Source organism: Struthio camelus, chromosome W (genome assembly GCF_040807025.1).
Source record: "Struthio camelus isolate bStrCam1 chromosome W, bStrCam1.hap1, whole genome shotgun sequence".
Classification (NCBI taxonomy): domain Eukaryota; kingdom Metazoa; phylum Chordata; class Aves; order Struthioniformes; family Struthionidae; genus Struthio; species Struthio camelus.
Genome location: NC_090981.1, coordinates 10,156,099 through 10,300,277, shown reverse-complemented (window position 1 = coordinate 10,300,277; position 144,179 = coordinate 10,156,099). Strand labels below are relative to the sequence as shown.

The 144,179-nt window shown below is 42.7% G+C and overlaps 1 protein-coding gene across 1 annotated transcript; it reads right to left on the bottom strand.

The window, feature by feature from the left end:
* Positions 1-51,290: 51,290 nt before the first annotated feature.
* On the bottom strand, positions 51,291-140,682 carry LOC138064099 (sodium/potassium/calcium exchanger 2-like). The gene is given in 10 exon segments (XM_068925083.1): positions 51,291-51,540; positions 55,648-55,814; positions 56,275-56,364; positions 61,721-61,846; positions 73,471-73,565; positions 76,132-76,227; positions 84,455-84,505; positions 104,432-104,540; positions 105,615-105,653; positions 139,747-140,682. Coding segments are annotated over 10 exon segments (1,959 nt in total).
* Between the last annotated feature and the right edge of the window lie 3,497 nt (positions 140,683-144,179).

The following is a 144,179-nucleotide window of genomic DNA, read 5'->3' as shown; positions in this document are numbered from 1 at the left end:
ATAGTAAATGCTACATATGCTAGCAAGAAAAAAACTGTGGTACAAAAATCCATGGACATGAACTATGGTCCTTTTAAAGGGACAATAGGTTGGTATAGGTCTAAAATGCCACTTAAAACAACTTTATACAGTAGCACATTGCGAGATTATTTTATAGTTGTCTTGTGATGTGTGTGCTTTGGTACAGAGGTGGGGAATCCTCTTGTCTGGATAAAACTATTCTATTTTAGCATGTTTGGGGTAGATAAATCAAATTAGGTTTGTTTAGAGTTGTCTCTTTAATAGAAAACTTAAAATTAAAATTAACAGTGTAGATGAGTCCTGTATAGGAGAGAAGTGAAGACTTCTTTCCTGGCATTTATAGCATAGGTAAAATATTCAGGCCTGAAATGTGGCCTACAAGACAAACTCGATGGATATACTTCTAGGGATGTTTTTTTAATTTGATCTAGCTTTTTAAGCAAAAGCTGTGGTGTTCTTGAGCAAAATATTTTTTTTCAGTGATAAACGTCTCTTTTTGTTTGAGTTACAGAAGAAAAGATTGCTTTCAGGTTTTGCTACTACCTGCCAGGCATCCTTCTCAGCTTTTTAATCCTCAAAGAATTGTTCCATTGCTATGTCTTTAAAAAAAAAAAAAGAGAGAGAGAGAAAGGAATGAACATCTGAGTTAAAATGCATTGCTAGTAAGTTGCCCGAGTTGTTCAGTGCTAAGTTATCTTTTATCACTCCTTTTGTACCTCTACTCCTTCTATCTTTATTCAGTGGTGTTGTTGCCTCCTATAACATCCTCATAGGCAAGCTGAGGAAGTGCAGGCTAGATGAGTGGACAGTGAGGTGGATGGAAAACTGGATGAATGGCCAGGCTCAGAGGGTTGTGATCAGTGGCACAAAGTCCAGCTGGAGGCCAGTCAGTAGTGGTGTCCCCCAGGGGTCAATACAGGGTCCAATCCTGTTTAACATCTTCATTAATGATATGGATGATGGGATAGAGCATGCTCTCAGCAGCTGATATAAAACTAGGAGGAGTGGCTGATGCACCAGAGGGCTGTGCTGCCATTCAGAGGGACCTGGACAGGCTGGAAAGATGGGCAGAAGTTCAAGAGAGACATGGACATACTGGAATGAGTCCAGCAAAGGGCTACTAAGATGATTGGAGCATCTCTCATAGGAGGAAAGGCTGAGAGAGCTGGGACTGTTCAGCCTGGAGAAGAGAAGACTGAGGGGGGATCTGATCAATGTGTATAAGTATCTGAAGGGAGGGTGTAATGAGGACGGGGCCAGATTCTTTTCAGTGATGCCCAGGAAGGTAGTGGAGTCTCCATCTTTGGAGATATTCAAAAGCTGTCTGGAAATGATCCTGGGCAATGTGCTGTAGGTGACCCTGCTTGAGCAGGGGGGTTGGAACAGATGATCTCCAGAGGTCCTGTCCAACCTCAACCATTCTGTGATTCTGCCTTAGCCCTGCAAACAAATGCCCAGGGGGGAAGGGATGGAAAACAGTTTTAAAATAAAAAAAAAAAAATCCTGAAGTGGAAAGCATTACAACTAGGTTAGAGAGCTGTTTGATGCACTTTAACATAATTTCTTTATAGGAGGAACTGAAATGCTGATGTTCTGCCTTTCAGGTGAATCCCCTGACTGCCTAGCTATTTTCTCAATTGCCTCCTCCCAGAGCTAGTAATATGTTAAGTAACTATAACAATGGAGCAGCACCAACAGAGAACAATGAGGACATTCCACTAGAGTATACCTGGTAGCAGGTTATGATGCCTGTCATACTGTTGGAGTTTGCATGTAATGTTAGTTAACCTTTATTTGACCCCCATCAGACTGCCCAGCCCTGATCAGGATTCCCACCAGTGCCCATTTAAACTCATTGGTGAGGAGAGGTCACATGTTGCTAGGGTCCCTGGCTGTCCATCACCGAGAACTTTCCAGAAGGGAGGCGGAAACCAGACTTGGCATGACTACGCCCACAATTGGACCTTGGCTATAAAAGGTGGCCGCTGACACTGTAGAGGGAGTAGCTAGAGCTGGTGGTGGTGACAGAAGAAGGAAGAGAAGAACTGAGAAGGTGTGTGGCAAGAAGGACGAGGCAGCGAGGCTATAAGCGTGAAATCACTTAGGGCCATAGCCTCGCCTTAGCAGAGTGCTGCCGCTGACCTCATAGGCTGTGGGACAGCCGTTGTCGGGACCGAAAGCACCAGATAGGAAGACCAACGCTCCTTCAGTGCCTCCCCCCCCCCCCACTCCCTCCTGGTACAGAATGCCGGACCAGGACAAGCCCACCGGAGTCCACCACTCCTGAGCAGCTGCATGAGGTGATGTGAGTTAACCACTACTGGCTTTGTTCCTGGGGATTGGCATGCCTGCCCAGCGTGGCCTGATCAGGGCAATCCCCCCTGCACACCTCTTTTTTTATAGATGCATCGATATCATTCATAATTTTATTTACTGTGGAACCTCATTTGCCTTGTTGTTGTTTTTCCTGGAAGCTTCCACTAAATACCATTGTATATAGTTACTGTATGTTTGTACTGATTGTTTAACTGGACTTAGTAAAATTATATTTGTAAATCTGTTGATCTGAGTATTGTAACCCTATACTGCCTAAATTAACCCAATTCTTTCATATTTGGTAAGTCCCGAGGGAAGTAATCGATTTTCCAAAATGCCCTTTAATTGATGTGGGTGCTCCTCTGCTATGGACCGGGACACATACTCTCTTGCAAAGTGGAAAATGTGAAGTCCAGTTTCCTCAGAGCAGAAAATAGAATATAGGTGTCTTTCATACTTTGTGCATGCCCCAAATACTGGACATGGGATAAATTGATGGAGCAATGCTTTTCTTTGGGAACAGATCTTGTGAGGGGAACCAAACTATTTTGGTTGAATTTCCAAACAGTTTGGAGAAAACTGAAAACAGCCTTCAGTAAATCATATTCATCCATCACTAGATGGTTTCACTAGAAATAGGAATAATGCTAGCAGCTACAAATTATATACAGAATAGTCATAGTCTGTTTTGAGAAAGGAAAAGGATTTTTGAAGGGGGGGTATTTTCTTTCATTTATAATGTGCTTTGCTACTGTAATATCTGTATAAAACACAAAGAATACTTCAATTGGAAAGACAAATGAATGTGTTTAAAATATTGTCTAATAGATGTAAATGGTAATAATATATTAAAAGTACGCAACAGAAGATTAAAAAGAAAATCCACTCTGCTTTGTATGTTGCTCTTTGTTTGCACAGTAGTAGAGATTTTGATTTAGTAGTCAACTTCTTTTTCAGAATCCTACCATATTTAAGTTTTGGATTCTCTGGAGGGATATTCCTCCAGATTTATAAACAAATATTTGACATTTCTAATAATGTTGATTGAAAATTTCAGAAAGATTAGCATGTCTCTTCCCCTGCAGCAGTGCCTGCCTGCTTGCCCCCCACCCCTGCAGCATATTTATTTAACTAAGCTGATGTGTTTCTAATACAAGGCTGACTTTTTTTAGTGAAAATACTTTAATTAAAATCTGTATGTTTAATCCTAGAAACTCAAATCTCCTGTTAAATGCTTTTCTTGAAAACCTCCCAAAAATGTGTTGATTAATACAGATATTTTTGGATGTTAGATTATGATATTATGTAGAGAGTCAAAGTACACACAATGTCAGACATTACTTGCTGTCTGGTGCATGATGAGAGTAGCTGACAAGCTCAGGCTTGCTATTGCTTTGGCAGCTGTAGTTGGGTTTTCTGGATTGCTTGAGGGAAAACGGACAATGAAACATTTGCTTCTGCAAGTATTCTAATTGTCTCTCTAATGTTCTTGTTTCATGGAGTTTTTTTCCTCCTTCAGAAGTTAATATAATACACAGTCTCATTTTAATACTCTAATGATTTCATGTGTATTACATGCAAATGGCAGGAATACAGTGTTTGGTTCAAATATTCAGTTCTACTGAATGTGTATTTCAGGAACATAAGAGAGCACAGAAACAAGGATTGATATTTAAAGGGTTTCAAAAGATGTAGACAGAAGTCTCTAAATATCTTGCACAATTCTGAAAGGAAGAGCAGAATTCTTGACTTTAGGATGAGTTTTCCTGGTGAAAATGAGATGTTCAGGCCATCTCACAAGCAAGTGAAACTTTAACAGAAAAGATGCAAGAGATGAGACGAATCATATTTTCCTTAGAATGAGAGGGCTTTCCTGTCTACAGATGAAAACTCAGTAAAAATACAAGTAATATTTTTACACTTACTGTGGAGGAAGAGCTATAGTCATAACTAAGAGTTTGAGTTGCTTTGTGTGACTTATTCTGTACATACACATTCTACTTCATGACTTATTTGTGAAAGCTTTTCCATTCCCTTACATTGATAGCAAAATTTTCCTTAATATCAGTTCCAAAGGACACCTGGCTTCATGGTCCATTTTGTTTTGACCCTTGGAATTTTGACTGGTCTGGAGTTGGTGTATGGGTTCTCTGGTGACCATTTAAAAAACTGTAATGAGTATAAAATGAATTATAAAAGACAGGGGGGGCAGCTGTTGATGGTTATTGCACTTTTTCAGATCAGTATGATTCATTTCTTCATTCTTCTCCTCCTTGGAATGAGAAGAATAGCTTAAGTAATAAACAAAGGTGTAGTCTTTGGGAAGCTTTGCTGAAACACTTAACAAAATAGAGACTTATGACAGATGTAAAACATAAGATAATTTTAACATGCCTAATAAGTTTTCTCTTTTGTTTGTTCATGGGCCCTGGTAATGAGCAAGCAGGGGTTAGATTTCTAAGTTGCCGCCACACAGACCAACACAGCCAGAGCAGTGCCTTTATCGGCACCCCCATAAACTCACCCAGCACACACATAGACGTGACCAGTATGTTCAGCCCATCCTGTTCCTCCCCTCTGGCTGATCAGGCTTGAGGCTCACTAGTGGGATGAACACATGCACGCATGCGTGCGCACACACACACACACACACACACACACACACACATCTCTCCAGTACCTGACCCAGACCCTTGATCTCCCCAGTTGCTGACACCCGGACATACGAGCCCCAGAGGCTCATGTTGGGGGCAGGCAGCAAGGGCTGGCTGCTCCCCAAGGGCAAGGGAGCTGGGAGCTGAGAGTGATAGCAAGGCAGGTGTGAGCAGTGACCTCACCAACCAGGAGCCAGGATGCTGAGTCAGCATGTCCAGGTCAGGATCAGGGCCAGAGACAGTGATCAGGGTCAGCCTCAGTCCAGTCACCAGGCAGGTCTGTAGTGATGAGGCAGGCCCGAGCTCAAGCCAGAAAGCTGAGCCAGTGGGTCCAGGTCAGACTCAGGGAGGTAGGAGACCAGGTGCAGACACAGCTGCTGCACAGCTGTGATGTAGCACAGGTGGAGCCAGCAGTGCAGCCTCAGCTTAAAAGCAGCTCCCAAGGGCAAGGAGGGGCAGGGCCTTGCTTCTAGCTTGCTTCACAACAGCTCTTAGCAGTGAGGGAGCTGACCCTGGACTTGCCTGGCTAAACTCCTAGAAGGGGGAGACTGTCAGGGCCCACTCCAGTGGCTGGCACTCAGACCTCTCCTCCTACTCACGGGCTAGTCTGGCTTGAAGCTTGCTAGCGTTCACACGTACCCCCTCAGGCTAGCCAACACACCCACACAGGAGACAGTCAGGAATAGGATTTCATGAGAGGACAGGACAGGCTACGGTGATCAGGCACAGGGCTCCACCAGACAAGCACACTGACCAGCCCTGCTTACATGTGAGCGGTGCCTTTTAGCCCCTTTCCCCTCTGTTTTCCCACGCTTGTTCCTCCCTGATCCACCCTGATCCCTCCCTTTCCCTGCCTTTGGCCCTTCCCCTAAATGGCCTGTAATAAGTTTGCACCTTCCCATGAGACCCAGGATATTGTTCCCCCCCTTCTTATCAGTTACAAAGTTCTAGTTGAAGCTCTCCAAGGTTATGCTTGAGTGGTTCCTGCAATGGCCCAGCCATCAGTGACCTGAGAGTTCTGGTCTCTGGTATTGTCTCTGTTATCTCCTGCTCCTTAGGGTTTGTGCATCTGGGTGCTTAATTTCTTACTTTCCTTGTTTCTTGTCTCTCTCATATGACACCCTCACAAACAAGACATCCTACCTTCCAGATATCCTTACACTAATGGAATTGGTACATGCAGACATTACAGTCTGCAGTAACCCCCTTTGTTTGCCTATTTCCCTGGTGACTAAAAGACTTTGGTGCCTCTGATAGCTGTCAATTTTATATCCAGTAAGACCCCAGTGGTGGTCACTTTGCAGACATAGCCATGTTGCTGCAGCCCCTTTCAATAAAATGAAGTTATAGAAAAGACAAAAGGCAGTGCATAAGGCTTTTCATGTTTGGCCCTGCTTATGCACAGCCCACCCCTTTTATCCCCTTTCCCCTCCATTTTCCTACACTTGCTCCTCCCCAATCTACCCTGATCCCTCCCTTTCCCCACCTTCAGCCCTTCCCCTAAAAATCCCATAATAAGCGTTGCATGATCCCCAAACATTCTTCCCCTGCATCCCATAATGAGTCCTGTACCCCTGTACCTCCTCCCTCCCTTAGTTTGCAAGGCATTCCAGGAAGGAAGTTTCTTCCCTGGACTCATCTTGGAAGGTTTCACACCTGGACCATGGGCTGGGAGTAGCTAGGTCAAGGTGCTCCATTTGCACTGCTTCACAGGGAGAAGAACCCCAGTAACTTATCATTATTCCTCTGCACCTCACCAGGCCTTTGTGTTTACTGCAACTAGTGTTTAATCACATAACTTGACAACTCACAGAATCACAGAATGGTTGAGGTTGGAAGGCACCTCTGGAGATCATCCAGTCCAACTCCTCTGCTCAAGCAGGGTCATCTAGAGCACATTGTCCAGGACCCTGTCCAGATGGCTTTCAAATATCTCCAAGGAAGGAGACTCCACAACCTCTCTGGGCAACCTGGTCCAGTGCTCTGTCACCCTCACAGGAAAGAAGTTTTTCCTCATGTTCAGACAGAACTCCCTGTGTTTCAGTTTGTGCCTGTTGCCTCTCGTCCTGTCACTGGGCACCACTGAGAAGAGTTTGGCCTCGTCCTCTTTACACCCTCCCACCAGATATTTAAATGCATTGATAAAATTCCCCCCTCAGTCTTCTCTTCTCCAGGCTGAACAGGCCCAGCTCTCTCAGCCTTTCTTCAGAGGAGAGATGCTCCAGTCCCCTGATCATCTTTGCAGCCCTCCTCTGGACTCTCTCCAGTAGCGCCATGTCTCTCTTGTACTGGGGAGCCCAGCACTGGACACAGGACTCCAGGTGGGGCCTCACCAGGGCTGAGTAGAGGGGCAGGATCACCTCCCTCGACCTGCTGGCAACACTCTGCCTAATGCAGCCCAGGATACCCTTGGCCTTCTTGGCCACAAGGGCACATTGCTGGCTCATGGTCAACATGTTGTCCACCAGCACTCCCAGGTCCCTCTCTGCAGAGCTGCTCTCCAGCCTGTTGGCCCCTAGCTTGTACTGGTGCCTGGGGTTATTTCTCCCTTGGTGCAGGACTTGGCATTTCCCTTTGTGGAACTCCATGAGTTAATTTGGGGAATAAATATTAAAGAATGCATTTTTGGTTTTGTTTTTGTATAATGCCAGTAGTTAGGTGTAATTTGTTTTCAAAAAAATGTATGTATGTTTGGAAGTCCTGAATTTTGTTTAGCAGCTACTATGCTGAAGTCTCAAGTGTGCAGCCTGGTTACAAAATAGGTTTCAGCATAGCGTCTTACAGCTACAGTGTACAAAAAGTGCTTTTTCATGGTCTATACGTTTTCCATGTGCTTACGTTTACATATTGTTTGGGGGGAAAATACCCCATTTCATGTGAATATTTTTGCACAGCAATTATAGTTGTAGCTTGTGGGCATCATCACTCTCAGAGAGAAAACGAAACACGCTTAATAGGTTAGATTACAAAATAATGGTGTGTGTCATTCATTAATCATCTACAATAATACCTTGAAATGTCAGTTATGTGGCTTTCAGTTAATCAGCAGTTCCAGTTAATTAGGCTTCTGGGTTGTGACCTGTTTGTTTAGATTAGTGCTGTGGGGGCTTGCAAGTTTAAAGGCTTTTTATGTTGGATAAACAGCTGTAATTGTGACTTTCTGTAATTATTTTAATTATGTAGTCCTCCTCATGTGAAAGCATTTTTCAAACATGTGAAACTTATTGGAAATAAAGCATTGCTTGTAAGGAGCAAATGTTATCATTGACTTCTATAGGGACATTTGAATATCTCTGTGTAGCAAACATTCATTCTCATGTAGCTTCACATTAGCGGTCAAGTTTGAAAGTGCTCTTTCCTTTGAAAGGCCAAATGTAAACTAGTGAATCAGCTAACTAGACAGAAGTGGAGGAAAGAGCTGAGAGTAGTGAAATGGCAATATCCTATCCAAAACTTGAGTTTGAGCATTGAGATTGGCATGATAACAAATAATTGTTGCCTGGTTTCGCTGCCACTTTTAAACCTAAAGGTACTCATTCTGAACCTTATGAATTTCCGCTGTCCATTCAGATATTTTTAGTGCCCTTTGGTAAGAGGGAACAAAGGGAAAAATCCACTCTTGATGCAAGAACTTGGTGTTGGGAGACTTGGACTGTCTAGGACAGTTCTTTACAGAGGGAGTCAATTATAGATTTGGCAAAGTTAAAACTTTTTCAATAAGCAAGTTTACTGCTGTTTCTTGTATCTGTATCAATAGTAATATTTGTCCAGGTGAGCAAGTATTGCAGATAAATTTGGGGGGAGGATAATATTCTAATTAAGAAAAAATTGTACTGCTTAGGTTTAGACTATAGACATTTTATTTGTAGTTTCCTGGAATCAAAAGTCTAAAACACAAGTTCCATCTGTCTCTATTTTTTTAGTAAATGCTTCTGTTGATAGAGTGAAATAGATTTCTAACAGTTTGAAGGCTAGAGTTCCTCATTCTCAGGAAGGCTTTAAAACACTTCCTCCCCCAACCGAAAAAAAAAAAAAAAAACACCACCACACACTCCTCTGCCCAGGAGCCTCTTAAGCCATACTGAGAATCAGCCCTACTATTTTCTGGTTCTACTCTGACAAGAGACACTGACATTCCTGCATGGGCAGCTCTAGCCAGTCTATGTACTAAGCACACCTCAATGTGTATAAATACCTGGTGGGAGGGAGTAAAGACGACAGAACCAGACTCTTCTCAGTGGTATCCAGTGACAGAAAAGGCAACAGGCACAAACTGAAACACAGGAAATTCCACTTAAACATAAGAAATAGCTTCCTTACTGTGAGGGCAGTCAAACACTGGAACAGGTTGCCCAGAGAGGTTGCGGAGTCTCCATCCTTGGAGATATTCAAAACCCTTCTGGACACAGCCCTGAACAACCTGCTCTAGTTGACCCTTCTTTGAGCAAGGGGATTGGACTAGACAGTCTCTAGAGGCCCCTTCAAACCTCAACTATTCTTTAATTTTATATGCCAAAAACGCCAATGGGCAGTGGAGTTAACAAAAATTCATTCACTGAAAGGAATAGCTTGTTATACAGGAATAAAAGGAAAATGAATTTCATATTGCATGCAGCTTGTAATTACATTTTATAACAGAAGAGGCAACATGCTGTATCAGTTTGACAAGCTGTTTATTTTGAGCATTATTGTCAAAGAATTAACTAGACGGCTGTAGAAACTCCATGCCTAGGTTTCTAACTTGTTAAGTACGCTTCGTTAGTGTGATTTTTCCCTAAAACACTCTCACTTATTCCTGTGTGCCATCCCCCTTACTCCCCTCCCCGAACAAAAATATCTGATTGAACAGCTCAGCACGTGCTTCAGAAATCAGCTTTACATGTAATTTGTGAGGCAAAAATTAAAACAAACCTAACACAATACTTAAATAGGATTTGTAGGTAGGCCTACCATCAGGGGTCTGATTTGCAAATGTGGCAATTTCAGTCAGAAAATTAAATTCTGCATCAGGAAGCTCATATTAGCATGTAGGCATATAAAATGAACACTTGTGTGCTAAATGCCAATTTGCGAGACCATATGGATCTTTTGACATTCTCTGTGGGTGCCCACTTTTGAAAACTGCGCTCTCCTTTCCTCCTAGGATCTCTTCTGAAGTATATTTTATCTCAGCTTAATGGAGAAGGTTTGACAGCATTCCCTAGTACTAGAACAAGCTGCACTTAGCTCCAGAAATCCTAGAAGCTCTAACAAAATTATTTCATATGCAAGGTATTTGGTTACAAAATTAGTAAAATCCTTGCTGCCTTTATTATGCTTTTATTTACTTTGATGCATATATACATATATATATACACACACACACACTTACATATGCCTACAGCAGATTACGCATTAGTTCAAAATAACTCCTCAGCCAATTCAGGAATGTTTTAGTGTATTCAGTGGCTTAATTATACCTGTTCACATAAAACAAGTGCATATGGAAAGCCTTACTATAATATTGATAATGTTACTAGCAATACACCAGGGGTAAGTGTGTTCCTGGGGAACTCTGTGGTTGGCTTTTTGTTCTAATGGATAGCCTCCCTGTAATAACAGCTCATTTCATCAGTACAGAGGCCATAAATATCATCGTCCACCTTCTACAGTTGGGGACACTGAGACATCGGAGGGAACATGACATGACCAAGGTGATCCAGTAGGTCAGTGACAGAAATGAAACCAGCTCTCTTAAGCAGCGTTATATCCATACTGGCTATACTAGCGTTATATCCATACTGGCTATACTGAGAATCAGTCCCACTATTTTCTGGTTCTACTCTGACAAGAGACACTGACATTCCTGCATGGGCAGCTCTAGCCAGTCTATGTACTAAGCACATCTCTTAGCTTGCAGTCATCCACAGTAAACAGTTCCTAAACATTAGTCTGTCCTAGATAAATGCCTGTTGTGCTTAGCATAAAAGAAAATGCTGGGTGTGCACTCTGTAAACTCCCTAGAAAAGAAGGCTTTAGAACGGCTTAAGCACCTGAATTGGCAACATTCAAATAGTACTTTCTCTCCAAAAGACATTGCAATCGAGTTCAGAGAAAGTAATGGGAGCTCTCAGAACATCTCTGGGGTTCATCCCCTCCCTACAGTTGGGAGTTGCTCACATGATTACGTGGGGCCTGTCTGAATTTATTCCAAAGTACCTAGGAACGACTCACTGGATAATGTAACTAATGGCACAGAGGGGAAACATTCTGTAATGTTTGGAACATAGACAAGTTGCGCTTCAGAGGCTGCGTATCTCACCTTCTGCATTCCAGTGCTGTAGGATCTCTTAAGAGGAAATTACTATTTGAGGATATTTGTTTGACAAGAGAGCGATCTGATGGCCCATGCATACCAAAATTTAAAAGTGCAGTTAATAAGGGTTTAAACAGGCAAAAGTACTGTAGGGTCAAGCAGCAGTTGAGGCATATGGAACCAGTACTCAACTGTGGTGATAACTTACTTCCACAAACAGTCCTACTGGTTATTCATATAAATCTGTAGAAATTTGCTAATGGCTCATTAGAAACGATCTGGGGTGAAGATTTGTCTTTAGAAGGTAGATACCCCCCCCCCCCCCAAAACGTGGCTTCATTTGAGATTGTGAATGAATGCTAACAATACAAATTTCACTTTAAGCAGTAATTTGATTTAGACAATGATTACTTGGTACTGCAGTCATGTTTCCTTGCCACATTACAATCTTTTTTTTTAACTAATTTAAAAAAAAAAAAAACACACAAAACACACAGGTCTAGCTAGCTAATAGGAAACATGGATGATGTCAGAAATCTGAATACAACCCATTGATTGGCTATAAGAATACTATATATTCAAAACTTGACATTTAGTAAAGCAGATACAGAAAATGAAAACGAGGATGCTTTGGTGTGATACAGATTTTGGAATTCATTGTGTGTGTGCTTTTTTTCCTTTTTAATAATAAAAAAGGAAACTTATCTACAAAATAAAGCATGGTGAACATGCTTAACACATCTTCTGTGCTAATTGAAAGAACAGGTAATTTTTCCAAGAAAGATAAAATGCACTAACAAATTTTAAGTGCATACTTTTTTTTAAGCTCTTGGCTGTGGCAGCCTTTGCTATATTGAATGTGAAAGATGCTGTATAAAAAGTATCAAATTGGTGTAGAAATAAAGGGTAATCACCATCTGTATCACTGTAGGGTATCAATATCTAACAATTTGAAATCATTCTTTATGATTGTTCATGAAGTTGTTTAATAAATTTAGAAGCCCAAGCTTTCATTCAGCAAAACACATATGCATCGGCAACATAACAGAATATGATGCGAATGACAAACCAAAACTTACCGTTCAGTATGATTTATGTTGCCACTAGAGTTGAATCTTGTCATAGGCTAATTTACAACCGAAGCCAGTGAGAGATTTGCTTCTCTGAGAACCACACACTGAGGTATGTATAACCATATACCTACATAGGCAGTCAGTTTCTTATGTGCCTGTCATTTATTCTGATCTAGTGATGATCAGAATAAATGAGAAATCACTTAAGAAGTAGGTATGAGTAAGACATATCAGCCTTTAACATAGATATTGACTGTTTTTGTTTGTTTCTCTTTCAGGGGTCAAGGAAATTTTTTCCTATCACATTTTTCGGCTCAATCAGTTGGATTGCGTTTTTTTCTTACTTAATGGTCTGGTGGGCACATCAGGTATGAAGGCGATACTGGTACAGAAGTACAAGCTGTCCATTGTGTTTTCATTTCATTCAATCATTTAGAATCAGAATCCATCATTTATCTTATGCCAAGAAGCACTTTGTTTTAGGAGCTGGAACAGTGGACCAAGTAAAGCACTACTCGGTATGAGGAAAGTATTTTAGAGAGCAGTTATTGCTTTGACAAACGTTTGGTCATTCTGTTAACATCAGAACCATCAGCAGCCACTTGTCCATACCTAAAAGTTCTCTTTGACAATCCTATACTTCTGAAACTTGTGGAACTTGGTGAAAACAAGTAATTCTGCAATCTTGTCTATATTCTCCTCTCTTCCAGCCCAGTCAGGAAGCCCCAGGGTAATATTCCCAGTTGAACAGGTTTGCAGCAAAGAGCAGCTCTCCGCTCCAGGACTTCAACACAGTTTTTGATGTTTTTCCCCTCAAACCCTTTTTAGGTTGGAGAAACCATCGGCATTAGTGAAGAAATCATGGGATTGACCATCTTAGCTGCTGGCACATCCATTCCTGACCTTATTACCAGCGTTATTGTGGCACGCAAAGGTCTGGGAGACATGGCTGTATCCAGTTCTGTCGGAAGCAACATCTTTGACATCACAGTGGGGTAAGTTCTGCAGCAAAAAAAGACACGGCTATGCTAACAAAATCTTTTATTCATTACACGTTCACTACATTACATTATAACATGTTCATAACATGTTACCCCTGGTTTGTCAATGTGTTACCTGCAATTATTTATTGGTTTTGGTGTTCAGAAGTGAATAGATATTTGCATAGCAGACTCATTATAAAACTGTTGCATCATTCTCTATTCCACATTGCAAAACTGCCCAATCAGGTAAATCTCATTTCAAAAAAGTATTTAAGGGCACTGTTCTGAGAAGTTTTTAAAGTCTATTCTGCTTTTGTCAGACATAGAATTGCTTTTGTTCATTAACGTTACCATTCTTTTTGTATATGCTAGGGCTGTCTTCATAATCAATGATTGGCAAACACTTTGTTGCCTCTGCAGTGCCTGACCAAACATAGCCTTTGCCAGCAATTGTTCAACTCTCCAAACACTGCCCAATCCCTCCCCCACCAGACGTTTGCTGCAAAAATAAACAGAACATCGTTGTCTGGTTCAGCCCTTTTAAGCTGTTGATATATGATCATTTTATATACCTGGCAAATCCCAAACTACAAACTGATTCTCTGTTAACTCTAAGGCCCCTTTGCATAGCTCTAACGATATGAGGCAAACAGCGTGCAGAAATTTGCTATTTATACTTTGCAGCAAACAGGGGCCCTTGCTGGCTGATATAGAATGCAAGAACTTTGTAATAGCCCTAGTCTAATGATATATAGCATGTGGTTGGAATGTGAATTCTTATTTGACCCTTTGAGCATTGCTATTTATGCCTCAGAATTGCAGAAGCGTGAAGGAAACTTACAGGCAACCTCTGCCCTCCCCCCATTCTTGTCCTTAGCATAGGACAGAAACACTGAGAATAATATCCATTACTTTCAATTTCCCCATCTTTCATTATTTATTGCCATCAGGAATAACCAATCTTGCATCATATTTGGCAGCAGCTAAAACTATACCAGGGACTGGGCTGATACAAAACAGAAACCCAAAGTTAGATGGAATAAGAGTCATTTACTGCCCACCCTATTAGCTATCCCCAATACCTTGGGCACAGCTGAAAACCCAGACCACTTTTTTCTATTATTGTAGTTAATCCAGAAGCATGTTTTATTTTAAAATAACATGCATAATCATGATACCTGCAAAGCATACAAAAACATTATTCATCCCTAGTGCTTCAACTTAAAACATGCACTACATCATAGATTGTAGGGTACATTGTAAAACAGTTGTATTTTGCAATGCTTCCTTTTCCTTCTTAACATTTTTAGTCTTTCTACCTATGAAAATATAGGCTGTACTGGAAAACAGTGCAAGATACACTGCATTTACAAATAATATGCACAATTTAGCTCCAGCCAAGGTTTAGTTAATATTGAGGATGCAATAAATTATTCCCCCTTAATCTGGTTATTCAGAATTTGAATGATGCAAGCTTCAGACAGTTCCTTTTATGCATTCCAAACCCACTAAGCTCTAATCAATAGCTTAAATGCTTATTTCTACCATGACATCTTCCAGGATGATGTTACCTCACTATAGCATCAGAGTTGGGAAATGAAATAGAAACTGAGCTGAAGCTCAGACACCTTCACGCAGTAACTGTGAATCAGGGAGTTTTAACAACAGCAACTTACAAAAGTACCACTGAATACCAGTTCTGCTCAGGAAGAACATACCTTTTAGGATATCTGCACACCATTGCTCTCAGGTGGGCTCTATCAGGGCCTTAAAGGCACTGATAGGCCTTACTGGCCCTGATCAGCCTCACCTGGTGCCTCCACCTACACCCTCTGCCCATAGGCCCTGTTTCAGCTCAGGACCATCAGTCCTTGTCTGAGCTCTGCTGTAGGAGTGTGGGTCTACAGCTGCAGCCAATCTGGATCCTGATCTGTGGGCTGACTTCCTGGCTTGACCTCAAACTTGCCTCATCACCATGGAGCTGCCTAGCAACCACTGGCCTGGTTACCCTCACTAGACCTGATCTGGACCAGCAGATTGACTTCCTGACTTAGCCTCAGACCTGCCTCATCACCATGAGCTTACCTGCTGATCTGGGCTCTTGGTTGAACCTTGCTGCCATCTCTGGTCTGCCCTACTCACCTTGCTCAGATACTGTGGGGCTGGGCCCTGGCTAGTGAGACCCCTACCCTGCTAGCCATGCTGCTGCACTAAGGACTTGGCTGTCTGTCCCTTAGGGAGTAGCTGGCCCTTGCTGCTCCATGACAGTTAGTTCAGGCCTTCTTAAGTCCTGAGCTGAGCACTATAGAGCCTGACTCATGGCTGTGCAGGGCCTTGTTCTTATGAGCCCTCCTAAGAGCTTGGCCTGGCCCTGATCTCCCCCTAGCACTGACTCTCTTATCAGCACCAGGCTCCTGAGTGACACCCTCAGCCCCTGGCAGGGGGGACCATTTTCTCCCCTCTGCTTCTAAGGCCTCTGGTGAGGCCCTTCCTGCCCTCCCTTGGCCTCTGGGGCCCCTCAGGGGTGCCTGTAACCCTTCCTTCCCCTACAAGCCTACCTAGCCCCCAGGAGTGGCTCAAATATCCCCCTTCTTCACCTACTAAGCTCACCTGGTCCCTCAGAGTTCCTCATAGGCAGCCTGAAACCCCTTCCCCTCCAGTCCTAAGTCTCCTATGCCATGTCCCTTTCCCAGTTCCCTGTTTTGGCTCTGTCCCCTGAAGTAGCCCACTAACAACCTACAGCAATCAAACCACTCTACAGCAAGTGCCTTTTGAGCCCAACTCTCTGTAAGGTGTGAGGACCCACCTTGCTGGGAGGAGAGACTGCTGTCAAGGCCCTGAAGGCACAAATAGGCCTTAATGGCCCTGACCAACCTCACCTGGAACCTCCACCAACACCCTCTGCCCAGGAGCCTCATTTAAGCTCATGTGTGGGTCTTCAGCCCCTGCCTGAGCTATGTTGCAGCAGTGCTGGTCTCCATCTCAGCCATAGCTGTAACTGTGCCTGGCTATGGGCCCTGACTTATGGACTGTATTTTCTGCTTGACCTTGGATTTGCTCTGTCACTATGGGTCTGCCTAACAATCACTGGCCTGTGTCTGACCCTGGTTACCCTCACCAGACTTGATCCTGACCTCTGGATTGGCTTCCCAGCTTGACCTTAGACCTGCCTCATCACCGTGAGCTTTGTCTGATGGCCTGGACTCTTGATTGAACTAGACTGTTTTCTCTGGGTCTGCCCTGCTTGCCTTGCTTGGGGATTGTGGAGTTGGGCTCTGGCTGGTGAGGCCCCTGCCCTGCCAGCTGTGTTATCATGCTTGGCTCCCAGCTCCCTATCCCTTAGAGAGCAGTTGGCTCTCTCTGCTTCTTGCCAGGGTCTTTGGAATGTGATTGGGGACAGATTCTTTTCTAGACAGCTTGAAATCCACAAACAAATGAAAAGGGCCTCTTTGTTCACAGACAGGATAGCAGGTGACTTCTGTCAGCCAAGGGGAATGTATCATGGCAACTAATAGAAAAAGAATGGGAAGCCTGAATCCCCCAAGGTCTTCACAAAAAATACATGCAAAATAACTAATAGATTTTAAGTACAAATCAGAAGAATTTGATACCTCATCTTATGCAGGAAGCCTGTGGTTTAAATAGCCAAAGCAGGAGGGAGAGAGGTCAGAACTGGGTTCAGCAAACATACTGTGGCCTCCAAAGATGATGAATGCACATAGAGGGAATCTTTGCCTCCCTAGTAACCCCACATCTCTGAACAGCAAGGAGGATGATCAGAAAGTAGTAACAAGCGTTACCAAGATGTAAGCTCTGTGGCGGGTGCTGCTAGAGGCATTGAATGGAAACGGCCCACTTCTTTTTGCTAGGTCTGGTGTTCCTCAGCTTTCTAGTCTTTGTCCTGGTGGCCTCTAGAACTTGCTGTCGAGAGGAAAGGATCTTTCGTCAGGACATAGTATGTTAATCTAATGTCTCCTTAACTATGTGCCTCCGCTAGCCAGAGATGATTTTCTCTGTCTTCCAGTCAATCTTTGTGTTTTGAAGTGTCTCCAGGACCCTTCTACTATCACTTTGTACATCTCTGCAATGTTTCCAATTTCTTTTTCTGTTTCTTAACAGCCTTCCTCTTCCATGGCTCCTGTATGCAGTGATTAACAGCTTTGCCCCAGTGACAGTCAGCAGCAACGGGCTGTTCTGTGCGATTGTCCTTCTCTTCATTATGCTACTTTTTGTCATCCTCTCCATTGCTTTCTGCAAGTGGAGGATGAATAAAATCCTGGGCTTTCTCATGTTTGGGCTTTATTTTGTGTTCCTGATTGTCAGTGTCCTCCTGGAGGACAAAGTGATCCGGTGTCCTGTCTCCATTTAGCGGAAAGTAATAATTCTTGAACAAAACAAAAAATATCAAATGAAACAGAGCAAAAACTCACAATGGAAAACTTCTCTGAGAATAGCCAGCGGATCTGTAAATCCCCTATTCCTCAATTTTTAAAGAAAGAAAAGGATGCAAAGGGTGAAATTCAAAGCAGAAGAATTATTGCTGCTGGACAAAGCATTTGCATGTGAAGGGGTGAGGTCAGCTGTATTGAGGCTTTCTCTGCTTGCTGCAGAACATCCTCTCTGCTCAGTGCTGGAGACACTATGCATGCATTGTAAGTGAAAGCTACTCTGTCTTCTACATCTATGGTATGTACCCATGGACCTCTCTCTATAATAGTATACACAGATGCACAGAGTAATCAATACTTAAGGTTATAATATTGTAAGGAGAACGCTAGCATCAACTTTGGGGAAGCAAAAACCCCTCCAGTTTAGGATTTATCTGATAACCTGTTGATAGGCTACAGTGGAAGGTGTTAACCTAGAGTACATGCACAAGTTGCAGACAGGGAAGGACTGACGCATATCTTCAGTTAGATGGACAATTATACTGTGATCTCAAAGGGAGCTCATGAGTGTCTTGGTCCTCTGCATCACAGGTCTATAAAGGCAATCAACAAAGCATAAACAATGGTTTACTAAATCTTGTAAGACTCTCCGGGTTCCAGAAGCTCTAGTACTAATGGGACTGTTGGCTGGCTGTTCTGCAACTGATACAGACCTTTGTCTTATAGTTGTATGTGAAGCCCAGACTGGGGATTTGCTGTCTTTACTATCAACCCAGCATGCAAAGAGAACATATAACTACTACATGGACTTGCTACTTTCTCTAGTGCAGTGATACTAGAAACTGTACCAGCGTCTTTCTGATGCTGTTACCCTTATGAGTTTGCCTTTTCATACCAGGAAAAAAAGGCTGGATTTGCTTGTGCATAGTATTTCATCCAGAAACTAGAGGTAGCTGTAAAGTGACAGCGTAATTGCTGAAGTGGCTACGTTGGGGGGGGTGGTGGTGGTGGTGATGGTGGTTGTTTTTAATAGGTTATCTTCCACCATTACTTGCAATGCAAAGACCTTCACAGCTACATATAGTCATTGTTGGAGGAAGACTCCAGCTGATATACAGAACTGGAACAGTTCAGGGCAGTTGAGATTCTGATCTTATAAATCTGGAAACTAGGCAAGAGAAGCTAACAGTTTAAATAGAGTGGAATTGCAGGAAACCTATGTGAAATTTTTTTCAGTGTTGCTGGACGTGTGAATGATACTCTTTGTGAATGTCTAAAGAAGCCCAGAGAGGAGTAAAAATGCAACATTCTCTTACTGAAGTCCTAGAAGGAGAAGGTCTAAATTTGGAACGAAAACATAAACAAAACAAAAAGCAGAAGGCTCAGAACATTTTGCCTTGTCTGTTTTTCTGATGTTAGACAGGAAAGCATGATGATGTGTCCCATGCTATTTGCTTTTGATTCATCCCCTTTGTCTTTGTTGTATTCCTTGCATGGATGTTTATGTTTGTATATAACAATATTTGGGTAGAGAGTAAGGACTCGACAGAAAATAGTAGAGCAAACAGTAAGAAATACATATTTAAAGCTACTAAGAAGTTATTATGAAATATTACAAAAAAGTGAGCTAATAATGAACAAAAGCAAGAACATTAGTAGGTACTGTAGCTCCTACTAATTTCTTTTGCTAAGGTATAAAGTCCTGGGTATAGAATCACATCTAGGACTAGCTTCTGCTATTAATCATACACCTGCAACGTCCCTTACTCTATAGTATGATTTCAGCCTCTCTCATTGTGAGCAGAAATTTGGCTATGTATTTAAGATCCCACATTGTTCCACAATCCTCTTACCAATACTGCAGTCTTAACTATGTAGTGTTGCCCGCCAATACCTTTTCATATTTGTTTATATGGGTATACACTGTAGAAAAATAAATATATGCATACTTACAGTGCCCTATGCTGAAAAGAATCACAATCCTGCTAGAGAAAATGCAGGGCCCAAATTCTGAACTCAAATGAAATGTCTTTGGTAAAGTTGAGCAGATATCTGTGAAGATAGAAGGTGCCCTATGATTTCATCTGCCCTAGGGGAATCGCCAAATCTTTTGCATCTCAGATGACAATACTCAAAATATTTTTTTGGGGGGGAGGGGGAAGGAAGGCGCAAAAGGCTTTCAGTATGATGCAAGAGATCCTTCAGATTCTGCCTTTAGATGTGCAGAATAAGAGATGGTGATCTCAAAGAGCGTGTGCAGGATTTTGTCAGTGTTACACCTCTAACATGGTGTGTGCATGTATATGACCACCAATAGTGGATGTAACTTTTGGAAGAGAATTCCAGTAGAAGTTGAATAGTGTCATCATAGGTCAGGTTATAACCTGCAACAAATGTCCTTTCCTGCACTAACTTAATAAAATCATGGAATCATGTAGGTTGGAAGGGACCTCCAGAGGCCTGGAGTCCAACCTCCTGCTTACAGCAGGGCCAGTTAGAGCAGGTTGCTCAGGGCTGTGTCCATATTGAACTGCATGAAGATCCTGTCAGCCCATTTCTCCAGACTGTCCAGGTCCCTCTGAATAGCAGCCCTGCCCTCCAGTGTATTGACTGCTTCCCCCCCCAATAGAGGATCATGAATGAACTTGCTGAGTGTGCACTCTAGCCCATCATTCAGGTCATTAATAAAGACATTAACCAGTATTGGATCCAGTAACGATTCCTGAGGGATGCTACTGGTAATCAGCTATCACAACTCTCTGAGCCCAAAGGTCCAGCCAATTTTCCACCCACTTTATCATCCATTTATCCAGTCCAGATCTCACCAAATTGTCTTTAAGGATGTTATGGGTGACTGTGTCAAAGGCCTTTCTAAAGTCAAGGTAAAAAACATCTGCTGCTCTCCCCTTGTCCACAGAGCCAGTCATCTCATCATAGAAAGCAATCAATCGGGTTGCTCAGGCACAATTTGCCTTTGGTAAATCGATGTTGATTGTTCCCAGTCACTTTCTTCTCCTTCATGTGGTCAGAAATGGCTTCCAGGAGGATTTGCTCCATAGCCTTCCCAGGGACTGAGGTGAGGCTGACCAGATCTTCCTTCTTGCTCCTCTTGAAGATGGGTGTGATGCTTGCCTTTCTCCAGTCACAGAATCACAGAATCGTTTAGGTTGGAAGGGACCTCTGGAGATCATCTAGTCCAACCCCCCTGCTCAAGCAGGGTCACCTAGAGCATATTGCCCAGGATCGCATCCAGACGGGTTTTGAATATCTCCAGGGAAGGAGACTCCACTACCTCTCTGGGCAACCTGTTCCAATGCTCTGTCACCCTCACAGTGAAGAAGTTTTTTCTCAGGTTCAGATGGAACTCCCTGTGGTTCAGTTTCTGCCCATTGCCTCTTGTCCTGTTGCTGGGCACCACAGAGAAGAGGCTGGCCTCATCCTCTTGACACTCCCCCTTCAGATACTTGTACACATTTATGAGATTGCCTCTCAGTCTTCTCTTCTCCAGGCTGAACAGGCCCAGCTCTCTCAGCCTTTCTTCATAGGAGAGGTGCGCCAGCCCTCTCATCATCTTGGTAGCCCTCCGCTGGACTCTCTCCAGGAGTGCCATGTCTCTCTTGTCCTGGGGAGCCCAGAACTGGACACAGGACTCCAGGTGAGGCCTCACCAGGGCTGAGTAGAGGGGCAGGATCACCTCCCTCGACCTGCTGGCAACACTCTGCCTAATGCAGCCCAGGAGACCATTGGCCTTCTTGGCCACAAGGGCACACTGCTGGCTCATGTTTAACTTGTACACCAGCACTCCCAGGTCCTTCTCTGCAGAGCTGCTTTCCAGCAGGTCAACCCCCAGCCTGCACTGGTGCCTGGGGTTATTCCTGCCTAGGGGCAGGACCCTGCACTTACCTTTGTTGAACTCCATGAGGTTCCTCTCCGCCCAGCTCTCCAGCCTCTCCAGGTCCCTCTGAATGGCAGCACAGTCTTCTGGTGTGTCAGCCTCTCCCCCCAGTTTAGTATCATCAGCAAACTTGCTGAGGGTGCACTCTGTCCCTTCCTCCAGGTCATTGATGAATACATTGAACAAGACTGGACCCAGGACTGACCCCTGGGGGACACCGCTAGCCACAGGCCTCCAGCTAGACTCTGCGCCATTCACCACAACCCTCTGAGCTCGGCCATCCAGCCAGTTCTCAATCCACCTCACTGTCCACTCATCCATCCCACACTTCCTGAGCTTACCTACAAGGATGTGATGGGAGACAGTGTCAAAAGCCTTGCTGAAGTCCAGGGAGACAACATCCACTGCTCTGCCCTCATCTACCCGGCCCGTCATTCCATCATAGAAGGCTATCAGGTTGGTCAAGCATGATTTCCCTTTGGTGAATCCATGCTGACTACTCCTGATCACCTTCTTGTCCTCCAGATGCTTAGTGATGACCTCCAGGAGGAGCTGTTCCATCACCTTTCCAGGGATGGAGGTGAGGCTGACAGGCCTGTAGTTCCCTGGCTCCTCCTTCTTGCCCTTTTTGAAGACTGGCGTGACATTGGCTTTCTCCCAGTCCTCAGGCACCTCTCCTGATCTCCAGGACCTTTCCAAGATGATGGAGAGTGGCCTAGCAAGAACATCCGCCAGCTCCCTCAGCACTCGTGGGTGCATCCCATCGGGGCCCATGGATTTATGGATGTCAAGTTTGGACAAAAGATCTCTAATCCGATCCTCCTCGACCAAGGGAGAGTCTTCCTTTCTCCAGCCTTCCTCTCTTGTCTCCAAGGTCTGGAATTCCTGAGGACTGGCCTTAGCAGTGAAGACTGAAGCAAAGGCAGCATTCAATAACTCTGCCTTCTCTATATCCTTTGTTACCAGGGCACCCGCCCCATTCAGCAGCGGGCCCACGTTTTCCCTAGTCTTCCTTTTGCTATTGATGTATTTGAAGAAGCCCTTCTTGTTGTCCTTGACATCCCTTGCCAGATTTAATTCCAACTGGGCCTTAGCCTTCCTTGTTGCATCCCTGCACACTCTGACAACGTCCCAGTATTCCTCCCAAGTGGCCTGTCCCCTTTTCCACATTCTGTGTACTTCCTTCTTCTGCTGGAGTTTTGCCAGGAGTTCCTTGCTCATCCATGCAGGTCTCCTGCCTGCTTTGCTGGACTTCTTCCTCAGAGGGATGCACTGATCTTGAGCCTGGAGGAAGTGATGCTTGAATATTAACCAGCTTTCTTGGACCCCTCTTCCTTCTAGGGCCCTACCCCATGAGATTCCCCTAAGTAGGTCCCTGAAGAGGCCAAAGTTAGCTCTCCTGAGGTCCAGCGTTGCAATCCTACTCATTGCTCTGCTCCCTCCTCGTAGGATCCTGAACTCCACCATCTCATGGTCACTGCAGCCAAGGCTGCCCCCAACCTGCACATCTCCAACTAGACCTTCTTTGTTCGTTAGTACAAGGTCTAGCATTGCACCTCTCCTCGTTGGCGTCTCCACCACCTGAGTCAAGAAATTATCATCAATGCTTTGCAGGAACCTCTTTGACTGTTTGTGCCTAGCTGTGCTGTCTTCCCAACAGATGTCAGGGTGGTTCAAGTCTCCCATGAGAACCAGGGCCTGTGGTTGTGAGGCTACTTCCAGCTGTCTGTAGAAGGCCTCATCGATGACTTCCTCCTGGTCAGGTGGCCTGTAGTAAACCCCCACCACAGTGTCACCCATGTTAGCCTGCCCTTTAATCCTTACCCATAGGCTCTCAACTTGCTCTTCATCCAGCCCGAGGCAGAGCTCCATACATTCTAGCTGCTCCCTCACATAAAGAGCAACTCCACCACCTCGCCTCGCCTCGCCTCGCAGTCATCAGGAACCTCCCTCAATCACCATGACCTTTTGAAGAGGAGGGAGAGCAGCCTTGCCATGACATCAGCCAGCTCCTTCAGCACCCTCAGATGTATCCCATCTGGTCCCATGGACTTGTATATGTCCAACTGGCTTAAGTGCTCCCTAACTTGATCTTCCTCTACTGTGGACAGTGCTTCACTCCCACACGCTCTGCCACTAGGCTCGGAGGCCTGGGAGGTCTGAGGGCAGACCTTACTAGTGAAAAGCAAGGCAAAGAAGGCATCAAGTACCTCAGCCTTTTCCACGTCCTCGGTCCCCAGGTCCCCTGCCCCACTGAGCAGCAGGCCCACATTTTCCTTAGCCTTCCTTTGGCTGCCGGTGTACATACAGAAGCCCTTCTTATTGTCCTTCACATCCCTCACTAGTTCCAACTTCCAACAAAGAGCTTTGGCTTTCCTAACGCCATCCCTCCGTGCTCAGGCAATTTCTCTATATTCCTCCTGGTACCCTGGCCCTGCTTCCACCTTCTGTGTACTTCCTTGTTGTGTTTGAACTCCGTCAGGAGCTCCATGTTCTTCCATGCTGGCCTTCTTCCATGCTTACTTGACTTTCTGCATGTCAGAATGGACTGTTCTTTGAGGAGGTTGTCCTTGAAAATCAACCAGCTCTCCTGGGCCTCTTTGGCATCCAGGGCAGTGTCCCATGGGATCCTGCCAGGCAGAACCTGGAATAAGCCAAAATCTGCTCTCCTGAGGTCCAGGGTTGTAATTCTACTATTTTTCTTACTCCTCTCAGTGGAATTACACCAGAGGACTGTCCCCATCTTTTCAAAATACCATTCAAGTCTTGCAACTAATTGCCATTTTCAAAAACACACCCTTTGTAGAATCCGGTATGGTGCAATCTGTTGGGTCGATGGTTTAGAAGTGTGATACAATGATCGTCTCTGAAAGACATGAAAAAAATTGTTTTCAGTATCGAAGTTCTGAGTAATTTAATTGTACCCTTTTATTGAGAACTAATTTAGTCTTGAGCTGCAAACAGACTTTCTGTGCCTGTGTGCCCATGCTTATTTATTCAGTTGATCTTGCTGTCTGCATAATCACTGTGCATAAAAAGCAGTGGTGATGCAAGTTATCAGGCACTTTGCTAGATGTCATTTGATGTCTAATGGCAATGAACCTACCATACAGTATTCACAAATACTACTCTGAAGTATTTTATGATTACTATTATACATGGTACTGTCTGTGGGCATGAAGCTCCATAAATGGTCACACTTATGGCTAATCTGAGGACTATTAAAATCAGATGCTTAGAAATGTTGTTTATATAAATATGTGTGTGTGTGTGTGTATGTGTGTGTGTGTGTGTATATATATATATATATATATATATATATAAGGGATTGTTTCTCTGATTATGATTTACTCCAATACATAGTTCAAGAAATGTGGGAAATATGCTTCCTGTTTTAAAATGATTCTGCTTTGAACAGTAATTCCTTAAAATAGCCTCCTGGGATTCATTCCCATATGAATATGTCATATCAAATATGAGTCCATATCAAATGGTTTTAATTTATAAGAAATAAATAATCCCTTCTCCACCTACTAGCCTTGGAATCCATGAAAATGGGTTCCTCCTTCCTCGCATGCAGTCATCAACAGTAAGTGTGCTAAAGGCAGCCAACAGAGCCTGGTTATCTGTGGTGTTGGACAGGTATAAAAATTGTTGGTGTATGAAGTCTCAGGACTTGTCTGCGTGGATGGGCGCAGATAGCATATTCTCTCTGCCCGCGGTCCATAAGCCATCTCTAGTTCTAGTCCAGAAGTCATGAAATCATATTAGTGTGGTGCTGAGCCCATGCTCCCAGCCAGCCAGATACATGCAAGTTGGCTCCAGCCTCGAAGGCACATAACCACTTAGAGCATAGGTAGAGCAGATATGCAACTGGCTGCACCATTCTTAAATGCCATAAATGGCCCAGTACAAGATCTCCTATAAAATAAGAAGTAACATAATTAGGTATGGATTAAATGAACTGTACATTTATGTAGATTTATTGTAAATTCTCCCCATCATCAGATCAATCTAAACTGAATGAAATTTGTATGTGTTTTTAAATATATTGTATTTTACTGCTTTTTTTGTATTGTGCGTCACATAGTTGTCTTAATGCAAAGTGAAGCCATAAAAAAACCCAGCAGACTAGTTTGGGTTTTCTAAATATGGGAGTGATAATTTGAAAGTGAAAAACCCATTTCACATCTCTGTTCCATAAGGTATAATGTAAAATGCCATCAAATCAACTGTATCTTGTCAAAATGCTGATACTCCTTTACCAGTATGAGACAGTCTCATTTTCTGATGATAGAATGTCAAGCAGAATTGAATATAACAGCATCTTCAGAAAGGTAGAATAACAACTGCACAGTAGAGCAGGACATAGTCTAGCCTTAGTGAAGCTGTTACACACACACAGCTTCACTGAAGGCTACAAGACAGAGGGAGTTTGCTCATTCTCTTAAGAGTCCCTGTGTGACTGTACAAAAAAGGAACGCAATGAATGCAGTCAGGTGCAATGATGCAGTTAAATGACACTGTTACTCTAATACTTTCTCCTACTGAGACCACAGTAAAATCCCTCGTGCTTTAAATTTATAGATGATGAGTTATTTCTGTAGCATCTTTCCTACAATAGAGTTAAAGTTTTCAGGGCCAGAATATCCAATAAAAATCAACCACTTCTTTTAATCTCCCATCAAAATTAAAATTAAGCAGTGCTGAAGGGTTTTTGTTTGTTTCCATTACCAAGATTCCTGTTACACAATCCTAATTTGCAGTCCAGTGGATTGACTCACATGAGCAGAAAATATTTCTAGCAGTAAAGATGGCAAGATTGGGCATATATATTGTCATATGGAAAAAAACAGCAGCAGCATGTTATAAATGACAGTCAGATGTTATTTGTGTAATAAAACTGTTTTGGCTTGTTTGTTTTTTAAATTACCAGTTTTCATACTCTTCCATCTTTTAAGAGAAAACTGAAAAAAGTCCCCAGCCTTATTTATTTCAAACTAAAACAATTTACTGTCATGGAAGCCAGTCCAAGCAACCCCAAGATAATTCCAGTATTTTTTCATGTGTGGATTTTTTCATGTATGGATTATTCACTGGATAAAACTTGTATCTCTGAATCAGTATGTTCTTCGTGAATATAAGTTTGTATATAGTATGAAAGCTATATTTATTTGTACATAGGCTCTTGGAAATAATCCCTTTTACTGAAGTTAATTCACTATATTTACAGAACTTTTCACTGTGATGTACACTTTTTCACATTAATGTATAACCCTTATACTAGGGTTGTGATTGCTTATACTTATACTAGGTTGAGGATTTTGATCAGCAGCACAAAGTCCAGCTGGAGACCAGTCACTAGTGGTGTCCCCCTGGGGTCGATACTGGGGCCAATACTGTTTCATATCTTCGTTAATGACCTGGAGGAAGGGACAGAGTGCCTCCTCAGCAAGTTTGCTGATGATACAAAACTGGGAGGAGTGGCTGACACACCAGAGGGCTGTGCTGCCATTCGGAGGGACCTGGACAGGCTGGAGAGATGAGCAGAGAGGAACCTCATGGAGTTCCACAAAGGGAAATGCCAAGTCCTGCCCCTAGGGAGGAATAACCCCAGGCACCAGTGCAGGCTGGGGGCTGACCTGCTGGAAAGCAGCTCTGCAGAGAGGAACCTGGGAGTCCTGGTGGACAACATGTTGACCATGAGCCAGCAATGTGCCCTCACGGCAAAGCCAGCCAATGGTATCCTGGGCTGCATTAGGCAGAGCGTTGCCAGCAGGTCGAGGGAGGTGATCCTCCCCCTCTCCTCAGCCCTGGTGAGGCCGCATCTGGAGTGCTGTGTCCAGTGCTGGGCTCCCCAGTACAAGAGAGACATGGAGCTACTGGAGCGAGTCCAGCGAAGGGCCACAAAGATGATCAAGCTGTTCAGCCTGGAGAAGAGAAGGCTCAGGGGGGACCTTATCAATGTGTATAAGTATCTGAAGGGAGGGTGTAATGAGGACGGGGCCTGACTCTTCTCAGTGGTGCCCAGTGACAGGACGAGAGGCAGCGAGCACAAACTGAAACACAGGAAATTCCATCTGAATCTAAGGAAAAGCTTCTTTACTGTGAGGGTGGTGAATCACTGGAACAGGTTGCCCAGAGAGGTTGTGGAGTCTCCATCTTTGGAGATATTCAAAACCTGCCTGGACAGGGTCCTGGGCAATGTGCTGTAGGTGACCCTGCTTGAGCAGGGGGGTTGGACTAGGTGATCTCCAGAGGTCCCATTCCAACTTCAACCGTTCTGTGCTTCTGTGATTTCAGAAAGTACATATACTTTAGTTTCAAGCAAGTATAAGTGAACTGCTTGGTAGACATCAGGGTTGCTTTGTTTTGCAAAAACCAATTGCATATATATGGGTGGTAAAACAAAAATCAAGATATTGCCCATCCTGGAAAAAATAAAATAAAATTATCAAATAAAGATGGAAAATAAATGAGACTTTTAATATTTCTAGGCTAAAATATCTAGAAAAACCTATTCATTATTTGATTTAATTAAACCCCACCTAAACAAAATTAGCATAGCCCTCAACTTTTGCCAAAGCAAATTAATTTTTACAAAACGTTAATATTTTTTGTTTAATAGCATAAAATTAATAAATGCATCAGGACTGGGAGCCGTGTGAATTGAAGCTTTTCAAATCTGTAAATTATCTTTTAAATGTATTCTCTTTATTGGAAGTCTACAAATACTGAAATTGTTGCAATTCAGAAAGCATATAGCTGCAAATAGATAAGGAAAAGGGAGTCCTAGCTGGTGATGCTCAAGCTCTCTTCTCAATGGCTGTCTAGCCTTGCATAGAAAAAAATAAAGTACTTGCACTAGAGAAATCCAGTCAAGTTCTGTTAAAGCCAAGTGACTGAACAATAGCTGTTGGATTGGCAGGTTTGAAATACAAAAGCTAAGCTAAGCTAAGCTGAAGGAGTTAGTACCCTTTTCTGCAGAGTAAAGAAAACCTGAAGGTTTTTGTTTGTTTGTTTTCTCCTTGTAGATTACAGAAATGGTTGAAGAACTGTGGGACTTGAACCAAAAAAAAAAACCCACTTGATTGAAAACTGGTTATAGGAGCATGAAAAGGCCAGTAATTCAGCCCATTCCTGACTTTAATTAATATGTAATGAAAGAGTTTAACAAGGACATATTTTTCTCTTGTTCCTCTTGTTTCTCAACAATCCAAAAGCATAGGTCTCCAGTTAAGGGCTCAGAAAGCTTTATCTGAGATCAGCAAAGTACCTGGCAGCAGTTACTGGAGGGAAATAGGCAGAAAGGGGCACAGACCCAGCTTTAATTCACTGGAAGGCACCATACCCAACACTCCCAGCAATTTGCTAAATCTTGTGCCTAGTTTCACTATTGATTGTAGGAATTTGATACCATCTTTCATGGTGGCTTCTTGCACTGTAGCAATTACCAAGCTGATGAGCAGTAAGTGTAGGTTTCTTGGGACTCCTGTGCATTTAATCACAGGTAAGAACAAAAAAACTAAACAAAAGAAAAAATCCAGTTTCACTCTGTGCCAAATGTGTATCTACCTCAGGAATATCACTAGCTAGCATACAGAATTAGGAAATATAGGACAAGCCCTGTTTGAGAGTGACAGAACCACAGAGCTTCCTCTCAGTTCTGTAGGAGATGTGGAGAGCTGTCGCTGTACAGACCATATGGTTCTTTCTGGAGGGAGCTGCCAGTGCTGAGAGACAGCCATGGCTCTTAGTTTGACTAAACAGCTATGTAAAGACTTCACTGTTGCTTCACAGTGAGTATGGGAAAATGCAGAAGAATGTCAAGGAGATAGGCGAGGGAAGATAGCCAGACCTTTCCATGGGAAAAGGAGCATCTGCAGGGCAGGCTGACCCATAGTCACGCGGCCGAGCCCGTGCCAGAGTGGCACTGCACCTGGGCTTTGAATCGAGATTAGCGATGAGCTCAATATGCTTACTGCGCGTGTGTATAGTCCATAAAAACCTCATATAGTGCCCCCCCCGAGGCATTCCTTGCCATGGACTGACGCTCAGCAGTGCCAGGGACTCTCCCGCTCCATTATTGCCTCGATCGGGAAATCGCTAGGGAACCCCCGCTCAGACGCAGAGGTAATAAACGCTCAGTATCGACCCTAGTGTGCCTTGTGCTTGTGTATCCGTCCCTGCCGGGAGTCCAGAGTGCCGGGAGTGCACCCTCAGCAAGTTTGCTGATGATACTAAACTGGGGGGAGTGGCTGACACACCAGAAGACTGTGCTGCCATTCAGAGGGACCTGGACAGGCTGGAGAGCTGGGTGGAGAGGAACCTCATGAAGTGTGGGAGTGAAGCATTGCCCACAGTAGAGGAAGATCGAGTTAGGGAGCACTTAAGCCAGTTGGACATATACAAGTCCCAGGACCCTGTCCAGGCAGGTTTTTGAATATCTCCAAAGATGGAGACTCCACAACCTCTCTGGGCAACCTGTGCCAGTGATTCACCACCCTCACAGTAAAGAAGCTTTTCCTTAGATTCAGATGGAATTTCCTGTGTTTCAGTTTGTGCTCGCTGCCTCTCGTCCTGTCACTGGGCACCACTGAGAAGAGTCAGGCCCCGTCCTCATTACACCCTCCCTTCAGATACTTATACACATTGATAAGCATCCACTGTTACTCTTACCTCTGAGCGCAGCCAACAGAGGCAGTGAACAGACGCAGCAGTTTGCGCAGCAGTTCGCGCAGAAGGGCACCAGAAGGCAAAGAAGGCACCTCTCCATTTTGCACAGGGGTGTGTCCTTCCCCGGGGCATGGTCATGACACGCCGCAGAGCACGTTCCCGAGTGGCTGCTGGAGGTGCTGCATCGGCTGTGTCTGAGGCTTCAACCCAGACAGACCCTCAGACAGCAGATGCAGCTCTGCAGGTGTCGGGCTGCAGGGAGTGCCTGGGGCCTCTCTGTGAGGCCTGGGCTGACAGTCAGCTCTCCTGCATGAGGTGTGCTGTGGTTGACCAGTTGCGTCACCAGATAAAGGAGTTACGGGAGGAGGTTAGTAGGCTGCGTAGCATCCGAGAGGATGAGCAGGAGATTGACAGGGCGTTCTTGGAGACTGTGCAGCTCCGGGAGTCCCCTGCCCCCACTGCAGCGGAGTTGTCAGAGGGCTCAGCACCGTGTGTAAAGGTGCATCATAGCACTGTTGAAGAGGGCTGGAAGCTGGTGACCTCTCGTAGAAGGAGAAAGGCTCTTGCTCCTCCTCAAGACTTACCCTTGAAGAACAAGCTTAGCGCCCTCCAAGCTGAGGAGAGGCTGGGCATGGCTCCAAGGGAGGCAACTGGCCTGGCAGACCCTGTGCCGTGCAGGAACCCCTGGAAGAAGCGGCGAGTGATTGTTGTGGGTGACTCCCTGCTGCAGGGGACAGAGGCACCTATCTGCCGACCTGACCTCTTGTCTAGAGAGGTTTGCTGCCTGCCAGGGGCTCAAATAAGAGATGTCGTGGAAAGACTGCCAAGGCTTGTCCATGCATCAGACTACTACCCTCTGCTGATCATCCATGTGGGTGCTAATGACACAAAAGGCAAACTGGAAACCATCAAACGGGACTTCAGAGCTCTGGGAATGGTGGTCAAGGGTCTGGGAGCCCAGGTCATTTTCTCCTCAATCCTGCCTGTGGGGGGAAAGGATGGGAGGAGGAGTAGACGAGTTTTCCAAGTTAACAACTGGCTGTGCTGCTGGTGTTGGCAACAGGGCTTTGGTTTCTATGACCATGGGACCCTGTTTGAAGATCAACAGCTGATGGGGAGCAATTGGATCCACCTCAACAAGCGGGGCACGCGTGTCTTTGCCAACAGGCTGGCCAGCCTGGTAAGGAGGGCTTTAAACTAGGCAAGATGGGGGAAGGGGAGTGGTATAGTGGCAGGGGAGTCAGTAAAACACCGCTCAAGTCAGGATGCCTCCAGCGGGTGCATGCAGCCAGGGGAGACAGCATGGAACATGGCTATGGAGGATCCTCTTGCACCTCTTCTGGGAAGCTTGCATGCTTGACTGGCTCTCTGAAATGCCTGTATACTAATGCACACAGCATGGGGAATAAGCAGGAAGAACTAGAGATCTGTGGGCAGTCACAGGGCCATGATCTCATTGCAGTTACAGAGACATGGTGGGATAGTTCACATGACTGGGATGCTGTCATGGATGGCTATGTGCTTTTTAGGAAAGACAGGCCAGGAAGGCGAGGTGGTGGAGTTGCTCTTTATGTGAGGGAGCAGCTAGAATGTATGGAGCTCTGCCTCGGGCTGGATGAAGAGCAAGTTGAGAGCCTATGGGTAAGGATTAAAGGGCAGGCTAACATGGGTGACACTGTGGTGGGGGTTTACTACAGGCCACCTGACCAGGAGGAAGTCATCGATGAGGCCTTCTACAGACAGCTGGAAGTAGCCTCCCGATCACAGGCCCTGGTTCTCATGGGAGACTTGAACCACCCTGACATCTGCTGGGAAGACAGCACAGCTAGGCACAAACAGTCAAAGAGGTTCCTGCAGAGGATTGATGATCATTTCTTGACTCAGGTGGTGGAGATGCCAACGAGGAGAGGTGCAATGCTAGACCTTGTACTAACAAACAAAGAAGGTCTAGTTGGAGATGTGATGGTTGGAGGCAGCCTTGGCTGCAGTGACCATGAGATGGTGGAGTTCAGGATCCTACGAGGAGGGAGCAGGGCAATGAGTAGGATTGCAACGCTGGACCTCAGGAGAGCTAACTTTGGCCTCTTCAGGGACCTACTTAGGGGAATCTCATGGGGTAGGGCCCTAGAAGGAAGAGGGGTCCAAGAAAGCTGGTTAATATTCAAGCATCACTTCCTCCAGGCTCAAGATCAGTGCATCCCTCTGAGTAAGAAGTCCAGCAAAGCGGGCAGGAGACCTGCATGGATGAGCAAGGAACTCCTGGCAAAACTCCAGCAGAAGAAGGAAGTACACAGAATGTGGAAAAGGGGACAGGCCACTTGGGAGGAATACTGGGACGTTGTCAGAGTGTGCAGGGATGCAACAAGGAAGGCTAAGGCCCAGTTGGAATTAAATCTGGCAAGGGATGTCAAGGACAACAAGAAGGGCTTCTTCAAATACATCAATAGCAAAAGGAAGACTAGGGAAAACGTGGGCCCGCTGCTGAATGGGGCGGGTGCCCTGGTAACAAAGGATATAGAGAAGGCAGAGTTATTGAATGCTGCCTTTGCTTCAGTCTTCACTGCTAAGGCCAGTCCTCAGGAATTCCAGACCTTGGAGACAAGAGAGGAAGGCTGGAGAAAGGAAGACTCTCCCTTGGTCGAGGAGGATCAGGTTAGAGATATTTTGTCCAAACTTGACATCCATAAATCCATGGGCCCCGATGGGATGCACCCACGAGTGCTGAGGGAGCTGGCGGATGTTATCGCTAGGCCACTCTCCATCATCTTTGAAAGGTCCTGGAGATCAGGAGAGGTGCCTGAGGACTGGAAGGAAGCCAGTGTCACCCCAGTCTTCAAAAAGGGCAAGAAGGAGGAGCCAGGAAACTACAGGCCTGTCAGCCTCACCTCCATCCCTGGAAAGGTGATGGAACAGCTCCTCCTGGAGGTCATCACTAAGCATGTGGAGGACAAGAAGGTGATCAGGAGTAGTCAGCATGGATTCACCAAGGGGAAATCATGCTTGACCAACCTGATAGCCTTCTATGACGGAATGACTGGCTGGGTAGATGAGGGCAGAGCAGTGGATGCTGTCTCCCTGGACTTCAGCAAGGCTTTTGACACTGTCTCCCATCACATCCTTGTAGGTAAGCTCAGGAAGTGTGGGCTAGACGAGTGGACAGTGAGGTGGATTGAGAACTGGCTGGATGGCCGAGCTCAGAGGGTTGTGGTGAATGGCGCAGAGTCAAGTTGGAGGTCTGTGGCTAGTGGTGTCCCCCAGGGGTCAGTCCTGGGTCCAGTCTTGTTCAATGTATTCCTCAGTGACCTGGAGGAAGGGACAGAGTGCACCCTCAGCAAGTTTGCTGATGATACTAAACTGGGGGGAGAGGCTGACATACCAGAAGGCTGTGCTGCCATTCAGAGGGACCTGGAGAGGCTGGAGAGCTGGGCGGAGAGGAACCTCATGGAGTTCAACAAAGGCAAGTGCAGGGTCCTGCCCCTAGGGAGGAATAACCCCAGGCACCAGTGCAGGCTGGGGGCTGACCTGCTAGAAAGCAGCTCTGCAGAGAGGGACCTGGGAGTCCTGGTGGACAACATGTTGACTATGAGCCAGCAATGTGCCCTCACGGCAAAGCCAGCCAATGGTATCCTGGGCTGCATTAGGCAGAGCGTTGCCAGCAGGTCGAGGGAGGTGATCCTCCCCCTCTCCTCAGCCCTGGTGAGGCCGCATCTGGAGTGCTGTGTCCAGTGCTGGGCTCCCCAGTACAGGAGAGACATGGAGCTACCGGAGCGAGTCCAGCGAAGGGCCACAAAGATGATCAAGGGTCTGGAGCATCTGTCATGTGAGGAGAGGCTGAGAGAGCTGGGACTGTTCAGCCTGGAGAAGAGAAGGCTCAGGGGGGACCTTATCACAGAATCACAGAATCACAGAATCACAGAATGGTTGAGGTTGGAAGGGACCTCTGGAGATCATCTAGTCCAACCCCCCTGCTCAAGCAGGGTCACCTAGAGCATATTGCCCAGGATCGCATCCAGACGGGTTTTGAATATCTCCAGCGAAGGAGACTCCACTACCTCTCTGGGCAACCTGGTCCAATGCTCAGTCACCCTCACAGTGAAGAAGTTTTTTCTCAGGTTCAGATGGAACTCCCTGTGGTTCAGTTTCTGCCCATTGCCTCTTGTCCTGTTGCTGGGCACCACAGAGAAGAGGCTGGCCTCAATCCTCTTGACACTCCCCCTTCAGATACTTGTACACGTTTATGAGATCGCCTCTCAGTCTTCTCTTCTCCAGGCTGAACAGGCCCAGCTCTCTCAGCCTTTCTTCATAGGAGAGGTGCTCCAGCCCTCTAATCATCTTGGTAGCCCTCCGCTGGACTCTCTCCAGGAGTGCCATGCCTCTCTTGTACTGGGGAGCCCAGAACTGGACACAGGACTCCAGGTGAGGCCTCACCAGGGCTGAGTAGAGGGGCAGGATCACCTCCCTCGACCTGCTGGCAACACTCGGCCTAATGCAGCCCAGGATACCCTTGGCCTTCTTGGCCACAAGGGCACACTGCTGGCTCATGTTTAACTTGTTGTCCACCAGCACTCCCAGGTCCTTCTCTGCAGAGCTACTTTCCAGCAGGTCAACCCCCAGCCTGTACTGGTGCCTGGGGTTATTCCTCCCTAGGGGCATGACTTGGCATTTCCCTTTGTGGAACTCCATGAGGTTCCTCTCTGCTCATCTCTCCAGCCTGTCCAGGTCCCTCTGAATGGCAGCACAGTCTTCTGGTGTGTCAGCCACTCCTCCCAGTTTAGTATCATCAGCAAACTTGCTGAGGGTGCACTCTGTCCCTTCCTCCAGGTCATTGAGGAATACATTGAACAAGACTGGACCCAGGACTGACCCCTGGGGGACACCGCTAGCCACAGGCCTCCAGCTAGACTCTGCGCCACTGACCACAACCCTCTGAGCTCCGCCATCCAGCCAGGTCTCAATCCACCTCACTGTCCACTCATCCATTCCACACTTCCTGAGCTTGCCTAGGAGGATGTGATGGGAGACAGTGTCAAAAGCCTTGCTGAAGTCCAGGGAGACAACATCCACTGCTCTGCCCTCATCTACCCAGCCAGTCATTCCATCATAGAAGGCTATCAGGTTGGTCAAGCATGATTTCCCTTTGGTGAATCCATGCTGACTACTCCTGATCACCTTCTTGTCCTCCAGATGCTTAGTGATGACCTCGAGGAGGAGCTGTTCCATCACCTTTCCAGGGATGGAGGTGAGGCTGACAGGCCTGTAGTTCCCTGGCTCCTCCTTCTTGCCCTTTTTGAAGACTGGAGTGACAAGGAAAATGCACTGCACCATTAGAGATTGGTGGGCACTCTGGCCATAGCTCTGTATCCTTTCCATCTTTCTTTTGTTTGATTTCTCTTGTTTGTACCTGTGCTTGCTCTAGAGCAGTGCTGACCCTCCTTCCTTTGATGCTGTTGCTTTAGTGAGAGTTGAGAGTACTCAGCACAATTGAAGAGGATAACAGGCTTTGCAGAATCCTCTTGTTTGCAGTGTGCTGGGGCTTTTTAACAACAGAGTCATATGATTAACCATTTTGTATGTGGAGGCTTCTTAAGCATTTTCTTTGCTAGGGATGATGGAAAATTTTGAAGGGCTATTTAGACTTAGTATTGACTAAGCCCTGTGAGGCTGTGTGACACTTTCCACCTATAAATATGTACTATAATTTGCTGCTCTCCTTGTTTGCTTTACCCATTCCCAAGCTAGTGAGAGTTTTCAGAAGAAGCATTTAGGGTTTATTTCTTAAATTGTTTTTGTGTTTGATATCGTTATGTGGTACTTCTTCACATATTTTTTTTCACATACTTTGCTAGTGGGAGATGGCATCTTTAGCTGGCACTTTTGTAACAGGTTTGCTTTGTAATTAATCTGGGCTGATGATGATTTCGATTACCCTTTTGGGAATAATATATAATACCCTTTTGGGGTATTAGTTTTTTTTATTTTAAAGTTTTGTTTCTACCTTTTCCAGACCAGATAGCATCCACCATCTGCTATCAAGCCCCCATCATGAACAGTGTGTTTCAGTCCATACAGTACTGTAACTATTCATATTGCTTTTTTAATTGACTCCTCCAGGAATTGAATCTGGAATTGGATTCATGTCCTTTAACTTCAGATCTTGGGACAAGGTGAATTGCCACTGGATGTGCCTGTTCCTCTACTGATTTTAGAGAGATCTTTAAATGAGTAGCTTAAATGAGACACAACTAAAATGAGGTAACAGGAATCCTCTCTCCCTCATCCTTCTGTGCATTTGGAAATGCACATAGGAGTAGGCCTGTGGAAGTCAGTTGAGTTTTTACGTGGATGCTCAGGTCTGTGGTTAAGTGTATTTCTTAAGTATTTGAAGGCTAAGTGCAATGATTTTTAGAAGCCAGTTGTTGCAAAATAATTTTTTGTTTCTTGCATGGTTAAAAGAAAAAGCAGTATATCAATTTTAAAGAAACTGGTCATGATTTGGCCAAAGAAGAAAAAAAGTCATGGTATAACCTGTGGGTACAGGCCACAGCTGTATTTGCATGTTGCTCTTTTTTGCATTATAGTCTGAAACTGAGGTAATGGAGAGGTTTGAGCAGCAACACCAATGTTCAGCTCTCTGAAAAGTTTAAGACTATTGCCTCCTGCCTTCCCATGTTGTTGTTGGCTGGTTTTCTTCTCGTCTGTGCCTGATTAGAAGTTGCTGGGGGGGTTAGGTGCCTAGGTAACATATTTCTCAAAACTGCTTGAACTGAGAAAAGTGAATTTTACAATACTATGTGCAGACTTTGTAGCCTTATGGTTTTATCATGTTGATATGAATTTTGTGTACTTATGCATATTGCAGCACAGTGCTATTACAGGACACCATGACCTTAAAAAGCAAATAGAGGTTTTGCTGACATGTTTTGACTGACAGAAGATGGCATTCAGACATTTAGTTCAACTGAAGACCAGCTCAGTCTGTTGAAGACTTCATAACTGCATGTGAATTATTCCTCAAAAGCCCTTAGGAGTTGTTTTATATAATCTACCACCACTGCTAGTGGCATAGGTTCACAGTATTGCTAAGAGGTTAAACAGTTTCCTTTTTGAGCCAGCTTTCTCAGTGATATTTTTATTTAGATTTTTAAAAGAAATAATAGACTTTGGGGTCAAATCCTGTTTTTGTTAAACTCAGTGGTAAAACTCTCTCAGGAAGCCAGCTCCCAGGACAGAACTGATCCATAGCAAGACCAAGAAGAGGTGATGTTAAATTTCCGTTGTTCTCCATCCTAAATTTCCAACACTTCTCTAGAATCTGGACAAGGCAATGAAATTTCAGGGTCTTGACTCCTTTCTGAAGTGTACAGAGAAGACTTACACTGGGAAAAGAAATCCAGTAACCCAGAACAGGATTTTTTTTCACCTTTTGTTTTGCCCAACTCTGCCTTTAGAATCATGTGTGTCCTGTTCTCATTGCTGTCATCTTGTTATTCTTTAACCTCATCTTACTCAAGATTTTGAGCACTGAAAAAAATGGTATCCACCATAATTGATTTGCTACAATGTCTTTAAGGTCATTACAGCATTTGTATCGGATCCAAAACTTCCTTCCCAAGTAACTTGTTGCTGGAGACCTGCCTTCCAATGTAAAAAGAAGCTCCAAAACAAAAAGCCAATTAGTTGAGCTTGGTGAAGATGAGGGTTATGAATTGTGGGGGGCCAGGAAATTGTGTTTCACGAGTGTACTGAGACCCTGCTTCAGATGTAGAATTCAAGAGAAAAGAGCCATCCTTAGACAGCAAGTATTTTATAGAACTGTGGGCCAGTAGTTCAAGGGTAGCATAGTGATCTTCTATGGTTCTTTCTCAGTCCAGGGGTAACCTTCATAACCAGGTAGGAGCAGAGACTGACCAGCATACCTTGCTAGCCAGGGACACAGAGCAGCCCAGAAGCCATCCATGGATCTCTAACAAATGAGTTTGGCAGATTTAGCTGTGGCAACTTAAGATGTTACCCATCTCAGCTGTCTCTCCCTCCTCCAACGGAGGTTACTACACAATGTAACATGGCACTGTGCCTCTGCTGTCCTAGATCAGTCTGCCACCTTGGTGCAAGCCCCCCGCCCCGGATAGTTTGAACTGTGGCGCAAATTGATATGGTTGAGGCACAAGTGCCACCTCTGGTCTATAGCAGCAGCTTCTGACAGTAAGGCAAGTCAGACAGCTGGGCAGAAGCAATGATTTAAGCTAACACTGCAAGATTTGTCAGAGCTTGCCTGTCAGAGGCCAAATTTGCAGCAGCCATTCTGACCAGTACCAGGAGTCGGACCAGTCCCAGAGCCCTGAGCAGCTCAGAATTCGGAGATGAAGGAGGTACAAAGGTGGTTTAAGGGACTGTTTGTATCCCTGGTGCCAGGGCTCTAACTAATGTGCTGCTTTTCCTAGAGGACTCAAGCAGAACCCAGCCCTATGTGTACATTCCTGCAGCAAACCTTTGCTTTGGTTCTTCTTTCCTTTCTGACTGGAAGCTGTTTTGTCCCCTCCCCAGCCCTGCTACAAGTCCATCTAGAAACAGGATACTTAAAGTACAAAGGCTGTGAAACTGAAAATTTAAATACCAATTATTAAAATGCATTTAATGTCAAAGTTATCAGGCCAAATTGTGATTTTGCTTACACTAAAACTATACCAAACTGTAATCTTTAATAAAGCAGGCATCCCTCCCTTACTTCTGATTTGGGTTAAAAGAAAACATTCTTATTTACATTGTAGTTTTCGTTAATCTTTAAGGCTTATAATAGAGAAGTGTTGCAGGACAAAACTGCTCAGTTCAAGCAGTTTAAATCAAATCAGGATCAAAGCAGATTTATTAACAACACGTACTTAACTGGCAATCAGTGAATGATACATTCAAGCTCAGTATCAGGAATGCAATAGATAAACCTCAACACTAGACACTTAGAAAACGTTAGTAAGCACCTACAAGTTTCTCAACACCCTCCTATAACTCATCCCATGAAAGTGCCCCCCACCCCTGTACACTCACGCAGTTACATGCACATCCCCCCATACCTGCCCCCACAACAGGACACGTGGTTTGCACACACATGCACACACCCTTCTGTGAGCTGCAGATGCTCCAGAAAGCCTCCCCCGCCCACCCATGAGGTCACCTACACACGCCTGAGGGGTGGGTCCCTACATGTCGCACCCCGCACTGTCGGACCGCTAGATGGATGCAGGCTGCTCACAATGTCTGACGGGGAGGCTGCTCTGTCAGGCCCAGGCAGAGGTCGCAATGCCCGCAGGGCCACTTCTGGCAGTGTCCAACCTGGTTTCGCTGCTCCCCCTCCATTGGGGGAACCTGCTGTTCCCCCTCCAAGGTCTCTGCCCCCCCGCCCCATTCCACATTTTCATCCTTTATTGATACGTCTTTTCAGGCTGACTCCTCCTCTGTTTCAAAAGTCTCTGTAATTCTCTGGTTACTGTTTAATCCGGCAGATGGTTGCCTTCCTCTTTAGCATGATCAGTTTGGGGCAAACATTGCATACGCTCACATTCCCGTCTCATCAGCTGTTGTTATCCCGGCTGTTTGCCAAGGGTGGGCTGTGCAGGCACCCACACACTATTGTAGTTCACTTCTCAGCTAAAACCTAAGACTTTATTTTAAACATTCTTTCTCCAGACTAAATTTTGAAGCATCTCACATGCCTTTGTGACTCAATGTATTCCAACTTTGCTTTTTGTAGAATGCATTTGACCATGTCGTTTGTTTTCCCTTAAGCAGGCAAGTACATCTCAGGAAAATCACCATTCACAATTCCCAGTTCATTTGCAAACTCCTTGTGCTGTTTTCAAGCTAAAATTTTAAAGCTCTAATATAGTTAAAGATGAATAAACATCCTTCATGATCCTCAGGTCACTGGGCTTCGGACAATGTCTCATAAAAGAAGACCTTGATCCTCTGTGGTGAGAAATTTTCTGGTGCTACTATAGGGCAAATCATAAGTAAAAATGGCTATTTTTCTCAAATAAAGTTGCAGAATGCAATTTTCTATAACTTGTGAAGTCCTAGTTGAGGGAGTGTTTGGCTGAATATATTCACAGAACTTGAAAGTTTCACTTTAAACAAAAAATACAATTTTGTCATTTTTTACTGTTATTTATTAAATATCATTCTCTTGTTTAAAAGCATCCTTCATCCAGCCACAGACTGGAAAAAGACCCCAAACAATCTAATTGGTAAGCATGACAAAACATGCAGTCAGAAGATTAAATAGCAAGATGCCAAAGAGAAGAATGGGCTTCAGAACAACCTGTGAGCAGATGTTTCAGTAAAGAAATGGGGGGGGGGGGGGCTTGGCCCAAATGGGACCCCAGGACTCCAGACATACACAGCTCAAGAAATTTGTTGTTTGGTGGCCTCACATTGGGCTGTAAATGGACAACTCGTTTACCTAAATTTTAAGCTCCCTGGAGCATGGACTGTTTTTGTTTTTCTTTAACTCTATGTGAAGTAGGATAGCACAGTGATGCCACAAGAGACGCTAACTGCTACTTTAATACTTATGAGTAAGAGTAACCTTGCAGATTGTAATTCAAGCAAGAGTTAAAAAAGTGGTGCTTTCAGAGCTGTAGCAAGACAGAGAGGATCAAGCCAGAAAGTACTGAACAAAATGACGTGTTTAAGTCCTTTTTATTATTAATTTATACTTAGGGAACTTAATTACATAAAGTGACTTATATGAAGAACTCTGCATCAGTAGTAGAAGGAAAAACATTACAGAAGCACAGAACGGTTGAAGTTGGAATGGGACCTCTGGAGATCACCTAGTCCAACCCCCCTGCTCAAGCAGGGTCACCTACAGCACATTGCCCAGGACCCTGTCCAGGCAGGTTTTGAATATCTCCAAAGATGGAGACTCCACAACCTCTCTGGGCAACCTGTTCCAGTGATTCACCACCCTCACAGTAAAGAAGCTTTTCCTTAGATTCAGATGGAATTTCCTGTGTTTCAGTTTGTGCTCGCTGCCTCTCGTCCTGTCACTGGGCACCACTGAGAAGAGTCAGGCCCCGTCCTCATTACACCCTCCCTTCAGATACTTATACACATTGATAAGGTCCCCCCTGAGCCTTCTCTTCTCCAGGCTGAACAGCTTGATCATCTTTGTGGCCCTTCGCTGGACTCGCTCCAGTAGCTCCATGTCTCTCTTGTACTGGGGAGCCCAGCACTGGACACAGCACTCCAGATGCGGCCTCACCAGGGCTGAGGAGAGGGGGAGGATCACCTCCCTCGACCTGCTGGCAACGCTCTGCCTAATGCAGCCCAGGATACCATTGGCTGGCTTTGCCGTGAGGGCACATTGCTGGCTCATGGTCAACATGTTGTCCACCAGGACTCCCAGGTCCCTCTCTGCAGAGCTGCTTTCCAGCAGGTCAGCCCCCAGCCTGCACTGGTGCCTGGGGTTATTCCTCCCTAGGGGCAGGACTTGGCATTTCCCTTTGTGGAACTCCATGAGGTTCCTCTCTGCTCATCTCTCCAGCCTGTCCAGGTCCCTCCGAATGGCAGCACAGCCCTCTGGTGTGTCAGCCACTCCTCCCAGTTTTGTATCATCAGCAAACTTGCTGAGGAGGCACTCTGTCCCTTCCTCCAGGTCATTAACGAAGATATGAAACAGTATTGGCCCCAGTATCGACCCCAGGGGGACACCACTAGTGACTGGTCTCCAGCTGGACTTTGTGCTGCTGATCAAAATCCTCAACCTAGTATAAGTATAAGCAATCACAACCCTAGTATAAGGGTTATACATTAATGTGAAAAAGTGTACATCACAGTGAAAAGTTCTGTAAATATAGTGAATTAACTTCAGTAAAAGGGATTATTTCCAAGAGCCTATGTACAAATAAATATAGCTTTCATACTATATACAAACTTATATTCACGAAGAACATACTGATTCAGAGATACAAGTTTTATCCAGTGAATAATCCATACATGAAAAAATCCACACATGAAAAAATACTGGAATTATCTTGGGGTTGCTTGGACTGGCTTCCATGACAGTAAATTGTTTTAGTTTGAAATAAATAAGGCTGGGGACTTTTTTCAGTTTTCTCTTAAAAGATGGAAGAGTATGAAAACTGGTAATTTAAAAAACAAACAAGCCAAAACAGTTTTATTACACAAATAACATCTGACTGTCATTTATAACATGCTGCTGCTGTTTTTTTCCATATGACAATATATATGCCCAATCTTGCCATCTTTACTGCTAGAAATATTTTCTGCTCATGTGAGTCAATCCACTGGACTGCAAATTAGGATTGTGTAACAGGAATCTTGGTAATGGAAACAAACAAAAACCCTTCAGCACTGCTTAATTTTAATTTTGATGGGAGATTAAAAGAAGTGGTTGATTTTTATTGGATATTCTGGCCCTGAAAACTTTAACTCTATTGTAGGAAAGATGCTACAGAAATAACTCATCATCTATAAATTTAAAGCACGAGGGATTTTACTGTGGTCTCAGTAGGAGAAAGTATTAGAGTAACAGTGTCATTTAACTGCATCATTGCACCTGACTGCATTCATTGCGTTCCTTTTTTGTACAGTCACACAGGGACTCTTAAGAGAATGAGCAAACTCCCTCTGTCTTGTAGCCTTCAGTGAAGCTGTGTGTGTGTAACAGCTTCACTAAGGCTAGACTATGTCCTGCTCTACTGTGCAGTTGTTATTCTACCTTTCTGAAGATGCTGTTATATTCAATTCTGCTTGACATTCTATCATCAGAAAATGAGACTGTCTCATACTGGTAAAGGAGTATCAGCATTTTGACAAGATACAGTTGATTTGATGGCATTTTACATTATACCTTATGGAACAGAGATGTGAAATGGGTTTTTCACTTTCAAATTATCACTCCCATATTTAGAAAACCCAAACTAGTCTGCTGGGTTTTTTTATGGCTTCACTTTGCATTAAGACAACTATGTGACGCACAATACAAAAAAAGCAGTAAAATACAATATATTTAAAAACACATACAAATTTCATTCAGTTTAGATTGATCTGATGATGGGGAGAATTTACAATAAATCTACATAAATGTACAGTTCATTTAATCCATACCTAATTATGTTACTTCTTATTTTATAGGAGATCTTGTACTGGGCCATTTATGGCATTTAAGAATGGTGCAGCCAGTTGCATATCTGCTCTACCTATGCTCTAAGTGGTTATGTGCCTTCGAGGCTGGAGCCAACTTGCATGTATCTGGCTGGCTGGGAGCATGGGCTCAGCACCACACTAATATGATTTCATGACTTCTGGACTAGAACTAGAGATGGCTTATGGACCGCGGGCAGAGAGAATATGCTATCTGCGCCCATCCACGCAGACAAGTCCTGAGACTTCATACACCAACAATTTTTATACCTGTCCAACACCACAGATAACCAGGCTCTGTTGGCTGCCTTTAGCACACTTACTGTTGATGACTGCATGCGAGGAAGGAGGAACCCATTTTCATGGATTCCAAGGCTAGTAGGTGGAGAAGGGATTATTTATTTCTTATAAATTAAAACCATTTGATATGGACTCATATTTGATATGACATATTCATATGGGAATGAATCCCAGGAGGCTATTTTAAGGAATTACTGTTCAAAGCAGAATCATTTTAAAACAGGAAGCATATTTCCCACATTTCTTGAACTATGTATTGGAGTAAATCATAATCAGAGAAACAATCCCTTATATATATATATATATATATATATATATATACACACACACACACACATACACACACACACACACATATTTATATAAACAACATTTCTAAGCATCTGATTTTAATAGTCCTCAGATTAGCCATAAGTGTGACCATTTATGGAGCTTCATGCCCACAGACAGTACCATGTATAATAGTAATCATAAAATACTTCAGAGTAGTATTTGTGAATACTGTATGGTAGGTTCATTGCCATTAGACATCAAATGACATCTAGCAAAGTGCCTGATAACTTGCATCACCACTGCTTTTTATGCACAGTGATTATGCAGACAGCAAGATCAACTGAATAAATAAGCATGGGCACACAGGCACAGAAAGTCTGTTTGCAGCTCAAGACTAAATTAGTTCTCAATAAAAGGGTACAATTAAATTACTCAGAACTTCGATACTGAAAACAATTTTTTTCATGTCTTTCAGAGACGATCATTGTATCACACTTCTAAACCATCGACCCAACAGATTGCACCATACCGGATTCTACAAAGGGTGTGTTTTTGAAAATGGCAATTAGTTGCAAGACTTGAATGGTATTTTGAAAAGATGGGGACAGTCCTCTGGTGTAATTCCACTGAGAGGAGTAAGAAAAATAGTAGAATTACAACCCTGGACCTCAGGAGAGCAGATTTTGGCTTATTCCAGGTTCTGCCTGGCAGGATCCCATGGGACACTGCCCTGGATGCCAAAGAGGCCCAGGAGAGCTGGTTGATTTTCAAGGACAACCTCCTCAAAGAACAGTCCATTCTGACATGCAGAAAGTCAAGTAAGCATGGAAGAAGGCCAGCATGGAAGAACATGGAGCTCCTGACGGAGTTCAAACACAACAAGGAAGTACACAGAAGGTGGAAGCAGGGCCAGGGTACCAGGAGGAATATAGAGAAATTGCCTGAGCACGGAGGGATGGCGTTAGGAAAGCCAAAGCTCTTTGTTGGAAGTTGGAACTAGTGAGGGATGTGAAGGACAATAAGAAGGGCTTCTGTATGTACACCGGCAGCCAAAGGAAGGCTAAGGAAAATGTGGGCCTGCTGCTCAGTGGGGCAGGGGACCTGGGGACCGAGGACGTGGAAAAGGCTGAGGTACTTGATGCCTTCTTTGCCTTGCTTTTCACTAGTAAGGTCTGCCCTCAGACCTCCCAGGCCTCCGAGCCTAGTGGCAGAGCGTGTGGGAGTGAAGCACTGTCCACAGTAGAGGAAGATCAAGTTAGGGAGCACTTAAGCCAGTTGGACATATACAAGTCCATGGGACCAGATGGGATACATCTGAGGGTGCTGAAGGAGCTGGCTGATGTCATGGCAAGGCTGCTCTCCCTCCTCTTCAAAAGGTCATGGTGATTGAGGGAGGTTCCTGATGACTGCGAGGCGAGGCGAGGCGAGGTGGTGGAGTTGCTCTTTATGTGAGGGAGCAGCTAGAATGTATGGAGCTCTGCCTCGGGCTGGATGAAGAGCAAGTTGAGAGCCTATGGGTAAGGATTAAAGGGCAGGCTAACATGGGTGACACTGTGGTGGGGGTTTACTACAGGCCACCTGACCAGGAGGAAGTCATCGATGAGGCCTTCTACAGACAGCTGGAAGTAGCCTCACAACCACAGGCCCTGGTTCTCATGGGAGACTTGAACCACCCTGACATCTGTTGGGAAGACAGCACAGCTAGGCACAAACAGTCAAAGAGGTTCCTGCAAAGCATTGATGATAATTTCTTGACTCAGGTGGTGGAGACGCCAACGAGGAGAGGTGCAATGCTAGACCTTGTACTAACGAACAAAGAAGGTCTAGTTGGAGATGTGCAGGTTGGGGGCAGCCTTGGCTGCAGTGACCATGAGATGGTGGAGTTCAGGATCCTACGAGGAGGGAGCAGAGCAATGAGTAGGATTGCAACGCTGGACCTCAGGAGAGCTAACTTTGGCCTCTTCAGGGACCTACTTAGGGGAATCTCATGGGGTAGGGCCCTAGAAGGAAGAGGGGTCCAAGAAAGCTGGTTAATATTCAAGCATCACTTCCTCCAGGCTCAAGATCAGTGCATCCCTCTGAGGAAGAAGTCCAGCAAAGCAGGCAGGAGACCTGCATGGATGAGCAAGGAACTCCTGGCAAAACTCCAGCAGAAGAAGGAAGTACACAGAATGTGGAAAAGGGGACAGGCCACTTGGGAGGAATACTGGGACGTTGTCAGAGTGTGCAGGGATGCAACAAGGAAGGCTAAGGCCCAGTTGGAATTAAATCTGGCAAGGGATGTCAAGGACAACAAGAAGGGCTTCTTCAAATACATCAATAGCAAAAGGAAGACTAGGGAAAACGTGGGCCCGCTGCTGAATGGGGCGGGTGCCCTGGTAACAAAGGATATAGAGAAGGCAGAGTTATTGAATGCTGCCTTTGCTTCAGTCTTCACTGCTAAGGCCAGTCCTCAGGAATTCCAGACCTTGGAGACAAGAGAGGAAGGCTGGAGAAAGGAAGACTCTCCCTTGGTCGAGGAGGATCGGATTAGAGATCTTTTGTCCAAACTTGACATCCATAAATCCATGGGCCCCGATGGGATGCACCCACGAGTGCTGAGGGAGCTGGCGGATGTTCTCGCTAGGCCACTCTCCATCATCTTGGAAAGGTCCTGGAGATCAGGAGAGGTGCCTGAGGACTGGGAGAAAGCCAATGTCACGCCAGTCTTCAAAAAGGGCAAGAAGGAGGAGCCAGGGAACTACAGGCCTGTCAGCCTCACCTCCATCCCTGGAAAGGTGATGGAACAGCTCCTCCTGGAGGTCATCACTAAGCATCTGGAGGACAAGAAGGTGATCAGGAGTAGTCAGCATGGATTCACCAAAGGGAAATCATGCTTGACCAACCTGATAGCCTTCCATGATGGAATGACGGGCCGGGTAGATGAGGGCAGAGCAGTGGATGTTGTCTCCCTGGACTTCAGCAAGGCTTTTGACACTGTCTCCCATCACATCCTTGTAGGTAAGCTCAGGAAGTGTGGGATGGATGAGTGGACAGTGAGGTGGATTGAGAACTGGCTGGATGGCCGAGCTCAGAGGGTTGTGGTGAATGGCGCAGAGTCTAGCTGGAGGCCTGTGGCTAGCGGTGTCCCCCAGGGGTCAGTCCTGGGTCCAGTCTTGTTCAATGTATTCATCAATGACCTGGAGGAAGGGACAGAGTGCACCCTCAGCAAGTTTGCTGATGATACTAAACTGGGGGGAGAGGCTGACACACCAGAAGACTGTGCTGCCATTCAGAGGGACCTGGAGAGGCTGGAGAGCTGGGCGGAGAGGAACCTCATGGAGTTCAACAAAGGTAAGTGCAGGGTCCTGCCCCTAGGCAGGAATAACCCCAGGCACCAGTGCAGGCTGGGGGTTGACCTGCTGGAAAGCAGCTCTGCAGAGAAGGACCTGGGAGTGCTGGTGTACAAGTTAAACATGAGCCAGCAGTGTGCCCTTGTGGCCAAGAAGGCCAATGGTCTCCTGGGCTGCATTAGGCAGAGTGTTGCCAGCAGGTCGAGGGAGGTGATCCTGCCCCTCTACTCAGCCCTGGTGAGGCCTCACCTGGAGTCCTGTGTCCAGTTCTGGGCTCCCCAGGACAAGAGAGACATGGCACTCCTGGAGAGAGTCCAGCGGAGGGCTACCAAGATGATGAGAGGGCTGGCGCACCTCTCCTATGAAGAAAGGCTGAGAGAGCTGGGCCTGTTCAGCCTGGAGAAGAGAAGACTGAGAGGCAATCTCATAAATGTGTACAAGTATCTGAAGGGGGAGTGTCAAGAGGATGAGGCCAGCCTCTTCTCTGTGGTGCCCAGCAACAGGACAAGAGGCAATGGGCAGAAACTGAACCACAGGGAGTTCCATCTGAACCTGAGAAAAAACTTCTTCACTGTGAGGGTGACAGAGCATTGGAACAGGTTGCCCAGAGAGGTAGTGGAGTCTCCTTCCCTGGAGATATTCAAAACCCGTCTGGATGCGATCCTGGGCAATATGCTCTAGGTGACCCTGCTTGAGCAGGGGGGTTGGACTAGATGATCTCCAGAGGTCCCTTCCAACCTAAACGATTCTGTGATTCTGTGACTGGAGAAAGGCAAGCATCACACCCATCTTCAAGAGGAGCAAGAAGGAAGATCTGGTCAGCCTCACCTCAGTCCCTGGGAAGGCTATGGAGCAAATCCTCCTGGAAGCCATTTCTGACCACATGAAGGAGAAGAAAGTGACTGGGAACAATCAACATCGATTTACCAAAGGCAAATTGTGCCTGAGCAACCCGATTGATTGCTTTCTATGATGAGATGACTGGCTCTGTGGACAAGGGGAGAGCAGCAGATGTTTTTTACCTTGACTTTAGAAAGGCCTTTGACACAGTCACCCATAACATCCTTAAAGACAATTTGGTGAGATCTGGACTGGATAAATGGATGATAAAGTGGGTGGAAAATTGGCTGGACCTTTGGGCTCAGAGAGTTGTGATAGCTGATTACCAGTAGCATCCCTCAGGAATCGTTACTGGATCCAATACTGGTTAATGTCTTTATTAATGACCTGAATGATGGGCTAGAGTGCACACTCAGCAAGTTCATTCATGATCCTCTATTGGGGGGGGAAGCAGTCAATACACTGGAGGGCAGGGCTGCTATTCAGAGGGACCTGGACAGTCTGGAGAAATGGGCTGACAGGATCTTCATGCAGTTCAATATGGACACAGCCCTGAGCAACCTGCTCTAACTGGCCCTGCTGTAAGCAGGAGGTTGGACTCCAGGCCTCTGGAGGTCCCTTCCAACCTACATGATTCCATGATTTTATTAAGTTAGTGCAGGAAAGGACATTTGTTGCAGGTTATAACCTGACCTATGATGACACTATTCAACTTCTACTGGAATTCTCTTCCAAAAGTTACATCCACTATTGGTGGTCATATACATGCACACACCATGTTAGAGGTGTAACACTGACAAAATCCTGCACACACTCTTTGAGATCACCATCTCTTATTCTGCACATCTAAAGGCAGAATCTGAAGGATCTCTTGCATCATACTGAAAGCCTTTTGCGCCTTCCTTCCCCCTCCCCCCCAAAAAAATATTTTGAGTATTGTCATCTGAGATGCAAAAGATTTGGCGATTCCCCTAGGGCAGATGAAATCATAGGGCACCTTCTATCTTCACAGATATCTGCTCAACTTTACCAAAGACATTTCATTTGAGTTCAGAATTTGGGCCCTGCATTTTCTCTAGCAGGATTGTGATTCTTTTCAGCATAGGGCACTGTAAGTATGCATATATTTATTTTTCTACAGTGTATACCCATATAAACAAATATGAAAAGGTATTGGCGGGCAACACTACATAGTTAAGACTGCAGTATTGGTAAGAGGATTGTGGAACAATGTGGGATCTTAAATACATAGCCAAATTTCTGCTCACAATGAGAGAGGCTGAAATCATACTATAGAGTAAGGGACGTTGCAGGTGTATGATTAATAGCAGAAGCTAGTCCTAGATGTGATTCTATACCCAGGACTTTATACCTTAGCAAAAGAAATTAGTAGGAGCTACAGTACCTACTAATGTTCTTGCTTTTGTTCATTATTAGCTCACTTTTTTGTAATATTTCATAATAACTTCTTAGTAGCTTTAAATATGTATTTCTTACTGTTTGCTCTACTATTTTCTGTCGAGTCCTTACTCTCTACCCAAATATTGTTATATACAAACATAAACATCCATGCAAGGAATACAACAAAGACAAAGGGGATGAATCAAAAGCAAATAGCATGGGACACATCATCATGCTTTCCTGTCTAACATCAGAAAAACAGACAAGGCAAAATGTTCTGAGCCTTCTGCTTTTTGTTTTGTTTATGTTTTCGTTCCAAATTTAGACCTTCTCCTTCTAGGACTTCAGTAAGAGAATGTTGCATTTTTACTCCTCTCTGGGCTTCTTTAGACATTCACAAAGAGTATCATTCACACGTCCAGCAACACTGAAAAAAATTTCACATAGGTTTCCTGCAATTCCACTCTATTTAAACTGTTAGCTTCTCTTGCCTAGTTTCCAGATTTATAAGATCAGAATCTCAACTGCCCTGAACTGTTCCAGTTCTGTATATCAGCTGGAGTCTTCCTCCAACAATGACTATATGTAGCTGTGAAGGTCTTTGCATTGCAAGTAATGGTGGAAGATAACCTATTAAAAACAACCACCATCACCACCACCACCACCCCCCCCAACGTAGCCACTTCAGCAATTACGCTGTCACTTTACAGCTACCTCTAGTTTCTGGATGAAATACTATGCACAAGCAAATCCAGCCTTTTTTTCCTGGTATGAAAAGGCAAACTCATAAGGGTAACAGCATCAGAAAGACGCTGGTACAGTTTCTAGTATCACTGCACTAGAGAAAGTAGCAAGTCCATGTAGTAGTTATATGTTCTCTTTGCATGCTGGGTTGATAGTAAAGACAGCAAATCCCCAGTCTGGGCTTCACATACAACTATAAGACAAAGGTCTGTATCAGTTGCAGAACAGCCAGCCAACAGTCCCATTAGTACTAGAGCTTCTGGAACCCGGAGAGTCTTACAAGATTTAGTAAACCATTGTTTATGCTTTGTTGATTGCCTTTATAGACCTGTGATGCAGAGGACCAAGACACTCATGAGCTCCCTTTGAGATCACAGTATAATTGTCCATCTAACTGAAGATATGCGTCAGTCCTTCCCTGTCTGCAACTTGTGCATGTACTCTAGGTTAACACCTTCCACTGTAGCCTATCAACAGGTTATCAGATAAATCCTAAACTGGAGGGGTTTTTGCTTCCCCAAAGTTGATGCTAGCGTTCTCCTTACAATATTATAACCTTAAGTATTGATTACTCTGTGCATCTGTGTATACTATTATAGAGAGAGGTCCATGGGTACATACCATAGATGTAGAAGACAGAGTAGCTTTCACTTACAATGCATGCATAGTGTCTCCAGCACTGAGCAGAGAGGATGTTCTGCAGCAAGCAGAGAAAGCCTCAATACAGCTGACCTCACCCCTTCACATGCAAATGCTTTGTCCAGCAGCAATAATTCTTCTGCTTTGAATTTCACCCTTTGCATCCTTTTCTTTCTTTAAAAATTGAGGAATAGGGGATTTACAGATCCGCTGGCTATTCTCAGAGAAGTTTTCCATTGTGAGTTTTTGCTCTGTTTCATTTGATATTTTTTGTTTTGTTCAAGAATTATTACTTTCCGCTAAATGGAGACAGGACACCGGATCACTTTGTCCTCCAGGAGGACACTGACAATCAGGAACACAAAATAAAGCCCAAACATGAGAAAGCCCAGGATTTTATTCATCCTCCACTTGCAGAAAGCAATGGAGAGGATGACAAAAAGTAGCATAATGAAGAGAAGGACAATCGCACAGAACAGCCCGTTGCTGCTGACTGTCACTGGGGCAAAGCTGTTAATCACTGCATACAGGAGCCATGGAAGAGGAAGGCTGTTAAGAAACAGAAAAAGAAATTGGAAACATTGCAGAGATGTACAAAGTGATAGTAGAAGGGTCCTGGAGACACTTCAAAACACAAAGATTGACTGGAAGACAGAGAAAATCATCTCTGGCTAGCGGAGGCACATAGTTAAGGAGACATTAGATTAACATACTATGTCCTGACGAAAGATCCTTTCCTCTCGACAGCAAGTTCTAGAGGCCACCAGGACAAAGACTAGAAAGCTGAGGAACACCAGACCTAGCAAAAAGAAGTGGGCCGTTTCCATTCAATGCCTCTAGCAGCACCCGCCACAGAGCTTACATCTTGGTAACGCTTGTTACTACTTTCTGATCATCCTCCTTGCTGTTCAGAGATGTGGGGTTACTAGGGAGGCAAAGATTCCCTCTATGTGCATTCATCATCTTTGGAGGCCACAGTATGTTTGCTGAACCCAGTTCTGACCTCTCTCCCTCCTGCTTTGGCTATTTAAACCACAGGCTTCCTGCATAAGATGAGGTATCAAATTCTTCTGATTTGTACTTAAAATCTATTAGTTATTTTGCATGTATTTTTTGTGAAGACCTTGGGGGATTCAGGCTTCCCATTCTTTTTCTATTAGTTGCCATGATACATTCCCCTTGGCTGACAGAAGTCACCTGCTATCCTGTCTGTGAACAAAGAGGCCCTTTTCATTTGTTTGTGGATTTCAAGCTGTCTAGAAAAGAATCTGTCCCCAATCACATTCCAAAGACCCTGGCAAGAAGCAGAGAGAGCCAACTGCTCTCTAAGGGATAGGGAGCTGGGAGCCAAGCATGATAACACAGCTGGCAGGGCAGGGGCCTCACCAGCCAGAGCCCAACTCCACAATCCCCAAGCAAGGCAAGCAGGGCAGACCCAGAGAAAACAGTCTAGTTCAATCAAGAGTCCAGGCCATCAGACAAAGCTCACGGTGATGAGGCAGGTCTAAGGTCAAGCTGGGAAGCCAATCCAGAGGTCAGGATCAAGTCTGGTGAGGGTAACCAGGGTCAGACACAGGCCAGTGATTGTTAGGCAGACCCATAGTGACAGAGCAAATCCAAGGTCAAGCAGAAAATACAGTCCATAAGTCAGGGCCCATAGCCAGGCACAGTTACAGCTATGGCTGAGATGGAGACCAGCACTGCTGCAACATAGCTCAGGCAGGGGCTGAAGACCCACACATGAGCTTAAATGAGGCTCCTGGGCAGAGGGTGTTGGTGGAGGTTCCAGGTGAGGTTGGTCAGGGCCATTAAGGCCTATTTGTGCCTTCAGGGCCTTGACAGCAGTCTCTCCTCCCAGCAAGGTGGGTCCTCACACCTTACAGAGAGTTGGGCTCAAAAGGCACTTGCTGTAGAGTGGTTTGATTGCTGTAGGTTGTTAGTGGGCTACTTCAGGGGACAGAGCCAAAACAGGGAACTGGGAAAGGGACATGGCATAGGAGACTTAGGACTGGAGGGGAAGGGGTTTCAGGCTGCCTATGAGGAACTCTGAGGGACCAGGTGAGCTTAGTAGGTGAAGAAGGGGGATATTTGAGCCACTCCTGGGGGCTAGGTAGGCTTGTAGGGGAAGGAAGGGTTACAGGCACCCCTGAGGGGCCCCAGAGGCCAAGGGAGGGCAGGAAGGGCCTCACCAGAGGCCTTAGAAGCAGAGGGGAGAAAATGGTCCCCCCTGCCAGGGGCTGAGGGTGTCACTCAGGAGCCTGGTGCTGATAAGAGAGTCAGTGCTAGGGGGAGATCAGGGCCAGGCCAAGCTCTTAGGAGGGCTCATAAGAACAAGGCCCTGCACAGCCATGAGTCAGGCTCTATAGTGCTCAGCTCAGGACTTAAGAAGGCCTGAACTAACTGTCATGGAGCAGCAAGGGCCAGCTACTCCCTAAGGGACAGACAGCCAAGTCCTTAGTGCAGCAGCATGGCTAGCAGGGTAGGGGTCTCACTAGCCAGGGCCCAGCCCCACAGTATCTGAGCAAGGTGAGTAGGGCAGACCAGAGATGGCAGCAAGGTTCAACCAAGAGCCCAGATCAGCAGGTAAGCTCATGGTGATGAGGCAGGTCTGAGGCTAAGTCAGGAAGTCAATCTGCTGGTCCAGATCAGGTCTAGTGAGGGTAACCAGGCCAGTGGTTGCTAGGCAGCTCCATGGTGATGAGGCAAGTTTGAGGTCAAGCCAGGAAGTCAGCCCACAGATCAGGATCCAGATTGGCTGCAGCTGTAGACCCACACTCCTACAGCAGAGCTCAGACAAGGACTGATGGTCCTGAGCTGAAACAGGGCCTATGGGCAGAGGGTGTAGGTGGAGGCACCAGGTGAGGCTGATCAGGGCCAGTAAGGCCTATCAGTGCCTTTAAGGCCCTGATAGAGCCCACCTGAGAGCAATGGTGTGCAGATATCCTAAAAGGTATGTTCTTCCTGAGCAGAACTGGTATTCAGTGGTACTTTTGTAAGTTGCTGTTGTTAAAACTCCCTGATTCACAGTTACTGCGTGAAGGTGTCTGAGCTTCAGCTCAGTTTCTATTTCATTTCCCAACTCTGATGCTATAGTGAGGTAACATCATCCTGGAAGATGTCATGGTAGAAATAAGCATTTAAGCTATTGATTAGAGCTTAGTGGGTTTGGAATGCATAAAAGGAACTGTCTGAAGCTTGCATCATTCAAATTCTGAATAACCAGATTAAGGGGGAATAATTTATTGCATCCTCAATATTAACTAAACCTTGGCTGGAGCTAAATTGTGCATATTATTTGTAAATGCAGTGTATCTTGCACTGTTTTCCAGTACAGCCTATATTTTCATAGGTAGAAAGACTAAAAATGTTAAGAAGGAAAAGGAAGCATTGCAAAATACAACTGTTTTACAATGTACCCTACAATCTATGATGTAGTGCATGTTTTAAGTTGAAGCACTAGGGATGAATAATGTTTTTGTATGCTTTGCAGGTATCATGATTATGCATGTTATTTTAAAATAAAACATGCTTCTGGATTAACTACAATAATAGAAAAAAGTGGTCTGGGTTTTCAGCTGTGCCCAAGGTATTGGGGATAGCTAATAGGGTGGGCAGTAAATGACTCTTATTCCATCTAACTTTGGGTTTCTGTTTTGTATCAGCCCAGTCCCTGGTATAGTTTTAGCTGCTGCCAAATATGATGCAAGATTGGTTATTCCTGATGGCAATAAATAATGAAAGATGGGGAAATTGAAAGTAATGGATATTATTCTCAGTGTTTCTGTCCTATGCTAAGGACAAGAATGGGGGGAGGGCAGAGGTTGCCTGTAAGTTTCCTTCACGCTTCTGCAATTCTGAGGCATAAATAGCAATGCTCAAAGGGTCAAATAAGAATTCACATTCCAACCACATGCTATATATCATTAGACTAGGGCTATTACAAAGTCCTTGCATTCTATATCAGCCAGCAAGGGCCCCTGTTTGCTGCAAAGTATAAATAGCAAATTTCTGCACGCTGTTTGCCTCATATCGTTAGAGCTATGCAAAGGGGCCTTAGAGTTAACAGAGAATCAGTTTGTAGTTTGGGATTTGCCAGGTATATAAAATGATCATATATCAACAGCTTAAAAGGGCTGAACCAGACAACGATGTTCTGTTTATTTTTGCAGCAAACGTCTGGTGGGGGAGGGATTGGGCAGTGTTTGGAGAGTTGAACAATTGCTGGCAAAGGCTATGTTTGGTCAGGCACTGCAGAGGCAACAAAGTGTTTGCCAATCATTGATTATGAAGACAGCCCTAGCATATACAAAAAGAATGGTAACGTTAATGAACAAAAGCAATTCTATGTCTGACAAAAGCAGAATAGACTTTAAAAACTTCTCAGAACAGTGCCCTTAAATACTTTTTTGAAATGAGATTTACCTGATTGGGCAGTTTTGCAATGTGGAATAGAGAATGATGCAACAGTTTTATAATGAGTCTGCTATGCAAATATCTATTCACTTCTGAACACCAAAACCAATAAATAATTGCAGGTAACACATTGACAAACCAGGGGTAACATGTTATGAACATGTTATAATGTAATGTAGTGAACGTGTAATGAATAAAAGATTTTGTTAGCATAGCCGTGTCTTTTTTTGCTGCAGAACTTACCCCACTGTGATGTCAAAGATGTTGCTTCCGACAGAACTGGATACAGCCATGTCTCCCAGACCTTTGCGTGCCACAATAACGCTGGTAATAAGGTCAGGAATGGATGTGCCAGCAGCTAAGATGGTCAATCCCATGATTTCTTCACTAATGCCGATGGTTTCTCCAACCTAAAAAGGGTTTGAGGGGAAAAACATCAAAAACTGTGTTGAAGTCCTGGAGCGGAGAGCTGCTCTTTGCTGCAAACCTGTTCAACTGGGAATATTACCCTGGGGCTTCCTGACTGGGCTGGAAGAGAGGAGAATATAGACAAGATTGCAGAATTACTTGTTTTCACCAAGTTCCACAAGTTTCAGAAGTATAGGATTGTCAAAGAGAACTTTTAGGTATGGACAAGTGGCTGCTGATGGTTCTGATGTTAACAGAATGACCAAACGTTTGTCAAAGCAATAACTGCTCTCTAAAATACTTTCCTCATACCGAGTAGTGCTTTACTTGGTCCACTGTTCCAGCTCCTAAAACAAAGTGCTTCTTGGCATAAGATAAATGATGGATTCTGATTCTAAATGATTGAATGAAATGAAAACACAATGGACAGCTTGTACTTCTGTACCAGTATCGCCTTCATACCTGATGTGCCCACCAGACCATTAAGTAAGAAAAAAACGCAATCCAACTGATTGAGCCGAAAAATGTGATAGGAAAAAATTTCCTTGACCCCTGAAAGAGAAACAAACAAAAACAGTCAATATCTATGTTAAAGGCTGATATGTCTTACTCATACCTACTTCTTAAGTGATTTCTCATTTATTCTGATCATCACTAGATCAGAATAAATGACAGGCACATAAGAAACTGACTGCCTATGTAGGTATATGGTTATACATACCTCAGTGTGTGGTTCTCAGAGAAGCAAATCTCTCACTGGCTTCGGTTGTAAATTAGCCTATGACAAGATTCAACTCTAGTGGCAACATAAATCATACTGAACGGTAAGTTTTGGTTTGTCATTCGCATCATATTCTGTTATGTTGCCGATGCATATGTGTTTTGCTGAATGAAAGCTTGGGCTTCTAAATTTATTAAACAACTTCATGAACAATCATAAAGAATGATTTCAAATTGTTAGATATTGATACCCTACAGTGATACAGATGGTGATTACCCTTTATTTCTACACCAATTTGATACTTTTTATACAGCATCTTTCACATTCAATATAGCAAAGGCTGCCACAGCCAAGAGCTTAAAAAAAAGTATGCACTTAAAATTTGTTAGTGCATTTTATCTTTCTTGGAAAAATTACCTGTTCTTTCAATTAGCACAGAAGATGTGTTAAGCATGTTCACCATGCTTTATTTTGTAGATAAGTTTCCTTTTTTATTATTAAAAAGGAAAAAAAGCACACACACAATGAATTCCAAAATCTGTATCACACCAAAGCATCCTCGTTTTCATTTTCTGTATCTGCTTTACTAAATGTCAAGTTTTGAATATATAGTATTCTTATAGCCAATCAATGGGTTGTATTCAGATTTCTGACATCATCCATGTTTCCTATTAGCTAGCTAGACCTGTGTGTTTTGTGTGTTTTTTTTTTTTTAAATTAGTTAAAAAAAAAGATTGTAATGTGGCAAGGAAACATGACTGCAGTACCAAGTAATCATTGTCTAAATCAAATTACTGCTTAAAGTGAAATTTGTATTGTTAGCATTCATTCACAATCTCAAATGAAGCCACGTTTTGGGGGGGGGGGGGGGTGGGTATCTACCTTCTAAAGACAAATCTTCACCCCAGATCGTTTCTAATGAGCCATTAGCAAATTTCTACAGATTTATATGAATAACCAGTAGGACTGTTTGTGGAAGTAAGTTATCACCACAGTTGAGTACTGGTTCCATATGCCTCAACTGCTGCTTGACCCTACAGTACTTTTGCCTGTTTAAACCCTTATTAACTGCACTTTTAAATTTTGGTATGCATGGGCCATCAGATCGCTCTCTTGTCAAACAAATATCCTCAAATAGTAATTTCCTCTTAAGAGATCCTACAGCACTGGAATGCAGAAGGTGAGATACGCAGCCTCTGAAGCGCAACTTGTCTATGTTCCAAACATTACAGAATGTTTCCCCTCTGTGCCATTAGTTACATTATCCAGTGAGTCGTTCCTAGGTACTTTGGAATAAATTCAGACAGGCCCCACGTAATCATGTGAGCAACTCCCAACTGTAGGGAGGGGATGAACCCCAGAGATGTTCTGAGAGCTCCCATTACTTTCTCTGAACTCGATTGCAATGTCTTTTGGAGAGAAAGTACTATTTGAATGTTGCCAATTCAGGTGCTTAAGCCGTTCTAAAGCCTTCTTTTCTAGGGAGTTTACAGAGTGCACACCCAGCATTTTCTTTTATGCTAAGCACAACAGGCATTTATCTAGGACAGACTAATGTTTAGGAACTGTTTACTGTGGATGACTGCAAGCTAAGAGATGTGCTTAGTACATAGACTGGCTAGAGCTGCCCATGCAGGAATGTCAGTGTCTCTTGTCAGAGTAGAACCAGAAAATAGTGGGACTGATTCTCAGTATAGCCAGTATGGATATAACGCTGCTTAAGAGAGCTGGTTTCATTTCTGTCACTGACCTACTGGATCACCTTGGTCATGTCATGTTCCCTCCGATGTCTCAGTGTCCCCAACTGTAGAAGGTGGACGATGATATTTATGGCCTCTGTACTGATGAAATGAGCTGTTATTACAGGGAGGCTATCCATTAGAACAAAAAGCCAACCACAGAGTTCCCCAGGAACACACTTACCCCTGGTGTATTGCTAGTAACATTATCAATATTATAGTAAGGCTTTCCATATGCACTTGTTTTATGTGAACAGGTATAATTAAGCCACTGAATACACTAAAACATTCCTGAATTGGCTGAGGAGTTATTTTGAACTAATGCGTAATCTGCTGTAGGCATATGTAAGTGTGTGTGTGTGTATATATATATGTATATATGCATCAAAGTAAATAAAAGCATAATAAAGGCAGCAAGGATTTTACTAATTTTGTAACCAAATACCTTGCATATGAAATAATTTTGTTAGAGCTTCTAGGATTTCTGGAGCTAAGTGCAGCTTGTTCTAGTACTAGGGAATGCTGTCAAACCTTCTCCATTAAGCTGAGATAAAATATACTTCAGAAGAGATCCTAGGAGGAAAGGAGAGCGCAGTTTTCAAAAGTGGGCACCCACAGAGAATGTCAAAAGATCCATATGGTCTCGCAAATTGGCATTTAGCACACAAGTGTTCATTTTATATGCCTACATGCTAATATGAGCTTCCTGATGCAGAATTTAATTTTCTGACTGAAATTGCCACATTTGCAAATCAGACCCCTGATGGTAGGCCTACCTACAAATCCTATTTAAGTATTGTGTTAGGTTTGTTTTAATTTTTGCCTCACAAATTACATGTAAAGCTGATTTCTGAAGCACGTGCTGAGCTGTTCAATCAGATATTTTTGTTCGGGGAGGGGAGTAAGGGGGATGGCACACAGGAATAAGTGAGAGTGTTTTAGGGAAAAATCACACTAACGAAGCGTACTTAACAAGTTAGAAACCTAGGCATGGAGTTTCTACAGCCGTCTAGTTAATTCTTTGACAATAATGCTCAAAATAAACAGCTTGTCAAACTGATACAGCATGTTGCCTCTTCTGTTATAAAATGTAATTACAAGCTGCATGCAATATGAAATTCATTTTCCTTTTATTCCTGTATAACAAGCTATTCCTTTCAGTGAATGAATTTTTGTTAACTCCACTGCCCATTGGCGTTTTTGGCATATAAAATTAAAGAATAGTTGAGGTTTGAAGGGGCCTCTAGAGACTGTCTAGTCCAATCCCCTTGCTCAAAGAAGGGTCAACTAGAGCAGGTTGTTCAGGGCTGTGTCCAGAAGGGTTTTGAATATCTCCAAGGATGGAGACTCCGCAACCTCTCTGGGCAACCTGTTCCAGTGTTTGACTGCCCTCACAGTAAGGAAGCTATTTCTTATGTTTAAGTGGAATTTCCTGTGTTTCAGTTTGTGCCTGTTGCCTTTTCTGTCACTGGATACCACTGAGAAGAGTCTGGTTCTGTCGTCTTTACTCCCTCCCACCAGGTATTTATACACATTGAGGTGTGCTTAGTACATAGACTGGCTAGAGCTGCCCATGCAGGAATGTCAGTGTCTCTTGTCAGAGTAGAACCAGAAAATAGTAGGGCTGATTCTCAGTATGGCTTAAGAGGCTCCTGGGCAGAGGAGTGTGTGGTGGTGTTTTGTTTTTTTTTTTTGGTTGGGGGAGGAAGTGTTTTAAAGCCTTCCTGAGAATGAGGAACTCTAGCCTTCAAACTGTTAGAAATCTATTTCACTCTATCAACAGAAGCATTTACTAAAAAAATAGAGACAGATGGAACTTGTGTTTTAGACTTTTGATTCCAGGAAACTACAAATAAAATGTCTATAGTCTAAACCTAAGCAGTACAATTTTTTCTTAATTAGAATATTATCCTCCCCCCAAATTTATCTGCAATACTTGCTCACCTGGACAAATATTACTATTGATACAGATACAAGAAACAGCAGTAAACTTGCTTATTGAAAAAGTTTTAACTTTGCCAAATCTATAATTGACTCCCTCTGTAAAGAACTGTCCTAGACAGTCCAAGTCTCCCAACACCAAGTTCTTGCATCAAGAGTGGATTTTTCCCTTTGTTCCCTCTTACCAAAGGGCACTAAAAATATCTGAATGGACAGCGGAAATTCATAAGGTTCAGAATGAGTACCTTTAGGTTTAAAAGTGGCAGCGAAACCAGGCAACAATTATTTGTTTATATATATGTATAATTATTCTGAAAAAAAGTTACATGAATTGTTTCAAATATTAATATGAGGGCTTAGATACAGAAATAAACAATCTTGAATTTCATGTAGTATTCTCTTTTGTGTTACCCAACAAGAATCTTTACCATAGATATTGAAAACTTAAAGAAATTAATGCTGAAAGTATAAAGATTGGAAGGGAAAACTAACATCATATAACCTTTAAGAAACCTTTATCTAAAAACAAATCAAAGGTCTTAATTTAGCCTATGCTAAAATGAACTGTAGTTTTTCAGTATGTGGGATGGGAAATGCAATGAGGAGAAAGAAAAGAATTCAGGCTTTTGATTTATAACCTTATAAGTTGTTCATCCCCTTTCTTGCTGCAGTTTTAAATCTATTTTTGATCCTGAAAGGAAAAGAAATTAAAACACTACTGAAGGATGTTTTCCAGCTATTGATTTTTTTTTCACTTTCCATGAGCTTCCCCAGCTATTAGTATTTGGATATGCGAATACAACAGAGCTGAGACATGACAACTTATTGCAGTTAATCATTTGTACTAGTAATCAATCTTCCCTGACTTCAAGCAATGTTTGGGAAAAAATTAATAAGTTTTGCACATGGAAAGACTGCTGAATATTGTCCTAAAATAGAAATTAAAAGATGACAAGTAGAAGGCTGAGATCTGCTTTACTCATTTTTTTTACCCAGATCTTCCTTATGCAACATCCCCTTTTAATGAGAACTGCTGTGTAAGGCTAGTAGAACATGGATTTAAGAGAAATATATTATTATTTTTGCAAGCCAGAGAAAATCTAGCCTTTTTTTTTCCATCTTTCCCTTTTTGGTATTTCAGATGGTATTTCTGAAGGGCAGGCTTCCTCAGCACTAAGTGATACTTAATGGAGATCTAGAAATGCAATTATGAAAGCTCCGAAGAAAACGTTATAAGAACCTCTCTCTTTGTGCCATAAAATATTAATGCATATAAATGACAATTTTTATATCATCCAGTTACCTGTAAGGACCCATTTGAAGATCAATGTTTACTACAAAAATCTGTTGTGTTATTTTTTTCACAAGATAAACTATTTAAAAAAATCACCAGATCTATTTTTACGTAGATCCTCTAAGCCTGTTTACAGTCCTTTTTTTGGATGTCTGCATTAAACTAGAGAACCATCCTGTTATGCAGAACATATTTATAGCAACAATTACTTACAGGATTTCTGACATCTGGTAGGGAAACCCACAATGGAAAAACAATGGGTAAAACAATAAGGTAGGTGAGCTGTTTTTGTGGGGTGTCAGGCCAGGCCAGACTGAGAGGTTGGTCTTCATCCTCCTCCTCTTCATTCTGTCATAAAAATAATGGTGAACAGAAGATCTAAGTGGGTGAATAAGGGCCATGTTATTTTTTTGCTGTTGACCTTCCACAACACAGCAGTCTTAACTAGGCACTAAAACTAAGAAAAAGGCATTCTTCTCTTATTAGTGTGAATAACCACCATACAAATATTTCAGTCTCCTTACACGTATATCTTTTATGGACTCTCATTTGCTTTTTACCTATTATCTCTATCACAGAGTAGACTTTCAGGGATCTTTCCAGGGGTGCAAAACCTTTTGGCTACCATATAGTTCTTTTCTTTCCCTAGCCTGCTTCTATTGCTCAGCCTGCTGATGAAATGGAACCTTTTTCGACTGCCACAGAAAGCAAAGTAAGCATGATTGAGCCTACTTTATACTTGTACTTTTTTTTCTGGCTTACTTGCACATGCTGCAACACAGACAGACAATGTCTCCAAGATTGCACAAGGATCCAACTTATACCAAAGAGGAAGACAACACAAAAATTGGCCTAAATGGTTCTATCACATAATATGTCTGTTTCAAATCCCATTTAGCCTGTGGAAAGATTCCTGTAGAGTTCAGTGAAAGCTGAACAAATCCCACAAAGCAGTACTTGGTGCAAAATGTATTTGTTTGAAAGCATGCAGTTAATACAACTACTTCTTAAAATACTTTTCTCATTTTCTTCTTTTGAAAAGAGATTTGACTTGAGATCTCAGACCTTTCTGAAGAGGACATATTATTCTTTCTGTAGATTTATCATAAAGGTTATCATAAAATAATTTATCAAATTTTCATATGAGTTACTACCCTGTGCTAATACTGCTTAAATAAGACTTGTAAGGATGCTATAAGAAGCAGTCATAAGAATGACCTTAGCACGGTCATCTAGTTTTTATAACTCCAAAACATTTTATACTTATTGCTAATATTGATTCAAAATCCATTCTTAATTATTCAAATACTAAGAGTGGCTAAGAAATAGCCCCTAAAAGTATATCAGTCAGTACACAGAGAAGCAAAGCACGATTCTGACCTCAGGTTCTTCAGTCATGCAGCTTTATGACTTCATCACCTTACACTGATGCAACAGAACCAAGCCCATATTTTCCCCCAATATATTGACAGGCTGCAGCTACTTTGATAATTATGTGTTGATATTAAGAGAAGATTGTATTATGCTAGCCCCTATGCTTTGTGAAACTCCTAACTAGAGTGATTATAAAATGATAGTAAAGTGGTCACATGTACTTATCATGAAAAGGTTTTTAAAAACACATGTATGAACACAATTTATCACACTCTGCACAGTACTTAAGCTTTTGCTTTTAGCTTTCAGCTGTTTACCAAAGCAGGCAGATGTTCAGTGTCTCATTTCCATAATCTATAGAAGCCTGATCTTTTTGGGGGACAGTGCAGGTGCAGGAGCTTGTGGGGTTACTTTCTTAAGATCAAATCTGTTCCTTTTTCATTCTGGTAGGTGCTGGGGTGAGTGAATGAGACTGAGCTGGATGCTTAGCTTTGAAATATGAGAGAGATAATTAGAACACAAAAGAAGCAATTAAAGGGCTGTCTTGGTAACTCTTTCTGAGTGGCCTGTGTATATTTTGAGCAGCAGACTCGGCAGGCATAAACCTCCCTAAACAATGGTTTCACAGCCAGCACTGAATAACTAAATATTTTCTGAATTATCATCTTTAGAGATTAACCATGATTAACAGCCCTTTTCAATCACTACAAAAACTCACCACAAGTCTGAATCTGCACATAACTCTGCAGAACAAATAGAAATTAATACAAAAATTGGTCCATGCAATTCTATACTGGTATACACAGTATTTCAATACTGGACATGATTCTGGTCTCATGTCTGTTTCAAGCAGTGATGAAATTCTGCATAGGTCTAGCGTGAGCACGCAGGCAACATGGGTGTCAGTATCCAAGGAGCATTAAAAAATTAACCTTTGGAGAGCTGGCAGATGTCTCCTGGAGAATCTTACTCCATCTGTTTAAGATCTTATCACCAGCAGGTCTTACTACCTCATTCCTCTACCCAAGATAACTACCCCCAAATATGAACCCAAGCTTCAGTTGACAGTGTAATAGGGCAAAACCACTTTCCTTGCTAGTTTAACTCCAGCATGCATTACAGAGGATACAGACTGGTTCTCCATTTCCTACTTTATAAATCAGAATAAGCATCTGATTTTCAAGTACTGACCTTACAAAAATCAGTGGAAATGGAAGAAGTGCAACACATTTGCAAATCTAACTAGCACAGATTTCAAAGCAACACTGAGTTACCCACTGAGGTTGTAGAAGTGAAAAGAAAGAATTATCATGACTACCAGACCATGTAAATGTGAGTATTATGCTCTGGGCTAAACAGCAATGATGTGAAATGACTCAAGACAGACTTAAGGAAGAGGCATTGTCTGTGAATTCAACCTATCTGCAGGGTGCATACTAAATGTTCACACTCATAGTTTTTAGTAATTAATACTGAAACTATTTTTTGGATTTTTGGCAGCTTTTATGATGAGAAGTCAATAGTTATATTGTTAAATATGTTTCTTTTATGAAATGCTAAATTGCTGTTCCCTGACATATACTAATGAAAATATAACTGTACAAATTATTTATATTACAAGTAGTACTAATTCTAAGTATTCTAGATAGCCATTAAAAATGTTAAGCATCACTGTCTATTAACCAGAAAGAACACCTGAAGGCCTCTTCCCAGAACAATTTTAAGTATTATACTGTGGGAAACATTAAGTGATTGGGGGGTAAAAATACTGTAAGCTCTCTACAGTTGTTTATAATATGGTAAGGTTAACTGGACTAAGAGCATAAGAACTGCCATACTTTGTCAGACCAAAGGCCCATCTAGCCCAGTATCCAGTTTCTAACAACGAGTGGACTTGGTTACTCTGAGCAGAAGTATTAGAACATGGCATATTCTCTCATCTGCCACAGTTTAATGGTTTAGGGACTTTCTGAGCTAGAAGCTGCATTAGACCATCATATTTAATAGTCATTGATGTCCTTCCATGGACTTGTCTAATCCTTTTTTGAATCAATTTATGCTTTTATCCTCTGCAACATTCTATGGCAACAAGGTTGACATTTTAAGTATATATTAGGTGTTTGTTTTTAACTGAAGATTTTATATGAAAATATAACCTGTGTTTACTTACTACATTAATCAAAATTACAGTCATAATTCTTTCTCCTCTGTCCATTTGTAATATCTTCCTGTTTTCTCTCTTCTTGTACTTCCATCGTAGGTTCCTGAGAATCAGGACTGCCTTTCTCTTATTTGTATATTTGCAATGCTGAATGCATATACCCATCCCTGGATGAGCTTGTAGGCACTACCTCAATGCAAATAATGCAAATAAATCAATAATGATAAGTAAATACATACTCTAATAGGCTAACGTTCCCTTTGAATAGTCTGTCAGGGTTAGTTGGGTACTCTGCAGCTCAAAAAATATCAGATGCAATTCCCTGTTTTAGAGAAATGAGTAAAGAGGTAGTTTTGCTATGTATCCTCTATTTTAATATCCATAATGACTGTACTTTCAACATTTTCTTTCAAGTCTTCTTGTATGCATGACAAACAATGAAAAAGAATGTTTGCAAAAGAGCACTGAAAGATTTCATGTGCAGATGCTATTCTCACAATCAGATGAGCTCTAATCTCATGTTAATCTCAGTGGGCTATATTAAACAAAAGCAGAAGATCTGGATTTTGAAACAGATTAGCTTTGACCTCACAGAGATCAGATAGATTGATTAAGTAATCAGGTGTACTTGCCACCAAGCAGTGTTTCTAACATTGCGAGTAACAGCTCAAAAAAAAACGTTTGTTGTTTTTACAGAGCAAGAGTAAATACTACATCAATCACTGCATTATTAAACTGGATTGAAGTGCATATAGTTTACATTAAGTTCCCCTCTCTCCCTCAAATATTTATTGTACTTAAAGGAGGAAAAGTTACTCTCAGACAGTACTAGGAAAGAATGAGAAACAGAATTTTAAGTGGGAGCTACAAAGGACAAAGGTTTTAAAATTTGTAAATAGTTTAAAATACAATCAGTAAAAGACAGAAACACCCAGGATGCTGCATGAGGCATAACACATTTTCTAAACCCTGCTAACCTGACAATGGTTTTTAGCAGAAACACATACAAAAACACCCACCAGTTGGTTATCATTTACCTCTCTATCGCTGCAAAACCTGCTACCTATGACTGGGAATAATCTCCAGGGTTACCTAGGTCAGTCCCCTGCTGTATCACCTAATTTCCCATGTGGCATTGCATTAAATGCATTACCAAAGTCTACTCTGATGAGCTTTACTAGATTTGCTTTGTCTGGAAAATAGGAAAATCAGGTATTATATTAAAAAAAGATATCATGTTTGTACTTCATATATGGTTTGCACAACTGATCCTGCATTTTATCCTGTTGTCTCCATGTTTTTAACTATTCTTTTCTTCAATGTTTGGCCTGAAAACTTGCATAATATTCAGGTCATGTTAGGCATGTTCAGACAAAACTTCCTGTGTTTCAGTTTGTGCCCATTGCCTGTCCTGTCACTGTGCTCGTCCTGTCACTGGGTACCACTGAGAAGAGTCAGGCCCCGTCCTCATTACACCCTCCCTTCAGACACTTATACACATTGATAAGGTCCCCCTGAGCCTTCTCTTCTCCAGGCTGAACAGTCCCAGCTCTCTCAGCCTCTCCTCATATGAGAAATGCTCCAGTCCCTTCATCATCTTAGTAGTCCTTTGCTGGACTCGCTCCAGCACTGGACACAGCACTCCAGATGCAGCCTCACCAGGGCTGAGTAGAGGGGAAGGATCTCCTCCCTTGACCTGCTGGCAATGCTCTGCCTAATGCAGCCCAGGATACCATTGGCCTTCTTTGCCTCCTTGCCTTCCTGGCCTGTCCTTCCTAAAGAGCCTGTATCCATCCATTGCAGCATTCCAGTCATGCAAGCTAACCTACCACATCTCTGTAATTGCAATGAGATCATAGCCCTGCGACTGCACACAGATCTCAAAAATCTTCCTGTTTATTCCCCATGCTGCATGCATTAGTGTACAGGTGCTTCAAGAGGCACCCACGTGTGATGATTTCCCAGAAAGAGTGCAAGAGGTTTCCCCATAGTGTTGCCTTGTAGGCACTTCCTTGCCCGCATGCAATTGCTGGAATTATCCCTGCTTGAGCCCTGTTTTGTGGATTGCGTGGTCCCTATAACTCTGCCCTTCCTGTGTGTTTCCTAGTTTAAAGCTCTCCTTACCAGGTCGGCCAGCCTGTTGGCAGATGCACGTGCCCTGCTTAGTAAAGGGGATCCCATCTCTCCCAAGCAGATGTCGATCTTCAAACAGGGTCCCATGGTCATAGAAACCAAAAACCCTGTTGCCAACACCAGCTACACAGCCAATTGTTGACTCGCAGTATCAGTCCATTCCTCCTCACACCCTTCCCCCTCACTGGCAGGATAGAGGAGAAAACCACCTGGGCCCCCATTCCCTGACCACTGCCCCCAGAGCTCTGTAGTCACGTTTGATACTTTCCAAGTTGTCCTTGGCAGTATCAGTGGTGCCCACATGGAAGAGTGGCAGGGGGTAATAGTCAGAGGGACGGACAAGCCTTGGCAGTCTCTCCACAACATCCTGGATCCAAGCTCCTGGCAAGCAGCAAACCTCTCTAGATGGCAGGTCAGGCTGGCAGATGGGTGCCTCTGTCCCCTGCAGCAGGGAGTCACCCACTGCTATTACTTGCTGCTTCCTCTGGGTGCTTCTGCGTGGCACAGGGTCTGTTGGCCCAGTTGCTTCACTTCAAACCATGCCTAGCTCTTCCTCAACTTTTATGGCAGTGAACCTCTTCATCAGCTGCAAGCCTTAGGTTCTCATCTCCAAGGTTCTCATCTCTCCTCTGTTCTTTTTTTCCTGCCCTTTTCTTTCCCATGGCAGGAATGCCACAGCCTTTCATTCTAGGAGCAGCAAAATTCAGTTTTCCCTATACTGCTACAAAGTCTGGAGTAACCTGATTTCTTAAGCAACAATCTAAAGGTAGCGTGTTTGTTTTAAAAAGGAGGTGGTATATTTTTTCTATCATCCCTATAAATGTCCCCATCACCTCCTAGATGGCCTTTATTAGTCAAACTGGACACAACTCCAACTGTATATCTTTGAGTGACCCTAGCTTAAACTCAAATAGGAAAAACTTTGTATATGTTCCCTCCAGGCACAGCTTAGCACAAAGACAGATAGCATTGTTACAGCTTACATGAAAATCTTTTAGATTTTCAATATTGTTATTATATTCATGGCTATCTCTATCATTCTTTCTTTTATTCTAAAGGAAATTGTTTTTACACCAATCAAGATGGCAAATTAAAACTGCATTATAGTGTTAAATTTTGGAAACCTTAAATACTTCCTTGAAAGGACATTACTGAAATCAAAACTACTATCACTAGGTCTGGCTGCTTCTCTTCACACTGTCCCTCAGTAAATCACTCAGTAAAACAAATCAAAAAGACCTACCAAGACCATTAGGTTATTATATTTTTTGGAGCACTTTTGCCAAAATTTTAACTGTGATTGATGGGACCACTTCTGCCATTCACCTGGTGCTTCACATTCAATCTATTGTATCTGTGGTGTTCTCATTTCTCAGGCAGTCATTGCTATGTGAGGAGAGAACCCATGACTGCAGGAACAGAACATATTGCTGTGAGAATGAGTTTGGGATATGTGAAAGCCTGGGTATGATCTTCCTTTAGCTGTCAAGGTGCTGCTGTCTGTTCTGGTCCATACTTCCTTTGTTTTTCTTGGGCAATGCAGTAACCAAAGCTTGACTGTCTTGAGATAATTTTCCCCATATTTTCATACTCCTGATTGTGAGTTGCACCCCCTTCTCTGCTTCTTTTGGATGCTTATGTTGCCTTTGTGGTGGTGGATCTGGCCCTCTTATGAGGTCCTGAGCATGAATTTTTCCATATTCCAGTTTATCTTTTGCCCAGACCTTTAGGAAGTTTTGAATTCTCCAATTTGGAGCTGGAAGTCTCCAGCTTCCAAATGCTGTTTCAGTGGTGTCTTGGTAGCTGCACTTCAGTCTATTACTGGAATCATCTGCTCCTCTCCCATACAGCTGGAAACAGTCAGGCTTTAGCTTTCCCCTGAGCTTTGGTTGAATGTTTTCCTGCTGACATAAACAGGAGATTTTCCTTGGAGGAGGAGAGGATCCTGCTTTTCTTTGTTTTTGTCCCTCTTGACCTTTACTCTTGCTCTTTTATTGCCTAAATCTTTTTTCCTCTCTCTCTTTCTGTTCGTCATCTCCTAACCTCCTTTATGATCTGCTCTATTTTATCAACTTTGATCATCTCAGAAAGCCCAACATTAGCTTCAAGGTGATGCCATATCTCAGAAAAATATACCAAGAAGCTGTGCACCAGACAACCAGGCAATACATTCAAGAACAGTCATCGTACAGTAGAGAGATGTAGGCACAGAACTTCAGAGGGAGGAGGGTTCTAACTATGACAGGGATCTATTTATTTGATTAAACTAGCATGGATGAGTAGAGTTTTTTTTTTCTTTTACAATGTATCGATAGATTCCAGCATATCAATAACTGAAGTAGCCTATAATGGAAGTAACTATCAGGCAATCACTGGAAGAGGAAAAGATTAGAAAGGCTGCTGGGGAGGGAGCCAGCATGGACTGTCTTAAAATTTTATTGGGGGGGGGGGTTGCTATTTGCTATTGTGCCAGCAGACAACTAAAATAATTTCTTCCAGATTGATGGAGCTGAAATTGCAGAATCACTCCTACGTACTTTAAGTTGTAACCCTCCCTTTTCTCTCTCTCTTGTCATCTTGATCAGGATAAATAATCCCACCTCTGATACAGCAGAGTATATTTTCAAACCATGTTAATGCTTGCTGAATCTGACATAAAAGTTCCAAACACCACCCAACTGAAAGTTTGAAATGTCTAAGGAAAAAGGGAAGGAGGAGGAAGAAGACATTGCTGAGTAATGTAGTCTTGCAATAATTTCATCTACTTATCCTGCAGTTGTTTGAAATTGAAACCACTGTCTTGGATGATGAGGTTGCTTGACCTTGCAGATTTCTGAACAAACTTAGAAACCACTTCATTACAATATATGGACATTGCTGTGAGAAACGACTGCTTTTCCTTCATCATTTTCACTGAACAATCTCAGAGCAAAAGCTTGCAAAGCAAGACCAAGTTCCTTCTTAAGCTATTGAACTTTAGATCCATTTGAGTTTTCATTTGCCCCACAGAATGATCATTTACATACACCAAAACAGATTCTATGCCATGTCAATGTAATAAAAAATCGGGAATTCCAGACCCTGGGGACAAGAGAGAAAGTCTGGAGAAAGGAAGACTCTCCCTTGGTCAAGGAGGATCAGGTTAGAGATCATTTGTGCAAACTTGACACCCACAAATCCATGGGCCCTGATGGGATGCACCCACGAGTGCTGAGGGAGCTGGCGGATGTTCTTGCTAGGCCACTCTCCATCATCTTGGAAAGGTCCTGGAGAACAGGAGAGGTGCCTGAGGACTGGAAGGAAGCCAGTGTCACCCCAGTCTTCAAAAAGGGCAAGAAGGAGGAGCCAGGGAACTACAGGCCTGTCAGCCTCACCTCCATCCCTGGAAAGGTGATGGAACAGCTCCTCCTGGAGGTCATCACTAAGCATCTGGAGGACAAGAAGGTGATCAGGAGTAGTCAGCATGGATTCACCAAGGGGAAATCATGCTTGACCAACCTGATAGCCTTCTATGACGGAATGACTGGCTGGGGAGATGAAGGGAGAGCAGTGGATGTTGTCTCCCTGGACTTCAGCAAGGCTTTTGACACTGTCTCCCATCACATCCTTGTAGGTAAGCTCAGGAAGTGTGGGATGGATGAGTGGACAGCGAGGTGGATTGAGAACTGGCTGGATGGCCGAGCTCAGAGGGTTGTGGTGAATGGCGCAGAGTCAAGTTGGAGGCCTGTGGCTAGTGGTGTCCCCCAGGGGTCAGTCCTGGGTCCAGTCTTGTTCAACATATTCATTGATGACCTGGAGGAAGGGACAGAGTGCACCCTCAGCAAGTTTGCTGATGATACAAAACTAGGGTGAGTAGCTGAGACACCAGAAGGCTGTGCTCCATGCACCAGTACAGGCTGGGGGTTGACCTGCTGGAAAGCAGCTCTGCAGAGAAGGACCTGGGAGTGCTGGTGGACAAGTTAAACATGAGCCAACAGTGTGCCCTTGTGGCCAAGAAGGCCAATGGTATCCTGGGTTGCATTAGGCAGAGTGTTGCCAGCAGGTCGAGGGAGGTGATCCTGCCCCTCTACTCAGCCCTGGGGAGGCCTCACCTGGAGTCCTGTGTCCAGTGCTGGGCTCCCCAGGACAAGAGAGACATGGCGCTACTGGAGAGAGTCCAGCGTAGGGCTACAAAGATGATTAGAGGGCTGGAGCATCTCTCCTCTGAAGAAAGGCTGAGAGAGCTGGGCCTGTTCAGCCTGGAGAAGAGAAGACTGAGAGGCGATCTCATAAAGGTGTACAAGTATCTGAAGGGGGAGTGTCAAGAGGATGAGGCCAGCCTCTTCTCCTTGGTGCCCAGCAACAGGACAAGAGGCAATGGGCGCAAACTGAACCACAGGAAGTTCCATCTGAACCTGAGAAAAAACTTCTTCACTGTGAGGGTGACAGAGCATTGGAACAGGTTGCCCAGAGAGGTAGTGGAGTCTCCTTCGCTGGAAATATTCAAAACCCGTCTGGATGTGATCCTGGGCAATATGCTCTAGGTGACCCTGCTTGAGCAGGGAGGTTGGACTAGATGATCTCCAGAGGTCCCTTCCAACCTTGGCCATTCTGAGATTCTGTGATCATTACTTGATTCCTCAGGATAATAAAAACTACCTAGCTCTATTAGAATCATGATATTGATTCTCCATTCCTATCCCCAGAGATCAAAATCACCTATGAACAGAGAGGAATTAAAGATAGTTGGCTATTCTGGTGCCTTAACACATCAGTGGAGCATAGTTCTCTTGTCATTTCACTACCTCTTGCTTTTTAAAGTAAACAGAAACTTCTCCCAAAGATGACTTCTACTATGCCTCACAGTGTTTTTTCCCAACCTTTCAGATAGCTCTATGGAATTAGATAACCTGTCCTGCACCCAGTATAGATTATGCTCCTGGTGAGGGATAATCATGTTAAGGAAGTGGTCAATATAACTATTTTCAGTGTTTGTCTATTTATTTATTTGCACAGCATTTTTAATTTTTCCTATGGCTTGCAACAAATTTCAGGGGAAAAATTTCACCTGACTACGATGACATAGCTTGGGTCTTCATGAACAACAAGGCAAGACTGTCTCTAATTTAGACTAACAATCCTGTTAAATGAAAAATAAGTGAAAGTAACTAAAATTTCTAGAATCAAACCTTGGATTATTCAAATCAAACACAGTTGTTGCCTTTTTTTTCTGCCTACTTTTGCTGTATGGTAAATGCAAAATAGTCCGTCAGTAAGGGTAAGCTCATGCTATGGTACAAACCACCACTCAAGCATCTCTTGCAGCAACTTTCATGTGTCACTATAGCCTAAGGAAAAGGCTGAGAATTCAGCTGTACATTTAAAATTTAAACAAAATCATTATACAGATGTTGGTGTCAAGGATTATATTTTACACAACTTTCTGTGTGAGGTTTTGTTCTCAGTCTAAAAGGACAACGCCCAGGTTTAACAAAGTCATATCACTAGCATTTTTTTTCCACTTATTTGCCTATTTGGGAGTTAGGTGGGATTTACAACATTTAAAAATTCCTGGATACATTTTTAAAAGTGGCTACGAGGGCCAAATTTAGCAGTCAGCTACACATGAGAATTACAGCTCATTTAACAAAGGTCAGAAGTTAGCTCATCTCTACAGCTATTTCAGTAGTCATTGTGCAAGTTAGACATAGTCATGCCGTTGCTTGATTATTGTCCATAAAATATGTTAAAATAAGTGCATTTCAATGTTTATTTTCTTCTTTTGCAGTGTTCAGTGAGACCATATGCAGTGAGACTCTCAGAAACACCAGTACACTACATCTCATCCAACTTAATTTCTTATCTGTCTCAAGACTTTTGTTCAAAGACAGTATATAGAAATTTGTGTACACCTTTCCTCTTGTAACTACTCTTTTAACTATCCCATAAATTGCAACAAGACAGATGACTTTCTTAAAAGAACAAGTTCTATGCAGTATGAGGATAATCAGACAAGCAATTTCCATTAACTATATCAAGGGCTGTGCACATAACTCCCCATGTGATGAGCAAAAAAAATTTCCTCAAAGAAGGCATTTCAGATCTGCCATTTGAGGAGAAGGACAAGGGAAAGCCCTTTATATTATGGTAAAACATGCTCTCATACATTGAGTTTAGTTGAAAATGAAGATTAAACATATTGTAGGCAGTTCATAATACTGGCTTCTTGCTATTAGGATGGAAACTTTCAGTGAAATGCAGAATCAAGCAGGAATATATTTACCAAGATAAAAATAAAAAGAGGAATAAAAAAGACATTAACCTCTTCTTTCATGTTATGGGTGATTCCATTCTGCACCGGTCCTGAATCACTTGGTGGTGTTACTGCAACTTCCACTTTTGCGCTTTTTGCTGTGGCATCATCCATAAATAGGAGTGGAAAAAAAGAGTGGAACAGAATATTATATAACAGATCCATTAGTGAAGCTACTGTCATATATTCAGTCTTTTAAAATCATCAAATGAATGTTGTTGGTGAACCACCACCTCCCTTAAAAAAAAGAGACAAAAATTCTGGCTTCTATTTAACCAGTACAGATTTTGAGTAATATTTTGATCAGGAAGGAATTTTATGGAATAGGAATTGAAGGATCTATCCTAATGGCATTTATATTTCAGAAAAATTTACATTCTTAACTGTGACTTTTGAACACATGCAATGCTCTTTACTTATGCAAAACTCAGCCTAACACTTTAAGTAAAAATTGACACACAGAATTCTATTCAGACAATAAAGAACATAGGATGCTAAATTTACAGATAAGGGGATATAGTCAAAGCGATATGGTAACTTATCTACCCTGTCTACACTACCTTCTGCAATTAGTAAAGTTACTTATAGCTCCCGAGGTCATTAATATTATGATTGTTATATAGGCTTGAAATGCTTATAACTTGCCATTTGGGGATTTCTGCATGTGAACAACAAGTGCTCAGATATGGTAAAACTTTACTGAGATACTTGAGCACTCCCATGGTAAATCGTGGGCTGCTCCACATCCCTGGAGTGGCACATGAGAGAGAAGTGGGATTTTCACAGAACATGTAACGTTTTTCCCTCAGATTAAGAGCTTTTTTCAACAAGTCTCTTTTAAAGATATGGAGAACAGGGTTCAGCTTCTAAAGGCAGATTCTGGACTGGAAGTTTCTGCCTTTGGAATGGTTCAATTTTATCAAATAATATTCATGTTCTTTCTATTTCTACAAAAATATGGGAGAAGAAAAAAAAAGGACAAATCAAACTGTCCAATATTTTTATAAGAGAATCCTATATTCCTCATGCTAGACCTCTGCCATAGTTAAAGGGAGAGAATAGAACCTCTGAGTTCTGACCTCAAATTTATACAGTGAATTCTTTTTACCATGACTATTTTGGAATTCTCTGACCAGTAATCATGTCTGTTGGTATTTACTAGATAAAAATGGCCAAAACTCCCTTGGACAATCTGAAGTTATGGGGAATAGTGACAAGCAATATCTAACTCAAATGCAATGTGTTTTATGGTATCATCTTGTGCACAGAATTAAATACAGCTGCGTAGTTGCATTACTGCTACCCTGAGATTCTTTCTAAATTAAAAATTGAGATCACAGCCACAGTGAAGTGCCAGACTCTCTATAATTCTTTCACTGTATGTAGATTGTCCCTTAAGCCCACACCCAGCATTATGTTGTATTAACAGAGCATTTCATTCAAACTCTTGATCCTGCAAGCAAATTGGATCTAAATATAGCAGAAGGTCAGGAAAAGTGTCAAGTGATAAAATGATTCAATTTTTATCAGATACATTTGTATTTGTTTTTCTAATGCAGAGAACACACAGTGATGAAGTAGAGAAAAGAGGGGCCATAGTACAGATTTTCTTTTAACATAGGAAGTTTTGAACTGAGAGATTGAATAGAGCAAATGCATTTTGTGCAAGAGGGGCATACATGGGCCTAGGACAGATGGACTCTCCAAATAGTAGATCTACATATAAAATTTTAAAAAATATGATTTTTTTTGGACAAGAGTGATGCCACATAGAACATGCATTTATTTAAGGCAGCGGTTCTCAATCTCAGGATCTGCAAAGGTGACTAGAAAAAGCCTATACTTTATGTTTTTTACACTACCTGTGTAAAATGTCAGAAGGGTTTCATTTCCTCACTAGAAAACTCTTACGGGCCCATGAATTGAAAAGGGTTGAAGACTACTTCTTTAGAGCAGATGAAACAGTGTGAACTGCATGCATGGCAGGTTTCAGTACATATGTGCACAGAACAAAACACCATCATTAAATGACCCTGGCAATGCTATAAATCAGGTGTGGCTTCCAGAGCTATTTGTTTGGCCTGTGAGGATGCTGTGCATGTGCAGAACTACTGAGCATACCAGATGCTGATTAACAATGCTACCTAGTACTGCAAATGTACTGCTGTTCTGTGCTTATGCAGGAGGTCCAATAATGTGGCCAGGGAGGAACTAGTGTTTAGCCTTCTCCTGCCATTGCCTGCAGGTAGGTGGTCTGTTCATACCTATGGGTTGTACAGGTTAATTATAGAGCAGTACCACAGCATAGTCAAATATCTGTCCTTGCATTAACCTATCAAAGCTCAGTAAATACAGTGAGTTTTTAAGCACAAACTGAGAGTAAGTTTGCCTCTCCATTTCTCTCACGTCAACACATGTCCAAAACCAGCATTCCATTTGTCTTGTCAGCCTTGCAGAGTGACTCCCTAGATGTCTTATCAGTCTTTCTCTTCTTGCATCTAACTCCCAACCGTGTCCATGGGTTCTATAGAAAGTCAGAATAATTTTGACAAGCTTCGTATAAGTGAAGTAGGAGAAATTTAGCTCTACAGATTGTCAAGCAAAATAATGCACATTGAATAAGGCTTTTAGGATCAAGTGATAAATCATCACTGCTATACTCACCATGATTAGCAGTTCCATTCTGTCTTTCACTATCTTCCACCTGGCACTTCTTTTTGGCAATCTTATGAAGAATTGCAGCCCTCTCCTTGAACTTTCCTAAAAGACAGCATTGTCATTCTTCAAGTGCAGCCATTTTGAGATGCTAAGTTTTTTTGCCATAGCTTAGGCTCCATAAATCAGAACTAATAATCAATTTCCATCCCTCCTCAAGCAGTTCACACACTAATAAACACTATCTGACATTTTCATATATGCATATTTTCCTTTTTTAATGAAAATAAGAATGTAAAAGATTTTTGTTATTCTTAGAACTCAACAAGAAAATGATCAAGAAATTGAAAAGAACAAAACCCATTATTTTTTTGCTTAGTTAGTCAGTCAAGTTCCCCCCTATAAAAGTGTTGGTATAAAAATCTCAGCAGAAACAGAAAATGAATAAAGATGGTATAAAACAAGTACAGACAGTTTCAGGTCTGAAGTAGTAACACAACTACATAGACATTCACAGGAACCCATAAATTGCACTGTAGGGATTGTGGTCCACCTAGTCTGGCACTTTGCTCTCAGCGGTGACTCCACGAGTACACAGGCACTTCAGGAGATCCAGAAAACTTCATAACAAGTGATTTCCATATAAACGTATTGGAGGAAAAATTTCTTCCCAGCCTACCAGCTGGTTTTTGCTTCCCCTGAGGTTAACCATTCAGGAGTTAGATGCCTACTCTCAGCTAATCATCTAGACTGCTCCAGGGCAATTCATTCCATCCTAAGAAAGAGGTTTCAGGTCCTTTTACTCTTTAATGGCTGCTGAGTCCAAATGACACATTTAAACTAGACAGCTTCAAGGATGGCAAACAGTAAGTGAAATGAATTTGGTCCTTCCTCTACATTGGTTGCTCCTTTTACATAAGGACTCTCCAGATAGTTTATAATAGTTTGTGATGTACAATGAAGTTTTATGCTCCCTTTTATATTTTTATCCTCATATCTGTATTAATGTGATATTAATGCTATTGTTCCTTTAGTCTTTCTCTCTCTTTGTAAATATACCTGGTTAGCTACAGTACAGTTCTAATTAAAAACACAAATATGAGATAGAGCTCTGACCTGTTTTACTTCATCGCCAGTTGAAAACAATGCACTGAAAACAGCCAGTGCTGGTGAACAGTTGGTGAAACACTAAAAGGTATTTCAATGAAATCAAGTAATCAGTTAGGAGTGGGAAGTACAGAGAAGTCATGAATGAACACACTGAGTTGAATAACAGAGTATTACTGCTTCCAAATTAAAATAAAGGATGTGCAAGAATAAATCATGGGTCAAGAAATAAATCCTCTCTTCTCTGATGTGATTTGCTCTACGTGAGTGAACAAAAGGTGGAAGTAAATGAGCAAAGAAGCTTATATGGAGAGGAGGGACCAATGACCAAAAGCACAAAGTTGAAGTACCATTGTAGAAAAGCACTAATGCTAGTGTGAATGAAGATGGTGAGATGCGTAAGGAGAGTGGAGCTATGCCTCCTTCTTTCCTCCCCCTCCCCTTTTCCTCCCTGAGATAGAAAACAAACCAAATCAAAACTTGTTTGGCAAAGGGGAAGCATAGAGATGCACAGACACACCAGCAAATCAGACCACATCAGAGTATTTCTAAATCATTTATAAATCATTCACATTTAGCAGAAAGCCCTAGGTCTAGTGTGAACAGCTGTCCCAATCTACTGCGATGTATTTTATTCCCAGGTAGGGCCTGAATAAACAGTAATTAATTTAAAGTCAGTTTCAGACCAAACAGAAGCTAACAAACACAAGATAACTTACCTGCTGAGATCTAGAGCACAAATGCATTCTGGATATTTGGTTATACTTGCTACTGTTATCTGACTCATGTTTGAGGGGTGTAAGCAGTTCCGGTGGGCTCCATAACACCAGGGATTCCCCCTTCCTAACCACTAGAGCCAAATTCAATGGACTCTAAGACCCCAGGGGTTTCTCCACCTGGGCCCAATGGAAGTGGCTGCTGTGATTTCATGTCCCCAAGTCCAGACAGTCACGAGGCTGCCCACGTATTCCTCGTAGGAACACACACACTCACAATGCAGGCACTCACAATGCACACACAGCTGCCACACAGACCAACACAGCCAGAGCAGTGCCTTTATCGGCACCCCCATAAACTGACCCAGCACACACATAGACGTGACCAAGTATGTTCAGCCCATCCTGTTCCTCCCCTCTGGCTGATCAGGCTTGAGGCTCACTAGTGGGATGAACACATGCACGCATGCGTGCGCACACACACACACACACACACACACACACACACACACATCTCTCCAGTACCTGACCCAGACCCTTGATCTCCCCAGTTGCTGACACCCGGACATACGAGCCCCAGAGGCTCATGTTGGGGGCAGGCAGCAAGGGCTGGCTGCTCCCCAAGGGCAAGGGAGCTGGGAGCTGGGAGCTGAGAGTGATAGCAAGGCAGGTGTGAGCAGTGACCTCACCAACCAGGAGCCAGGATGCTGAGTCAGCATGTCCAGGTCAGGATCAGGGTCAGCCTCAGTCCAGTCACCAGGCAGGTCTGTAGTGATGAGGCAGGCCCGAGCTCAAGCCAGAAAGCTGAGCCAGTGGGTCCAGGTCAGACTCAGGGAGGTAGGAGACCAGGTGCAGACACAGCTGCTGCACAGCTGTGATGTAGCACAGGCAGGGCCAGCAGTGCAGCCTCAGCTTAAAAGCAGCTCCCAAGGGCAAGGAGGGGCAGGGCCTTGCTTCTAGCTTGCTTCACAACAGCTCTTAGCAGTGAGGGAGCTGACCCTGGGCTCAGCCACCTAAATTCTTTCACTTAGCCAACTACACTCCTAGAAGTGGGGATGCGCTCCGGGCCATGACAGCATCCCCCACTCTCAACAAGTGTGTCCCCACACATTACAAAGGTATGGGTTTGGAGGGGTACCTATTGTGAAATCACAGAATCAAAGAACAGCTGTGATTGGAAGGGACCTTTAGAGATCATCTAGTCCAATCCCCCTGCTCAAGTGGGGTCCCCTAGAGCAGGCTCCCCAAGATCACGTCCAGACGGCTTTTGAATATCTCCAAGGAAGGAGACTCCACAACCTCTCTGGGCAGCCTGGTCCAGTGCTCTGTCACCTTCACAGCAAAAAAGCTTTTCCTTAGATTCAGATGGAACTGCCTGTGTTTCAGTTTGTGCCCATTGCCTCTCGTCCTGTCACTGGGCACCACTGAAGAGTCTGCTCTCATCCTCTTTATGCCCTCCCTTCAAATACTTATACACATTGATGAGATCCCCCCGAGCCTTCCCTTCTCCAGGCTGAACAGTCCCAGCTCTCTGACTTTCCTCAGATGACAGATGCTCTGCAAGACTTGCCACTTCACTGCAAAGAAGGCATTCAGTATCTCAGCCTTTTCTGTGTCCTTTGTCACCAGGGCCCCTGCGCCATTCAGTAGTGGGCCCACATTTCCCCTTGTCTTCCTTTTGTTACTGATGTATTTATAGAAGCCCTTCTTGTTGTCCTTGACATCCCTCGCCAGATTAAACTCCAGATGGGCCTTGGCCTTCCTAGCCCCGTCCTTGCATACTCATACAATGTCCCTATGTTCCTCTCAGGTTACCTGTCTATGGTTACCTTCCACTTTCTGTATTCTTCCTTTTTATGTCTGAGTTTTGCCAGGAGCTCCTTGTTCATCCATGCAGGTCTCCTGCCACCTTTGCTTGATTTCCTGCTCATTGGGATGGACCATTCTTGAGTTTGGAGGCGGTCATCCTTGAATATCAACCAGCTCTCCTGGACCCCTCTTCCTTCTAGGACCCTCTGCCATGGAATTCTTCCAAGAAGGTTCCTGAAGAGGCCAAAGTCTGCTCTCCTGACGTCCAGGGTTGTCATCCTGCTTTTTGCCCTGCTTCCTCCTCGCAGGATCCTCAACTCCACCATCTCATGCTCACTGCAGCCAAGGCTGCCCTTGACTTTCACACCCCCAACTTGCCCTTCCTTGTTTGTAAGTACAAGGTTCAGCAGAGCACCACTCCTCGTTGGCTCCTCCATCACCTGTATCAGGAAGTTGTCATTGATGCTCTGCAGGAACCTCCTGGATTGCTTGTGCCCTGCTATGTATGTTCCTTCCTAGTTAGCACATTGATCAGATCCCCCCTCAGTCTTCTCTTCTCCAGGCTGAACAGGCCCAGCTCTCTCAGCCTTTCCTCACATGAGAGATGCTCCAGTCCCCTAATCATCTTTGCAGCCCTCCGCTGGACTCTCTCCAGTAGTGCCATGCCTCTCTTGTCCTGGGGAGCCCAGCACTGGAGACAGCACTCCAGGTGAGGCCTCACCAGGGCTGAGTAGAGGGGCAGGATCACCTCCCTCGACCTGCTGGCAACACTCGGCCTAATGCACCCCAGGATACCCTTGGCCTTCTTGGCCACAAGGGCACACTGCTGGCTCATGTTTAACTTGTTGTCCACCAGCACTCCCAGGTCCTTCTCTGCAGAGCTGCTTTCCAGCAGGTCAGCCCCCAGCCTGTACTGGTGCATGGGGTTATTCCTCCCTAGGGGCAGGACCCTGCACTTGCCTTTGTTGAACTCCATGAGGTTCCTCTCCGCCCAGCTCTCCAGCCTGTCCAGGTCCCTCTGAATGGCAGCACAGCCTTCTGGTGTGTCAGCCACTCCTCCCAGTTTAGTATCATCAGCAAACTTGCTGAGGGTGCACTCTGTCCCTTCCTCCAGGTCATCAATGAATATGTTGAACAAGACTGGACCCAGGACTGACCCCTGGGGGACACCACTAGCCACAGGCCTCCAACTAGACTCTGCGCCATTCACCACAACCCTCTGAGCTCGGCCATCCAGCCAGTTCTCAGTCCACCTCACTGTCCACTCATCCATCCCACACTTCCTGAGCTTACCTACAAGGATGTGATGGGAGACAGTGTCAAAAGCCTTGCTGAAGTCCAGGGAGACAACATCCACTGCTCTCCCCTCATCTCCCCAGCCAGTCATTCCGTCATAGAAGGCTATCAGGTTGGTCAAGCATGATTTCCCTTTGGTGAATCCATGCTGACTACTCCTGATCACCTTCTTGTCCTCCACATGCTTAGTGATGACCTCCAGGAGGAGCTGCTCCATCACCTTTCCAGGGATGGAGGTGAGGCTGACAGGCCTGTAGTTTCCTGGCTCCTCCTTCTTGCCCTTTTTGAAGACTGGGGTGACACTGGCTTCCTTCCAGTCCTCAGGCACCTCTCCTGTTCCATGACCTTCTAAAGATGATGGAGAGTGGCCTAGCAAGAACATCCGCCAGCTCCCTCAGCACTCGTGGGTGCATCCCATCAGGGCCCATGGATTTGTGGGTGTCAAGTTTGGACAAAAGATCTCTGACCTGATCCTCCTCAACCAAGGGAGAGTCTTCCTTTCTCCAGCCTTCCTCTCTTGTCCCCAGGGTCTGGAATTCCTGAGGGCTGGCCTTAGCAGTCAAGACTGAAGCAAAGAAGGCATTCAGCAACTCTGCCTTCTCTGTACCCTTCGTCACCAGGGCACCTGCCCCATTCGACAGCAGGCCCACATTTTCCCTAGTCTTCCTTTTGTTAATGATGTATTTATAGAAGCCCTTCTTGTTGTCCTTGACATCCCTCACCAGATTAAACTCCAGATGGGCCTTGGCCTTCCTAGTTCCATCCCTGCAGACTCGGACAGCATCCCTATGTTCCTCCCAGGTGGCCCGTCCCTGCTTCTACCTTCTCTATACTTCCTTCTTCTGTTGGAGTTTTGCCAGTAGTTCCTTGTTCATCCATGCAGGTCTCCTGCCACCTTTGCTTGACTTCTTGCTCGTTGGGATGGACCATTCTTGAACTTGGAGGAGGTGATACTTGAATATCAACCAGCTCTCTGGGACCCCTCTTCCTTCTAGGGCCCTCTCCCATGGGATTCTTCCAAGAAGGTCCCTGAAGAGGCCAAAGTTAGCTCTCCTGAAGTGCAGCGTTGCAATCCTACTCATTGCCCTGCTCCCTCCTCACGGGCTCCTGAACTCCACCATCTCATGCTCACTGCAGCAGAGGATGCTCCCGATATTCACATATCCAACCACCCTTCCTTGTTGTCCTTTAACAAACTCACACCGTTTGTCTCTGCTTCTGATGAAAGAAGAAAAGATACTCCCGTGCTTCTCCATGAAAGGGTTTAGAGTCCCCATCTATTTTCAGCTGGGGTTTGGGAACCCTGACATGAGAATGTACTGTATTAGAAAAAGAACCCCCTGAGTCTGTAATTAGGTTCGCATGTTCCTGTGGCTAACGTAATATACCAAGATATATAAAGAGGTCAGTCAAAAAGGAAGGAAAAGAGGAGAAAAAGTTAATGAAAGGAAGTGTGATGTAGAGTGACAGGGATTATATTTTCTAAAGCCCAAATGGAAAGTTCAAAATATAACATATTTTGACCTAAATTCAGTTTCTCGAATACACTATTCATTGTTTGTTTTTTGAAATTGACAGCTGCTTTTGAGAAGCTAAATTGTATCATAGACTCTTGTCACTTAATACTCCCAAAGACAAATTGAGGTTCTTTCCTTATTTTTGTTACTGGAAGAAAATGTACAGTATGGTCTTAGATTATTTATTTATAAAAGGTGCTTCTTAAGGTGACACTGAATTACATTCAGTATATGCATGGCAATAACATATAGCTGTTGTTCAGAGCATACTTATAGGGCTATTTTCTCACAAATAGCCACACTTAGCTACTGTTAGAGTATTTATAAAAATCAGAAGGTTATTAATGCAGTGACTATTAGCATTTTTGAAATGGTAGATTTAATACATCAGAATAAAAAATAAAAATCTCAACATATCAAATTCTCAGGCTACAATGAGATGAATTTTTTAACTTGATTGTAATAAATATTGAGATGAGATATATTCTAAAAGCTTTAGATGTGGTAGCCATATCTGAACAGCCTGAGTTAATGACCAATTTCAGATGCTTGGGAGTTATACTTAAACAAGTTAGACACCAATTTATGTCAGGCAAAATCTTTTCTCAAGCATCATTTGTTATATTAGTTCCATCCTTGTGAGCAAGACAATCAATCTACCAGCTGGGCAACTGTGGATAGTACTCAAAGATTCCAAGTCTTCCATATGAACTGGAGCTCAGACCTTCTCTAGGGAAGTCAGCATCCTACAGCATTGGATGCAAAGGCAGTAGGAGCCGCCTCCTATAACAGATCTCAGAATGGTACAGTTCTATTTGACCGAGGATCAAATGCACATATAGAAAATGGGAAATAATCAGAATTTACTATTTTTTCCTGGACAAACAGCCAGGAGCAAGTCATATAATGAAGATTTCTTAAAATATTGCGATTAATCTAAACAACTGAAAATATCTGCTTTTAAAAAAGCTGGCTAAGTTACTAAGTCACTCATATTTGCAGCATTAAACATAAGTAGGAATAGGTGATTAAGTTTTCTGCAGGGCCTCAAGCTTATCTTCATCTTTGAATGTATAATTAATTACAAAACTGGACACTCACGAAACCATCTGTTTGGTGATGTAATCAGATAGCTGGACAAGAGGCCTTGATCCTACAGACAATCAGGTCTCAATTCAGGAAAACTTCCCAATTATGGAAATGGTGACTGCAACAGGACAGAAGCATGTGGTAGAAATTAAGTATATGCTTAATTGGTTTCCTGAATGAGCATTATAAACAATGAAGCTTTTGGATCAGCAGAAAAATTCCCAGAGATTTCATTGAGCACTGATTCAGACCGTAATTACTTCCTACTTGTATTTCTAGAATCAGGGTTTAAAATTATGCAGTTTTTGTGCTGCGATTAATTACATAATTAATATTATAGAAATACTGGAGCCTAATATTTTAAATAAGTTTATTCATTACTTTTGAATAATACAGAAAAATGAAGTCATTTAATAATTGTTCTGAAACTGTGATTTGAACATCTATGAATGAATTCATCTTATTTAACGTCTTCTATAAAAATATGATATAAAATATGTCTATAATCTATATTATATATTGGTGTATACTATGTGAGTGTGCATGTGTTTGTGCCCTTCTTTAATAAAGGCATTCTGTTGTATTTCTGTGAAAGAAGCAACACTGAAATGCTAATGACAAAATTTGAAAAAAGAGTGATAACAGACTACCATCAATGAAAACACACACAGGAATTAATTACCCAAAAAAGAGGCATAGAATAAGACAAAGTAAATTGAAAGAAAATGTAAACATGCAAAAGGGACATTAAAAAAACTTTTAAAAAGCTAACACAAACAGTTCTAAAATATTTCTTACCTTCTTCAGTCATTGTATCACAATATTTTAGTTTTCTACATCATCCAAGCTCTACAACATCACAGTAAAATACACAAACATAAGGAACCAGCAGACATTGAAGAAATGTACATTTTCACATGTGCTTCATAAACTTCACAGTGATTATGTAAAATTTCTGCAGAAGGACAGGCAATCATGGATTACATAAGTGGCAGTGTCTTCCCCCCCTGCAAATTTCACAAGTCACTTGCTGTAGTGGCTTCACAAGAAGAACTGAAATCTATGATTCAACTTTCCAAGGTGATTGTTGATTTTGGTGCCTCCATATTTGGGGACACATTGTAGACCTTGAGAAGACTTGATTTGCAGAAGCTTTGAAAATCAAGCATGTTTAACACGTCTCAGGTCAGACATCCAAATATTGAGGCATCCAAAATAATCATTTTTTTCAAAATGCATAGTCTATGGAATTATACAAGATGCTGGCTCACAAGCTTTAGGATTGTTCTGATAACAGTGCTGATGTTGACTTGTTATAATAGTGATTATATAATTTGGCCTCTCTTTTATCAACTGTAAAGTCAGAGAAATATTTGCTCACTTCAGTGGGTGATGAGAAATCTAAATTAATTAAATCATTAATTAGTTCTGCATAAATTGCATTATTATAGTCCATCAGGAGTCAAGGGAAGAACGGAACTTGGAACTCTCCAGCCCTTTAGAACTAAGCTCAATTCTCTGTATGATATAACTTGAAAGAAATCGCCCTTTTTTTTCTAGATGTTATTTTACACTTCACGTTTTTGTGAAAATGTTCTATCTTTAAGTTTTGCATCTATATAAGCAATGTAATTGTTATTTGTTTCAAAAATATGAAAAATAGATCAGAGGAAAATTATGCACAAACTTTGAGGAATTTGTGATCAATTTCACTCAATTGTCATTTTTAATATAAAATTTTATAACTAAGCATCCAAGCTTTGGAAACAGTGTAATCATAAAAAAATGGATATTTATCAGTTTGATAGTGGGATTTTCAATTAAATCATTCTCTCTTTATATTGATGAAGGTGCTTAAGAAATTAAATATACAAATACTGGCCTATTATTTTTTTAGCTGATGCACTTAATGATCTTTCAATATTTTTTTCCACATGGGTGAATTTCAATTGAGGTTTTGCTTTTAGTTTTTAATTCTAAAATATTGTGATGATATGCAAATCTCATATTTTAAAAGATCATTTGTTTCTATTAAATTGCAGACACCTGAATCTGCAACATGAACATTTCTTACATCATTTGTGCACATAGAGAAAGCTTTGTGCCATATAAATAAAAAATATAGGCTTTTCAATACTGTTATAATTTTTAATTCATGTACAATTGACTATAAAGATTGTTATATGATCTGTTTATACATTAGCAAAATCAATTACAAGTACTGACATACTGTTGTACAGTGTAGTCTCTCTTTATTTGCACATAAGTTTGCACATAAGCATATGAAATTACCCTAAGCCTCAGTTAGAGCAGAGACAGAAGTCTTTTAAGGAAAGAATTGTGTATTTTGCTTTATAATTATTTAATTATGCATATATAATTTTGTAAAAATATTCTTGCTATAGTAATATAGTCTTGGTTGTTGTTTTGTGTCAAAAGAAGCTGTTGTCCTAACATCTTGATTTTAGCTCTGAAGATCTGAATTCTTTATCCAGGGAAAACTCCCATTAACTTCTGTATGGATTTCCCCTGCATAAGGCATTCAGAACCAGAAGCGCTGTTTAATTAGAACTCAGTATATGTTGGCTATAGGAGCCAAATCCCTCTTTTAAACTTATTCTCACTGATCTCTGCCTTGAAGTGTCTATGATCAGATATGTTAGAAACTGGGGGGAGACATCAGTGGAGGGTGAAGACAGGAGTGGAAAACAGATGCCAAAGGAAACTCACAAGTAATAAGAGCAGTAAAATGGAAATACATGAAGGAGACAACACTGCTAGAGACGGGGCGTGTATTGTCATGGAAAAGAAGCCTAACGATGAGAAGAGGGAAATAAAGTTGAGTAATGGAAGGGAGCATCACAGCAGCAAACTGAAGAATTAACAAAAAGATAGCATGGATGGCAACAGTCTTAGGAGCAGAGAGCTTGGGGTTAATGGACCAAACATAGAAGAGGTTTCAGAGGAAGCAAACAATAATGGAGCATTATCCTAAATCTCCAGAAGAAAGAAAAGTAGCAGCAGAAAGGCATGGCATTTGATATACCAGCAATCTGGTTTAGATCTGTGTTTACTTCTGTCTCCACCCAAATGAGAGATATAAAACAAACAGGAAGAAAAAAGGAGACACTGAACAGAGAAAAGAAACAAAGACATGCATAAAAGTGCATAATGCTGGCACCATTTACTTTCTAGGCACTTGCACAATGCCAACAATTTAACACTACAAGGATTAAACTAGGTTAATTATTACAGTTAGCAAAACTATTTCCTGGGAGAGTCTAATCTGGCTGGTGAGATTACCCCCTCCCACGCACACAAAGCTTTTATAGTTCTACACCTGCAGTAGAAAATTTTATACAACCAACAGCTCGCTGACTGCCATGCACAGTGATGATGTTATAACCTGTCAGCTGCACTTATTCATGTGAATTTCACCAAAAAGACTTGGGTCAGTACTGCTCAGCAATACCAAAGGTAAAAGAATTGGACGCCTAAATGGTTACAGTTTTTAAAAAAGCTCAACAGCAACAACAACATCCTTTAGAATCAACCAACCAAAACAAAGTTCTGCATTCTGTAACTCATTATGACTTAGTACATTACCTTTGTAAGGTATATTTCTTGGAACACAGCTTCTGGATGGGAATTATAGCACTGTTCCTAGCATTTAGGGTGTGACAACATATTGGATGGTAACTAAATTACATGAGACTGTTGCTCTGTGCTCTAAAAGCAAATGTGAATACCTTTGATCTTGACTAAATTGCAAGCTTCTATCCATGTTTTCTCTTGTGTCCTTACTTGGTTCCTTATTTTGAGGGTGTTTTTTTTTTTTTTTGTCATGATGAGAATCTCATTGCAGTTCTGATTTTTCTTATAGTTTACTATAATTTTATCTAATTGGTGGGTGAATAGAAATATCATTGAAAAAGTGTACAAACATATGAATGGGAGTTCTGGGCAGCTCAGGATAATGACATCCTAAGCAAAATTTGCCTAGTGTTTTACTCTCAGTGCACTGTTTAAAATGAAGGATGAAATCCCACAATCCTTACAGTTCATACAGTCCAGCAAAATTTCAAGTGATGACAAAGGGAGATTTGTTAGAGGATCCACAGATTTTCACTGGGTATAGTTTTAGAAGAGATTGAAGTGACTGATTTCGGGTCAGGAAGCAGGTCAATGGCAATACTCTGCCCTGGAATGACATTAACATTTAAATATTCACGTCTTCCATTCACATTCAGTAAGGAATCTCAGAACAAATATGCTGTCTGAAGAACAAAACATCATTGGAAAATTTCATGCAGGTCTGAGAAAAGAATTTTGCCAGTGCCCTCTTCTGTTTCTATAGGATCTCAAAGAAGGGGTTTAAAGGTTTGAGGGGGTTTTTTTGTTTGTTTGGTTTGTTTTTTTTAACTTGACTGCTGCTTATGTTGGAAATTAGTGAGTGTAACTTATCTGGATTGCTCAAATGACTATCCATTATGTATTGTCACACAATGATGACATCCAGGGAATTGGTTCAAATTAAATAAATGCTAAGAATATACATTTCTACAGAGCTGCAAAATAATGTCCTTTTCTGCCTTCTTGTCTAATGAATTGCAGCTAAATAAAATATGGCCCTAAACAAGATGTGAAATTAACATTCAAGTCCACACAATTCTTTAAAGTCTTTTTTAATCATTGCAGCCTTAAGATTTTTCTTTTAAGATTTTAAAGATTTTTCTCTTCCATTTTCCTCTAACAAAAATATTGCTTATCTAGGAGTAATATGATGACTGCAAATTTATGAAATAAAAAGCTTTTGTATTTCATGGACAGTATTACTCCCCTATTTTTTCCTAAAGAATGAGCCAAAATTTTAAAGAAGGTTTAAGAAATAGCTATGTAATCATCTTGAAGGAATATGAAATTGCAGGAAATCCTTCCAAATTGCTAAGTGACTGAATATACAATTAGGATTCTGATGGTTTTGCCTGGTCTAAGGAAGTGTTTACTGTTTGTCCACAGTTTGGGAGTTTGTATTCTTTTTTCTTGTTTATTCTTATCTTACTCTTGTTTCTGTTTCAGGAGAAACTGACTCCTAAGATAATTTATGCAAGAGATGATACCTCTCTAATTATGTGGTGGATCTCATCTTGCTCTCCTTTAAAACAGAGAAAAAGAATTATACAATGAATTCAATGGCAGCCAAAGCAGGACCAGAATCTATAGAGTTTTGAATATTAAGTACAGAATATCATTGTTAATAAAAGATGGCTGGTAACTTTAACTATCCATTAGGTTATACCACATTTATTCCAAAAATCAGAATCAAATGGCTGACTAGTTGCAGCTTTATTTTAATAGCTTTCATTTTATTTTTTTAAGAGTAAGTGCTTAATAGCCCATAACAATTGGCAAATTGTACTTCCCACCCCCTTCTCCCATATACAAGAGAGTAGGCATTCAAATTCATTTCCATCAGCACCAGAAGAGTCAAATGACAGTAGGCAAAATATATAAATCAATTTCAGCATCTTTTCTAAAGTGTGAGTACCAAACTGGACATAGAATTCCAGCAGCAATCTCACCAAGGTCTGCATAATTATTATAGCCATACTATTGCTAGTTCGTAGTGTAGTTTATATATACATACTAGCTTTAGATGTACATGCTAAATATTTTACATCTCTTTCCTATTAAGTTAAATCTTTTCCCAAATATTATAAGGAACTAAAAAGATTTTTCTTTTTAAATGAGCCCCTATGGGAATAACAAAAGTTCATATGATGTTCAGGGGTTGAACTGTACTGAATACAATATGGTATCTCTAATGACTTGTATCAGCCCAGACATAGGTTTCACTAAATTGTCTTAAGCATGAGCTGGATTTTTGCCAATCTCTCCTTTTCATGTTTTCAAAAGCAGTATCTGGACACTGTAATATTATAGCTACTAGCAAGTCACTGCTTGATACTCCTGAAGTAAACTATAGGTGGTAGTTTTCTTCACACACAGTGCTCCCTAACTTCTGAGACACCTAGGTTTAAGGAGTTTGTTTTGTTTTGTTTTGTTTTGTTTTTTTCAAAAAAGGATCAATTGCAAAAAAACAAGATGCATTTCAAAGGCAGCCACTGAAGTCAATAGAAAAGAAACTAGCTGACTTAACAGGAGCCAGGTCATTTTTAAAATGCAGTCTCCTAAGGAATGATAATAATGTACTTGCAATAGGACCATTATGCACTTTTTACAGAAATTGTATGCAAAAATAGGTTAATGCATAGCTAGAATGAATTACAGGGAGGAAAAACAAAGCAACAAACTCAGCTGGCCAAATCAGAAGCAAGCCTAATGGATTCAGAGAGGGAAAAAAGTTGAATTAAGTTATTCTTTTGCCTAGTTCTCTCAATGTGTAATCTTTGTATTTTATCACATTAGGCTTCCTTTAATCTCCTTTGCACACATTCTAAATCCAGTATCCGCAGACTAAGTTTAGAGGTACTGTGAGTTACTCTTTACTCTTTTCAACTTGACCCCCCAGCAACTATATTTTGACTGCTGATGGGAGCTTAAGGATACAGCTGCACTCCAATAAGCAGTACAGTGGTAAAGTCTCGGTGACACAGGCTTAGTATTCTCAGCACAAACCAGGGCTCCTGGTGTGTTTGTACAAAGATGAAGTCCTTGCTGTAGTATGTTTGCTGCTATTGTTACCAAAAGTAGTTAAATTAAAGCTTGTTTGTATATTCCACTCCTTGATGCAATTGCACCTTACAACCCTTGCGTACTCAATGGATAGATTTACTTGGCAGGAAGCTGATAGATACAAGTCCTGGTAGTCTTGTAGGATATACTGTTGCAACATTGTATCAACAATGTAGCAAATATCCATGCAAGACCTTATAGGAGGAGAAGGTTATTTTATTTAAAATAAAAACTGAAACAGAAGCAGGTTTCCCCTCACTCACAGTCTCATACACACACACAAGCATGAGAATGCGTGTGGTGTTCAAGAACTCTGTCCAGCTGTCAAGTATCAGGGCAGGGCTTCTACATCAGCAGCAAAAAGGAAGGCTAGGGAAAATGTGGGCCCACTGCTGAATGGGAATGGGGATCTGGTCACAAAGGACAGTGAGAAAGCTGAAGTACTGAATGCCTTCTTTACCTCAGTCTTTCCTGGTAAGACTGGCCTTCAGGAATCCCAGGGCCCAGAGACCAGAGGAGAAGTCTGGAGCAATGAAGACTAATCCTCAGTGGAGGAGGATCAGGTTAGGGATCACTTAAACTGGTGGTGTCCCCCTGGGGTCAATACTGTTTAACACCTTCCTTAATGACCGAGCTGATGGGGCCAAATGCACCCTCAGCAGGTTTGCATATGACACGAAACTGGATGACAGAAACCCAGATAGTTGCACTGCTATTCAGAGGGACCTCGACAGGCTGGGGAGATGGGCATAGAGGAACCTCATGAAGTTCCACAAAGGGAAATGCCAAGTGCTGAACCTGGGGAGCAATAACCCATGCACCAGTACAAGCTGGGGGCCAACGAGCTAGAGAGCAGCTCTGCAGAGAAGTACCTGGTGACACCAAGTTGAACATGAGCCAGCAATGTGCCCTCGCAGCAAAGACGGCCAACGGTATCCTGGGCCGCATTAGGAGGAGCATTGCCAGCAGGTCGAGGGAGGTGATCCTCCCCCTCTCCTCAGCACTGGTTAGGCCACATCTGGAGTGCTGGAATAGGTTGCCCAGAGAGGTCATGGAGTCTCCATCTTTGGAGATATTCAAAACCTGACTGGACAAGGTCCTGGGCAATGTGCTCTAGTTGACTCTCGCCTCTCGTCCTGTCACTAGGCACCACTGAAAAGAATCTGGCTCTGTCTCCTTTATACTCTCCCTTCAGATATTTATACACAGTGAGAAGATCCCCCCTGAGCCTTCCCTTCTCCATGCTGAACAGTCCCAGCTCTCTCAGCCTCTCCTCATATGACAGATGTTCCAGTCCCTTAATCATCTTTGTGGCAGGTTCTTCTCTGTCCATCTCCCCAGCCTGTCGAGGTCCCTCTGAATGGTAGCACAGCCTTCTGGTGCCTCAGCCACTCCTCCCTGTTTTGTGTCATATGCAAACCTGCTGAGGGTGCATTTGGTCCCATCATCTCGGTCATTAAGGAAAGTGTTAAAACAGTATTGTCCCCAGTATTGACCCCAGGGGGACACCACTAGTGACTGGCCTCCAGCCAATCACAACCCTCTGAGCTCTGCCATTCAGTCAGCTTTCAGTCCACCTCACTGTCCACTTCTCTAGCCCGTACCTCCTGAGCTTTCCTATGAGGATGTTATGGGAGACAGGTGTTGAAAGCCTTCCTGAAGTCAAGGTAAAAAGCATCCACTGCTTTCCCCTCATCCACCAAGCCAGTCATCCCATCATAGAAGGCTATCAGGTTGGTGAAGCATGATTTCCCTTTGGTGAATCTGTGCTGACTACTCCCGATCACCTCCTCGTCCTTCATGTGCCTGGAAATGGTAGCCGGGATTAGCTGCTCCATCATCTTCCCAGGGATCGAGGTGAGGCTGACTGGCCTGTAGTTCTCCGGGTCCTCCTTCTTGCCCTTCTTGAAGAGAGAAATGACATTTTCTCTCTTCCAGTCCTCAGGAACCTCTCTGGATCGCCATGACCTTTCAAAGATGATTGAGAGTGGCCTCACAATGACATGGGCCAGATCCCTCAGCACTCATGGGTGCATCCCATCAGGTCCCATGGACTTGTGTATGTCCAATTTGTTTAAGTGTTCGTGTGAGCCATCCCACTACATCTCCATGATCCCAATGAGATTATAACTCTGTAATTGAACACAGATCTCTGATTCCTTTTATTTGTTCCCCATGCTGTGTGCATTAGTGTACAGGCACTTCAGAGAGGCACCCAGCCATGCTGATTTCCCAGGAAGGGTATGAGAGCTTTCCCCATAATTCTGTCTGGTAGGTACTTATTTATGTGGATACACCTGGGGTGTGCCCCTTTCACCTCTGTTTTGTTGATTAGAAGGTCCCTCCTGTTTACACCACCCACCCCACGCACTTTGCTTGCCAACCTGGTCCACCACTTCCTCGCTTGGTTGTTGGTCATGCTCTCCCTCCTGCACCGTTCCTAGTTTAAAGCTCTCCTTACCATGTTGGCCAGCCTTTTGGCAAAGGTGCTTTTGCCCCACTTAGTCAGGTGGATCCTCTCTCTTCCATGCAAAGCTCGATCCTCAGAGAGGGTCCCATGGTCATAGAAAGCAAAACGCTGTTGCAAACACCAGCTGCACAAGCAGTTCTTGACCTGTAGGATCTACCCACTCCCCCTCAGGCCCTTCCCCCTCACTGGTGGGATCAAGGAGAACACCACCTGGGACCCCATGCCCTTGACCATCACCCCCAGAGCCATGTAAGTCAAGCTTGATGCTTCCCAGGTCACCCCTGGCAGTATCTTTGGTGCCCATGTGGAAGAACAGCAGAGGGTAATAGTCCAAGGGCTGGACAAGCCTCAGCAGTCTTTCCACAACATCCTGAATTTGAGCCCTCAGCAAGCAGCAAACCTCCCTAGACAATAGGTCAGGTCAGCAGATTGGGGCCTCCATCCCTCGCAGGAGGGTGTTGTCCACTACTATCACTCGCCACTTCTTCCTGGTGCTCCTGTGTGGCTCAGGTTTAGCCATCTTGGGTGCTTCGTTGGACAGCGCTCCCAGCCCCTTGTCAGCTATGAGGGCACTGATTCTGTTCTGTAATTGCAAATCTTGAGGTGGAACAGGAGCCTTCCTCTTGGTGCAAGAAGTCACAAGCTTCCAGCCTTCGCCATCCTGGGAGTCTCCACTTTCCACCCTGACAGGCACAGACTCTGCCTGCCCCTCCTTCAGTACAGTTGGGGGGTTGGGCTCTTGAAGCTGCAGGATCTCAGAGAAGATCCAGTCAATCTCTTTCTCATCATCTCTAATGCTGCTCAGTCTGCTGACCTCCTCCTGCAATGCCTTAACTCAATGACACAGATCCTCAAGGACCACACATTTCCTGTGGGCTAGAAGAATATCTCCTGCTGCCCCAGCTTCAGCGAGAGCCCCCAGGCACTCCCTGCAGCCCGAGACCTGCAGGGCTGCATCCTTCTTCTGGAGCTCCATCTGGGTCGAAGCCTCTGAATTTACAGGGTCAATTGCTCCAACGACTGCTGGGGACCATGCCTTGTGGCACATCACCACCATGACTGAGGATGTGTATCCTGTTCTGAGTAGAGTTTCTGGTCTCTTTCTGTGCAAACTGCTGTGTCTGTTAGCTGCGCTCCTTCTCTGATACCTCTTTGCATTTGTATAATCTATAGCTTGTGGGGAGAGTGTAAGCTTTCTATAAATGGAAGAGTAATATGGGAGAAACATCTACCAAAGAGACTTTCCATACTTTTCCTTCCCCTGCTCCCACTGAAAAATAACACCCCTCTACTACTAAAAAATGTCAAAGGATCTTTATTAAGTTCTATGCTTTCATAACCCAGAAATGTCCAGTTCTAAAATAGGACTAGGACCAATCTATTTGAGAGATGATTATGTAATCCTTATTTATATGAGTGAATATGATGCAAATAGTCCATCTGACTATTAAATGAATAAAGGGTTGCCAGCAAATTTTGCACAGGATTTCCTGGGGATGAATGACTGTCTGGGAGTAGGTGATGTGGAGGTGATCTTTAATCTTAATCCCAAGGAAATGCCCTGTATCAAGGTCATTATTTCTATAACAAGATAAAAAAATGATATATGGATATTTATATTTTAAATGAATGATGAGATTTCAATTGCAATGCAAAGTTAACTTCCAACTAATGAATATCCTGTACATTTGTCAGCACCTGATCCCTCATCTTCGAGGCTTTAAGCTGAGACCAAGATTTTCAAAAGCAGAAGCCTTCCTTTTATTAGACTCTTAAAGCCATAGTTGCACACCTGTCTGAATTCCAAAAGGGCCAAGCATCCAATGGCTCCCACTGATCTCATGTTATTTATCTGGAAAAGCCAGAGGCCTGCTAAACACTTTGTAAACCCTCTGCCCTCAAAGAGTTTACAAGCTAGTGTAGAGAGAACACCTGCAGAAGATCTGGTGAGGAGTCAGTGACTGGCAGAGTACGTGGTAGCAGTCCCAGCGTGTGAAACTGCACACTGACTGAATTCCTGGCAGGGCCAGGCATGTATATTGTTTTGTCAACAATGTCTAGCTGCTTCCCGGAAAGTAGTTTCTCAAGTCCTAGTAGATAAAAGGGGGCCCTTGGGATACACAGGGGGAGTCCTGCCTGGACATCCAACCCGTGCGTCCGACCCATGCTTCCAGCGGCCTCCCATCAGCAACTGCTCCGCGCGGTTCCCAGGGCTCCCTGCGCAGCCTGGCGTGCAAGCCCTTCATTAAATCTATCCTGTTTAACCCCTCACATGCCTTGAGTCGCTCTATACAGTAGTATCTGACCCTCCCTTTCCCGCCTTGCGGTCACATTTGGCGTAGCCAGCAGGATACCAGTGCGGAGATGTCTCTTTGGGGGTGAGAGGACAAGGGGGAGGCGGGGAGCCGTGTTCCCGGGTGGCCCACTACGGGTCGATGGGCACCCATGGCTCGTGAGCTGGCGGGGCGGATCGTCCCTGCAGCGTGGCTGGAGCTAGAGAGTGAGCCAGGGGGATCCCCAGAGCGGCTCGTGGAACTGGTCTCCAAGCTCCGGCTGGAGAAAGCAGGGCTGGTGGCGCGAAAGGCAGCGGGGGATCTGGGGTGGGTCTCGCTGACTGCGCTCCGCACCCCGGACGAGGCGTTGCTGACGCAGCGCCAGCGAAACGGGCAGGTGGAAAGCGGTCTCGAAGCTGCTAAGGAGGCTTGCCAGCTGTCCCAGGAGGTCACAACTGCAACCATGGGTCAAGCCGAGAAGCTGGAGCACCAGTGTGCTGTTGTGGCTGCCCACATTGCAAATCACCGGCGGTGACAGGGAGGCGACGAGATTTCCATCCCTGGCAGTGTGGGCACTGGTGCAAAAAGCGGATGGGGATCCGGAAACTTGGGATGGCAACATCTGGGGTCCCGACGAGCCCCCCAGCTCGGAGTCGGACCCCGAGCATGAGGGGGCAGCGCAGCCGCTTACCGGACCGAGCGCAGCCCATCTGCAAGGGACCACAACTACTCGCGATTTTAAAGTGTCAGAGCTGCAGGATGTGCAGGGGCGCTACCAGCAGCAGCCCCATGAAGGGTTGTTAGAGTGGCTGTTGAGGCTGCGGGATGATGGGGCGGTTGCGGTTTATTTTACTAGAGGGGAGCTCGATGGGACGGGGGCCATGCCCCAGGATCCCAGGCTGCGCGACACCCTCCATACCCCGCAGTAGCAAAGCCGAAGTGTTCCCCCCTCCCTAATGGAGTGGGTGCTGGGCGCGGCGCGGTTAACCTGGCTGACTGCCGCGGACATCGATGACGGGCTCACCGGGTGGACCGCTATCGCAGCAGGAATGAACCGGCTGCGGCAATCAGGAATGCTGTCCGGAATTTACTCCCCCGAGCTTACCGGACCAGATCAGATCCCCATGAGCAAAACCATCTGGAGTAGGGTGCTGCGAACCACCCGCCCCCCTGCATCTTAAAGCGATGGTGCTACCTGTGACTGGGGGGCCGGGCACAGTGGGGGAGGCCGCAGCGCTGCTCTCCCGGGTAGCAGAGGCGTCCTCTGTTAGCAGAGGTGGGCAGCTGGGAAACAGGCGGGTAAACGTGAACCACAAAGAAAGGGCGAGTCGCGGCTCTGTGTTCCGAGACCTGCGGCGAGCGGCATGCCGTCGGGGGAGGTGGACGGCGAACCCAGCGCAGAGCTGCTCCAACGGTGGCTGCAGCTCCAGCTGGAGCAGCGCACGCAGCCCCTGGGGGTGGGGGAGCGCAGCGAGCAGCCTGGGGAGCGCAGGGGGGACCCGCGACACCCACTGTCCCGCCGGCAGCGTGCACGGAGAGGGAGCTGCCAGCGGCACAAAAACAGGCCAGGCAGTGTTGCCTCCATTGCACCCGCTTAGCTCCACAGCAGTTGCAGAGCAAAAAGCGTTATATCTGCAGAGGGCAAAAGCCTGGGGAGGAGCGGCAAATTGATTCTATTGGACCCTCACCAGAGAGCCAGCAGCGCAGCTATGTCTTGACCGCTGTAGATGCCTGCTCTGGTCCATCGCACACCCACTCTTGTGCCGCAGCTACCCAGGCTCACACCATTAAGAAAGGCATTAGAAGACTTGATTGGGTTATATGGTTCCCTGGTGGAAATCCAAAGTGATCAGGGCACTCATTTTACAGGGAATGACGTTCAAGATTGGGCTGGAGAGCGAGGAATAGCCTGGACATATCACATACCCCACCATCTGCAAAGGGCAGGATTGATAGAGTGAATGAACGAGCTGCTCAAAGAGCAGCTGCACAAGTTGTCCCCTACTGGTACAATCATGGGCTGGAGCAAAAACGTTCGTCAGGCAACTGCCTGCCTCAGTGACCGCCCACCGCATGGCTCTCCTCCATGTGCTCATTTCAAAGGGGAATCCATGGAGCGGCCGCGTGTGCTTAGAGTGCAACGGCTGCACCCCCAAGCCTGCTTCCCCATTGTGAGCTATGCCCAGGAGTGCAGGGTTGGGTCTGCGATTGCCACGCAAAGAAATAACCCTAGAACCGGAGAGCTGTCATCTTGTGAGTATGGGGTTGGCTGTTGCCATACCTCAAGGGTATTATGGTCGCTTGGTGCCCTGCAAAAGCTTAGCTGTCTGGAGAGGTGGACATCATTGCAGGGGTCATTGACTCAAACTACCTTGAGGAGGTGAAGGTTGTGATCCATTACACCAGAACCCGACCCCTGCGATGTACACAGGGAGACCAAATAGCCCAACTGATATGTGAGTGGATAGGGGTCCCCACTATCCAGGAAATAGATTCCTTGCGGCCCACCCAGCAACCAGGCAGCTTTGGGTCTCCAGGGCGTGCTGTGTGGGTGCATGATCTGACTAAACTTGGACAGTTGAAAGGGGAAAATTATTGCTGATGGGCCAGGAGACACCCACCTGGCACCAGCTGCGCCGCTGGTGTTGGCAACAGGGCTTTGGTTTCTATGACCATGGGACCCTGTTTGAAGATCAACAGCTGATGGGGAGAGATGGGATCCACCTTACCAAGCAGGGCACGCGTGTCTTTGCCAACAGGCTGGCCAGCCTGGTAAGGAGGGCTTTAAACTAGGAGAGATGGGGGAAGGGGAGTGGTATAGTGGCAGGGGAGTCAGTAAAACACCGCTCAAGTCAGGATGCCTCCAGCGGGTGCATGCAGCCAGGGGAGACAGCATGCAACATGGCTATGGAAGATCCTCTTGCACCTCTCCTGGGAAGCTTGCATGCTTGACTGGCTCTCTGAAATGCCTGTATACCAATGCACGCAGCATGGGGAATAAGCAGGAAGAGTTAGAGATGTGTGTGCGATCGCAGGGCCATGATCTCATTGCAGTTACAGAGACATGGTGGGATAGCTCACATGACTGGGATGCGGTCATGGATGGCTATGTGCTTTTTAGGAAAGACAGGCCAGGAAGGCGAGGTGGTGGAGTTGCCCTTTATGTGAGGGAGCAACTGGAATGTATGGAGCTCTGCCTCGGGGTGGATGAAGAGCAAGTTGAGAGCCTATGGGTAAGGATTAAAGGGCAGGCTATGGGCGACACTGTGGTGGGGGTTTACTCCAGGCCACCTGACCAGGAGGAAGTCATCGATGAGGCCTTCTACAGACAGCTGGAAGTAGCCTCCCGATCACAGGCCCTGGTTCTCATGGGAGACTTGAACCCCCCTGACATCTGTTGGCAAGACAGCACAGCTAGGCACAAACAGTCAAAGAGGTTCCTGCAGAGGATTGATGATCATTTCTTGACTCAGGTGGTGGAGACGCCAACGAGGAGAGGTGCAATGCTAGACCTTGTACTAACGAACAAAGAAGGTCTAGTTGGAGATGTGAAGGTTGGGGGCAGCCTTGGCTGCAGTGACCATGAGATGGTGGAGTTCAGGATCCTATGAGGAGGGAGCAGGGCAATGAGTAGGATTGCAACGCTGGACCTCAGGAGAGCTAACTTTGGCCTCTTCAGGGACCTACTTAGGGGAATCTCATGGGGGAGGGCCCTAGAAGGAAGAGGGGTCCAAGAAAGCTGGTTAATATTCAAGCATCACTTCCTCCAGGCTCAAGATCAGTGCATCCCTCTGAGGAAGAAGTCCAGCAAAGCGGGCAGGAGACCTGCATGGATGAGCAAGGAACTCCTGGCAAAACTCCAACAGAAGAAGGAAGTACACAGAATGTGGAAAAGGGGACAGGCCACATGGGAGGAATACTGGGACGTTGTCAGAGTGTGCAGGGATGCGACGAGGACGGCTAAGGCCCATTTGGAATTAAATCTGGCAAGGGATGTCAAGGACAACAAGAAGGGATTCTTCAAATACATCAATAGCAAAAGGAAGACTAGGGGAAAACGTGGGCCCGCTGCTGAATGGGGCGGGTGCCCTGGTGACGAAGGATACAGAGAAGGCAGAGTTATTGAATGCCTTCTTTGCTTCAGTCTTCACTGCTAAGGCCAGTCCTCAGGAATTCCAGACCCTGGGGACAAGAGAGGAAGGCTGGAGAAAGGAAGACTCTCCCTTGGTGGAAGAGGATCAGGTTAGAGATCTTTTGTCCAAACTTGACATCCATAAATCCATGGGCCCTGATGGGATGCATCCACGAGTGCTGAGGGAGCTGGCGGATGTTATCGCTAGGCCACTCTCCATCATCTTTGAAAGGTCCTGGAGATCAGGAGAGGTGCCTGAGGACTGGAAGAAAGCCAGTGTCACCCCAGCCTTCAAAAAGGGCAAGAAGGAGGAGCCAGGGAACTACAGGCCTGTCAGCCTCACCTCCATCCCTGGAAAGGTGATGGAACAGCTCCTCCTCGAGGTCATCACTAAGCATCTGGAGGACCAGAAGGTGATCAGGAGTAGTCAGCATGGATTCACCAAAGGGAAATCATGCTTGACCAACCTGATAGCCTTCTATGACGGAATGACGGGCTGGGGAGATGAGGGCAGAGCAGTGGATGTTGTCTCCCTGGACTTCAGCAAGGCTTTTGACACTGTCTCCCATCACATCCTCCTAGGTAAGCTCAGGAAGTGTGGGCTAGACGAGTGGACGGTGAGGTGGATTGAGAACTGGCTGGATGGCAGAGCTCAGAGGGTTGTGGTGAATGGCGCAGAGTCAAGTTGGAGGCCTGTGGCTAGCAGTGTCCCCCAGGGGTCAGTCCTGGGTCCAGTCTTGTTCAATGTATTCATCAATGACCTGGAGGAAGGGACAGAGTGCACCCTCAGCAAGTTTGCTGATGATACTAAACTGGGGGGAGAGGCTAACACACCAGAGGGCTGTGCTGCCATTCAGAGGGACCTGGACAGGCTGGAGAGGTGGGCGGAGAGGAACCTCATGGAGTTCAACAAAGGCAAGTGCAAGGTCCTGCACCTAGGCAGGAATAATCCCATGCACCAGTACAGGTTGGAGGCTGACCTGCTGGAAAGTAGCTCTGCAGAGAAGGACCTGGGAGTGCTGGTGGACAAGTTAAGCATGAGCCAGCAGCGTGCCCTTGTGGCCAAGAAGGCCAATGGTCTCCTGGGCTGCATTAGGCCGAGTGTTGCCAGCAGGTCGAGGGAGGTGATCCTGCCCCTCTACTCAGCCCTGGTGAGGCCTCACCTGGAGTCCTGTGTCCAGTTCTGGGCTCCCCAGGACAAGAGAGACATGGCGCTACTGGAAAGAGTCCAGCGGAGGGCTACCAAGATGATTAGAGGGCTGGAGCATCTCTCCTATGAAGAAAGACTGCAAGAGCTGGGCCTGTTCAGCCTGGAGAAGAGAAGATTGAGAGGCGATCTCATAAACGTGTACAAGTATCTGAAGGGGGAGTGTCAAGAGGATTGAGGCCAGCCTCTTCTCCTTGGTGCCCAGCAACAGGACAAGAAGCAATGGGCAGAAACTTAACCACAGGAAGTTCCATCTGAACCTGAGAAAAAACTTCTTCACTGTGAGGGTGACAGAGCATTGGAACAGGTTGCCCAGAGAGGTAGTGGAGTCTCCTTCGCTGGAGATATTCAAAACCCGTCTGGATGTGATCCTGGGCAATCTGCTCTAGGTGACCCTGCTTGAGCAGGGAGGTTGGACTAGATGATCTCCAGAGGTCCCTTCCAACCTAAACGATTCTGTGATTCTGTGATTCTGTGATTCTGTAATCAAAGAGGAAAGTGTCCCAGTCTATGTCCCCTCTAGGAGACCCTCACCCAGAGAATCGAAACCTGATGAATATGCCGAGTGGAGCCGTGACATTGCTGCTCTCCATCCCAGCCCTGTACACTGACGGTAGTTGGGACGACGAAACTGCAGTGAGCACATCAAACCCAACATCCACAAGAAAACGAGCCTACTTCCAGTACTACATGATGTAAAGTCTAAAGAATCAGCACGGGACAACCCCTGGCAGTGACTGTCATCATGGCTGTCGAATTTAGGACTATGGGGAAAACACATTATACTCCTGGTCTTGGCTGATCAGTTTTGTGTGCATACATGTTCTATTTGACTATATATATATATATTTACTATGATTTAGTTGCTTGTACACCTTAGCTGTTAGTTAAGCCAATGCCTGAAAGGCATGTCCGAACCTTGTCCACACACTGGTGGCACCAACACCATGTCTCTGCCAGTTGGGGGTGGAGTGTAGTGAGGACACCTGTGGAAGACCCAGCAAGGAGTCAGAGGCTGGCAGAGCACATGATAGCAGCCTCAGAGCGTGCTCTCTATACACTGACTGAATTCCCATCAGGGCCAGGCATGCATATTCCGTTTTGTCAGCAATTTCTAGCTGCTTCCCGGACAGTAGTTTCTCAAGGTTAGCACAGCTGAGATAAGGAAACAGCTCTAGTAGATTTAAGGGGCCCTCGGGATACAAGAAGTCAAGTCCCGCTTGGGCGTCTGGCCCATGTGTCCAACCTGTGCATCCAGCAGCCTCCCATCAGCGACCCTTCTGTGCGGTTCTCAGGGCTCCCCACGCAGCCTGGAGTGCAAGTCCTTCATTAAATCTATCCTGTTTAACCCCTCATGAACTTTGAGTGTCTCTCTTTGCTGGTATCTGACCCTCCCTTGCCCACCTTGTGGTCACAGCTAGCTTTCACAAAACAGGGACAAGCCAGGGTAAAAACAAATTTGTGGGGAAGGGGAAAAGGAAGGACAGGTTCACAAATGCAGAATCATATACCATGATGACTCAGTTTATATTTTTTGTGAGATCAGTGGGAGTTTGAAATACTAGCCCTTTTGAAATCAATATCACTCTAGACATCTACACATACATACGGCCATTTTTGGTGCTGCCTTGGCCATTTCTACATTAAAATGGTGCATTAAATTATAATGATTACAACAAATGTAGGTATATAGAACCATAGATATTTTTTGTCTTTGTGAATGGCCTCCTGCTTTTTAAAATTTTAATTCAACATGTCAGTTTTAAATCAAGCATAAAGGAGGCTAGTGTCTTGCATTCCTTTTAAAGGCTGTGAGACCTTTAGATTCTAATTTTTGAAAAATATTCATGCCAAGGCAAACATAAATGTTTGGGGAAAAACACCAGAAAGATACCTGTGAGCTAGAAATCACTGAAGAAAATTTTCTTGGAGGCATTTAATTAAAATTTATCCATCTGAGCAATTCTTTATTAAGCCATATTGATAGTTAGCATTTTATTGACATAATCAGAAATACTACTGAGTTATTTTATACACTTAATTATAAGATTTAATTTTCAAAACTGCTGAGCTCTTGCATCTCCCAAATAAGATTCCGGATTTTATAACCTTTTTTCTGTGGCTATAATAGGCAAATCCTTTGGATCACATTATATAATGCAAGCTTTCTCCCTTGCTATGGGGAAAAAGCAACGGGAAAAAAGTGTACCACTGAACCAGCTATGTCTAGGAAACATCTGAAGGAAACTTGAGCAATGGAAAAATACATAATATCTGAGAGCTGATCTTAATCTTGGACCTTTATTAAGTCCTAAATTGAAGTCCAGAATAAAACAATCCAGCATCTTGGTCTTCACTCTGTCGTTAAGGTCATCTCCCTGCTAATGGGCATGCCAAAATGCTCCATTTTTGAATTTTTTATGCTTTAGCACCTAGTGTAATCTGAGACATCCCAGGTGCATATGTGGCCCAAGAACTTTTCTTTAAAGGAAAAAAAGGAGAACAAGGAATTGCCATGAAAAAAAATCTAATTTACAAGCTGGGATAGCAAGTCTATTAGGCTTCTAGCAGAGCGAAAGGTCTGACTAGCAGGTGGGTAAAGATGAGACTTGAGTTGGAAAGGAAACAGCATTAAGAAAAGCCTGATCATTTGCTATAAATTATATACAGCTTGTCAGGAGATTCAACTACAAGAAGCCAAATGTGTAGCCCCAATATGTTATGAACCTTTCTAATATCCATGGGAATAGATGGGGCAGAGTCTGTTGGTGATTCCATCCTGACAAGAACAATAGACTGGCAGTATATAATGCAGCATTAATCAGAGATGTGAGCACTTGGTTTTCTTGTGGCAATGGTACAATTTAATCAGAATGTAAATCATGCACTGTTTTTGTGTGCAATTTAAAACAAAGAAAGGGTTTCATTTTGTATGAGAGATTTCTCAGTGTACAATTAATGGTGTGAAGAATGCAAGGACTAAAATTGCAACACCTTTTCATTGAATAATGAGTGTTAACTTCAGCATCTCAATAGGGAAATGGAAAGGTAGATTTTCCATGTCAAAGAGGTACAGAGCTTTTACTGGAACAAAAAAAAAAGTTTAAAATTTAAAACATAGTGTGCAATGCTGCAATGAGCAACATGGAGCCATTTAAATGCAATAAGGTGCTATATATATTTATAACCGCTAAAACTTGGAAAGCATCTGAGTTCTCACTGTCCTTAGTGTTTTAGATCACATATGTCCCTCAGACTTTCTTCACAAGTGCAGTTTCTGAAGGCAAATACTACTGCAGGAAAAAAAGCCCAGCAGATACATTCACCAAATGAACACCTGGGTTTGAATTTTTGTGAGTCTACCAGGAGGAGCAGGATGGGCAAGCTGATATTCAAATCACCTCACAGACCAATCAGAACAATATACAATTATGTCTTCCTTCTAAAGGGACACAAAGAACACATTATAATACAGCTTGATAGCATGAACAAACTGTGTGTATGTGCATACATACAACACAGAGGGCTTGTTGCACTGTTTCTGTACTCGGTGTTTATCCATCCAAAGTCAAACCTGCAGTGTCTCAACCCTTTCTATATACCATATAATAAACTAGTTACAGGTTTGGGTACCTTGTGATGTACTAAAATCAAACTTAGGAAAGAAAACAAATACCCTACAAAAGATAAAGTACAGAATCTTTCTAATTTTTAGATTTCTGCTCAAGCCAGAAGTAAACAGTTGTTATGATATGTATCAATCAAGTTCTCAGTTTTAGTTAGTACTGAAGCAAATACAATTCCTAAGGCATAAATCTTGGTGGGAGTATATATACCATGCCATGAGAGTGAGAAACTCTCACAGGGGATTCAAACGCATCCAGAACTGACTGACGAGTCAGTTTTGCAAGCGCAAAATATATTTTTGCAAGGATAAGGGAAAATAATAGGCTTTGTTTGCTTTTGAAACAGAAAAATAAAAAGTTAATGGGAATACCTTCTGCAAGTGGGTCAAGTGTGTGAATCATGAGCTGAAAGATGCTGTTCCTCATTAGACTGTTGTGGAGAGATACAGAGCTTCCTCCCCGCTGGAGACGTGGCTTGGTCTAAATGGAAAAAGAAGCGAAAGAATTTAGGTTTTCTGTGAGAAAAGGTCTGGAACACTATGAATTACTCTCACCACACAGTGAAACATTTCTGATTGTTACCTATAGCACAATATATTAAACAATACACTGTATTAAGCATTGTCATGTATATAGCCAATTTCTTTGGAAAGGATGGATCATCAGTTTACTCATTAGTCTACCAGGGCTCAGGAGAAAAGCAGGGGAAGAAAATTCATGCTCTATGAAACCTCTCAAAGTTTCAAGATACTCCCCCCCATCCCACACCCACACCCACACACATTCAAAATTTCTTTGCAGAACCTTGTGGTTAAATCCCTGAAATAAGTCTTAATTTTAAATGCCTTCAGTACATTACAAACTTACAGATCATCAAAACGATGGAGAAAAAGGGCAAAGAGTACTCCTTTTAATGGCAAAAATCTTAAAGCTCAGAGTAAAACATATGCCTCTCTTTACAGTTTTCCATTAAATAGTGATTGAAAAATGGACTGCTTGAGTGGTGAGGCAGTACAAACACACTCACAATAATGGAGCTAAGATACAAGCCTCTTTTACATGTTTTTATTGGGCTTTTAAATATAGATGAGGTTCTTTTCCCCATGTCATTTTTTGTCAAGTATAACAACAGATTCATTTATGTATCCTATAAAGTACAACTATTTTGTGGATGGCAGTATTCATAAAGTAGTCTATTCCTTTGGATAAAAAGAGACAATCAGGGCCAACAATTTGTTGACTAATGAGCTCCTAGTAAGACAATTATGGGGAAAAAACAAACTTGAAGATTTTTTTTTTTTGTGATGAAAACATTTACAGGGCACATTTATTAATCTTTGGTGTCATATGAAAAGTAAATGAAAAATGATAGAAGCTGAGTACCAGAATTACTTTATCACTTTGACATTGGAAATCAATTATTTCAATTTCATAGCAGCATAGGAGGGGATAAGGAAAGACCAATAACTTAGAAAAATGCTGACATGTGCCAAAACAAAGTAAGATTTGTCTTACATACCCTCTCCAGTCATAAATATACTAATTTCTGCCTACCGTCAGCATGTCGTCATCCTTGTTGCCAGCATTAGGTGACTGCATGAATGGAAAAAAGAATAAAAAGAAGTGTCAGGTGGAGCGCACATAGAGTGGAAAGACTTTTAAACAAATCTGTGTGTACTGATTCTATGAACCTTATTGTGATAGCTTTTCAAACCACTTAAATCATGCTAGAGATTGGGTTGATTATAGTGAATTCATGCTGAAATGTTGCAGGAATCTCTTATTCTTGACTCAAGTAATCTTGGACTGGAAATGTCAGAATTTCAGGGCCTGGCATACAGCAGCTGGGCTGAAACTTGATATGTTCACTTATAGAATATTCAGTGAGGCAAACTCCCATTAGGACTGAAAAAATACTGGATCTGAATGTAATAAAAATTTCAAGATTGATTCACTGTTAAATAAAAGCTTACAAATGAATGATACAATCCTGGCATTTTGCAGCAAAAGACTATGAGACAATTTTGTTTTATTTGAATGCAATCTCTGACCACACCCACCAAAATGCCATCTAGTCCAAACTGACAGCAGCATTTAAGAGCAGACAACATGTCATATATAGAAGCAAACACAAACCAGCAAAGAAAAAGGTTTTATACCTGGTTTGTAGTCCTGGGTTTTGTTTCATTTTTAATTAAATTAACTTTTGTGGTTAATGGGCACCTGGACCTTTTGTCACCACAGAATTATGTTTCCATAACATTTCAAAAGGTTGGTCATATTTTTTTTCTTAGTCATTCTGCTGTAGCCCCAAGAAGGAAATTTAATATCAAAACACATAAAATTAGAAACATCAATAGCTAGTTTTGCATTTAGATTCTGAACGCTTGAATTTAGATATCACACACTGTATGGCAAAGTATTCTCAAAGTATTATTTTTCCATTATAGCAACATAGATTATTCAAATTTTATACAAATGTATTTAATACAATATTTTAAATTGCCCTAAAATTGACTATATTTCTTTACACTAACTGTAAACACTATATTTGTGGATATATTGAAGTGTTTTTTTATTATTGTTTTTATTAGAAGACACTATCTGTACAGAGAGATGTGTGCTTTTAAACCATGGCACCAATCACATATTAGTTCCTATATGATCATAAAGAGATGCAAATTCAGTGTAACCTGTGCAATAAATATTATTCTACAGCAGGGTAGTAGTAGAAAAAACCTTAATCCACTGGAATTTTATGTCATAATTTCCCTACAGCCATCAACTTACTATACTCATGCAAAAAAAAAAGTGTATTTTTGTACAGTATTTTATATGAAAATATCTGAGGCATTACACCTTATTATGCTTTTATCATAATTACATAGATCCATCATAAAGTAGCTTACTAGATTTTAACAGAAGTCACAAAAATATTTGTAGGCTCCCCTATATGGCCTGGCAATACTTGCAATTCTTTCACCCTTCTATCCACACTAATGATTACATCTAAAAGTTTGATATGTCTGTACGTAAAGCCCTAAAATGTTTTACAGAAACACAGAATAGTTAGGGTTGGAATGGGACCTCTGAAGATCATCTGGTCCAACTTCCCTGCTCAAGCAGGGTCACCTAGAGCACATTGCCCAGCATCGTGTCCAGGCAGGTTTTGAATATCTCCAAGGATGGAGACTCCACAACCTCTCTGGGCAACCTGTGCCAGTGCTCTGTCACCCTCACAGTGAAAAAGTGCCTTCTTATGGTCAGATGGAATTTCCTGTGTTTCAGTTTGTGCCTGTTGCCTCTCATCCTGTCACTGGGCACCACGGAGAAGAGTCTGGCCCCATCCTCTTTACACCTTCCCTTCAGATATTTATACACATTGATAAGGTTCCCTCTGAGCCTTTTCTTCTCCAGGCTGAACAATCCCAGCTCTCTCAGCCTCTCCTCATATGACAGATGCTCCAGTCCCTTTGTGGCCCTTTGCTGGACTCGCTCCAGAAGCTCCATGTCTCTCTTGTACTGGGGAGCCCAGCACTGGACACAGCACTCCAGGAGAGGCCTCACCAGGGCTAAGTAGAGGGGAAGGATCACCTCCCTCGACCTGCTGGCAATGCTCCTCCTAATACGACTCAGGATACCACTGGCCTTCTTGGCCACAAGGACGCATTGTTGGCTCAGGGTCCATCCAGGGAGTCCCCTCAGGAGCAAAAGGAGACAGGGCCAGAGACAGAACAGGAAGCAAAGCTACAACATGGAACCAAAGTCCATCCAGGAGACACAGCCAAAGACACAACTGTAGAGAAGCTACAATGCACAGTGGATCCATCCAGGAGACAAGCTACCTACAGCATTGGTCCAAAAACCATCCTGGAAGCAGGGCTAGAGACAAAAACTAGAAATAGACTTACATGTAACATAGCTCATGCAATAACCAAAGCCCCAGGCCCGAGCTTAAATAGGGCTCCTGAGCCCATGGACAGAGGGTGTGGGTCCCAGGTGAGTCTGGTAAGGGCCATTAAGGCCTATTGGTGCACTCCGGGCCCTGATAAGCACTACCAAACCAGTGGAAGTGCTGTCATGCACTTTAATGGAATTAATACAGCTTACTCATTGAAGGCTTTTTAGTCTACTTCTTAACTCCTTAACACAGGAAGCTTCTGAGTGGCTATAAGGGAATCTTTTCATGTTTAAGTTATGGTAAACCAATGGTAGGGAGTTTAACTTACATATTATATGCATGTTAGATTATTATCTGAATGCAACCTGTGACTTAAGATCTAATATAGAATCTTGAATCTTATTTAGAACAGAGTAGGAAAAAGGTAAAAGTCCCTTTCCCTATTCCTGGCCTTTTCCTTCCTTTCACCTTTCTCCCTTTCTAAAAGCAAAATAAAACAGGGAACTCTACCTAAAGAATCAAACTTCTGCATCATAGGAGATAATAAATATGATTCACAAGAACCATATCCTAGATTAAGTTGAGTTTATAAGATTTCTTTACTCATCAAAATGAAGAATTTCTTAAATTAAGCTTGACCTTTTACAGACATTGAGACATATTATGAAATTGGGATAATTGACTGCATTTACAAATGTGTATTTATATGTATTTTGTGTGAAGGTCTTGGCTCTATGTAAAGCAGAATTATTTTGTGTATTCAGATCAGTTGCTTCCTATATGCCAGTTTGTTCATGCAATTGCCAAGTGTGCATATGCATAGTGAGTCTTCATAAGAGTCTTAAATGCATCTTTGCTGATTCAAGCAGTGACAAATGGATGATTAAAGGAATTGGGTGTCACATGCTAATCTTAGGCCAACTGATTTAGATACAGATTTTCATACATAGTTATATGAAATAATACCTTACACTTCCAGTCAGTGGGACCAATCACATGCTATTTAGTTATTCAATATATGTAAGGAAGTCAGTCTACTCCATGTCTCTTACCTGAGCTGAACTTATTAAAAATTAGGTATCTTTGACTTAGGAAAGCAATGCATTAGCTCAAGCTTAAAGACTTGATGAGTGTTTAATCACCTTAATGTCAAAAGTAATCATGCAGTTTTCAGTTGTCATCTTATTCTCATTTCAAAATTTGGAATTTCTATCTATGTATTTTTTAAATTACAGAAATTGATACAATAGTTCCTTATGTCTGTGTAATTATATCAGGAGATGGGGTGAGGAAAGAAATTTTCACCAAAAAAGGAGAAAGAAAACTAAAATTAAGTAATTATAATGATAATTAGATACCCCTATACACAAATCATCTGCTCACAAGTGTCAGTTTAAATCCATCAGTATGGATCTGTGTGGCTAGCTTTAAATACCTGGATTTACAATGCTTAATATACTGCTACCATATCAATAATAACACATGGGAAAGCATTATTAAATGTTGCAAAATTAAACCCTCAGAAGTTAGGAAATGTCAGAATTGAGGTCACCCATCCAACAAACTGCAAAACGGGGCGAGAGGCTGGGAAGGTTTTCAGTCAAACTCATACTACACCATACAAAGTACTGATAGGACATGCCTGTTCTTCATTTCTTATAACTCAGTCAAACCTGAAGGGAGTACCAAGAAATCAGCAAAAAGCACTCCCCAGGACTCTTGCCTTGCTAAATATACAAAAAATTTGCTGCAGATTATGGAGGCTTTAGAGTTTGCCTTAAAAATAGTCACAATAATTTCCATAAAGGAAAGTGTTTGACATCTTTGTGCTTGCTGATACTATGATGATTTGCATCTACCTAATAAAGCACTTTCCTGTAAATGGGCTATACCTTGCAGAGGATTCACCACAAGGGAGAAGGGGCTGCAGTTTCATTGCCTCCTATAGCATGCTGGAGATCCTGAAGGAAACTGGTAACTACAATCGCAGATGAGAGACCAATCTGCACAGCCTACAGACGGGATCCTCAGTTGCCCTGATCAAATCCCCTTTACAGCTAGCTCTGCTCACTTCTCCATTTTATCCCACAGCTGCATTTCCCCCACAGATGACTTTTTGCCACTGGGCCTAGGGCTTGGATTTCTGCAAACTTCAATTTCCACTAGCAGTAACTCATTCTGGATCTAGCTCTATAAATAGTGATTCTGGGAGGATGAAAAATGTAATAAAATGTGAGAAGGGCATATAAAATAATAAATTATATTGAGAAAGCCAGCTGAGCACTGCTAACAGTAAATGTTTCTCATAAGCTCAGAAGAATGAAACAGTCAATAAAAGGTAAAAAGGCAGGTATATTGGGCCTAACAGGCAGGGTTTGGGTAGCAGGGGGCTGCAGGGTGCCCTGTGTGGGAGGAGGCCAGGAACTGCCCTGGGCCAGTCACAACTGGTTCCAGCTGGCTCTGAAAGGGATGAAAACTACCCATTGCGTGCCAAAACTCCAACCAATCAGAGGAGCACATGGAGCCTTGGCTCAGATATATTTAAGAAAGAGTAGCAGGGGAAGAGAGATGCTTAAATGAAGTTGAGCCTGGGGAAGGGGGAGCAAAGGTTTTTCCCTGTTTTTCTTTTTTTCCCCTCAATGCCTGAATAAATAATCTAAAGTTTGTGTTAATTGGCAATAAAGTAAATTACATTACAAATTATTGGCAATAAATTAAATTATATAAAAAATCTGAGTTGAGATTATCTTGTCTGTGACAGCAGGGCACTTAAGAGTCAAAAGGAAAATTTTGGCATGCTACATATCCTGTGGGACTACCTTTTTCCTTTATATCATTGGCAAATTAGTAAATTGGTGGATTGAGACCTGGCTGGATGGCAGAGCTCAGAGGGTTGTGGTCAGTGGCACAGAGTCAAGTTGGAGGCCTGTAGCTAGTAGTGTCCCCCAGGGGTCAGTCCTGGGTCCAGTCTTGTTCAATGTATTCATCGATGACCTGGAGGAAGGGACAGAGTGCACCCTCAGCAAGTTTGCTGATGATACTAAACTGGGGGGAGAGGCTGACACACCAGAAGACTGTGCTGCCATTCAGAGGGACCTGGACAGGCTAGAGAACTGGGCAGAGAGGAACCTCATGGAGTTCAACAAAGGCAAGTGCAGGGTCCTGCCCCTAGGGAGGAATAATCCCATGCACCAGTACAGGTTGGGGGCTGACCTGCTGGAAAGCAGCTCTGCAGAGAAGGACCTGGGAGTGCTGGTGGACAACAAGTTAAACATGAGCCAGCAGTGTGCCCTTGTGGCTAAGAAAGCTAATGGTCTCCTGGGCTGCATTAGGCAGAGTGTTGCCAGCAGGTCGAGGGAGGTGATCCTGCCCCTCTACTCAGCCCTGGTGAGGCCCCACCTGGAGTACTGTCTCCAGTTCTGGGCTCCCCAGTACAAGAGAGGCATGGCACTACTGGAGAGAGTCCAGCGGAGGGCTGCAAAGATGATTAGGGGACTGGAGCATCTCTCATGTGAGGAAAGACTGCAAGAGCTGGGCCTGTTCAGCCTGGAGAAGAGAAGACTGAGGAGGGATCTGATCAATGTCTACAAGTATCTGAAGGGAGGGTGTGTGAAGAGGCTGGGGCCAGGCTCTTCTCAGTGGTGCCCAGTGACAGGACAAGAGGCAATGGGCACAAACTGAAACACAGGGAGTTCTGTCTGAACATGAGGAAAAATTTCTTTACTGTGAGGGTGACAGAGCACTGGACCAGGTTGCCCAGAGAGGTAGTGGAGTCTCCTTCCCTGGAGATATTCAAAACCCACCTGGACGTGATCCTGTGTAATGTGCTCTAGAGGACCCTGCTTGAACAGGGGGAGTTGGACTAGATTATCTCCAGAGGTCCCTTCCAACCTTGGCCATTCTGTGATTCTGTGAAAATCAGTGCAATCAAAGCATATAAAACACTGTTATACTTTTCATGTCCAGTAGGATGTTAGACTGGTTCTTTAACGTTACAGAAACTTCTGTTTTCCCTTTAATTCACCCATTAACTGGATTATATTATTTTCTCAGTTTTTAAGTAGGAAACTAAACATTTTCTGAAGCAAAACAAAGTATTGTTGACATTTAATACCCTAATTTTGCATCTCAGGCTCATCGTCAATGAATACCATCTGCCCTCCCATTCCTTCTACAAATAACCATTTTCAGCTATTTTTACCACTGTCCCTTGGGTCTTTCTAACCACCTGAAACATGCAGATGCTACCCCAGGGCTTGTCTTGTACCCAGTCAGGGTGTAAGAAATGGTAAAGAGAAAAAATGTTGAGAAGAAACAGGAAAGGAACTTTACAGAACAACCTACAGATGAAATATTAGTGGTATACTGCCAGCAAACCTGCTAGAGTTCCAAACAGAAAAGCGAGTCTAAGTTTCCAAGCTTCATCTACAACCATTAAGTAAAGCAAATTAGTATTTTCTCCAGATTAAATGAAAAAAAAAAAAGAACACATGAGCTTCTCTCTCCCTCTCCTCCTCCTTCCCTTCTAACTTTTTTTCCTACAAGATTTTGCTTTGCATTAAGATGAAGGAGAAAATGCATGGCCCTGAAATCAGGAATGTCCCAATGAACTGGGCTTCTGAGGCCCAGCAGGCACGTGTTCTGCAGAATTTACAGAACGTAAACACCAGGTTACTTTTACCACCTTAGATGTCAGAAGTTGAAACTAAGATACAGAGAGCTCAATGCCACTGTTACCAAATATGGAGTTACAATATTAAGAACCTAAATCAGACTGCTCTATTTAGGTTCTCAGTTTTTTTGAAAACCTCATTTGGAGAATTATATAGTGTGACACAGCAAAGGCTACAGAGCAAGTCAATCTTTTGTACTCACCTTCCTTCATCAATCTACTATATCATACTGCCTTTCACACTACTGAGTTGTTTTAGCAGCTACAAACTGAACATCTGACTCATTTGCAGGCAACCTGTTGCCACGCATAATCCAGAAATGGTGAAACTGTTGCTTTCCTCTGTGGGTTGCAAAGCCTGGTCCTCCTAACACAACTTCTTAATATTAAACAAAACACTATACTTCAAAGAAGAATTCCCTTTGTAACTGACAAAAATAAGGCCTTAGTGGCAACAGATATTCTGGAGTTATGGAGGACTGAATAACATGGCAGGGCATAGTAACAAACTATAGTTAAGAACAAGCATGAAGGGGTTCATAGTGAAGTAGTGAGGGTAGTAGCCCAAGCAGCTAGGGACCCTAGTTTTCAGTTCTGTTTGACACCTGTCTGTTCCTCATTTACAGCATAAGGATGAAAGCATTTCTTTACCTCCAAGAGCAGCTGCCAGGTGAGCTTCATTTCAGATCATGAGGTTTCTCAGCTACTTTTACTAACAGAGGCTGAGAGATACTGTTTTGGACGGAAGCCAAATTTCATAACCCACAAGGTTTTTCAATTGGAAAGAGAAACAGATAGTAAAACCATGCATCTTTTATATAATCCTATTCAATTACAAAGAATGTACAAAATCTAGTTTCCCTAAGTACTGCAGGAGTCACATGCAGGAGCCTTTACTCCCAGCTGTAAGCCTTCAAAAATTTTAGTCAACACTTGCTCCCCAAATGCTCTTGTTCATCTGCTTGCACTTTCTTTTTCCCCTCTCAAGACCAGTCCTTCAATGGCTATATCTGGCACTAACTCATTACCCTTTCTTTCTGTTCTTCTTGCCTCTTTCACAGGCACATCAAGCAATAGCCATTGAAACCCTGCCCCCCATTATGATCCTTTGTTCTAGGGGCTCACACATATTTGAAATGGAAGTTGCTATTGTTTCAGCTATCTGCTTCCATAAAGTAGTGTAATTGCTTTTAAAAGTTATCTGTAATTAGAGAGGTGAGGGCTGTTACCCTCACCAGTTTCACTACTGTATAACTCAATCCACGATAATACTTCAGTTGTTTAAAGTATAAGAGATAAAAGAAATGAAAGTATAAGGGGAAATTGCATAACACAAACTATCCACTCACATTAGGTAAAGTCATCAGGATAGGAAGGGTATGAAAACAAGCCTTGGCTTTACATCAAAAATATCAGAACTCATAATGAAATATACTTGAAGTGAATGCTATTAAAATAAATAAAAACTCACTGAGCCTAAGTATAAACATGCAAATTATTTGTTTATGATTTAAGAATCACATCCTGATTCTTGTGACCGCATTTTAAGTCCTCCACAGATTGCAGTCTCTTTGGGGGCATACAGCCTCTGGCATGGAACACCTCCTTCCAAGAGCACACCTACAGCTGTGACCCTAAAAAATATTTCCTCCCTCAGAATCTGCTGCTTTCTTAAGTATGCTTGAGCAGAAGGGCCATGTGCTCCTCTGATTGCTTGAAGTTTTAGCAGGAAATGGGTTGTTTACAACCATTTCAGCTCTGATTGGAACTGGCTGTGACTGGCACAGGGCAGTTCTTGGCCTCCTCCCACACAGGGCACCCTGCAGCACCCTGCTACCCAAACCCTGCCTGTTAGGCCCAATACAGTCAGATAAAATAAAAATCTGAATATAAATGAAGAAATAGCTGTGCCCAGCTTTGACAAATGGCCTGGATAACAGCAGCTGATGAGACGGGAATGTGAGCGTATGCAATGTTTGCCCCAAACTGATCATGCTAAAGAGGAAGGCAACCATCTGCCGGATTAAACAGTAACCAGAGAATTACAGAGACTTTTGAAACAGAGGAGGAGTCAGCCTGAAAAGACGTATCAATAAAGGATGAAAATGTGGAATGGGGCGGGGGGGCAGAGACCTTGGAGGGGGAACAGCAGGTTCCCCCAATGGAGGGGGAGCAGCGAAACCAGGTTGGACACTGCCAGAAGTGGCCCTGCGGGCATTGCGACCTCTGCCTGGGCCTGACAGAGCAGCCTCCCCGTCAGACATTGTGAGCAGCCTGCATCCATCTAGCGGTCCGACAGTGCGGGGTGCGACATGTAGGGACCCACCCCTCAGGCGTGTGTAGGTGACCTCATGGGTGGGCTTTCTCACTGGCGCATGGATTTGCGGGTTGTAGGGAGCAGCGGGGGCACACCTATAGCTGGAGCACTCACAGCTCCCACAGGAGGGATGTGCAAGTGGGGGAACCCGCACTCCCAGAAGGGGGGTGTGCTTGTAACCCACCCGTCCTGTGATGGGTGTGCACATGTAACTGTATGGATGTGCATGCGGGATTACAACTTCTTGGGATGAGTTATAGGAGGGTGTTGAGAAACTTGTAGGTGCTTACTAACGTTTTCTAAGTGTCTAGTGTTGATCTGTTGTATTCCTGATATTGATCCCGAATGTATGGTTCACTGATTGTCAGTTAAGTACATGTTGTTAATAAATCAATAAACCACTTTGATCCTGATTTGGTTTATACTACATGAACTGAGTAGTTTTTCCCTGTGACAATAACAAATGCAGGGTATTTGGGTAAGGAAAAAACAACAAACAAAACCAAGAGTTCTGATTTCATACCACTAGAAATCAAGGGATGGCTCAATTCCATGGGGGTTACCTGGATTTAAGACTAATGGAAGTGAAAGTAGGATCCAGTTGAGCACACTGAAAAACACAAGCTGAGATTAGATGTAACATTCACCCCACAGCACATTAGAGCAAGATACTGGTCTCAGAATTTCTTATATATAATACAAAATATGATGAAATTACAGGATGCAATTTGGAATATGTGTGTTTTCTGTCCTCAGGGCACTACTGGTTGGCAGGTCATACTTCCTTTGCAGGTAAACGAATCATTAAAGCACCAGCTAACATTTACCATGTAATATATTGTCTCTTTCTCTGGATGTTACCAGCCACTGATTAAACTGTGGTTTACCTAGGTTCTTCTTTAGTAGATGGTCCTATGCCACACCTCCTCCCGGACCTTGTCACATGGGGGCATTTTCAGAGGCACAGTCAGGATGTTTCTATGCCTTGGAGAAGCAGACTTTTTACATGGGCTCTGGAGAAGCTGCTCTCCCAACTGGACATGTTCTATAAAATAGCTGAAATTTTCCATTGCTGTGATGGAAATAAGTCAGTAATATGACTGCACAGTATTATTTTTTTAAAGTATTAATAAGGAAAAGGCACAAATGGATTAGGAAGTTCCTGCTTCAGAAACTCATTTAATGCAAAGCATAGAAAATGAAGCATACAAATTGTGTGTTTAAAAGTTAAAAAAAAATGTATTTTTTTATCCTTGGATTTATACCAATGGGAATGGCTAGAAATCTCTGCTGAAAAATGGCAAGAGATATTAAAAAAAAAAGACAGAAAAAGCTGCCAAAACACAGAAAGTACAAATTTCTATGAGTACAGAAAAAGCAAATGTTGCATCCACGGAGGCAGAAGTAACTATTCTTATATCTATCCTCTTATTAAACAAGGACATATACTGGCAGCCTGAAACTTTCATCTTGAATCAGTTTGGTTCAGGATTCATAGCTCAAAGAAAAGGCTATAGGCACAGTTGCAGACTGAGTTCTAATCATTATCATTCAGATTTTGTGGAAAGCATTTTAACTTATATTCTATAACTTTCAGAAATGTAGGACAAAAATCTTTGGTCCAGAGAAATGTAGATGCATATTTTTCAACCATGACTTAATAGTGAGAATTAATCCTGGGATCTGGGCCTGCATCTTCTTTTACTAAAAGCTTAGACATCATGAAATGTTTGTGGAGAAATTTAACTATGTCGTCCTGGACCATGAACAAATGCTCGAGAAATGGCACCTTCCATTCATCCACTTCTATGATGATAGTACAGTGAAAAAAAGCAATAGACTCCTTGCACCTCTGCTTGTTAACAGACAATTCAATAAATCAGGAGAACAAAGGACTAGGAGTAGAAATGTCCAAAACAAACAGATCACTCACTGCTGTTAAAAGGGAGAAATCAACTAAGACAACAGTTATTCCGCCAAAAGAAGCCAAGTTATACACAGAGTTGTGGAACAGTCTGATATGGTAATTTGGATTCTGCTTACATAAAATGTATTTAGAAAGAAAAATTTCTCCACTATTATCAGTGCCATATGAATTTCCAATAATGATAGCTTGTTTACTATTAAACTGAAACAAAGTAATTCAAAGCCTTTAAAGCAAATTCTTCATTATAAATAAAGTGTTCCACTCCTACTGGGGATTGCAACACTATTTTGTTAAATTATTGCAAGCATTTTATCTCTCATACTGTCAGTTTGAACAGAAAAGAGAATTAGAACTCTCTGCATTTTGTTTTCTGTCATCTAGGACCTCACAGTTTATTTTGATATGTGTTGCCCAGCTTCTTTATGGAAATACATTTTTCATTTTTCAATACATTCAGTTATTTCTTAATTCATTTCTCCCTTCTTTCATTAGCAGAAGAGAAATCTTACTTTTTAGTTTAAAGTCTAGTAGTTGTTCCTTATTGATGAGAAAAAGTATCAATTTTATCTGCTAGATTGTTTATTTCTTCTGAAGCAGCATAATATATCACTCATGCAAGCTTATGCAATGTGCCAATAGCAGACAGTGAGATGTAAACCTTCATCTTACACATATATCCCATATATTTTGTAGTTTTCTCTCAGAAGAAAATCCTTTAATAATTTATCTCCCCCTGGATATAATCAAAAGTTTTCAACAATCATTGCACCAAGTTCAAGGGCTACTTTAAAAAGTCACTGGTAGAGGATAGAGGTAGATGTTGCAGCTTCTCACTTTCTTCTTAAAGCCACCTCAAGTTTTAGCATTAGGTGACTCATTCTTGCAAGTGAGTTCTGAACAAAAAAGAACTTTTCCTATGTCTTTTAAAAAATCTTCTTAATCTGATTATAATTTTAGGGTCTTAATCACCCATTTCATGATCACAGTTTCAAAATCTCCTGCAGTAAAACGTTTGATTCAGGATTCATAGTCAGATAACAGACAGTCTGGTCTTCAGATTGACATTCTCAGAAAGAAGACCATTTGCTTTTTTTTCCTCAACAGTTTCTTAAATGGACTTTTGTTTTTAATAGGTTCTGCAAAACTAGCATGTTCACTGTCTTGTCTGGAAATGCAATTTGAATTAGATCTTTCTTTAAAACTACCTTTTTTCCTCTAAGGTCTGTCAATGACCTCAAGTCTAATATCTAACAGGATATCTGACAGGATATTGAATACCAGAGCTGACAATGTCATGCTGTGCAAATCTCACTTCCTTGCAACAGATCTACAGAACTATTTAAAAAAACTGTGAGTAATGAATTCATCTGCTGCAGACAACGGCCTCATTTTTGAATAAACAGCACTTTAATTGGTGCAATTATTACTCCTGTCTGTTCACTCCAAATGCATAGATTTATGCTACTTGAGCTGGCAAAGAGCTCATTTAGGTGGCAACAACAGTTGATCATTATTCTTTCCTTGGACAATATCACTGAGGGCAAGAAATATTAGGAGGGGAAACCTATAATACAACCCAGATGACAGATAGCTTTCAGTGTCAAAACCAGCAAGGCTGTCTTTTAACTGGAGAGTCCTGGGCCCAGAAGAATCATCAAGTTGTGCATAGTTTGCATAACCAGCTCTCTAGCACTCCTTCCCAAGTAATTCCACAGATGGTTTCAGGGGCTATAACTATAGTACCTACAGCCACAAATATAGTCAAAAGGCACAATACCCGTAAGCATAATGGGCTTCAAGGCTCATTACCAGCCAGCATCGCTTTTCTATCTTGGTAAAAAGGCATAAAGGCAGACTTAACAGTCTAAAATGCAAAAGAGCATCTTTTTGAGGCATTACAAAATGCAAGACTGGAAAACCTAATGATAAACTAAGTTGGGGATGGGCAGCTGTCATTCAGGAGCTAGAGGAGTTTTACCTGATCCCTGGGAATGCCATGCAATCAGAAAGTGAACTAGGTCAGGATTTTTCTGGGAGTGGGGCAGGGAGGGGAAGTATGTATGAATTCATGCCCACTTATGGGAGGCAGGTTTAATAAATTCAGGTACAGCTCCATTCAAATCTGGTTGAATTTGTCTGGTTGCCAAACACCTGTGTTAGGTGGTGAAGCCTGCCCAAAAGCACCACTCAGACATCTGCCCAGCTCTGGCAAGATTACTCTGGTATGCACTGTGAAAACAAAGAAGCATAGATAATTGTCATGGGGAAGGCCTACCAGAAAGTAATGCTTAATGGACCGTAACTGCCCTTCTTTAATGGTTTAGGTATGTGGCAAAGAACCAAAGAAGCACAGATAGATAAATTGTTAACAACTTTACATTCTTTACATTACACATTTGAGATGAAAGGCCAGAAGATGATAGTGACCCAGGTAATGACTGCTAATTGGCCTGAAGTGAGGTGACCAATGAGGCCATTGGCAGCTTATGTCGACCATCAAAGTTAGAAAGAAATAAATAGTGAAAACAATAGCCCCTTGGCAGGAACACATCAATGGATGCCCAACACTGGGCAGAAGGCTGAGCCTGAGGTGGAATCAGACATTGACGGGTTGGAGTGAGTGTCCTGTTCCCCTGAGTCCATGCTGCTGGTCACAACTGGACCAGAGGGGCAGGGGTCTTGACTAATGTGAGTGTAATCTGTATGGAATGTGTGAGTTTCATAGAATAGAAATTGCTATCCACCTGCTATACCCATCCTGCTTAGTAAACAAACCTGGATGAAGAATTTATTCTCATAAAATAATTTCCTATATTTCTGCTTCTGTTAGAAAAGGATATTGATCCCAGAAACTTCTGCCATTTTAACAACATCTTACATAGATGTTATGCTTTCAATACCTGAAAATGTCTTCCCTGTTAAAATGATTTCTTCAGATAAAGGCCTCTGGATAAAATGCATTGGTTCTTCCAACCTATTTACATGTTTGCACAGCTTTAGCTACTGTAAAATCTGCATCTGCAGCCCTCAGGGCAGGACTTTTTTCTTAGATTGCCAGACCACCACCATGGCCATCTCTGCTCCACTTACATTGACAATCTTGATGTTCTTCATAAGCATTTGTATCTTCTTTCTTATGGTCAAACTGAAACTATTAAATCATAAGCTGATTTACTATTTCTTCCTTAAATGTAAAATCTCCATTTTTGCCAACTATTTCTTCAAATTTTTTTTATTTTAACTTTTATCTCCCCTTCCTTACCTTACTCCAAAACTACTTCTAATTATAATCCAAAAATAAAGAATAGAAAAGCATTACAGCTGAGCCAACCAAACAATACTAACCAGGACTTTCCACTCTGCATCTTGGCTCCTTGTTGGTGAGATCACAGCTCCCACTTGCCTTATTACTGCGCTCAACTCCCAGCTCCCCTTCCCTTGCAGAGCAGCTGGCCCTCGCTGCTCCCTGACAGGGGGCATAGGCCATCTCGAGCCCTGAGTCAAACACGACAGGGCCCAGCCCTAAGGCTGGGCAGGGGTCTGCCCCCATGGGTCCCCCTGAGCTGAGCACCATGGGGCCTGGCCCTCAGGCTGCACAAGGTTCTGCCCCTGGAGCCCCCTGCCCAAGCTCCAGGCTAACTTCCAAATTTTGCATGAAGCTATTATTAACATGCAGGCACAGATTACAGACCTACAGGCTTTTTTAACATCCTCAGTACCCAGAACGACCCCTGCCCCACAGCATCCTAAACCCTTTGAAGGGGATTGAGCGAGGTTACGACAATTATTAGTCAGATGCAGCTAATCTTTACCACCTACCAGGGGGCCTACCCAACAGATATCAGCTGCTCAGCAGTAGCAATATCTTGACTCTCAGGGCTGGCCCTGGATTGGGACACTTCCTATTGTGGGTTGCAATGACCCTGCTCTTTATGTGAGAGAGCAACTGGAATGTATGGAGCTCTGCCTAGGGGTGGACGATGGGCTGACTGAGAGCTTATGGGTAAGGATTAAAGGGCAGACTAACATGCGTGACACTGCTGTGAGGGTTTACTACAGGCCACCTGATCAGGAAGAGGAAGTAGATGAGGCCTTTCTACATACAGCTGGAAGTAGCCTCACGATCACAGGCCCTGGTTCTCATGGGAGACCTCAACCACCCTGATATCTCCTGGAAAGAGAACACAGCTAGGCACAAACAGTCCAGGAGGTTCCTGCAGAGCATTGAGGATAATTTCTTGACCCAGGTGGTGGAGGAACCAACGAGGAGAGGTGTGCTGCTAGACCTTGTACTAACGAACAAAGAAGGTCTAGTTGGAGATGTGCAGGTTGGGGGCAGCCTTGGCTGCAGTGACCATGAGATGGTGGAGTTCAGGATCCTACGAGGAGGGAGCAGAGCAATGAGTAGGATTGCAACGCTGGACCTCAGGAGAGCTAACTTTGGCCTCTTCAGGGACCTACTTAGGGGAATCTCATGGGGGAGGGCCCTAGAAGGAAGAGGGGTCCAAGAAAGCTGGTTAATATTCAAGCATCACTTCCTCCAGGCTCAAGATCAGTGCATCCCTCTGAGTAAGAAGGTAAGTAAAGCGAGCAGGAGACCTGCATGGATGAGCAAGGAACTCCTGGCAAAACTCAAACAGAAGGAGGAGGTATACAGAATGTGGAAAAGGGGACAGGCCACTTGGGAGGAATATAGGGACGTTGTCAGAGTGTGCAGGGATGCGACGAGGAAGGCTAAGGCCCATTTGGAATTAAATCTGGCAAGGGATGTCAAGGACAACAAGAAGGGATTCTTCAAATACATCAGTAGCAAAAGGAAGACTAGGGAAAATGTGGGCCCACTACTAAATGGGGCGGGTTCCCTGGTGACGAAGGATACAGAGAAGGCAGAGTTATTGAATGCCTTCTTTGCTTCAGTCTTCACTGCTAAGGCCAGCCCTCAGGATTCCAGACCCTGGGGACAAGAGAGGAAGGCTGGAGAAAGGAAGACTCTCCCTTGGTTGAGGAGGATTGGGTTAGAGATCATTTAGGCAAACTTGACACCCGCAAGTCCATGGGCCCTGATGGGATGCACCCACGAGTGCTGAGGGAGCTGGCGTATGTTCTTGCTAGGCCACTCTCCATCATCTTGGAAAGGTCCTGGAGAACAGGAGAGGTGCCTGAGGACTGGAAGAAAGCCAATGTCACCCCAATCTTCAAAAAGGGCAAGAAGGAGGAGCCAGGAAACTACAGGCCTGTCAGCCTCACCTCCATCCCTGGAAAGGCGATGGAACAGCTCCTCCTGGAGGTCATCACTAAGCATCTGGAGGACAAGAAGGTGATCAGGAGTAGTCAGCATGGATTCACCAAAGGGAAATCATGCTTGACCAATCTGATAGCCTTCCATGATGGAATGACGGGCTGGGGAGATGAAGGGAGAGCAGTGGATGTTGTCTCCCTGGACTTCAGCAAGGCTTTTGACACTGTCTCCCATCACATCCTCCTAGGTAAACTCAGGAAGTGTGGGTTGGATGAGTGGACAGTGAGGTGGATTGAGACCCGGCTGGATGGCAGAGCTCAGAGGGTTGTGGTGAATGGCGCAGAGTCTAGTTGGAGGCCTGTAGTTTGCGGTGTCCCCCAGGGGTCAGTCCTGGGTCCAGTCTTGTTCAATGTATTCATCGATGACCTGGAGGAAGGGACAGAGTGCACCCTCAGCAAGTTTGCTGATGATACTAAACTGGGAGGAGTGGCTGACACACCAGAAGGCTGTGCTGCCATTCAGAGGGACCTGGACAGGCTGGAGAGCTGGGCGGAGAGGAACCTCATGGAGTTCAACAAAGGCAAGTGCAGGGTCCTGCCCCTAGGGAGGAATAACCCCATGCACCAGTACAGGCTGGGGGCTGACCTGCTGGAAAGCAGCTCTGCAGAGAAGGACCTGGGAGTGCTGGTGGACAACAAGTTAAACATGAGCCAGCAGTGTGCCCTTGTGGCCAAGAAGGCCAAGGGTATCCTGGGGTGCATTAGGCCGAGTGTTGCCAGCAGGTCGAGGGAGGTGATCCTGCCCCTCTACTCAGCCCTGGTGAGGCCTCACCTGGAGTGCTGTGTCCAGTTCTGGGCTCCCCAGTACAAGAGAGGCATGGCACTCCTGGAGAGAGTCCAGCGGAGGGCTGCAAAGATGATTAGGGGACTGGAGCATCTCTCATGTGAGGAAAGGCTGAGAGAGCTGGGCCTGTTCAGCCTGGAGAAGAGAAGACTGAGGGGGGATCTGATCAATGTGCTAACTAGGAAGGAACATACATAGCAGGGCACAAGCAATCCAGGAGGTTCCTGCAGAGCATCAATGACAACTTCCTGATACAGGTGATGGAGGAGCCAACGAGGAGTGGTGCTCTGCTGAACCTTGTACTTACAAACAAGGAAGGGCAAGTTGGGGGTGTGAAAGTCAAGGGCAGCCTTGGCTGCAGTGACCATGAAATGGTGGAGTTGAGGATCCTGCGAGGAGGAAGCAGGGCAAAAAGCAGGATGACAACCCTGGACGTCAGGAGAGCAGACTTTGGCCTCTTCAGGAACCTTCTTGGAAGAATTCCATGGCAGAGGGTCCTAGAAGGAAGAGGGGTCCAGGAGAGCTGGTTGATATTCAAGGATGACCGCCTCCAAACTCAAGAATGGTCCATCCCAATGAGCAGGAAATCAAGCAAAGGTGGCAGGAGACCTGCATGGATGAACAAGGAGCTCCTGGCAAAACTCAGACATAAAAAGGAAGAATACAGAAAGTGGAAGGTAACCATAGACAGGTAACCTGAGAGGAACATAGGGACATTGTATGAGTATGCAAGGACGGGGCTAGGAAGGCCAAGGCCCATCTGGAGTTTAATCTGGCGAGGGATGTCAAGGACAACAAGAAGGGCTTCTATAAATACATCAGTAACAAAAGGAAGACAAGGGGAAATGTGGGCCCACTACTGAATGGCGCAGGGGCCCTGGTGACAAAGGACACAGAAAAGGCTGAGATACTGAATGCCTTCTTTGCAGTGAAGTGGCAAGTCTTGCAGAGCATCTGTCATCTGAGGAAAGTCAGAGAGCTGGGACTGTTCAGCCTGGAGAAGGGAAGGCTCGGGGGGATCTCATCAATGTGTATAAGTATTTGAAGGGAGGGCATAAAGAGGATGAGAGCAGACTCTTCAGTGGTGCCCAGTGACAGGACGAGAGGCAATGGGCACAAACTGAAACACAGGCAGTTCCATCTGAATCTAAGGAAAAGCTTTTTTGCTGTGAAGGTGACAGAGCACTGGACCAGGCTGCCCAGAGAGGTTGTGGAGTCTCCTTCCTTGGAGATATTCAAAAGCCGTCTGGACGTGATCTTGGGGAGCCTGCTCTAGGGGACCCCACTTGAGCAGGGGGATTGGACTAGATGATCTCTAAAGGTCCCTTCCAATCACAGCTGTTCTTTGATTCTGTGATTTCACAATAGGTACCCCTCCAAACCCATACCTTTGTAATGTGTGGGGACACACTTGTTGAGAGTGGGGGATGCTGTCATGGCCCGGAGCGCATCCCCACTTCTAGGAGTGTAGTTGGCTAAGTGAAAGAATTTAGGTGGCTGAGCCCAGGGTCAGCTCCCTCACTGCTAAGAGCTGTTGTGAAGCAAGCTAGAAGCAAGGCCCTGCCCCTCCTTGCCCTTGGGAGCTGCTTTTAAGCTGAGGCTGCACTGCTGGCTCCACCTGTGCTACATCACAGCTGTGCAGCAGCTGTGTCTGCACCTGGTCTCCTACCTCCCTGAGTCTGACCTGGACCCACTGGCTCAGCTTTCTGGCTTGAGCTCGGGCCTGCCTCATCACTACAGACCTGCCTGGTGACTGGACTGAGGCTGACCCTGATCACTGTCTCTGGCCCTGATCCTGACCTGGACATGCTGACTCAGCATCCTGGCTCCTGGTTGGTGAGGTCACTGCTGGTGCCTGCCTTGTTATTGCACTGTACTTCTGTTTCCTCTTCCCTTGCAGAGCAGCTAGCCCTCACTACTCCCTGACACTGTTCACAAATCTAGTCATTTTATCATAGAAGGCAATCAGTTTGGTCAGGCGTGATTTACCCTTGGTGAATCCATGCTGACTGTTCCCACTCACCTTCTTCTCCTTCATATGTCCAGAAATGTGTTTCAAGAAGACTCACTCCATCATTTACCAAGGGACTGAAGTGAGGCTGACAGGCCTGTAGTCCTCTGGGTTGGCATTTTGGCTTTCTTTTAAGATGGGTGCAACATTTGCCTTTCTCCAGTCATCAGCGACCTCCCCTGATCGCCATGACTTTTCAAAGGTGATAGAGAGTGTTTTTGCAAGGCCATCAGACGTTTCTGTCAGCCGCAAGCTCTAAAGGCTGCATGCTGTTCTTGTTCTACATTATGCAAATGTAACTACCACAGTTACCAACAGATAGTCTGTCACAATTCCAGGGCAGCACTGCCTTTTTTCCTGCTGGAAATTAACACAGACAGACCACTCACAAGAAAAACAGCTCTTAAATATGTCTTTCTTTTATGTAACTAATCATTTTGCAAGTGATAAATTTACCCATTGAACATATGACTTTGTGTATGCTAAAACCTTATTTTGGATCCAGAGTGAATAAGACTGTAGAATTCCTCACAGAAAATGGTGCTATATTTTACCAAAAATAAAATTCATCAATACAGATATAATTGCCAATTGCAACCAAACAAGGTTTTCTCAGGTGTAAAAAATACACATACTTGAAGAAACAATTTGTACTCCTTTCTCAGTCTTTTAAACTTCACCTCGAAAAATTATCTCTCTTTAGGAAAAATCCTATAAACTAAGTATTAAAACAACCTATAAAAGTATGTCTATAAACCTGTAGAATTTATCGGAAAAATGATATATCATTCTATAGTTTCTTTTTAAATCAAAAAGACTAACTTCTCTACAAGCTGTTCAGTACCACAATATTTTATTTCATTATCACTTCAGTACTTATTAAAAAAAAAACAGGGTAAATGAGAGCATTTACAGAAATGGGAAGTTTTGCTGAACTCTGAGGTTCACATTCATCCCATCTAATTTCTTGCACCTAAGATGCTTATGTCAGAAGTTAGGTCCTTCAGACTCCTCTGGAAAATGGAAAGATAGAGGTGATTCTAATCTCTGAATCGCACTGTGGTAGTAGTTCTGTCCCTCTCAAGTATGGAGGGATCCTAGAAAAACCGCATTCCCAGTAGAGACCTGCTTGTTACGGTGTTAAAATTGGGCAAGATAGATCCCTTTTGAAGTGGGAAGTTAGCAAAGGTAGATGATGCCACCAAGTTAGAAAGTCCTGCTTTTGTTTTTACATTGTTTTGTACCAAAGAACTCTTTATGATCACTTTTTTCTTCCCTTTTTTTTTTAACAGACTTTGTTGCAAACAGATAAATTTCTTTTAGCATTCTGCACCTATCCAAAACCAATGGATGCTGTTATCCATCTATCACAGAGCACCTGCAAACAGAAAGCAACTGGTCATCTCTCTGCAACACAATCCCTGGCTGAAATATGGAATGGAAGGACTACACTCTCATCCTTCCCCTGTACCAAAAAGCAATTTGCTATGTAATCTTGTGCAGGCTGCCAGAAAGTTTCTTGGCCAGCACTTTAGGAAAATGAAACAACACATCAGAACTGAATTTTCAAGATTTTTAGGAAACCAGGTAAGTCAAAGCTCCTCACCCAAAAACCTGTTGCTCTTATGACAGGCCCTAGAACAGGTCAGGTGATTCCAGCTAAGTCTCGGTGTTTTCTGGCCCTCTCCACCCCTCCCCCACACTCAGAATGACCATATTTATATCTCACATGAGCTTGTAACATTGATGATTTTAATTGGTGTTACATCCAAGGACATTAAAGTGTTTTTCCCATATGAATGAGGTAGGCATACCATTTTATAAATCTGAGGGGATCTGAAACACAGTGAATGAAATGACTTGCCCAAACTCATCTAGCAAGTCTGAATGAGCCATGACTGTAACCAGATTTTCTTTTGTTAAGGGACAGTGAGCACATATGCTTCTTCGTGGCAGGCTCTATGCCCTCACTATACTATAAAATATTTGAAAACAACAATCAGCAATTAATTGTGGAGAACAAAATTGCAAAGGCAATGAAAAACAGATGGACCAAAACCAATGTAGTCTGAATTTTCATAATTAACTGCTTGTTTTTCCTTTGGAGGCTGGAGTTGCAGAATCCTGCTAAAAAGGGTTCCCCTGTTATTTTAGGATTGTATACAATTTAATTCAATCTTTGTAAATTCTCAGTCTTCTTCATTAAAGGCTAATAAAAAGCACCAAACTGTTGATCCAACCAATACTGTAATTCTCTGAAAGCTAAAATTATACCTTAGCTTATAAAAAAAAATTCAGACAAATCTACTATGAATCATATATGTTAACAGTCTCCACAGCTGTAGTGTGTCTTACTTTCAATGTATAAGTGAGACTAGGTTAATAGCTTATTTGCCACATGCAGCTCTGTGGGATCACATGTGGTATTTACATACTGACCAAAATATCAAGGAAGCAAATACAATTTTCACAGGCTTGACTCACACCTAAGTAAGCATTTTTAAATTTGCTTAGTGGCAATGAAAAACAATAATTTTGCATCACTGCCATCCTGATGGTTATCCTATGCAAAATGAAATCATAAACTGATGCAACTTCAGATAGTAAAGGAGTTGGCACCATGATACCAATTCAGGTTATTAAAACAAAAAACACACAGGTGACATTTCAGGCTTTACTGATTTATTACTGTAAATGATGGTCCAGAATAATTTTGCCAAATTTTAGGCCATCAGAGGATTAATCCTCATAATTAAAATTAGAGTCACCCTTTAAAAGTGCCTACTTCTTTACACTGACCAGAGATAACCTAGGAAAACTAGGAACCACATCTAAAATTTGAATGTAATTTTCCATGTTATTATTCTAGAAAGCAACATAAATGTATAATTTATAATGTCATGATATAATGACTGCATTTAAGAAAAAGACCTTGCATGTTCACTTTATCAAATATTAGTTTGCACCACTTTGAAAGCAAAAATAAGAAATAGTAGGTTCCCCTTAATAGTATTTTATTTCTCAGAACATATCCTTTTCTCCCAAAATATCATTTCCTGGCTGCTAATAATTCTCTGTTTTAAAATTATGCTTTTTTTTCTCTCAAAATAGACACAAGAGAGCAAGACAAAGGAAAACAGTTCATTCTAAATCTTAGGGATTTATCATTTAAGGACTAGATTGTTATTGCTCCACCAACAATATAATTATTTTGAGATCAGTCAATAATCCAAAAATGACTAGTGCAATGGAACTGATTAAGCTGTGAGGCACTGAATGCCCTTTTCCAGTTTAAGTCCATGGGCACATAAAACCGATAAAGCCCTTTTTCCTTGTTCTCAGCCCAAAAGTAATTGCAAATGACACAGAGGAATCAGGGGAGAAGCAGAACCACATTTTTCTATGTCCTGACGTTTGAGCTTAATTTCACTTCCATCAACAGCAAAACTTGCCATCAGCGCCAAACCTACTTTGCATTCAGTATGTAATAGTAACTTAGCTCCTTTTCCCTCACAAAAATCCCATTTTCTCATGGTGATAAAAAACCCCAGTCAATGTTTTATTTAAGTATAATTGTACTTTTTCCCCTAATATTTTTACAGGACAATGGTGTTAATCATGGGAAGAGTTCTTAAACAGAAAAGACATTAAGATTTAAAACTATGGCCAAAACTGCTACTACCAAGCTTAGTGGTGCTTTAAAATGGTATCTCACTAAATTAAAGCCTCCTATACAGGAGTAGATTTATTTGCTAGTCCCCACCAAGCCTCATCACTGCCATATCTACCACCTTTCTCTGAGATGCCATGCCTGCTACCTTGTGTCAAGATTATTTTGCATTCAATATGCTGCCCATTGATTTTCTTGCAGGCAGTAAACCAATCAAGCAAGCAGAAATAAAGCTTCCTACAACTCACTGTAAAACCTTCTACCAGGCTTGAAAGCCACTGGTTTCTAAGAAGATTAAATGAAAGAGAGAACCACATCTAGACCCTTAAATCCAAAACTAAACCAAGAGTTTGTAATTCAGTCCATGCCTGTTACTGTGCTTATTGTTGTTATATACTATTTTAAGATGGGAGTCCATATTTTTTGCATATGGCTGTGTGTGAGATTATGCATCAACATTTACTTCCTCTGGTCTTTAATATGGCATTTTCAGGCTAAAAAATATAAATTACATAATGATTAATGTTAATGAATTTCTTGCAAGCAAGCTACAGACAAAGAATATTCTCCAAATTATTCAGTAAGTCTTTTCAAATAATGAAAACACCTGTAAAAATTAGATTTATATTTGAAGACATTTTTTGAATGAGTTTGGTTATTTTCATATTCCCTTGCTTATAGAGACATTTATTACTTGTGTGGATGCTCTAAGTAAAGAAAGCAATATTTTAAATTCACATCCTGACTCTGACATTGTGTGACTTCCAGGGAGAAACTGACTTTGCTGTGCCCATTCCAAGGATGCATGTGTCATAAATTCATATTGAACTGGAGAGTTTAATTTTCAACAGAGACTTTTTCATGGTATTCAGTATAGAGAGGAAAGAATAATTTCTCTTTAATCCAAGCTTTTCAGAGTATTTTCATAATTATTATTTACATCACTGTAGCATTTAAAGATCCAGCCGAGATGAAAGCTTCAGTGTGTTACATGCTATTCAAACATACATTATCACTGATATGCCTCCATCTATAAACATCTTAAATTAAAACAAAACACAGCATATGAGTATAATAAATAATAAGAGGAATATTTTAATAGCAATAATATTACATAAATACATGAATTAGCTACTGGACAACATTATACTTTCAAATTACTTTAGATGATTGTTTTAATAATGCATAAATAACTCAATAATATGAATTATTTCTAACTTTTTTCTCCCTACCCATGGCCACAGCAGTTCTAGAGTTCTAAAATAATCTGTTTATCTTTTTCCATTCAAACAAAAATTTGTCATAAATTTTAACTAAATGATAACTTGATAATTGAGCCAGAAGGAGGATTTGATTTATTATTTGATCTTTAAGAGCTTACACAGTAAGTTAATTAAACAATAAATTACCATTTGGTTAATATCAAGAGAAATTTCAGACTCATATCTCCAATCCTTACCAACCCAGAAAGTCTCAACCCCCTCCTAGACACTTCCTCAAGCAAAAGCCTATATAAGTAGACAGGTCTTGAATCGCACCCTATAAGTCACCAAATATGAGTTCTGACAGTGGACATGCATTTTCCTCTAGCATTCTACATCTGCTAGAGCTGTTTTACAGCAATGTGAGAGGGTGAAATGTTAGCAGTAGATGGTTATGCAATAAATGTCACTGGTGGTAATACCATTTACTTTAGGCTAGTCTCACAGCAGTAAGCAGTTAAGAAGTGATAAAGCAGGATTAATTCCTGAACATAATTTATGATTAAGTTGTCAGTGGAGGCTGCAGTACAAATTCCCTGATATATTTTGCATCATTCTATTTTTTTCTTGAAGTATCGGCACCTTGTAGAGCTGTTAATGCCATCGAGCATATGTCTTTTAAGCCTATTCTTACACATCTTGCCTTAAAAAAAAAATCCACGGTCATTGCTATTTATGGCTATCTATTTAAATGCATATACCTTTAACAATATGGAGAATAGTGGAATACTAACAGAATATTGCAAAATACAATAACTGAACAGTAATTATTCTTTTAACTGCATGAATAAAATTGCCTCAGATAGAGACAGTAAAATTGCCATAAGTCAACATTCAGCCACAGCTGATTCAGGCAGGGCAGGGGATACACAGCTACATAAAGCTGCTTTGGAGGCAACATGAGCTCTGAATCCTCTACCTGCTCTAGAACCAAACACAATCAAAGGATAACTCTCATTGCTTTCCTAAGACATAAGGCTCAATTCTACTACCAATAACGCAATGGTTATTTTTCCAAGATTTCCATTTTTTTCATTTCCCATTCTCAGATAGGAACAAACACAAGCCAACACACAACTTCAATCACATGCAAGTGGTGACTCTATTTCCCCAAAGTAACAGATACTGCCTGTAAAATTAATGTAATGTGTGATAATATACCACAATGTTTTTCCTGTGAAATAGAACTAATGGAACCAGCAGTGACTCCTAAAGCTGTTCTAAGGACCTTTCAATTTGACTGTGATACTGTGACTTGCACATAATAATACAATTACAAAAATTTAGCGCACACATTCACAACAAAACAAAACTCAAATCATCCTGTTTGGCTACTTTTGTGAAAAATAAAATAGAGGATCAACACCACAGTTTTGATTTAGGTCCTATTATACAAAAGTTGCTGACTTTTATTAAATGAATTCTTGATTGATATTTGCTAGGCTCTATTGCTGGATCGTATAGCAAAGCAAGCCAATTCCTTCAAATGTTTCCTGTATATCTACCTTTGTGTTGAATGAATAATCAACTCAGTGACAGTTCAGTTGATGGGCAAAAAGACAGATGGTACTCTAGCTATATTGAAGAATAAACATGAATAACTGCACATTAAAATTATATAGATTCAATCATATTCTTCTTTCCAAGTACTTTGTGTGGCATTTGTTTTCTTCAAGGGCAAAAACTGTGATTTCATATAATTGTCTAGCACCTAGCACAATGAGGGCCTGATTATGATCTCAGGACTTTGTTAACATAATAATAGAATATTCTGTGGCTGTGTTACAACTGAAGAAGCATTTCAAGTCAGGAGCATTTTATAACAAAGAATTGTCATTGATGGCTCAAATTTTCAAACTTTTGTAATGTGCCTCTACATACAATCATGCATTTAGTTTGTCCTGATAAAGGAAGCTAAGAATTTTTGAAGGGAGCTACTTAACATGCAGGAATCTGTGCATTCAAGGGCAGAAGATTCCTAAGTCAGGGTGTCTGGTTGAAACCACAGCAATAGGCACCCTTTTTCAAGGTCATGTTCATTTCACCATATAATGCATTATAGTCAATTTGTACATTAAAAATTTATTTAAATTATCTGATTTTCTACACTTTCACTTGATAGGCTTTAATATGCTACCAGTTCCAAAGAAGCATTTGAATCTCTAGACTGGGCCAATGGCACACTTACTGCTATTTAGATTAATATATTCAGCTATTAAGTTAAACAATAAAAAGCTGTATTTAAGTAAGACCTGGCTCAACTACACAGAAGCAAGGCTTCAATTAAGGTTGAAATAGCCTTTATTTACAGAAAGAGGACTTAGCACACTAGATTAGTGCATAGTTCACAGGTTAGGTAAAATGTAGTATATGACTGTGGAGAAGTTAAGAAGTCATATCATTTATATTAAAGTTCCATTTGTAAGTAGGAACAAAATGTTGCTAAATGGATAAGAGATGCCTTAATAAATGGTTAATCAATTCTTATAGATTCCCGCAGATTAACTGTTTGCTTATACCCATCCATAACACATCCTACCATCCATAATACATCTCATGTATAAAATGCTTTTAATATTCATTAATCTCATTAATCTTTTAAAATCATAAACATTAAGACTGATTAAAATAAGTCACTACCTAGGTTTATATATTTGTCTGTACCTAAGAGGTATAAAGTTAATAAAAGTCCAAATCTCATTGCCTTGCATCACGTTCATAAAATATTCACATGTCCACCCTGAAACAAAAGAGATTAGGAGCCCAAACTGTTTGCTTTAGAGTTAACCCTATAAAACATTTTCTACACAGAAGGTCTCTAATTCCTATGGTTAAAAAGACTGGCTTTCAATGAACAGCAGTAGAATACAGAAATTCATCTTTTTTTAAAAATAACATTATGCTTCTTCCCTTTTAAGGCATTTAGTTATAAGGCTCTCTTTAGTATGAGCATATTATATATAGTATTGTATTCAAATTGTTTATAACCTTATTCTACAGTTACAAAAGCAGCTGTTCCTTTACCTCCACAGTTAGTGATGGAACAGCTACTGCAAATAAAAAAAGTGAAAGCCTAGATCATTAAAGGGACAGAAGCACATTATAAAACTCAGTTTTTTAGATCTGGCCCTGGCAGTGATTTCCAGAGTCATGATTTACAGCCTAGGCTCCCTAGAGAGTGCCTGGGAGCTAGAACCCTCAGAATGGCATTCACAAAAAAATCAGCAACCTATGCCTGCCCAAAGGAAATGTTAAAGATGAGTGTCTTAAATTCCACCCTATTCTAGTGCCTTTGATACCTCAATAAACACTACCCTCCACCCAAGTTACCTATGTCCTTCCTTTAAAACATGTAGAGCACAATATTGTCTTTTAAAACATGGCCAGAAGAAGGGAAGTCAGCTGTGCCCCCCTTTATTCAATCAAAAACAGGTCTCCCACATCCTCTACTCATTCTATATAGTGCTCTACTCATATAAAAGAGGGGCACTATCACTCACTCTTCTGCTTATAGAGGCTGAAAAGAAGGTAATAGCCATAGGATTTTGTTCAGAGCTTAGTCTGGGAGGCAAGCTTGGAGAACTGGATTGAGCTTCTTGAAGGAAATAAGTAGAGGGGTGTCTAGCTTGTAGGTTAGGCAGAAGAGAGGTACTATGCTGCTCTGCCTCAAGTCAGGTATTTCTGAGCATGCCTAGAGGTAGAACTAAGGCACCCAAAGAATATTCCTCTTTTAAAGTGAAGCTCCTTCAAACTTCAGGTATCTCTAAGTGAGCAGACATTTTGAGGTCTACAGTTTTGGATTTGATACTGAAATTCCACCTAGATTCTCCTGTACCCTGTTTGCCCTTGTGTGCATACATACCCCCTTCATCCTGTTGTAGATCTAGACCTAAGTACTCGAGACTGGAATGATCAAGAGAGAAGGAAAAACAATTGTAAACTTTCCAGAGTTGGGACTGTATTTTCCTATCTCTTTGTACAGCACCTAGCACAATGGATTTTAATCATGTTTGGAGCTTTTCAGTGCTATTGCATGAGAAATATAGTAATAAAGCATGTTTAACAACATTTGCCCACACTTGAAATTACACAGCCTTTATTATGCAGCCTTTAAGAAGCATCACCTGACTTCCTTTGAATTATGTATTTTTTTAAACACATGTTGACCCATGTGTCGTCCCATTCCTGTCAATTAAAGGTGGCAGAACTTCAGTCTTTTTTTCCCCAGCATAATTATCACCGGTCATCTTATCAATCTTAGCAGGTAGCCAAGATTTAGGAGCATTTAATCTGTGCTGCAGTCTCATGCTGTCACATTTAGCTTCTTATCCAGAGGCATACATACAAAACCAAGAGAATCCAGTGGTGAAAATCACTGCTTTCTTCTCAAGTAATTATTGACAGATGCTAAAATAAACTGAGAATAATATCATCCCTGCTGTACTAATGGGTGCTTATATCAAATATCAAGGTTTGTGTATGTCAGTAATAATCCTAAATTGCATCTACAATCCTAAGTACTCAGGGTAAATTAAGTAGCACCATATATTACACTATACTGCTATAGCAGTAACTTCAACAAAAGTATTTCAGATAATAAAAGCAAATAAAGTGCAACACAAAGATCAGGTCTTAATCAACCCAGAACTTGTAACAGTGATGATGCAAATGTTCCAACTATGTAGGAAAAAAAATCTATTTTTCATGCATTGAACTGCAAGGTCCCAAATTCTCATAGCTCTATATTCACATACATGTGCTTGCACAGGTTGGCCAATTGTAGAAAGGCTGTAGAAGGAAATTATGAGCTCCCTATGAACTACAAAACAGTAATTCAGAAAATCTTTCTCCCATTGAGAGAGAGAAGAAAGGTTTCATAGATAGGTTATGGCTATTGGGTCTGTGGATTCAATGTTGAGAAGCCCTGAGCAAGTAACAGTTCAGGTGGCCACAGCAGCTGCTACAAACTTAGAGCTTTTGTAGGTTCCAGTTTACCTGCATGCATACAGATGGCGTGGGAGTTTTTCCTTAAACAATTACATATTAGATCATACATTGTGATAGTGACATGTGTGTATTGCTATTGTGGCATACAAGTAGGGAATTACCTAAAAATACTTCTAGCTGCCTGTCACTTAAAATGCAAATAGTGCCATTTACTACAATGTACCAACACCTTAGAAAATTATAGATCTTAAAATAGCACATGTAAACTATTAATTTGTTTTTAAAACAACAACATTGGCAATAAAATAATGTCAAACCATGTCTTGTTGGTAAAAATAGTTCATTTTTCAAAGGCAATCTTCTGTAAATAAAGAAAAATTGTAACTGTCTTGTATATACCATAAACCATTCATCTAGAATGGTACTCTCAGTGAAACAGATGACATTGCACAATATCCCTGTGCCACCCATGTTCTGTTTTCTTAGTTGTCAAACAGGACTGTTTTGAGATATTTACTGGGTGATCAGATTCAAGGCTTTCTGAAATAACCTCCATGCTTTTTTTAAAAGAAAAAAATAGTACTTAAAAACAGAAATGCAACTTTTCTCATGATGTTCTATCATGAGAAAGATCTAGTATTTATTTAATATGTTTTCATCAGTAGAAACTGTCAGCTTAAGAGGAAATTGAAAGCTCTGCAGAAGGTCAAAATATCTTATTTTCAAAAACTAAACTTTTTACCTTGACTTCATTTCCATTTTCCTCTCCCTGCCCCTTATATTCAGTTGCAACCTTCTCTTTTTTTAGTCCCTCCACCTGAACAAGGAGGGCATGAATTAGTATCAGAGGTTCTTTCTAATAATTTATCCAGGCCATTGTTGTGCAGAATTACTACATAAAACCTTAATACTTATATAACAAACTGAGTGTCATCCATTCACAGCACTCAACATAATTTGTTGTCAGGAGACCCATCTTGGTTCTGTATGTGCCACCCTAAATTGTCAGGCTTGCCCCCCTCTGATTCTTCCCTTTGTCATACTTATCTTTATGCATTTTCATTATCTTCTACTACTGCCTTGCCTTTTCATTTTTCCTCCTTCCTTTTTTCATCCTTGTTGTTCATAACTATTTGCAGAGTTCATCAGTAACAGACCACCATCATGCTGCAAGGCTTCTACAGCAGTGACATGGGATAGAATAACATTATGCACACTTGTAACAGAACCTTGTCAATATATTTGGTGCAGCAGGACCTACATGGTCTCTTTAATGCAAGAAGCTTGCAATCGGTTCTCATTAGTTTCATTGAACTGCTGCCAAAATCAATTTACCAGACTTTCTCAACCTATACTTTTTAAGAATGCAAACAGTTTTTTGCTTAAAAATGTGTGCAGTAAAATATACGTTTTAGTGAACATATTTAAATTCATATTTAAGTACTCTGTCTGGATTCCCAAGCATTTGTATAGATAAACTCATACATTGAAGAAAATTACATGACAAAATGTAGTCTGAGTTTGAATATTCTCAGTTTGCTAGTATAAAAAAAATTATACTCCCCAAATTTTGGAGGGAGAGGAATCTAAAAGAAACCTAGAGACACCTATGCATTCTGGCAACCTGATAAATACCCTTTACAGAGAATGATGGCTAGTCAGATAAATCATTTCATACATAAGGCCTATTTTTTTTCTTTCATGGGAGATATTTTCCTTCTTTAGAACATAATACTTTTTTTTAGCTTTTATTGAAGGAGAGTTATAATCAAAGCATTGAAATCAACTTCACAAGATATTTTAATATCTCAAAGGTTTTTCATCTAACTAGGTTTTCCAAATCTTTGATACTAAGATTTGTTGCTAAGCCACCTAACCCTTCAACTCTCCAGCTTTATGATGCTTAATTTAGATCTCTCAGCTTTGTTGAGCTGCTTTCAGGTTACAGCACAAAGTCTTAAATACGATAGAAGGGTTTTTTAGCTGACCACTTTTCAGTTTAGCAACAGCTACTGGATGTGTAGAAGGAATGTTGACACAAAGAAAGAATAGAATTTTCTATGCACTCTTGCAAAAAATAAGTCACTAAAAGCAATCTTATCCACAGATTTCAAAAAGCTATCTGACAATTCTGTGCCCTAATGGAAAAAAAAAAAAAGAATAAAAGTGATTTTGCATTAGAAAGTTATGATCACAAATTTTGCATTCTATATATGCTAATTTTAATACACAGTTTTATTTTGCTTTGAACACCATAGCACTTTCTTGGCAACTGGAAGGAATCTAGGCTAACAGCAAATACTGTGGAAAAGAAGCATCCCTGCCACCAAAGGCCAGGACTACCTCCTCTGCAGTACTTCTAATCCCCACTGGTTAGGGAATAAGCATCCATATGCACTGAGATTTGCTGTCTGGTAGTAGATAAAAACTACAAAAAATATTTTATTTTTTACTTTAGGAAATTTATAAGGTGAAACTCCTAAACATTTCCATCAGGCCTAGGCATACATTAAAGCTTTATAAAAAATTTAAAAAGCAACAAAAAGCAATTGTCTAATGCTAGATTGATGGTAAATAAATAAATACAGAACTATAGTAGAATCCTTTCTGAAGAACTTATTCTGTGATATCTTCATTATTAGAAAATGAATTCATCCTTCTAAATGTTGTTCAAATGAATAATAAAGGAATTGATAATGAATTATCATTTCAAAATCTTAGTAGAAATGTTCAAAATTCTGTTTTTACAGCATGACAGCATTTTTAAAGGGTTTTTTCTCAAGTAGAAAATACATCTTATCTAAATCAATAAAAGTTATAGAGGAACTCTCCCCCACCCCCCCCCACACCATGATTTAGGAGTACATAATTTTATCATTTTAATTAACTTCATGTTAATTTATAAAAAATATATTTGTACAAATATGATGCAAAGCTTGTTTTTCTAGGAAAAGTAGACAATTTATGATTTTTATTCCCCATTTGACTTCTGAGTACCCACAATATGAATCATTTAAGAAAATATAATTAATACATCAAACAATAAAAAAGTGAGCTCTTCAAAACATCTCTTTTATAAATGAAATCTATACAGAGTACTTTAATGTACGTTCATAATGTTCAATGTTATTTGTAAATGATTTATTCTTCTATCCAATTGAAAATAATTAGATTCTTACCATGGTATGTATTTATCCTATGTTACCCTTTAGTCTAAAGTACAGGTAAATCTAGATAATTCAAAGCGGTTGCTTTTTATATTGACAATTTTTGTATGACCAGCTATAAATTCATATGCCTTACAATAATTTATAAATTAGATTATATTATTTATTAATAAAGATAAAAGATAAAAGTGAATTGATTAACTACAGTTGCTTCAGGTACTGTAGTCCCTGTCAATACACACATTTAGTACAGACTATGAAAGGATTTCCAGTGCACTATGAAATAATATGTTAGTCAGAAACAGACAAACTAATGCAACTTTTAAAAAATTGTTCATTGATTAAGGCAAATACTTTGCTGCTATTTAACTTCCTTTTTTATTTTCTGTTACAACTTGGTATGCACATGTTGAGAAAGAAAGAGATAAGGAACTCTGATTTTGGAAAATGAATGGACCGAAAAAGAAAATATTACTCCCTTTACAACAGCGTATGTGTGTTTAACCTGGTTATATTTAAAAAAATTGCAGAGATTTCCATTTTTATTTTGATGGATGTTTTCTTTTTATGGTTCCAATCCTAAAACTAAAAGTACCTGTTTGTCCTGCTAAAATATCAATATTTCTTTTAAAGTTCTGCATAGGGGCAGAATTATCAATATGCTATCAGTCACAGGGATATAGCCTCTCTCTATAGGTACAGGTGCTCACTCTCTCTCTGTTTATACATGTCTATACATATGCCAATACACTGCTTTCATTCTGAACCACTGTTTTTTGGCTCTTACAGAAATATACAAGGTGGTGACCAATTCTGTGATACTTTATTGAATAAGATTACCTAATAAATAACCTTATTGTCATGTAAAACTAGGCACTGCAACTAGGCATTTTGATTTCAATATTAAATATTTACTTTTCTAATAAAATTGTATAGTGCTTACATCCATATATGAGTTTAACTTCAACATTATTTTAAATACTTCCTGTTTTAAGAAAGGATCTCTTTAAGAGAGATTATAGTAACTGCCAAAGGTTCACTGAATACTACTGTGCACACGTTCCCTCCTTTACTCATGGCCAAGTATGAGGCCAGTTATTACTTTATTCAACTGCAAGGTATTGTACAACGAAAACAAGTTTGCTTAAAGTAAGGGCCCCAGACTTTTGCCATTGTGATCACTGTTTTTCCAGAGATGTTTTTAAATCAATTAACATTAATTACAACCATAAAAAAATTGTATATCAAAATAGTAGATGAGAAATATAGAACAATATACAAAAGTGTATTTTAAATAAGTGCATTTACTTTTTTGAGAAATAAAATGTAGAAACAGTATTTTAAAAGCCAACATTTGTCAAAAGATGCCCCACAGCTATAGTTGCTGCTTAATTTAAAGGCTTAAAAAGAAAAAGCAATTGTATCTTAAATGCCATTGGTGTGGCAAAATGCTAACAAATTTAGTTTTGGGGAGTTTTGTTGGGATATTTTTTGTCTTGCTATCTTTGTGATTAGGATTATTCAGGAATTAAAAGCTATTGTTTTCCCAGAAAGCTGCCTCATGCTTTAATTTTTAAATTATATTGGACTACTTGAACATAAAAGGTTTTAGTAAAACAGAATTTTCCATATTGCTTATTGCATTACATCGGGGCCCTTAAAATAAAGAAGGACTCTGTATTTATGAGAGCATTATTTTATATATATATATATATATAAAATTGACCAACCTTTCCTTTAGAGTCTGCTGCTGTTACCTTCTCAACTTTGTTCCTGTTTAAAAATCTTTTCATCCATTCTTCTACTTCAACATTGAACTTCATGAAAGTCACATAGCAAAAATATGCTGTCAGAAGTGTTAAGCTTTCCCACCACATGATTAAATTATCCAGAAAAAAGATGATTAGCAAGATCAAGTCAATGATATAAAAAGACACATCTCGAAAGAGCGGCCACCAGGTAAGGTTCAAGATCTCTCTAGAAAATAAAGCACACATTCCAATAACAAACAGGATATTGAACACGGCAGATCCCACTACTGTTCCAATGCCGACATTACTGTGAGATATAAAGACTCCTATTAAAGAAGTGAAGAGTTCTGGGGCTGAGCCACCAGCAGCCATGAAGGTTGCTCCTGCCACATCATCAGATATGGCCAGCTTTTCAGTGATGACAGTCAAGGAAGGAACAAAGAACTCATCACAGACTATAGCTAAGGCTATGAACATGTAAATCATTCCAATGATATGGAGGATTACTGCTCCCCTTCTTCTTTCCTCAAGAGAAAAAAGGTCTTCTGGGTACTCTCCCTTGGTGTGATCTTCTGTTGTGTTATAATGCTCAGCTTCATATTTCATAGAAATAGGTGAATCTGGAGTGCCATTTTGATTCTGTTCCTTGAAATCCAGCAGAGTTCTTTGATGCCTATGTATTAGCTTTTGGCTATCTAGACTGCTGGCCATCTCTGTGCTATATGGTTCCATATTCAAAAAGGCACTAATTGAAAGGAAGAAAGTGCTAATGACCATTATACTCACAAGAAGCCTTGTTATTCCTGTCAGTCTCAATTTGTTCTTGATGTTCTGATGCTTTTTGCAACCAAACAGTGGTTCCTTCAAATACCACTCTTGAAAAATACCAGCAACATTGTTTTTGCAAAGAACCATTTTATGTTCTCTGTGGGATGCTGAGAGTCAGATGGATTGTTCCTTCATGCTTTTATTCAGTTTTGAAGTAAAAGGTGCTTTGAGTGCTTTTCCAGAATCAAGTACTTCTATTCTTCAGGGGAAGTATAGACTTCATTCATGCTTAAAAGGACAAACAATTGTTTATTGATATTATAACAACATGTGATTATCCATGGCTAGCAGATAATAGCAGTTAGCAAGTCATGTCCAGTCCTTCTTGATTAATAAAATAGTTCCTGTGCTAAGGAGATGCCAGAGAGATATATTTCATCTGCAAGATATAGCATTATAGTGGAAATATTTTACTTTCCACCTTAAATTATTTGCTGCTCACCAAACTGCCATAAAAATATTAAACAGTGAAGGAATGTATTATTGGCACCATACTTGTGATTTACACAATTTATGATTAAAGTACCGATCATTTGACACATTTATAAATGAGTAGAATGAGAAATAATAAACCTCATTGGGCTGTCCTCTACACTGCAAATTCCATACAACACCAAATAGACAAATTAATACCTGCTCCTTCTCTTCTACCCCTCCTCTCTCCAAGATTTGAATACTTACCAACCCTGTCCACATAACACATGCACTCATTTCCCTGTTGAGCACGGCTCCTTCTCCTGGGGCACTACAGAAATATAACAACTGTACAAACAGGCTCTCCTAACTCAGCTCAAGCTTGCATGACACAAGCAAACTTTTTTCCTCTCAAAGACAGGAATAAAATCCAATCTGTGAAAACAACCAGGAAAACAATCTTGTCACCCCAATTTCCTCTCACTTTCCCCCACCCCAGATCCATACCAGCCAGCTCACACACCCGAAGAAAAGGCAGACACCCAGGCACAGGCAAAGGAGCCTCTCCTCCTCTCCCTAGGCTTTGCCTTCACCACTCTGGAGCCACTCTGACAAGCACCAGGGAGAAGAGATGGAGGTGGAGGATCTGAGTTGGGGGGAGGAGGGTCTACATTTACCCAGCTCTAGACATTTGTCTTGTGGTGATGAAGCACCTCTGAGGGACAATTTACTTGCTCTGAGATCAGGATGCCCCTATTTGGCTTGGTGTGTTTCATGTATGGGGGGTGGTGATGGTGTAATGTGGAGAGGGGGAAGGGAGTTAGGGAGTTGTCCCCCTCCACAGGTGAAATGAGGATGTGAGTGATGGAGGGGGAGAGTATATTCACAAAGTATTTCATTTGAAAGAGAGGATCCAAAACACTGCAAGTTCCCCCCCCTTTCCCTGCCCAGACCTCTGCTGCAGCTACTCTGCGCACATCTCCACATTCCCAGGACCACAGGAAGGGGGCTAGGGTGTCCTGTTCCCTCCCTGTGGTACCCCTCACTCCTTCCCACCCCTGCCTGTGGTGCACCCAGTGCTTACCGAGATGTCCTCTTCTGCTTCCCGCTGGAGCAGAAGGTGGTTGACATGAGTGAAGCCCGCAGTAAGCTGTAGGTGTTCCTCCCTCTCCTGGAATTGATGGGCCAACAGGGGACTAGTTGGTGTGGGATGCTGCTATCAGCTGGCAAGCTGCCTGTTACCCAGCCATGTGAGAGGATGTACTCCGGGTGAGACTGATCTGTACCAGCTGCACAGCATCCAGTGCTGGCCCCTTCTCCATCCTGCTCTGCTGTGCTGTCCCTCAGCCACTCCCTCCCTCCCCTGCCTATCCACTCAGCTTTAGCAGCTCAGCCTCCCTCCCTCCTCTTCCCCCTCTCACGCACACATGCCCTCAGAGGACACACAAAGTCAAGAAGCTGTGTGGGAGCTCCACACACACAATAGCTGCTCCCTGTGAGTTCCTGCATATGTGTTCATCTTTGTCTGTGAGCTGAAGACTGGGGATGCAAAGACACACAAACCCACAGAAGCCAAGCAGCTCAGCCTTGCAGGCACATCTCTGCAGTACATGCAGAGAGGTGGCTTTAGATCAGCCCATTCCATTCCACTCTTGCTTCTCTTTTGCCTTACCACTTTCAAAACGGAATTTAGGGCTGCTGTGAAAGTCAGCCATGGAGACTGAAGAGCTGGGTTCATAGGCTAGGACAGCACAAGGTGTGAAAATGCAAGAGGCTAGTCATGCCACCCACAGTTGTGCCACCCACAGATATATATCTGCTTCTATTAACAAAGGTGATGTCTTCTTTTTTAGAGGACTTAGAGATTTATCGGAGGAAGATTGCAAAAAGTATTGCAGCCTCCCCAATAAAATTCAAAGACAATTTGATTTATTGTTCCTGACACTATCAACTGGAAAGTGATTGTCAATGAACAGCATAGCCTTTTTGCTTTTGCAAATTTACATTTTTGCTATCCTTTAACTTCTCATTAGATTAGGCAACTGTCTACTTCTATTACCTTTAAAGCCAGTCTTGACTCTAATTATGGAAGGAGTAAGTTGGTATGGATCCTATTTAGTCTTGGGATTTGGTACTCTGAGTGACTACTTAAGGTCAATACTACAGCCACAGGGTTCACATAGTGAATTCAACTTGCAGTAAAACTATAGTATAAGGATTTTTCCCGTTTATCTTGGGTTAGCTGATACAGGTTAATTACTCTGAGGTAAAATTAAGTACTTCTGGCAGTGATGAGAAACTCCAAAGCAAAGGATAATTTTAAAAGATGAAAGGTCTTACTTTAGTATTTCCTGTTATTTCCTCAGTCTGTTCTATAGTGTTCAAGTAATTAAAACTTCCTTTATTCCAAATATTTTCTAGAGGAAAATTAGGGGATGAGAGAAAAGTACATTTAATTTTGATTTTGTTTTTAAGAAGGAAAATATGTTTGTGAAAAGTTATTAATCACTCACCAATCATTTACTCATTGTAAGGGTAAGGCGGGGGCAGTGTCTGGACTCCCGGCAGGGACAGATACACAAACACAAGGCACACTAGGGTCGATACTGAGCGTTTATTACCTCTGCGCTGGTTCCCCAGCGATTTCCTGATTGAGGTACTAATGGAGCGGGAGAGTCCCTGGCACTGCTGAGCGTCGGTCCATGGTGAGGAACGCCAGGGGGGGCACTATATGAGGTTTTTATGGACTACACACATGCGCAGTAAGCATATTGAGCTCATCGCTAATCTCAATTCAAAGCCCAGGTGTAGCGCCACACTGGCACACTGGCAGGGGCTCGGCCGCGTGACTATGGGTCAGCATGCCCTGAAGATGCTCCTTTTCCCACAGAACGGTCTGGCTAGCTTCCATCGCCTAGCTCCTTGACGTTCTTCTGCATTTTCCCATACACTCATGAACAGAAATGTCTTCAAAATGTATTTCAAAATTAGCACAGAGAGTAAGAGAGATGTGCCGTTCTTCTGAAATGCCTCTTGCACTTCTACCTTATGAAGTGACTGCAAAAGGCAGAATGTCATCTGTAAATACTGCAATGTAATATAATGTAAACAGGCAAAACTACACGAAACAAGCAAACCTGAAACAACTAACAAAATCCACCTCATTTATT